This window comes from Saimiri boliviensis, chromosome X (assembly GCF_048565385.1).
Source record: "Saimiri boliviensis isolate mSaiBol1 chromosome X, mSaiBol1.pri, whole genome shotgun sequence".
Lineage (NCBI taxonomy): Eukaryota > Metazoa > Chordata > Mammalia > Primates > Cebidae > Saimiri > Saimiri boliviensis.
The window spans coordinates 131,047,468-131,191,646 of NC_133470.1; the positions used below are offsets into that span (position 1 = coordinate 131,047,468).

General features: G+C 42.5%; 3 protein-coding genes across 3 annotated transcripts; 1 reads left to right on the forward strand and 2 right to left on the reverse strand.

Annotated features, from left to right (window-relative positions):
- Window positions 1-13,093: 13,093 nt before the first annotated feature.
- On the forward strand, window positions 13,094-32,502 carry LOC120361820 (nuclear RNA export factor 2-like). The gene is made up of 21 exons (XM_039463967.2): window positions 13,094-13,136; window positions 22,981-23,170; window positions 23,398-23,551; window positions 23,859-23,942; window positions 24,054-24,158; window positions 24,268-24,348; window positions 24,499-24,568; window positions 24,725-24,813; window positions 24,934-25,041; window positions 25,235-25,344; window positions 27,061-27,097; window positions 27,472-27,540; window positions 27,627-27,682; window positions 27,823-27,930; window positions 28,051-28,109; window positions 28,233-28,348; window positions 28,445-28,487; window positions 29,076-29,148; window positions 29,681-29,863; window positions 32,257-32,317; window positions 32,467-32,502. Exons 1-21 carry the CDS (start codon window positions 13,094-13,096, stop codon window positions 32,500-32,502), a joined length of 1,875 nt encoding a protein of 624 aa, XP_039319901.2.
- Window positions 32,503-57,071: 24,569 nt separating this feature from the next.
- LOC120361821 (nuclear RNA export factor 2-like) lies at window positions 57,072-76,497 on the reverse strand. Its single transcript, XM_039463969.2, has 21 exons — window positions 76,455-76,497; window positions 66,420-66,609; window positions 66,039-66,192; window positions 65,648-65,731; window positions 65,432-65,536; window positions 65,241-65,321; window positions 65,021-65,090; window positions 64,776-64,864; window positions 64,548-64,655; window positions 64,245-64,354; window positions 62,518-62,554; window positions 62,075-62,143; window positions 61,933-61,988; window positions 61,685-61,792; window positions 61,506-61,564; window positions 61,267-61,382; window positions 61,128-61,170; window positions 60,469-60,541; window positions 59,755-59,937; window positions 57,257-57,317; window positions 57,072-57,107 (listed from the first exon to the last, which is right to left on the reverse strand). The coding sequence occupies exons 1-21, from the start codon at window positions 76,495-76,497 to the stop codon at window positions 57,072-57,074; spliced, it is 1,875 nt and encodes a 624-aa protein (XP_039319903.2).
- Window positions 76,498-126,816: 50,319 nt separating this feature from the next.
- Window positions 126,817-131,732, reverse strand: TCP11X1 (t-complex 11 family, X-linked 1). Its single transcript, XM_039463970.2, has 7 exons — window positions 131,593-131,732; window positions 130,672-130,892; window positions 129,773-129,909; window positions 129,304-129,524; window positions 129,024-129,205; window positions 128,098-128,261; window positions 126,817-127,247 (listed from the first exon to the last, which is right to left on the reverse strand). Exons 2-7 carry the CDS (start codon window positions 130,749-130,751, stop codon window positions 127,015-127,017), a joined length of 1,017 nt encoding a protein of 338 aa, XP_039319904.1. The 5' UTR covers window positions 130,752-130,892; window positions 131,593-131,732; the 3' UTR covers window positions 126,817-127,014.
- Window positions 131,733-144,179: the final 12,447 nt, after the last annotated feature.

Genomic DNA, 144,179 nt, shown 5'->3' on the forward strand with positions numbered 1-144,179 from the left:
CCATGGTAAACTAACTCTCAGTAGTTACATAAAGACCACACTTTGCTGCTGGCTTTTCAGTCCACAAATCGCTACTGAAATTACAGACGAGAATCATGATCAGTGGCCAGTCGTGCCACTTCTTTCAAATTCTGTTTGTGTCACTCCACAAATCACTATTTAAATAATAGATAAGCATCAGGATCAGTGACCAGTCATGCCACTTTTCTTTTAAAATCTCACCGTGTTTGGTCACTGAGTATCTATTATTTATTTCATGCATCGACAGCCAAGAATGAAGCTGAGTCTCCCCCTTGTCTCCCAGTGAACTACTCATGTGACATTTTGCCGAAGAATTGGATAGTTTAAAAAGGGAATTGGCTAACAAAGAGAAAAGCAGGCAAGCAAATGACAAGAAATGATGCTGGAAGCAGAAACTGGAAAACGATCTTGATAGAAAGGATTAAGATATCCCAGTGAAAGTGGCACTTGCAAAAAAGTTTACACTACAGGATTCCTTGGAGATATTCATGACACAGAAAGAACAAAGAATAAAATGATGGAAGCTGATCAACACTTAAAACTGAGAAACAAAATATGCCAAGTCACGGGAAAAAATATGTCTACTCCATATCACAATTAATAAGATGAGACGAAGGCAAGAACTGTTCATACTACTCTTGCTTTTTTTTTTTTTTTCCCCATGAGAAATTCTAGATTTAGTTTTATTTGGAATGTCACCACCTTCTGCGGTATAATATATGGTATAATTAAGTTTAGAATGTGAATGCTTTATTAATATTTGAAGATATTTTCATGTTTTGAGCACTTTTCTGAAAGAATAGCTTCTATTTTAGTGAATAGTAGTGGACAAAGCCAGAATTGATGTTTTCTGTAACATTAAACTGGTATTGGTAGAAGCAGTTAAATTCAAGTTCCTTGACTCTGGTTGCAAGACTTTCTCTAAATTACTGTGACTTTGTAAAATATTCTTAATTTGAATTTTCTTGTTAATCCAATAGTCATATACACTGATCTTAAGTAAAATTTGTATGTGGCGGCCGGACATGGTGGCTCACGCCCGTAATCCCAGCACTTTGGAAGGCTGAGGCGGGTGGATCACCTGAGATCAGGAGTTCGAGACCAGCCTGGCCAACATGGTGAAACTTCGTCTCTACTTTAAAAAAAAAAAAAAAAAAATTAGTCAGGTGTGGTGGCGGGCGCCTGTAGTCCCAGCTATTTGGGAGGCTGAGGCAAGACAATTGCTTGACCCCGGGAGGTGGAGGTTGCAGTAAGCCAAGATCGTACCATTGCACTCCAGCCTGGGGGACAAAGTGAAACTCTATCTCCAAAAAAAGAAAAAATCGTATGTGACTAGTTATTAATTGTTCATTTCACTTTCACTGACATTTCTGCTTTCACTTCACAGTGCTTTAAAAATATGACCTGTTGGATTTCTACTTTCATGAAGTTAATGGTTAATGTCATTTTTAGACCTAAAACTTTTTCTTTATTAAAAATCTTCATGTGTTTTTAAATTTTATTTTAAGTTCCGGGATACATATGCCCGACAAGTAGGTTTGCTACATAGGTAAACGCATGTCATGGTGGTTTGCTGCACCTATCGGCCCATCACCCAGGTATTAAGCCCCCCATGCATTAGCTATTTATTCTGATGCTCTCCCTTCCTCCCGCCCCCCTGAAAGGCCCCATTGTGTGTTGTTCCCCTCCCCGTGTCCCTGTGTTCTCATTGTTCAGCTCCCCCTTTTAAGTGAGAACATGTGGTGTTTGATTTTTCAGTTCCTGTGTTACTTTGCTGAGGATAACGGCTTCCAGATCCATCCATGTCCCTGCAAAGGACATGATCTTGTTCCTTTTGTGGCTACATAGTATTCTCTGGTGTATATGTACCGCATTGTATTTATCCAGTCTATTGTTGATGGCCATTTGGGTTGATTCATTGTCTTTGGTATTCTGAATAGGGCAGCAATGAACATACGTGTGCATGTATCTTTATAATAGTATGATTTATATTTCTTTGAGTAGACACCCAGTAATGAGATTGCTGGGTCAAATGGTATTTCTGATACTATGTCTTTGAGGAATTGCCACACTGTCTTCCACAATGGTTGGACTAATTTGCACTTCCACCAACAGTGTAAAAGCGATCCCATTTCTCCACAGCCTCACCAGCATCTGTTGTTTCATGACTTTATAAAAAAAAAAAAATCACCGTTCTGACTGGCATGAGATAGTATCTCATATTGGTTTTGACTTTCATTTCTCTAATGATCAGTGATGCTGAGCTTTTTTTCATATGTTTGTTGGCCGCATAAATGTCTTCTTTAGAAAAGTGTCTGTTCATGTCCTTTGCCCACTTTTTAATGGGGTTGTTTGTTTTTTCTTGTAAATATCTTTAAGTTCCTTGTCGATTCTGGATATTAGACCTTTGGCAGATGGATAGATTGCAAGCATTTCCTCCCAGTCTGTAGGTCGTCTGTTCTCTCTGATGATAGTTTCTTTCACTGTGCAGAAGCTCTCTAGTTTAACTAGATCCCCTTTGTCAATTTTTGCTTTTGTTGCAATTGCTTTTGATATTTTTGCCATGACGTCTTTGCCCGTGCCTATGTTCTGAATGGCACTGGCTAGATTTTCTTCCAGGGTTTTTATAGTTTCAGGTTTTACATTTAAGTCTTTAATCCATCTTGAATTAATTTTTGTATAAGGTGTAAATAAGGGGTCTGGTTTCAATTTTCTACATGTGGCTAGCCAGTTCTCCCAGCACTATTTAGTAAATGGGGAATCCTTACCTCATTGCTTCTTTCTGTCGTGTTCGTCAAAGATCAGATGGCTGTAGATGTGCGGTCTTATTTATGAGATCTCTATTCTGTTCCATTGGTCTATGTGTCTGTTTTTGTACTGGTACCATGCTGTTTCAATGGCAAGTGCTGCAAATAGAACAAAAGGGACTGTCGCTCATTGTTGGTGGAAATATAAAATGGCCCAGACACTTTGATATACAATTTGGCAGTTTTGCATAAAATTAAAGGTACACTTACACAGCAATCCCACTCCAGGGTATTTACCCAAGAGGAATGAAAACCTTTTTTTCCCAGAAAAACCTGCAAGCAAGTCTTTCTTAGTTTGCTAAAAACTGGAAACATCCCCAATGCGCATTAACTGGGGAATGGATGAACAAACTGTGGTGTGTACACACAATGAAACACTACTGGACAGCAAGACAGGTTCTAAGTACTGATAACATAATATGCGTGCCACAGAATGGATGGCTCTCAAATCCGTTATGCTGACTGAAAGAAGACATACTCAAAATTCTACATACGATGCCATTTATTTGGCTTTATAGAAAAGGGAAAACCAGAGAGACAGAACAAATCAATCAGTGGTTCTCCTGGGCTGTAGAAGATCATCTTTAAAAGGGCATGAGGGCACTTTATGGAGGTTTGGACGTGTCCAAGATCTTAATTCTTGGGTTGATCACGTGGTTGCGTGCTTTTGTCAAAAGGCACAGAATCACGTCCTGAAAAAGGGAAAACGTCGCCCTGTATCTCAAAACTCTGCACCTTGTTACTTTGTAACAATTTTGTCTATAGCTAAATAGAAAGCTGAGACTAAGAAAGGTCAAGTATCGTGAAGTAAAGAGAGGTTTTATTAGCAATAGCAAAGAGTTGGACTTCAAGTTCTGTGTCCCTTTCATTTGTTTTTAAATTTTATTTATTTATTTTTTAATTTGACCAAAAATTGTATATATTTATGGGGTACAATGTGATACTTTGAAAAGTGTACGTATACATTTAGAAAGATTAACTCAAACTAATTAATATGTCCATCATCTCACCTACTTATCACATTTTATTCTGAGACTATCTAAAATCTACTTTTAAAGCAATTGATATATATGATACACTATTACTAACTCTTCTCACTATGCTGTGCAATCAATCACCAAAACATTCCTGCTGTCTAACTGTGCTCCAGTCCCAAATCCTCAGCAGTAAATGCCCCTGTCTCTCCTCGGTGAAAGACTCTTGAGTCATAAAGTAGTCTTAGTGTAGTCCTCTCTGGGGCTTAGTTGTCCCACATGTTTCCTGCCATCCACCAGAACCTCTCGGCCCGTAGAGAGTCTTCTGAACTTGAGAAGCGGCAGGATTATGAGAGCCCAGCATGTCATACACCTGCTTGCTCATTGCCCCTTCTCTCACCTTGGCCCTCTTGTCTTTGATTAGCAATGCCATCTCAACATTGGGCATCATGAACATAACTCTTCTGGCCTGTCACAGAAATGAAGCAAATGAAGTGACAGTTGAAATATATATATATGTATATATATATATATATATATATATATATATATACACCAGACGTAAGTCAAACCGTTTAAACTGTTACTTTTGTATTAGTGTCATACAAAACAGGCGGTAAGACAACAACCATTATTTGGAATAAAGAAGGCCACCATGTCGTCATGATAGAACGTTTATCAAAGAACCAAAAAGGCTGAACTTACATGCACTCAAAAACATAGCTGAGAAATATATAAAACACAATGTTCAGAGTTATAGGAAAGTTGCCTCAATAAAATATAAAAGTGCACTATTTTCGAGTGGGGGCAGTTCCAAGAAGTAGCAAGATCCAGGGAGTGGCCATGAGCATGGCAGTCAAATGAGAGTCAAAGTCAAGTTGACAGGACCATTAAAATAGAAGAGGTCTTGCAACCATGGGGCTTGGAATCAGACTGGTTTTCTACACGAACATTGAAATCATCCAGGATTGTGACAAGATTAGGTATAGAAACTCTGAATGAGACGTAAAAGTCTTTGACCAAAAGACCAATACGTTGTTTTTATTTTAGAAAACCACCTTTGTAAGATGTCTAGAATGGCCATAAAGTTGTATGTGTATTGGCCGGGGATATTTAAACGACAACTAACAGAAAGTGCAAGTCTCACTGGCTTATCCAATAAGGAAAGACATTTGTTCATATAACTGAGAGTTCTGAGGCAGGGTGGGTTTCATGGTTAACTGAGCCAGTAATTGAAAGATGTAAAGATCCAGGCTAAATCTTGACCCAACCACTGTTGGATTGGACATTGGATTATTGGATTAGATTAGACCAACTCTGGGCACACTCTTGGAGCTAAGAAAGTGGCCATATATCCCCAAGCACATGACTGTATTGGGAGGAGATACACTGATGGAGGCCCGAGCCCTATCAGGAAGGTGAAGAACGTATATTGTGTAGGTAAACAAAAATGTCACCTGCAGGCACAGACTCAAATCATATATACCACGATGAGCGTAGTAACCACAATATTCAAGTCCTTCTTGTTTCCAAATAGAGTGACTCTCCGGGTAACAAAGACAGATACTTTTGTTCAGGAGCTACCTATATTGAATTCATGAACAGGCAGTTACAAAGCATGAGGGTTCTCCCCTGTGCGGTGTATATTTTGGAAGAACCTCCAGAGGCATCCATTGTGGGAAATCCCATATTAATTCTTTTTCAACTCGTCAGCAAAGTTTTCTATTCAGTGCTGTCCTGAGATGATGTTGTGTCAGGAGAATTTGACTAGTGGTAAATGAATTATTCATATTTACTGTTAAGTTTTATCTTTCCGTAAACACCGGCACAGACTTCGTAAAGATATTGAAGATCCTCGGATTTCAGTACGGAACAATCTTAAGAATTGTGAGATTTAAGAATCCCATAATGGATGCCTCTTGAGGTTCCCCAGGTCTTTAGAAGAAAGTCAGACCTGGCCGGGAGTGGTGGCTCACCCCTGTAATCCCAGCACTTTGGGAGGCTGAGGTGGGTGGATCATGAGGTCAGGAGATCGAGATCATCCTGGCTAACATGGTGAAAACCTGTCTCTACTAAAAATACAGAAAATCAGCCAGGTGTGGTGAGACACGCCTGTAGCCCCTGCTACTTGGAAGGCTGAGGCAGGAGAATCGCTTGAACTGGGAGGCAGAGGTTGCAGTGAGCAGAGACTGCGCCACTTCTCTCCAGCCTGGGCGGCAGAATGAGACTCCATCTCACCAAAAACCAAACCAAACCAAACCAAACCAAACCAAAACAAAACAAAACGTGGCCTCGATCACGTCAGGGTCAGCACCTGAGACTTCGGTTACCACCTGCAGAAGTCTGACCTGCAGATCCTGACTCAACGACGGATGAATGAATACACTCTCACACCATTACAGTGATACAAGTGGGCTAGGGATGGCCGCTGGCTGCTTTCAGAGGGTAAAATGCAACCAATCAACCCAGACCCTGTGTTCATTCACACTTTTATTCCCTCAAGATTTTACAACAGAGGTTCTTTTCTGTTCTTTTTTTTTTTTTATTGCATTTTAGGTTTTGGGGTACATGTGATGAACATGCAAGATTGTTGCATAGGTACACACTTGGCAGTGTGGTTTGCTGCCCTCCGTCCAGTTAACACACTTGTGGATAATTAACATGGCTAAAATAGTGGTTATACAAATGCTATAAGCTTTAGGTTCCAGGGCCCAGAGTAAACACGATTAACAGGTAATTTCCCTTTGATCTCCCACTGAGAAGGCTATCTAGCACAAAGTTAACAGGAGTAAACAGAGTGGAGACCAAGGGGTGTGGGGTAAAGCCTTTGATTACCGTCTATCTCCTTCCTGTGCTAATGTTAACGAGGTGGCTGCCTTCAGCCTGCCTCAGTAAAATCTTTTGGCTTTCCAAAAGGTTTGAAACTACAATCTATAACTTTCCCTAAATAGTTTCCATAATATTTTGCCGCCACCCTGAGTCAATAGCAACAAAAAAGAATTAAGTCAGACTCATATAATGTACCAAAGTTAAAGAACAAACTTTTCCTCCAATACATGCATTTATTCATGCTTTAAAAAGAATGTTTCCATGACAATACCAAATATGTATATGAAAAGAAAATTAAAAATAAGGTAATCACCCAATCCACACATATGCAGATTTAAAAATTAATTATCCATCTATAAATGGAAGCTCTTAATAAAGACGTTGTGGTATCACATAGACAAGGTATGTAATGTGCTTTTTGCTCATGTTTTGCCTTAGCCTTCATCTACACTGTCAAATGAGCTTAATCGTGTTCATTGGTTCATTATTTGCTAACTCCTTGATTGATTTAGCGGATTGAGCAATCTGACCAGTGAGTCATTCTATAACTGTTGATAAACTATGTGATGTTTAAAATCCAAAGATTAAAAAAATAAAACAAACATTAAATATTCTGCATTTTTCCACAGGATCTAATCACTGATAATAATTTATCAGTGATAAGCTGATCACAAGAAACAAAGGCTAAACTTTCCATACACCAAAAAGAAAACAATGTGGCTGACTATATTTTTTAGAGGATCTGACAATATTTTCCAAGAGAGTATTTAGAACTATTTCTTGAATTGCAAAATATGGTTGCCTTGAGCAGATAACAAGAAGAAGCAATCTGGGAAATTTAAACTTCTCTCCTTTTAATACATTAGAAATCTTTGAATCATAATGCCTCTTTTTGTTTTCTAATGGTCTTCACAGTGGATGGGGTTTCCACGTTGTACCAGAGAGCTGCATCATCACGAATGGCACTGCTCTTGAGTAAACACCCTCTATGGAATCCCCACCTTTTCACTCCTCTCCAACCTTTGCCTGAAAAAAGTTTTCATTGTAGATGTAATTTTGTATTTGTATGTTGTGGTGGTCCTCAAAAAGTGAGCCTATTACCTAGAGCTGTTGAATTTTACCTTGCATTGAGGGGTTGACATATTGAGCAATTTCCCAGCGAGCACTATCTGCAACTGCTTCCCTTTTTTTTTTCCCATTGCTTGGCACTGACGTAAAGTTATTTCTAGCGACGTTAATGAGTTCCACAAAGGAACACAGAAAAATATATGTTGAATCCAATGCCCATAATGACAGAGTCCCAGCTTATGCTTTCCCTTGTATGCTGTTGCTAGGTAAGTCATTTTACTTTCTGAAAGGTAATTTACACAGGACATCTAGTTCAGGTGTACGTATCTGTGTTCAAACCAAAAACATTAGAGTATTTATGTTTAATTTAACAATGTCACAACCGTTCTGATACTTAGGGGAGTTCCAAGTAAGTTCCAGAAAGGGAGTTCCGGTACTCCCCTTTCTCTCTTTTCTGTGTTAGGTAAAGCTACTCCTCCGAAAGCCACGAGCACAGATCTCCAAAACGTCCACCACAGAACAAAAAGGTCAAAGAAGAGAAAGTTGTTCCCGCTAAATCTTGCCATATCACATGCAAGAGAAATGGCTTCTCAACCTGCCTCACCTAAGTAAACACGGCGCCTAATAAATTCAGTGCCCAAACTGGACCCCAGACATATGAATCTTTGTCCATAGAGTTACCTTCCCCCACTGTCTGTGTATACTAGAGCGCCTACAGACTTCCATTGGTGTAACTAAAAAAAAAAAAAAAAAAAAAAAAAAAATCTGAACAAACTCCTGATAATCATCTCAGAGAAAGGGTTAATGATATGAGTATCAAGTCTGATGGGAGCAAAATATGACTTAAAGTAAGAGTTATAATTAGGATTTGTCTTTTGGTGAAATAATTTGACCATAATCACCATCAATACTGCGTAAGTTCCAGTTGAGCATAGGTGGGCTAGACAAAATTCGGCTGTGCCTTTTACTGGTGATCCGTTCATCTGTATGTAATGATAGGAACTGGGGTCGGGGCAGATACCAGGTCTTGAAGTAGGCTTCCATCCTGTGACTGTGTATAGATACTGCCTAAATCCAACTTGAAGTTTCATCGTAGGTTCTTTCATAAATAGGTGGCCCCATTTTATATCCTTTATTTACATGTGTCCCATAAGTAATTTTCCAGAATTATCCGAGACCCACTGATTTGCACTTCCTAGTCCTTCCTTCCAAATGTCATGATTTCCTTTGATAACCTTAGAACCACAAACACAGCCTGTTGTCCTCAGTAGTATATTCCACTTTAAGTGTGGTGGAAAATTTGGTCTGTTGAGTTTTCTTCTGCTTATTTATGTAGCCAGGCCACAGGGTGGGAACCTAGCAGAGTAATCCCAACGCTTGGATAGCACTGTTTGCCTCTGCAAGCAAACCAGAAAGACTCCACTCCACCAAATTTATTTTGGTTATGCTGATGAAGCCACAGTTTCCCACACAAATCAGCAAAAATGGGGTTTGTGAAATTGCGATTAACAACCACCACCACCACTGCAATGTGTACTCTCCTTCCCTTTTCTCTGTCCTTTCTGGGGAGACACAGGCAGAATAATGAAACGGTAAAATCTAATTATAATTCAGATTCCACAAATTCAGAATTGTTGTAGTTCAGGCAAGAGCCAGTTATGATGTTTTAAACGTGCTGATATTTCTCTTTTCAGTGATTTTTATAAGAAGGAAATGTTTTCAACTAACCTCAAGCATTTTATACTGTCTTTTATATACACATATTTTATATATTAATAGTAGGTTTATATGTATACGTTTAACTGCGTCTCCTGAGGTCCCTAATTAGATTCAGCATTGACTGGTGCTATTTACTAATAATACTTGAAATTACTTAGTTGGCATTTCAAAGAGAACATCCAAGATCTCAACGCTTCAGTAACGGGGTCTGGCTTCCAGTTTGTGTGAATTAATAAGGCTGAACTAAAATTAATTCCGCTTGGAAAACCCGGGGGCAGTCAGAAGAGTCTAGTGCCATACTGCCTGGGGGAGACAGCTGGCCTGCCACCTACAATGTCTGTGACCTCTTAGGCAAGTGATTTAATGCCTCTGTGCTTCAATTTCCTCATCTGTAAAATTCTGTTATAGTTCCTACTCCATAGAGTTAGCACTCTTAAATGCGTTAACCTTTGGAGTGTGTGGCACATACTAATCACTATACGCATTTTCTTTTTCAAGTAGACAACTCAAATTCATTAGGTTTGCCTTAATTTCGTTTGCACCTGGATGAAATTAAGTCAACAGTGCTGACCTGTACGGACGGCTTAGGCTCTTGCAGTAGTGTTTACAATTACGGTTTTAGTGAGGATCTTTTTCACTGTAAAGTATTAAATTTCATGTTTGTTAGAAACAAAACACATAAAATATATTATGGAAGGATAGAGGGACCGGGCACGGTGGCTCATGCCTGTAATCCCAGCACTTTGGCAGGCCAAGGTGGAGCATCACCTGAGGTCAGGAGTTCAAGACCAACGTGGCCAACGTGGTGAAAGCCCATCTCCACTGGGAAAAAAAAAAAAAATGCAAAAATTAGCCAGGCATGTTGGCCGGTGCCCGCAATCCCAGCTACTCGGGAGGCTGAGGCAGGAGAATCACTTGAACCGAGGAGGTAGAGGTTGCAGTGAGCCAGGATTGCAGCATTGCACTCAAGCCTGGGCGACAAGAGCGAAACTCCGTCTCAAACAAACAAACAAACAAACAGGGATGGGTGTAGAGAAAGCTCAAGTTTGTCTGCTGTGGAAGGTTATCTGGAGGTACCACCATCTCAGAAATGTGAGCATTATCAGAGCTCTGGGATTCATGAACATAATGGTCTCCTGAAACATGCAGATTAGGAGAACTCTACAGTGGTTGCATTCTACTGTCAGGCAGTTGACTCAAGCTGACCCACCGCTCCTAGGTACTTGAGCCTTGCTGCATCGTAAGGCTGCAGGTCACGTAGATGCTGCCATCACGCAAATACTACAATTATGAGACCTACTGGTAGAGCCCTCCTGGTCATATCAGCACCAAGGGCTCTAAAACTTTGAGGTCATGTGGTCTCTCTTGTCATGTCGCTGCTACGGTCATGTGGTGGGTCCAGCTCTTCCAGTCACTAGAGTATGGTGGACTCCTGAACCGTGTTGCTCACATGGATTCTTCCCTCATGTGGCCGTTACTGGCTACCACCATGTGGAAGTCTCAGCCCTCGAAGTCATGTAGATGACCTACTGCTCAGGGGCATGTGGATGCTATGGTCATGCACAGTGTTCCCACCCACTCCTCCCCACGGCCACAGAGTCAGGCTCATTCCTCTCTGTCATGGAAAGATTGTGAGCTGCCAAACTCTGCGGATCTGTGTGTGGGCAGCCAAGCGGCTCCTATCATCATGTGGCAGGCAAAACCCTTGCGGTCACGTGAGCAGCGCAACTAACCAATGTCTGTCGTACGCGTAGCTCCTGTGATCACGTGACATTCCACGCCCTTGCAGTCACGCGAAGATTGAACTCTCGCTAGTCTTGTCAGAGACGTACTTCTGGCGGCTGTGTGACTTGTGACCTCTCCTCTCGTCAGGTACAGGCACCCGCCCTTCAAGTGTAGGAAAGGTCTCCTGACCGTGACTTTCTGAGGAGTCAGAACTACCGAGGTAGACGACCGTTAGAACTGTGCTCCACGCCCTGACTCAGGCAAAAGTTTTATTGGACTGCGGCTCAAGCTGTCCGGCAACTTTCATATCCTGCCGCGGTGGAAGGACGTCTGGTATTAGGGGAACCAACGGTTACCAGAAGTTTACTGAGACCTGGGCTTTAAGGGGTGGCTGAGCAATCTTCAAATAACAGAGGCTGTGTGTGGAGGTTTGGGGGGCGCTTAAGGGGGTGGAGGGGTGAGGGGGTTGGGTGGAGGTAGGCAGAGGACTTTCTTAATGTGGCCAAACTTGCATACACTTGGCAGAGAAACCGTGTGTGTGTGTGTGTGTGTGTGTGTGTGTGTGTGTGTGTGTGTGTGTGTGTATGTGTCTGTGTGCGTGCGTGTGTGCGTGCGCGTGCTTGCGTGCATGCGTGAGTGCGTGCTCGCTCTCGCGCACCCGTGTGGGTGCTCTCGCGCGCTTATGCGTCCATGTCTGCCGTCCGCCTGGATCCTGAATTCACAGGAGCTGTAGTTGGTAGAGAGAGAAGTGAATGAGGAGACAGCTCTGGGGCAGAACGTGGTGGGTTTAAGATGTGAGACGTGGGGTGGGTAGCAGGGCGGCGGGCGTTCACGACCTTGTAAGTCATCCGTCAGGGTTAGGGCTGTGGAAGCCCGATGGGATCCCCCCTCCCCCACCACCACGGCCCCACCCTGGAAAGCCCTACCCTTTCCCGCCACCCTGCCTGATTCACTGTCTGTGCCAGGTGATTCTCTCCTCTGTCCCTCGTCAGACCATGTTGTTATTAAGGACATTCGAGACTTCCTAGACGCCAGTTTGTGTAGGCCAGGCATCCCCAAACTACGGCCCGCGGGCCGCATGCAGACCCCTGAGGCCATTTATCTGCCCCCCCACCCCGCCACACTTCAGGAAGGGGCACCTCTTTCATCGGTGGTCAGTGAGAGGAGCACAGTATGTGGCGGCCCTCCAACGGTCTGAGGGACAGTGAACTGGCCCCCTGTGTAAAAAGTTTGCGGACGTCGGGTATAGGCGATTCCAGACCCAATCTTAATTTCTGTCTTTTACTTGATTATGTAAAGATTCTGTTTGTTTCTGTAATTTGTTTTTCTACTAAACATTCTAAACATGGGCTCAGAGGGGTGGCCGAAAGGGAGAGAGGAGAAGCGGTCTTTCTTTCTTTCTTTTTTTTTTAAGAGAATTTGATATTTCAATGAAAGTGTCCAAGTCGTCATGATGTGAAGATTCAGAATTTACTTTTTATACTTTAATTGAACTTCCATTTGGCTTTACAAAGTACATTGGGGAGTGGGGTGACAAATTTCATGTTGTGCTTAGGATCCGTCAGTGGCTTATAGTAGTATAGCTTGATGCTCTTTTGTTTCTGATTCTTCCCCCATCACCCCCCGATTTTGTGATTGCTTCTTAGATTCCTTCCTGGAAACTCTTCTTTTCTTCCTGTGGAAAAGCATAGTGAATGGATTTAAAGTTCAATCATGGGTTAAAACATTTGGTACGTTATGAAAGTGGTATTGGGTCTATGAAGTTGAGCTAATTAGCAAGACAGTGCTTAAACTTACGGGGTTTTAAGTATTGCTCAGTAGATGGCTAGAGAATATTGTGACTTGTGATATTTGATAGCACAGGTAGCTCGAATAATCGATTTTTCTCTCATTTCAGCATTTCCAAGTCTGTTCTGTGAGACACTAGGGCCAGGACAAAGCAACAACAAAATGTGCTCTACTCTAAGGAAGTGTGGGACATACAGAACTGAAGGTAAACGAATACTGTAGGAATTTGTTAGATGATCTGCTGATATACAACACTGAGTCTGAAAGGGAGGGCTACTCTCCCCAACTTATATGGGAACGGCACAGTTTTTCCATAGAGCATTTGAGGTACCAGTGTTACTCAGAAATTATTTGGGGAAACCCTGTTCAGACTACATCTTCTAACACTTTAAAACCTTGTGCCTTTGTTTACTCAGAACAGCGGAGTGTGGGTTCATAGTAGTTGTAATCTATTCTGCTCATTAAGAAATTGGTTATTGCTCTTTAATTCCTTTTATTTTATGTCATTAGTCAGTCTCTCCTGCTTGAAGCTTTCCACATTTTTACTCTTCAGAGATACCGTCAAGCATGCATCTGATACCTTGGTGCTGGCAAACAATGCAAGTGATTAGGAAGTGTTACCTGTGGCAGCAAATAAAGTGTGCCACTCTTGAAAACAGGATACAACTTAACCTGTCAGGACCAGCAGACGCAGTCCTGCTCGTTTTATAAAAACAAAAACAAACAAAAAACACACTTCTTCAGAACCATTTTGTTATTACTTAATAGTTACAGCTGCCATAGTTTGAACCCCTGTTATATGTCAAGCACTGTGATAACCTTGGCCGTCATGCAAGTTACTGCATTTAACCCTCAGGAAAATCCTCCGAGGGTGTTATTTTAATTGATAGATGAGCTGTATGAGTCAGGAGAGGCTGAGTGTAACGCTGTGCTCCGTTGGCAACCCCCAAACCTCAGTGGCTTATTTCTCACTCCTGCTACATGTTTATGGCAGGTGCACATCCTTCATGGGATGGGGGATGTTTGGGTCTGAGCGATTCTTACTGGAATGACCCAGAGACCCAAACTAATGGAGCAACCACCGTCTAGAAAAGGGTTAGTCACCGCGTCAGAGTGGGAGAGAGCCCTAGGGGCTCTCCAACCAACGACCAAACGTTCTGGCCCAGAAATAACCCATGTCACTGGTCACTCACAACCCATTGGCCAGAGCTAGTCGCATGCACGACCCTGCCCCAAGGAAGGCAGTCAGGACGGGCAGTTCTACCAGGTGCCTGGGACAGGGGAGAATGTAAACACTTGGTAAGTGGCAGCACTGACTACCGCATGAAGGAATCGAAGCTGGGAGGGATTAAGTACTTGCCTAACACCACATGGGCTGTAAGTGACAGAATCGGGATTTGAATCCACCCTGGTGTGATTTCAAAGTCGATGTCCTTTCTGCTTCTTTCTACGCTGTCTGCTCTTCTCTTACGGGAAGTTTATAGTAAAAATTCTTTCACATCAACAATGCAATTCCCTCTTCCTTAATCATCTGATAGTTTAATTGAATAGACACGATGGCACTGGTTAAAAAGACCAGCACTGATAAGCCAGAGGTCTATTCCAAACGAGGGAATGTATTGGATATTTGAATATCCATTGTACTCTATTATAAAAATAAAATCAGGTGGTAGATGAAAGGACAGTTCATTGACCATTTACTTAATATAGAATAATATCCACGCCTTTCCACTCTGTTAAGGAAAAATGATAAAAATTAGAGCCTAACTTGATGAAACTGAAAACAGATGTGATGGAGTTGAACAAAATTGCTAGATGTCAGTCTTTCAGAAACACAAGATAATGATAAAATCTCTGGCCACATGGGCAGAGAAAATTAGCGAGATGGTGCAGGTAAGCCACTTTTGGAATGAAGATAGTGTCACACTTACAGTGACAGAAAAGATGGAAAAGATCACATTATGAAAAAGATGTGATCATTTGAAAACTTAGATTAAATAGATGAATTCCAGGGGGAAAATATAGCTTTCCCTACTGAAGGAATAGAACATCTTAGTTTGTTTGATATATTCTTGACAAGGAATACATGCAAAGGCAAAATTACTAGCCGATCTGAATTAGTCACAGAAGCGCAAATAATATAAATCAATTAATGGCAAACTAAACCCAACAATGGGTAAAACAGATAACACAGCATGACAAAGTTGTGTTTAATCCCAAGCATGCAAGCTTTGTTTGACATTTTAAGAGATCCATAATGTAATTTAACACGTTAGCTGAATAAAGGGAGGAGGACAGGACACATACCACAAAGATCATTTAAAAAAAAAAAAAAAAGTGGGGATGCAATAAATGAACCAGCCGGAACTGAACAACAAGAATAACAGTAATTCTCAGTAGATCGGTAATATAGAAAGCTATTTCTTTAAATTGACAGTGGGTATCGAAACAATACAGCACATCAGACACCGCCCTTGATAGTAAAACACTAGAATTATTCTCCTTACAATCAGAAAAGGGATAAAGATGACTGGTATGACAAATTCTGTTCAATGTCATACTGAATCTAGTGCAGTAAGCCTTATATCATATTAGGCAGTGCAGTAAGCTGTGATGCATGCATGCCTGTGTACATAAATGAACATATGTATAAAAGTGAAAATAAACAAATTTATAGCTGTTGATGTGCCTATCTTCATATGAAACTCAAGAGAAGCTACAGAAAATTAAAATTAATAACAGATTAACAAGTTTGTTGGATGTAAGACAAATATACACAAACCATTGTAACAAATGGAAAATACCGTCTCTATTGTAAATATACCATTTACAATAGAAAAAAAGTGTCTTGTGAAATATACGATGAATCTGCTTATTTGGCAGCTATTCCAACACTCTTGAACATTCTTATATACTTTCCTGTACCGTAGAGACTAGAAAGTTGGAACATGAAAGGAAACACACATGCATACCACCACATGCATGGGTGCACACTCTCTCTTTCTCTCTCTCTCTTTATCTCTCTCTCTCTCTCTCTCTCTCTCTCTCTCACACACACACACACACACACACACACAATTTACCAGCGCCCTTTGCAGTTAGGGTCCCAAATGGGATATCTATCATATGAAGCTGCCAACATGAGACTCAGAGGTGGAACTGAATAGCATGGGAGCCATATGTGGGGTGGACTACCTGCGATGAGGGAGGTCTCCAGGTTTTGGGGCAGCCACTGTAGAGTTTCTAGAATTCAGTCTCTGTCATGCATGTCAATTAATGGGCAGGCAACAGTGGTATTTCAGCTGTGGCGGTTTCATAATGTGGGTGGACTTCTCCTGGCTGTACAGCATCCAGGCCTGCTTTTCTGGCCCTCACAGAGTTTTTGTAAGCTATGTAATATATTTTATTACAGATATCTTGTTTGTACAAAACAGCTAGAGTGAATTCTGGCATAGGCAGGTTGGGACCTTGATTAACACACAACTTGGCACCAAAATTGGTTGCAAGCAAAAGACCTTGAAGGAAATGGGGATTTGGGATAGATTTGGCCCACAGGCCATAGTTGCTGACCGCCGCTCTAAGCTAACAGACTCATTGGGTCCCCAAAACAGTGCTGAGTGGGAAGTCAGCAAAATGAGGAGGCAGCTATTCCTAGGATCCTCTGGCAAGCATAAGCCAAAAGCTGAGGCTTTAACACAGTTGTTTTCAACCTTGGTTTCACACTGCAAGTCACGTGGAGAGTTTAAAAGTGTGGTTGCCTGGATCTAACCCAGGTTCTGCTTTGATTGTTCTGGGTGTGTCCTGGTGCTAGTGAATTGTCTCAACGTCTCCAAGTGGCTCTAATGTAATCATGGTTGAGAACTGCTTGAGCAATTTAAATGATAAGAATGCAAGTATTTTAGGATGTATACTTTTAAAATGTTATAATTGTGGCTTCAGAATATACAATATACAATAAATACAGAGTTACACTGGAAAATACGAAATAAAGATTCCCGTGTAAGAAATCGAGGAGAATGTCTTTTTCAAACAGAAAGGAAATGAGAAAACTGCAAAGCAGGGGCCACCACAGCTTGTGTCCGGGTTGAAGCTAAACTGCCGGCAAGGCCAGAGAAGCGTATGGATTAAAGCAAAGTGTCCGTGAGCCCAGGGCCGATTCAGGAGTGGAGGTTCCTCTGCAGAAGACAGACACAACCCAGGGATGGCACCAACTCAACAAATTCAGTAATTGGCACTGAGGGAATAGAAAAAAATGGAAGCGACTGAAACAGACATTAAGATAATATTTCCCCAGAGAGACAAAGGAGTGATAAAGGATGAAATTATGTCCGTTACAAAGGAATAGAAGGCTGTCCAAGAAAGATGGCTAATTGGAGGCAAGTTTCTCCTTTCACTTCCTCCTGAAACTTCATTAAAACAACATCAAAGGTGAACAAATTGTGGTATGTCCATCAAGGGGCTACTACTCAGCAAGGAAAATTCAAGAACATGGATGGGTCACAGAAACATGCCGAGTTAAAGAAGCCAGACACAAAGGGGTACAGGGTGTTTGATTCCGTTTCTGTGAAATCCTAGAATAGGAAAACGAATGTATACTAACTGAAAGCAGATCAGTGTTTGCATGGAGCCAAGGGGTGAAGAGGAGATCAACCGGGAACCGTTTGGGGTGTGTGTTATGTTCTATATCTTGATTGATGTGCTAGCTAGCCCTAATCCCTGGTTTTTACATTTAAGGAACCTGGGATCAGGAGAAGTTGAATGAGTCGTCAAAAGTGAGGTTAGCTTATTAATCACAGGGAAGATATTCAGACCCGATAATCAATAATAAACCGTTTCCATTATGCTGTATATGGGTCAATAGGAAAAGTGCTTCTTCCCAAGCACTGGACAAAACCCTGACCCAGCCATAAACATCCACTTATACAAGTATAAAGGATAGGTGTGAAAGTATAACCATTCTGCATTCCAGCCACCTGCTTCTACACATGGTTGACATTCTCACGTGTCCCTTTACCCTGACTTGTTTGTGTTCATATTTACAAATGAAAACAGAATTTTTCACTGATATTTTCTTCTGAGGAATCATACTATAATATACAGTTTTGTAACCTGTCATTTTTTTTCTTTCCCTTTGTATCACATGGTGTGACGAATCTTCTGCCTGGCTGCTTGTAGTCTGCCACTTAAACCTGAAACATTTCTTGCATAATAATACATTTTGTTTCCTCAAAGGTTGGAAATGGGCATTTAAGTCCCCTATTGAATCCTTCCACATGACCTGTTTCATGCTCCGAGCATTTTATTTTGGTTCCCTTCATCCATATGTCACATGATTCCCCACTGGGGCTGGGGCTGCCCTGTTTTACTACTGCCGCTTTGTGAAAATACGGCTGACATGGCAACCAGATCCGACTCACTCATCTCTTTTCCTTGTCATTTCCAGGAGGACTAATGACAACGAATACAACTAACACATATTTCTCCCTCAGTAAATGCCAGATGTTGTACTAGGTTCTGGACATAGCAATAGACAACTTATGTATGGTGCTTGTTAGGTCACAGGCCCTTCTCCAGGTGCTTTTCACGTATTGCCATGTGTTAACTCACTTAATTTTTACGGTAGCCCACAAGGTTGAAACCGTTACTAAATTCTTTGAGTCGGGGGGGGCGGAAAGGAGCAAAAAGAACTTGAGTCACAGCGAGTTACTTGCCTCGGATCATAGAGTTTAGCACCAGGATTGAAATCCTGATGGATCTGATTTCAAATCCTGTGCCCATAACCAATCCTGTGCGACTCTGTGTCAAGGCTGAAATGAGTGGGGCCAAGGGGCCCACTCAGAGTCTGGTGGGCAATGATGGGTGTGGTGTCTGGAACCAGTGACCCCTGACTCCAGGCTTCTGGGCAAGAAACTTGTCGTTGCACACTGTTGCCCTGTACCATCTCTCTTTTTTTAGACTGTGTGGGAACTGTTTCTCTAGTGTTCAAATTGAAGTGAAGTAGCAGGGACAGACAAGATGTACGTGGACAGGAAAGAAGGAGGGCTTCCAGAAGGGAGCGTATCGCCAGGATGAATTCAGTTCCCTAGGGGATTTTTCAATGTGTGTTTCGTTGTCTTCTCTGTATTCACCTCACCCTCTCCTTTCTGACCCACACATCCATCCCTTGCCCTTTTCACTCTGTATGTCATGCCCCTTCCTTGCCATGTCTACTTGATTCCAAGGACAGTCATTTCTGCTTCTCCCAGGATAATATCAGCCACTCTCTGGTCCCATCATCCTTCTGTCCCAAGGCACCTGTAAGGCACAGCCATATAATTATATGTATATATTTAGACAGAGAGCGATTTATGTAGTAAATTCAAAAAGTGAAATGTCCGGATCAAAGTGTAAGAATGACTTCTGAATGGTTAGGCATATCGCAGAAAATTAGACTCACACACGGTTACTGGAAGGGTATGTTGGTGTAAATCTCATGGAAAATATCACTTTTACGCTTAAAAGTATTCATGTGCTTCTCCTGGGAAATGTAGATCAGGGACTCAAAATCTTACATCCACTTTGAAGCCCTGGCTGTGTTCCACTGGGTTTTTTGGTCTCCCCCACTGGGGGTGCTCTGTAACCCTGGTCAACCCGTGAATATTGTTCCATTACTTTTGTGTGCAGAGAACTCTATTAAATACTTTCTTATTTTAAAACTGTCAATTCAAATATTAAAACACCGAGAGGTTAAAAAAAGAAAAAAGAAAAGAAAAAAGCATATTCTGAACAAGAAACAAAATTTGGCCATATATATAATACATGACACATGAAAAGAAATGTGCAGTGGGCTCCAGTATTGTGCGGCAGTGTGTTTCCCAACATGACTTGGAGTCGTGCCTATCTGTAACCTAATTCTAGAAGCATGTAATGCAAAATACAAATACTTGCTTGCATGGGCTCCACAGACGCACAGACCCACATACTCTTTCCTTTCCCTGAGACAGGGAGGGTACTTCCTGCCTGTCAGAAGGCTGAGTGAACACAACATGCCTGTAGGTCCAGAACATTCTGCCTACAGAGACCACATGTCCAGAAAGCTCTGTCTGCTGGATTCAGGGAACGCCTCTCCTCATTTCCGTCACTACTATTTGCAAAAGCCTCCTCCTCTGAGATCCTCAAAGCTGCCGTTCTAGCCTTAGCCTGCAGGGAGGTGCTTAGTTCTGTTTCTAACGATACATTAATGAAAAAAATATTAATGTTGCAGAAGAAAAACGTAGTTCTTTCTAGTTTTGCAAGTAGGTTATGGAATAGTTCTGCAGCCCGAATAGGTCTGGAATAAATACAGGTAGACGTCGGTAGAAATGGTTGAGATGGATGTATTCTCAAAAGTCGTTTTGCCGATGATCCCAAACCTACGTCACATGCATTCTTTTAACAAATATCAATGAGGCCCTTCTTCTGTGCCAGACACCACCCGCCCAAAGTGACTCCTAATCTGAAAACCTGTGGCCCAAACAGATTCCACGCATTTGGTCAAAGACAGAGATCTCCACCTTATCCAAGGCACCTGGTTCTCACCCCAACAGGAGTGACTAACACAAAACATCATCCCTGGCCTGCTCACCAAAGTCTGTCCTTGAGACCTGAAAGCTTGCCATTTAAGGGAGAACCAGTGCAGTTGCTGGAGGAGCACCCAGGGTGTAGAGGCAGACCAATATAGGTGACGATGTAATTCCTGTTCTGCCACTTACTTGGCTGGGAAATGTACCTGACGTCTGTGAGCCTCATATCCATGATCTGAAAAGAGACTGGTTACAATTGTCATGGGATTTCTGTGAGGAGGTCAAGAGAAACCTAGTGAGTCTGCCCAACACGGAGCAACTGTTGGTTGCCACTGGGCAAGTGTTGGTTTTCTTCTTACCTCATTCTTTCCATGCCGTAGCAGGGATGCTGACGCACTCAGTGGCATGGCAGTGACGTAGGCAGAATTCCAAAATAACACAGGAAGTACCAGTAGGAACGCACGTGATGTCATAAAGGATACTCACTACTGTGTCTGTGTGGGAGGATCAGCCAGTACATCGTGGTGGGGCCGGAGGGGAAGCCCAGGCGGTCTGGGTGAGAAGCACTAGCTGCTTTATAGTACTCTTGAGATCGCCTGTAATTCTGGCAGCACAACTGCGAGACAGGGATTGTGCTGAGATGCCAGAGTTCAGCAAGCGGATGTGTGCCTGTGTGTGTTTTGTCTTCAGCATCTCTCTCTGTCGCGTACCTCTGTGGCATGTGTATCATCTGTGCTCTCTTCCAACACAAAGCCTTGCCTGAGGCTGTAGCTGTAGCTGTTGAATAGCTCACTTTTACACCTTCTTCCCCTCAGTGACATTATTTCTGAAGTAATGCTGGTTCTCAGAAATGACGCTGACTCTTCCTGTGCTCCGTATATTCACCACGTGCCCTGAACCCTCACTTTAATCTTTGTTTTTTTTCCCTTTCATTTATGGACTTTCGTGAAAATGAGTTGGTTTCCGGGCATCCTCCAAATGTCAGCACTAAGGGTCTTTGTTGTTGTTGTTGTTGTTGTTGTTGTTGTTGTTGTCGTCACTGTAGCTGCGTATTGTTAGGGACTCATAGCTTTTTAACATACCGATGGGCCCCAAACCCCGGTTAAAGGATTTTGAGTAGAGGAATGACAAGATTTGACTTAGGCGCTTAAAAAGGTCCCTCTGCCTGCTGTGTTGAAAATAGATGGTAAGGGAGCCAAGGGCAAAAGCGGAAGGACAAGTTGGAAGGCAGCGTAATGCAGGAGACAGATGTTGGTGACCTGGCCAGGGTAGGTAGCAATGGAGGGGGTGAGAAGTGGCCAGACTCTGGATATATTTTAAAGGTAGAGCCCAGAGAAGATACATCCATCCTGATCGGTTGGATGTAGAGTGTGAGAGAAAGTGAGCACTCCAGGTCCACCTCCAAGTTGTGGGGACCGAGCATCAGGAATGTCTAGGTTAAACGCTCTGCCTACATTTAATATCACTTCTAATGGCACACAGGGAAAGTCCCAAAACAGCCGAGAGGAGCAGAACTGTCCTGACAGTGGGTCACACACAGTGAAAGCAGTGACCCGCCTTCTCCAGCCCCCACAGGTCATCTGAGGCCTGGCCATAATCAGTAGTACATCGCAGAGAGATCAGCAGTGACCGAAATTTTATTCATATGGGCACCCTGAGATGACGTGTACATTTTGAAATTGGTTGAGGTCTGTTTGATGGCCCAGGAGATGGTCTACCTTCGTGAATGCTATAAGACGATAGAGGGGGAAACAAAAAGCATGCTTTGCTTTCGTTGTTGGGCACGGTGTTTTACTTATGTCCTTTAGATCCTGTTACTGTATTGGTTTTCAGTATCTTTGCTGATTTTCTTTCTTTCTGGGAATTCTGTCACTTGCTTGGGAAGAGTTGTGTCTTGGGCTGAAAGCATTTCAGGCTGGACAAAAAGAAAGCCTGCTCTGGGTATTTCCAACTGAGTATTGTTGAGGGCAAGGCTGGAGGTTAGGGGGCAGCTTCGGAAGCTGATACCTCACTCTCGCCTGCCATTAAAGCCTGTGCTACACCGGCAAAGAAGTACAGCTTGCCGATTGTTCACAGAATGCATTTGGAGGACTGGATTTGGGAGGTGCTAGAGAGGTTGTCTCCCTGGTGTTGGTGTGGTTGGTGTGTTAGACTGGAGAAGCCCGAGGGAAGGCAAGATTAGGAACCCCTCCAGGTGTGCGTCTGGTATCTAGACTAACCCATGGACACACGCACCTCTGTTCTGTATAATTCCTGCTCCATTTCTTAAAGAGGTTCAACACAGTTGCTTCCTCTCCCAAGATTCCTCCCCTGATTGTGCCACCTGTGAGGTAAGGCCCTTGTATCTGGACAGGCAGAGGAGTTCGTTTTCTGGGGCTTGTGTGATTGGTCCATTGGGGCGGGTTGGCACTCTGCTTACCCTACCATGGAGTTAGCCCACGGCATGGCACGTGGTAAGTGGGCCATTGACCCATTGACGTGCCTTCCAACTTGTCTTCTTGTTCCCAGTTGCAGGATGTCATGACCATGGTGGCACTTTTCAAGGAAGAAAGAAAGGTGGGAGTCCTTTCCAGGACAATTTTGACAAGAGGAACCCTCATTATGAACACGGTGGGCATGAGCTTCCTCCTTCAGAGCGCCAGGAGAATGATGGATGCTTGGAGATGGGAGATGTCCACAAGGACCGCCAACTAAGACAGTAAGTGACCAGACAGCCTGGTTTGCACGTAGCAGTCCCCCGGGACTGTGCAACCCTTTTATTCTCCGTGGTCTTCCTTTTTTTCTCTCATTAAAGAACTGAGGAATGCTGAAAGTGGAATAATGGCTAAGCAATCCTAACTGTAGCGCTGCTGTCAGTGAGGGGAGCGTGTATACAAGATTTTCTTAGATTTAATGGATACCCCCCTTCTCGCCTCTTCCCCACAGCACTCCTTATAGCATCGAATGCAGCAGGAAGCTAGTGAAATGGCATAGTGAAGACCAAATCCATACTACCACATGGAGAAACAGAAAACGTCCAGAGAGAAAAATGATGGAGGACACACAAGATGGACAAACGAGGGCCTGGTTCAAGGTCACAGTGAGTATCTTGGTGAGGTCTGCATTAGGTGGACTACGCTGGAACCTGATAGAAGGAAGACCACTTAAAACACCCTAAGTTGATTATTTGGAGGAGAGCTTTGGAATGGGGGGAAAGGGAGTTGAGGGAATCCATATTAGGCACACAAATAAATAAGAAATCATGTCAGCAGTCGCTTCTTCAGAAGTCCAAACTAAGTAGAAGGTTGGAGTAAAAAAGAAAGAAAAAAGAGCCGGTTGGTTCTGTTCTCCATCATTTGTTCCATGTTGTCTCTCCTTTCTCTCCTGTGTCTTGTTTTTGTCCTCAGATTCCTTACGGGGGAAAGTATGACAAGGCATGGCTAATCAATTCAATCCAGAGCCATTGCAGTGTCCCCTTCACTCCGTTTGATGTAAGAGAGCATGGTGAAGCCAGATGAGTGGGCACGGGGTATGGGGAGAGGCCTGGCTCAGCAGGGGCCGTTGCCCTCTGACACCATTGCTGTTGCCTTCGCTCCCTGTAGTTCCACTACTTCCAAAATCGGGCACACTTCTTTGTGCAAGGTGCTAGTACTGCCTCCGCATTGAAGGATGTCAACTATACGATTTGTGATGACCACAACCGGAAGGTGTGTGCATTCCCTGTCCTTAGTCTCTGGGCAGGAGGACAGGCCAGGAGGCTGGTCATCCTCATTGCGATTAGAGGTCCTGGTACTTACCCGCCTCACCTTCCTGCAGATATGTATATTTGTCAATCATTCTACTGCGCCCTTCTCTGTGAAGAATAAGTTGAAGCCAAGCGAAATGGAGTTGCTGAAGGTAATACAGACTCCATGATCATTGCATGCCTATTTCCTGGACGCACCTCTTCTTCCCCTGGTCCCCTCTTTCCCTGTCACCACCACCACCACCACCACCACTACCACCACCAGAGCCTAAGAGTCTCTGTCTTCATCTCTAACTCTGCAGCTGACCATGGACAAACGATATGATGTCTCCCAGCAAGCTCTTGATCTCCAAAGTCTCCGCTTTGACCCAGGTATGGCTGACAGCAGCAATTCTAAGGCAAGTGGGGGCAGGGTAGTCTGCCTGGGAGGGAAACTTAGGGATGGCAATTTAGGGAGGGGTTGGTGCTGGCTCTGGTCCAGCCAGGGCCCTCCCAGCCTTCTGATTCCCTTCTCCTGGCTTTCTGAAGACTTGACGGGCCATGATATTGATATAATCCTGAATCGAAGAAACTGCATGGCTGCCACTCTGAAGATCATTGAATCGAATTTCCCTGAGGTGAAGCCTTAGGCCAAGTGCTGGTTTTTAGTTAGAGGGGTGGAAGAGAAAAGGTGGAGGGCAGATGTGTCTCTGAGGCCCAAGATAGTAGCTGCCATACTAACTCTTCTTGACCCAAAGCTACTGTCCTTGAACTTGTGCAACAACAAACTGTACCAGCTGGATGGCCTGTCTGACATTATAGAGAAGGCCCCCAAAGTCACGGTCCTGAACCTCTCCAAAAATGAGGTGAGAAGGGGGAGCCAGATCAACTTTGGGTGGAGGATGGATGGCGGTACACATCAGGATGTTGGCAACAGGCAGGCAGAGGTGTCTGGTGTCTGTAGGTGACCGTGAGGGCTGGGGGAACTTGGGGCCCAGGGTCCTGGGTGTCTGTCTTTCCCTGGCCCTCCTTCTCCAGTTTCCTCCCCATCTTTCTTAGCTGAAGTCGGTGTGGGAGTTGGGCAAGGTGAAAGGGCTGAAGCTCGAAGAGCTGTGGCTAGAAGGGAACCCCTTGTGCAGCACCTTCTCTGACGAGTCCGCCTATGTAAGGTCAGTGACAACCCCTGTCGCCCTTCCTGGGCACCTTTGCTCCCTGGATGACTGAGCTGTATCTGAAAGTGCCCCTCTGCAGGAAGAGGCAGCCTTGGTCCTCTGGGAGGACCACAGACCTCCTCCCCTCCTACACACACACACACACACACACACACACACACACTCTCTCTCTCTCTCTCTCTCTCTCTCTCTCTCTCTCTCTCTCTCTTGCTCTCCCTCTCTTTCCTCTCTTGGCATCACTCTCATCTGTGCTTAGCTGTCTCCTTTCCTTTCTCTGACATGCTCCACTTTTCACCTGCTCTGGGGTGCCTTTCCCTCCTGTCTCCACGTGGCCTCCTCCAGCGCGTCTTCTGTGAGTGTGCTCCAGGAAGTGGGGCTCCCTCACCTCTGCAGGGCCAGCAGTATTCAGATGCTGGTGCCCTGGACTGAGAAGAGTCCTGTGGCTCTCTCTGGGCCTCATGCTGAGACAGGCCTTCCTGCCTCCATGGTGAGATGGGAGTTCCCTCCACTCTCCCGAGAGGGGTTCTCCTCTTGCTCCAGAAAGGTGCCTGCACCTGTCCTGTGCTGGCGTGAGGGCTTCCCTGCCCCATGCTAGGGGCCGAGGCCCTGGGTGGCTGCTGTCTTGCCATCTCTTCCTGTGGCCCCATGCAAGAAGCTGGGCCCTCCTTGAGGAGAAACCTGGCTTTAACGAGTCAGGGAACCAGAAGTGGGCCACATTCCTGAGTCAGGAGTGGAAGGCACTGGGCAGAGGAAGAGGAGGTTGAGGAGACAGAAAGACAGACCTCTCAAGCCACTGCCCCTCCTTCCTTCCACACCTCACATTGTCTTGCCTGGGCCCTCAGAGTAGCCCTGGGTAGCCGGAGATGGGTCATCTTCCTCGGACAAGGTGTCAGCACATTGGGTGCAGGCGCCAGGGACCATCAGAAGAGAATGCAGTGGCCGGGAGAGGGTGTTCCCAGACTCTGAATCCCATGCTGAGCTGGGGCCTGACCCTTCACTCCTCCTGGGAGAAGGTCTCCTGTCCCCGTGGCTGCTCTGTTTTCCATTCCCAGCTCAGACTGAGCTCACACAGGTGAGAAAGGCTCCAGCTGCATCCAGCGGGCCCCAGCCCAACAGGTACATGTTTTCCTTTCCTGCCTCAGTCCCCAGGGCCAGCCAGGGGGCGTTGAGGGAAAGGGCTGCAGCAGGGGAGACCTTTTCTCCTCTCTTCCTCCCTGAAGTCCACCCCCACAGTAGATCATCTTTCCCTTCCTTTTGCTTTGCATCCTGCTTCTCCTTTGTCTCTCATCTCCTATGACTCCCCCGTCTCTCCCACCCCTACCTTCACCCCATTTCTACTGACACCCCTGCCCCCATCTTCCTGCCACCTGAGCCTGGCCTCGCTCACCTCCCTGTCCCAGCACCCTGGGCCATCCCTAAGGGCTTACCTGCTCTTGGCCACATTGATGGACAGCCAGTGAGGTAGCAGAGCCCTGGGTTCCCACCCCATTTCGTGCTCCCTGCAGAGCCTTCCATGTTGGCTTGGAAAAAGACGAGGAAGAGAGGGAGGGGAAGAAAGCCCTGGAGCCTGGGCTCCCAATGCTGCTGCTTGTGGCACTGGAGAAAAGGGAGTCAGGGCAGTCTATGTGGAAGCTAACCAGGAGAAAGGAGAGGGAGAGAGGCCACACAGCCCTGAACTGTCAGTCACTTCATTCTATTTTTGGTTTCGGACAGTGCCATCCAGGATTGTTTCCCCAAGTTGTTACGCCTGGTAAGTATCTATCATACCGTGAGTCTCCTCCTACTCCAGAACATGACCTCCACACCTGCCCTCAAGTCCTTTGGGTCTTGCCTAGACTACATGCTTGTATCAGACCCTCATCCATTTTAGAGGCATGGATTCTTGAAAAGGACAAGAATATTCTGCCTGGAAACGTGTCCATAAACACACACGCACACAAACACCCATGCTGGCATGTAATTGTAGAGATGTCCGGCACCTCATGAGAAAGCCACCCACTGGAAATTCCAGGACCATTTCCCACCTGGCCTCTGATGCTTCTTCTCCCCGGGCATGTTCATCTTACCGGTCATCCAGCTCCACCTCCTTGGTCTCCACTGCTGACTTCCTGTTTCCTTCTCCAGGACGGCCGAGCATTATCCTCAGCAACAACTGTTGACATTGACAGCTCTGAGTTAATGAAACCCTGCAAGGTGAGAAAGAAGGACCAAGCAAGATTTGGAGTGTTGTAAGGAAGGCTTTGTCCACTGCATAGGTCCAAATTGTCTTTTGATTTCAGGAAAGCTGTAATGGATCTGAGACCCTAAAGCATATGGTCCTGCAGTTCCTGCAGCAGTAAGTATCCCTGGGACCATGAGGAAGTGGAGGGCTGAGGCAGACTGGTCCACCCATGAACAGATCAGTTCATGGGAGTTTTCCAGTCTCATTTGGGGTCCAGGCCACAGAGATAGCCTATCCTCACTGCTTCCCCACAGGTATTACTCGATCTATGACTCTGGAGATAGACGGGGTCTCCTTGGTGCTTACCATGAGGAGGCCTGCTTCTCCGTGACAATTCCCTTCAACACTGAGGACTCAACTCCGTGAGTATGGGGGCTCAGACCCTCCTCCGAGGCTGTGTGTCTCCTCAGCAGACACAGGCCAGCTCCTGGAAATGTCCGCACTGGCCAGACCACCCACTCCTGCTCCTCTTTCTCTCCTAGGAAGAGCTTGAGCCAGTACTTGGAGGATAGCAGGAATATGAAAACACTCAAGGACCCCTGTAAGTGTGTGAGGGGGAAGAGTGGGCAAGGTAAGGGGGTGTGGCAGGAACAATCACAGAGGCCACAGATCAGAGTGTGGCAGCCCCCGCCCCCCCATTCTTTCCCTCTCCTCTCCTCTACAGACCTGAGGGAGGAACTGCTGAAACATACAAAACGTGACATTGTGGACTTCCTCAGTGCGTTGCCCAAGACTCGGCATGACCTCAGCTCCATCCTGGTGGACATGTGGTACCAGACGGTGAGCACCTGCTTCCTCCCTCGGGCAGGCCCAGAGAGCCAGAGGTGGGTAAGGAGGTTAAGGAGGATCCCGAGCACCTGAGCTCTTCCCTTTCAGAAATGGATGCTCTGCTTTTCTGTCAACGGGGTGTTCAAGGAGGGTGAGTGTCTGTAGAGTCCCCTCCCTCGATCCCCACTGCTTCCTCCCCCTGGCCAGGCTCCCTCTCAGAACTCTCCCAGCTTCCCTGATTTTGTCCCTTTCCCTCCTCTTCTTCCCTCCATGTTTTCCCACCCCTACTGTGCCCGCAAACCACCCTGGTCTGAACTAGGTCCATGACTGTCTGCCCTGCACAGCTCAGGCGTGCTTTAAGGACACGGACTGTGGAGTTTGACAGCTCTCATTCCAGGTTCTTACTCTGTGAACTTCTGCTGGTTACTTAACCCTTCAGTTTCCTCATTTGCAAAATGGGGCCAACAATAACCCATCTCTTGGGCTATGTGAAATAGGAATCAAGTGAACTTGTGGTTTTCACGGGGCCCCACACATGATAGGGGCCCTATCACTGGGAGCATATTGTTCCCGTTGTTGCCCTCGCCATTCCTGCCACATCCTCCTGACTCCATGTGAACAATTGTCCTGGTCTACTCTGCTTCTGTGTGAGTGTCAAGCGAGACTCTGACTGGGGATCACCGTGTGAGCACGTAAAGCCTGTACAACTATAAGGTGGTGGTGTTTGTTGTCTTTGAAGTGGAAGGACAGTCTCAGGGTTCTGTTTTCGCCTTCACCCGGACCTTCATCACTACCCCTGGTAGCAATTCCAGGTTAGTTCTGTGTTGTGGGTGGAGCACCCATCCCAGCCTGGGGATAGTGTTGTGGGAATGTGTTGGGTGCAGTCCTCGGGGTGTTCTCAGTATTGTGGAAGGCCAACAGGTAGATCAAGGAGCCGCCTCGTTTAGTGTTTAAGAGTGTGGGACCTGGAGTCGGAGTAGGGTTCTCTTCCTCACTGCAGCACTCAACAAACTGTGTGACCTTCATCAGCTTAGCCAACCTCTCTGTGATTCAGTGCCTTTCTCTGAAAACCCGAATAAGGCTATCCATTTCCTTGGGCTCTTGTACAGGGTAAACCTGTTGGGCTTAGATCTGAAAATCTAGTGAAGCTGGTAGACAGTCTCTCCAAAAGTGAACTCCATGGGAGGGTTAGAGGGTACCAGCCAAAAAAATCCAGGAGTCGGGCACAGTAGGGATATGGAAGGAATTTGGTTGTTGAGTGGCAGTGATTAAGAAGGATCCTGTTGTCGGGGGTGTGGAGTTGTCTACCTGTCCAGCTTGAGGGTGCATTTTTCTTTCCACCAGTCTGTGCATCGTGAATGATGAGCTGTTTGTGAGGGATGCCAGCCCCCAAGAGACTCAGAGTGCCTTCTCCATCCCAGTGTCCACACCCTCCTCCAGCTCTGAGCCCTCCGTCTCCCAGGAGCAGCAGGAAATGGTGCAGGCTTTCTCTGCCCAGTCTGGGATGAAGCTGGAATGGTCTCATAAGTGAGTGCTGGGAGGACATGGGGCTGAGGGGAGTTGGGACATCATAGGAGTGAACAGTGGAGACTCACGTGCAATTTGGAAAAATAACAACCTGGATATTTTGCTTTGAAAAAAAAGTGGGCCCATGAAAAAGGTATCATGCTTTTATACTGGTATAGGTAAATAAGTGTTCAAATGACACAATGCCCAAATGACATTACCTTCCGTATGTAAAATCTGCAAGAATCTAGCACAACAAACTATTAGGAAACCAGTTCAGCAAGGTTGCCAGATATATACAAAAATCATTCGCACTTCTATGTAGTTGCAATGGACAATCCAAAAAATGAAACTAAGGAAAGAAGTCCATTTACAGTAACATCAAAAAAATAAATAAATAAAATAAGTAGGAACAAACTTAAGAGAAGCAGTACAAATCTTACACTCTGAAATCTGAAAACACTGCTGAAAAAAAACGAAAGAAGATTTAAATAAATGGAAAGACATCCCACGTTCATCGATCGGAAGGCTTAACATCATTAAGACGCCAGTACCACCCAGAACAACCTACAGATTGATTGAAGTCCCTGCCAGAATCCCAACTGGCTTCTTTGCAGAAATTGCCAGGGTAATCCCAAAATTCATGTGGAAATGCAGTGGACCCAAAACACCCAAACCCGTCTTGAAAGAGAGGAACAATGTTAGAAAACTCACACTTGCCGATTTCAGAACTTGCTGCAAAACTACATTAATCAAGAGTGCATGGTCCCGAAGTAGGAACAGACGTGGGAATCAGTGGGATAGAATTGGCAGTCCATTTATGTCCAGTTGATTATCATTCAGGATGCTGAAAAAAATCTAGTGGAGGAAAAAATAGTCTTCTTTACAGTTGTTGCTGGGACAAGTGGATATCCACTAGCAAAATAATTACTTTTGGCCCCTAACTCACATCATGTGCAAACACTGACCGAAAATGGATCAAGGACCTAAAAGTAAGAGCTAGAACTGTAAAACAGTGTAAGTGTACATCTTCATGACCTTGAATTAGGCAACCATTTCTTCCATATGAAACCAAAAGCACAAGCAACCAAAGGGGGAAAAAAAGGTAAATTGGACTTTATCTAAATTAAAAGCTTTGGTGCATCAACAGACACTCTCAAGAAAGTGGAAAACTGACTCAGTGGAACGGGGAAATATTTGCAAATCACATTGCCGACACGAAGAACCCTTGCAACTCAACTAGAAACAGACAAGCCACCCAGTTAGAAAACGGGGAGATGATTTGAAAAGGTGTTTCTTCAAAGAAGACCAACAAGCATGTGCAAAACTTCTCAACATCATTAGTCGTTAGGGAAATGCATATCAAAACCACACTGAGCTACCACTTCATACCCACTAGGATAGCTTTAGTCAGTGAAAGAAAACATTACAAATGTTGGGGAGAATGCAGAGAAATCGGAAATCTCATGTATCACTGCTGATAACATAAAATGGAGCAGTCGCTGGGGAAAAGGTTTTGGCAGTTCTTCAAAATCTTAATTACGGAGTTAACACATGATCCAGTAATCCCACGCCTAAGTGTATATCAAAGGAAATGAAAATATATGCCCATTCAACAACTTGCACATGAATTTTCATGTGGTATTATTCGAAATAGCCAAAAAATGGAAACACATCCAGTGACCTTTAGCTAATGAATGGATAGATTAATGTGGTGCATCCATAGGGTGGAATACTATTGCAATATTCATTCATGCAAAAGAATGTAGTTGTGATATATACTATGACATAGGTGAACCTTGAACACATTGTGTGCTAAATGAGAGCAGCGAGTCAGAAAAAGCCACGTAATTACATGATTCCATTCACGTGAAGCGTTCAGAACGGGCAGATCCCTAGAAACGGAGAGCAGAGTAGTGGTTGCCAAGATGCAGAGAAGAGGGAGAATGGAGAGTGATCTCTAACAGTTAAGGACTTTCTTTTTGAGGCGATCACAATAGTTTGGGATTAGATAGTTGTGATGGTTGCAGAATCTTGTGAATATATGTAAAAGCACTGAATTGTACACCTTAAAATGGTGTGACTGCTACAGTATGTGCGTTATATCTCAATATAAAAGAAACATGTTGTTGAATTTCCACTTGTTATTTCTTGAACATCTTTCTTTACCAGTATGTATTAAGCTCCTTTGTTCATTTGAATACCCCTATTTTTGTGATTTGAATTCTAGCGGGCATGAATGTCAGGGATAGGCGTTTTGGTTTTCCCTAGGCCTTTCTTCATGGTTACAAGAGTGCTCATACTGATATGTGTGTCCCACAAAAAAAGGTCGCATAGAGTAAGTGTGGCATTGCAGGGTCGGTGTGCCTGTCCTGGGGCAGCAATGGAGAACACCTGTTCTTCTCCCACCTTAGGTGCCTTCAGGACAATGAGTGGAACTACACCAGAGCTGGTCAGATCTTCACTATGCTCCAGGTGAGGTCTGGGAATCAAGTGGGCATAAGACGGCTGTCTCTGGGCCGTCAGGAGGGCCAAGAAGATGGAGGCCAGGTAGCATGGGGATGGAACTCAGGGCACCCGGCTCTACTAACATCCCAACTCCTTCTTTTCTTTACTTCCTGTAGACTGAGGGCAAGATCCCAGCAGAGGCCTTCAAGTAGATCCCCTGAAAGGAGCCCTTCCGTGTCTTCCTTGTCTTCGTTCACATCCTCTGTGTTTCCTCTTTTCACCAGCCTAAGGCCATGCCCAGGAGCTGCATTGGAGGCCTGGTTGATCAGGAAGCCAAAGTTAACTGGCAGGCTGCATGGCATAACCACCCGAAGAGCCACTTGCTCTGTGTATTTGCCCCACTCATGATCACTGTTTATTTTCATAATAAAGAGTGATGTTGCATGCTGTATGTTGTGTGCCCTGGATTGCTCTTCTCCTGCCCCAACCATGCGTCAGTGGGGCCAGGACTGAAAGCCCTGCATACCCGTTCGCCCCTGGCTGGCCTTAGCAGATGCATCGATGTGGCTTTCCTTCATAGGTAATTTTGTCAATAAACCCTGATGAGAAAGGACACACGCTCCTTCCAGAGACTGACCTTGAGAGAGAGTGGGACCCTGTCAGATGCTCGACCTGGAGGCCCACAGAAGCAGGCATGTTACCTTGGCACACCAGGAGCTTTCATTCACTGTCTCGACCCCTCCCTTTCTGGAAGGTGCACTATTTGAGGGGGAGTCTCAGGTCAGCACCTTCAGGGGGAGGAAGACTCAGCCTGTCGGCCCAGTGCACTCTGCAGAGAGCTGATATCGGGTGCTCCATGTCCATGTTCTCGATGGTGTCTAGCCGTTTATTTTCACTTCTAAACAAACAACAGTAGCACAGAATCTCCCCTTATGTTCAGTTCTCAATGACTGCCATTTAGCAGTCGTTGAGAACTGACCATAAGGTGGTCAGTTCCAAATTGCAGGCAAGAGTTGAGCGGGACATTTGCACAATTTATTGCCCACACTTACGTGATGCTTGCACGTTAGACAATCAGCAGGCATACTTTTCAAAATTAAAACAATAGCAGTATGACGTTGTCAAGTCATAGTCCTGTAAATGATGACATAGGAGAGGTACCACCAGTTTACAAATTATGCCTCCACTTTTGTGTTTGGTATACGTTATTTCCTACCACTTGCACTTTTCAGTTCTTTATGTGCATGTACATTAGGGAGTCATATGTTGGAGTGTGAATTTCTTAAAACTAGGAACTAAGGGGATAGTTGTCATCACAAAAAGAATGATGCCCATCTTGTTCTTCCCTGCAGTGCCTCAGCTGAGTCAAAGGCAAGTTCCTGTACCTCTCTAAGCCTTGGATTAAATGGATCATTGCATTGAAAGCACTCAGAGCAAAGCTGTATTGTGCATTTTCACATCGCTATAAAGTACTACCCAAGACTGGGAAATTTATAAAGAAAAGTGGTTTAACTAACAGTCCTGCAGGCTGTACAGGATGCATGGCTGGGGAGACCTCAAGAAACTTACAATCATGGCAGAAGTCAAAGGGCAAGCAAGGCACATCTTACGTGTTGGCAGGAGAGAGAGAGAGAGAGAGAGAGAGAGAGAGAGACACAGAGAGAGAGAGAGAGACAGAGAGATAGATAGAGACACTTTTAAACCATCGGATCTTATGAAAACTTACTATCATAACAGCAAGGGTTAATCTGCTACCTTGATCAAATCACCTCCCACCAGTCCTCACCCCTGACACTTGGGGATTATAATTTAACATGAGTGGAGACATGGAGACAAACCATATCACACGCCCAGCATCTTCTAGTGATGAATATGCATTTGCATCATTCATTGTATTTATTGCTATTCCTCCCCACCATCCAAAAGGAGAGTTGTGTGAATGGGGTTTGCACTGCCAGGCAATGTAATTGTTCTGCGGTGCTGCACCTTCATCTTTCTTTGGAACAGACTGGTTGACACACAGTTTAAAGGAAGACAATGAAAAGCTCAGGAGCAGTCCCAGATTTGTAACATTATTTAATGTAAAACAGATTTGGCATTTCCAATCCGTGCATTCAGATACATTGTTCTAGAAATGAAGCAGATGCATCTACAGACGGTTCAATAAAAATCAAACTTCAATACTTTCCCCATAGCAAAATATTTAATATTAATTAAAACATCAACAAAACAATAAAGCACAAAACTGTGTATATATCACAGTTCTATGAAATGTCAACGCAATATACATGCAATATATCTGCACGAGTGCACGCAAACAAAAAATAAGGGAACGAAACGCAGGAAAATGTTAACAGTTCTCTTTCCAGCGATGATGGGTTTCTGGTTATTGATATTTTCATCTCTGTAATTAGCTGTATTTTCGTCATTTGGTAACAAGTATACATTTATGACAGAATAAACCTTAAGCTTCTGAAATGTTTGTTACTAATCCAACATATCAAATGTGCCAAATGTTAATAGAGAGCCATGAAGTGAACACTTGTGTATCCACTACCCAGATTAAGCAATAAACTTGACAAATGTTTGAGCCCATCCCCTCATTTCAGTTGTCCTTCCTTTACTCCTCAGATGTAACTCATAGCTAGAATGTGGTGTTTATATTCTCCACAAATTGCTTCATAATTTTATCGTGAATAAAAGCATTCTTAAGCAAGGATTATGTGAAAACAGAGTTGTTCCTCTCTCTGGAAGGTGGCCTGCAAAAAGATTATTGATGTTTTCATGAGGATTTTAATCAGTAGGTACTTTATCGAATTTAATCCTTACAGCTATTCAAGTTACTGTTCATTGTTGATATTATTCAGCTCAGGGTACAGGAGTTATGAGAAGTTAAGCAACTTTCCCTAGAGAAACAAACTTGTAAATTGATGTCCAGGGACTCAAAACCTATAATTACACAGAGTACCATTATTTTTCTGCTCTGTTATCTGGGAAGTCAATCAATGAACCTAAGTGTTTTGTTTAGGATTTCTCTTTAACAATGAGAATTACTGCTTCTCTCTCTCTCTCTTTCCACACCAATGTTTCAGTTAATGATGGAACACATATATGACAGTTAGTTCTACCAGATTATAATGGAGCTGCCCTATACAGGTAACTATTTTGTATATTTTGTATCCTATTTTTATTGTACCTCTTCTATGTTTAGATACACATATACTTACCATTGTGTTACCATTGCTTGAAGTATCCATTACAGTAACACACTGTACTGATTTGCAGCCTAGGAAGAATAGGTTATAGCATATAGCGTAGGTGTGTAGTAGGCTATACCATCTAGTTTTGTGTAAGCACGCACTATGATGTTCATACTGTTACGGGATCTTTGGGGTGTCACTTTTCTGGCTAGAAACCTCTGTGGCTGGTGGCACCTTTGCTTGAGTTTTTTCTCGGGCCCACTGTGCTCATTCCACTTACTCGAACTGGCAGACTGCACTTGTCTCATGCTACTGGTCTGTGTCACACACCTGCCATGGGAGACTGTATGGAGCAGGGAAGGGTGGGTGAGCAAGTGTGTGGTCCAAGCACTGTGCAGTCAGAAATGGCCACTGCTGCAGGCAGGGTGGGGAGTTCCAGGTGCCAGCATGTGTCAGCTCTCCACCAAGCTGCAGCTAGACCAGGTGCACCAGAGCTTCTGCAGTTGGCACTGGGGACCACAGTGGTGCCTGGAAGCCAGGAGATGCCAGGAACTTCACTGACTTAAAGATGGAGTCACAGCCCTGGCTCAGTGAGCTCCTCAGTCTGGGTTCCCCAAATGGCCACAGCTCTTCTTTCCTTCTCTTCATCTGTAACATGGTGAGCAAGGGGCATGTCTCCGCCCTGTTTGTGTTACAGCTTCTTTACCCTCATTTGACAGGACCTGAGTTCTTTTCTTGTGCCCAGGAAGAATAAGGTATGCAGACAAGTGGAGGGTGAGCAAGAGGAAGAGGAGCTTTATTGAGCAACAGAACAGCTCAGAGCAAATCCACAGGGGACATCTCGTTTCTACAGCCAGCGTGTTCCAATGAGTGTTCCTCTCCTAGCATAGAGGGCAGCTCCTCTCTGCTTGGCAAGTCATCTCAACATGGGTTCAGCTCTCAACCAAGTGTAGCTCCTCTCTTGCAGCTGTTTGTTCCATTGTGCATCTCTTAGCGGTTAGGTGGCTCTAGAGTGGATGGCTCATCTCTGCAGGCAGGTCATCCCATTGTTTCTGCAGCTGTCAGCAGAGAGCAGGCCTTAGAATGGGTTGCTCTCCTCTGCAGCTGATTATCCTGGTAACTACTCACCTCTGGCTGAGCCCAAGGCTTTTATGGTACTCAGAGGAGAGGAAGTGTAGCTGATTGGTCCATGGGCAGCCATAGACAGGCCCAGAGAAGGCACCACAAGTTCCCACTCTCGTCCACGGGGCTGGCAGCTCAACCCCCAGCCTTCAGGTTCTCCTGGGCCTGAAGGTGGGGCCTCACCAGGGACCTACCCAATTCTGCCCAGGAACTTATTTGCCTCCTGCTGCCATTCACCTAGGCTATGGAAGCCAAGGGGAGGCTGAGGGCAGCTGAGGCTGGCCTGCAGTCTCCCCTTGGCTCCCTGTCAATGCTCAAAGAACAGAAAGGGCTGGGTGACAAGGGGTTTTCATATCAGCACTGCACTGAACATGTGCACACCCGGCCAGGCTGCAACAGTGCCTGGGCTTGGCCCCAACTTTTCTCTGATATTGGAGTGGGTGCCTACAGCAGGGAGAAGCCAGGCAGCAGGAGCAGGTATTTCCAAACCTGTAATGGCATGGAGGGCCTTCCTGGGCTCCCAAAAGTGTAGAGATGCCTGGGTCCACAGCTGCGTAGGTGGTGGGCAGGGCTCTTGCCTGCTCCCTGGAGTGGGATGCCCAAGTCTACAGCTGTGCTTTTGGTGACTACCGCTGTGCCCTGGAAGCTGGGGCTTCCCCCTGCTCCCACACCCAAGAGCACAGGGATGTCTAGTTGCACAGCCATGACTTGGGTAGCTGCAGGGGCACACAGGGAATTCCCACCCCAATTTTGAAGGGGCTAGACCCCCACTTGTCCCCATTCCCACTGTCTCCATGGGGGATGAAGCCCTGGCCACACCTCTCTGCTGCAGCCTGCTTGATAGTAGTGGCCACTCCAGACAATCTGCTGCTGCTATCAGTACAACAACAAAAATCACCCAACCATGCCTGTCTCAGAAGATATCACCGTCGTTAAATGAGACATGATTGTATATATTTAAACATCATCTGTACAACAAATTTTAAGAGTACAAAGTATATAAAAAGCTGGAAGAAAATAGTTGTAATCTTTATTGCAGATACCTTAACCAATAGAGAAATGGGCCAAAGATTGCAACAGAGAATGTACATGAAAGTAACATAAATACCAGTGAACATTTGAAAATATGCCCAACGATACAAGTGATGAAATGTGAAACAAGCTCTCATACTGCATAAAACAGGTAAATATCAACACAGTATGTAGAGGACAATCACAAGTTTGTAAAAGAGTATACTTTAACATTTGGATAAATACCTGTGCATTTCATTAAGACATATACAAAAATCAACAGAGTATACATCAAATTGTTAATAATGAATATCTTCTGTTGGCATGGCAGTACAGACTAGACAGTTAATACACTAGTGTATTAATTTTGCAAAATGAATAAACCTCATAAATGCTACTTTCAATGCTGGTTATGAAACCTTCTTTTAACAAGAAGGTTTACCTTACCCTTATCTTGAATAATTACCCTTATCTTGAAATAGCCACTTACTTTCTTCTGATTTTAAAATATATAATTCATATTAAGAGTTACTCTATTTAAGTGGCTATAACTTTGTTCTGAGAGAGCTGATGGACAAAATTGCCTCGAGTCAGAGCAAAGAGGTCACACTGTGCACAGATGTACAGCTCCTAGGGCAATGACCAGGACTTCACAAATTAACAGTGGGTGTCAGTATTGTTGTCTCCCTGGAGGCAGAAGAGAAAGTTCAGCTCAGCAGTGATTAAGTCCAGCATGGATGCCATACCTCCCCTTCCCAGGAGAGCATCCATAAAATGTCTGTTCGCATTAGGACACCAGAGGGAGGACTCTGCATTGGACACAACACATTTGCACTATAATTTACAGACATAATTAATATAACTGACATATAAGGAAATCTAAGTAGCTAACGGAATTGTGTACATGACTACAAACAGGTAATTTAAAGAAAAAATATGAATGGCAATAGCAATCAGCATATGTAAAATTGCTTAACCACATCAAAAATTAAAGAAATCTAATCAAAAGCATTGAGATATATAAATATATAAGCAAGATACAGAATATAATATTCAACATGATCTGATTTATAAAGAATATATATTTGTATAAGGGCATACATGTGTCATATTTTAAAATATAAATGAGCCCACAGAAACATATCTGGAGAATATTTACAAACTGATTGAGTGTTTATCTTGAGAATGGGCATAGTAATAGGGGAAACACAAGATAATGCCTCTTATAATTGTATATTTCTCCAGTGCTTTCAACAATTGGGGGAACATACAGCACGCTGATTTTTAATTAGCAGAATAACAAAGATATCTTTGTTAGACAGCATAGAATAAACCTAATTTTAGTTTGATTTACAAAACTAATGCTAAAAATATATATTTCTGGACATTAAAAGATGTTAAATATCCTATAACATATAAAGGAGGTCACATAACATAAAATATTTATAATTACACACATACACATTCACTCAACTGCGCTTAATTTGAGAGGGGGTTGAAGGAAACATCCTGTCACATGTATTAATGCCCACGGGCTCTATCTGTATCTCTGCTTAATGCTTTCTCTGCCTTACAACTTACAGAAAGTTTATTCTGGTTGGCTTCCACAGCCCTCCTCTCCCTCCTTCCCTCCTTCCTAGGTCTCTTGCTAAAGTGATATCCAAGCTGCAGTTCTGGATTGGATCAACAGATGGCACTGACCTTCAGCTGCAATTTAATTTTTCAATGAAAAAAAAATAGTTCACAAAATGAATAAATTGTATTTTGAATTGAGATTATGAAAAAGTATGGAAATAAAATCAGGATTTGTTCCTTAACTCATCAATTAACACTTTTCATTTACTACTTTAAATTTTTTAGAATATGGTTCTCAAACTTGAGCTTGCATCAGAATCACTTGGGAGGCTTGTGACAAACTGGGGAGTACGTGTACCCCATAAATTTGTACAGACAATGAAGAAATAAAATATTGCTGGACCAACCCCAAGAGTTTCTGATTCAGCAGGTCTAAGATCAGTACTTTCTAGCAAGTTCCCAGGTGATACTGACACTGTTGGTCTGGGGACCAAACACTGAGAACCACCAATGTAAATCATAAGAACGAACACAAACAGAACAAAATAACATCTAACCCTTTATAGAATACCTGGAGAATCACACTGTGTTGAGAATTCTGGTAGACGTATATGATTTGGGATCAGGGAAATGGGGTCATAGTGTGCAGTGGACCACAGACTAAAGCAGTGGATGCCATAATGTCACTCTCTCTAAAGCATGAAGGGACCAGTCACTAATCAATATAGCAGCATAGATCTCGTATGTGGACAATGTGGTGATTTCATCATATCTTCCACCCCGGGGAACCTTGTGGGTGAAGAATTAAGCTCCAGGCTCCCTGAGGCTCAGGGATCTAAAGGCACTGTCCAGATCTCACCTGACCAAGCCCTGTTCCTTCCACTACATCTACAGACCTGGTGCTCTTTACCTGGTGCTCTTTATTTGTTAAAAATAAAGCACATTTTTAAGCTCTGCTTATTATTATAAAGGTAATCCACACTCATTTTGGATCATGTGGAAAATACTGTCAAATACAGACAGGAAAATATATCCAGCACTCATGTCCCTTCATGGTAAATGCAATTAACATTTTGGTGTATTTTGTTATAGTATTTTTTTCTCCATTTTAATATACGCCCACAGAGATAGATACTAGCATTTCTGAAGAAGAGACTCTTGCTTCTGGGGAAGTGATGGGATTGCTATTAGGACACAGTTCCTTTGACTGCAGCCTTCTCTATAGCAGATGTGTTATTAGGACTGGTTCCTCTGCACTGTCTCTTCATTTCAAGACTCAAAGGAAATCTCTATAATGCACTTCTTACAGTCTTTGTTCCCTTACAACATAAAAGAGAAAGTACTAAGAGCAAGAAAACACTTATGATGGTAGGAAATGGCATGAGGATTTTTCTGTCCCCTTCCAAAGCCCCTCAGGTAACTCATCCTACAATACTAAACAGTCACTATAGTTAAAATATCAAGAAAGTCTACACACATTTCCTTCCATACACTTAGGGGCCCAACTGTTCTCGCTTAGAGTTATGCATTTAGTTTCTATCCAGACATCTATTCTGCAGAGAAGGCAGAAGAGGCTAAGATAGTAACCACTAAAGCCTCCTATGAATTTCTCATTTCCCTAAAACAACTCTGAGAAGACAGCATCATTTTCATTTTACTGATGATCAGCTCCAGGCTTGCCAAGGGTAAACCACACATCCAGGTAAGTGGGAACAATGAAATTCAGCCACTGGACCTGCCCAGAGTATACCCAGCAGCTTCTATAGCAGATGTGGGCTTCCAGAGGTAAGAAATGGTGTTTGTAAACTTTTCTGGTATTGCGACTGAGCTTTGTCATGACCATATGGGAACATACTAGACAACTCCCCTTAGTATGTTTGTGGCGAGGAAATCCTGTCCTAGGCTAGGAAGTATGTTGATTGGCAGTTTCTGAAGTGTTGAATAATTCAGATGAAAGTACAGGTTTTTGACACTGGGAAAGTGACATGGAGAAAGGAAATTATTGTTTATCAAATCTTGGGCTATGTCTAAGTAATTTCAGATTGTATCTCTTATAAATATGCTGATAAATCCAAGGTAGGCAGTAAGGATCTCTTATGAAAAATTAGAAAACTCAAGATTCTAGAGGCTAAGCAAGTTACCTTTAGTGCCAAGCCTGTAAAAATAGGCCAGGGACTCTAAAACCCAAGATTTTCTCACTAGGATGTCTTCCTGGACTGTGAATGGTTTCTATCTAAAATGTTCTCATAAAGTGGCAATCTCTACAGTCCTGTGATTCTTCAAAACTTTCACAATGAAGAGTACAGATTTCTTCATCATTAAAATCTTGATATTTTAACATGTAAAGTTGCATCAAAAATTGGAAGGGAAATTATCCACATATACCTCAGAAACCACTTTATATGCCAGGAACTCTCTTTAACCAGAGGAGAAACAAGTGAAAATTTAAAATCTCATAGAAAATTAGAGGAATGCAATTAAACTTATGAGAAGATATCCAACAGCAATGAACACACAAACAAAAGTACAGGTACCTTTATTCTTAGCTAAGAATGGTAAATTGCATGATAAGGTTTGCAGTCATTCCATTTTCATGAAGAATATGTGTATATACATGCTCTTTGTTCAGGCTGATATGACAAAACGCCACAGAGTGGGTGACTTAAACAACAGATATTTATATCTGATAGTTCTGGAGCTGGGAAGTCCAAGACAAAGTATCAGCAGATTCAGCATCTGGTGAGGGCTCTCTTCATGGCTTGTAGACAGGCATATTCTTGCTGTTTGCTCACATGACCCTTGATGCATACTTGTGAAGAGAAAAAGATCTCTCTCTCTCTTTCTCTGCTTATAAGGGCATCAATCTCATCATGAAGGTCCCACTCTCCTGGTCTAATCTAAACTTAATTATGTTCCAAAGTCCCCACCTCCAAATACTATTACCTTGGAAGCTAGGGCTTCAATGTATAAATTGGGGAGGATAGAAACATTCATCTCATAACACATGTTCATACATATTGTACATGTTTATGTATTTTGTACATACATATCTCCACATAAATATATTCTCATGAACATTTTCTTTCTACGGAAAAAAATCATCTGTTGAATATGCTCCACGCCATTAACGAAGGATACATCAGCAAAGTGAAGGAGGTAGATACAGGATCATTTCTTTTCTCACATAAACGTGTCTTTTGCTCAATTTCTTTTAATTATGAACATATATCAGTTTTGTGATTTAGAAAAGCAATTCTATAAATTTGTGAAAAAATAAAAACTTGCTATAATCTGATCTCAGTAATTTATTTTGTATAAGTTACTAGTCTGTAAAGCAATTTGTGCTTAGTAATATAAATAACGTAGCATAAAAAACAAGGAGATCCTGCCATTTGCCACAACATGGATGGACTTGGAGGTCATTGTACTAAATGAAATAAGCCAGACACAGAAAGACAAATATTGCACAGTCCCACATATGTGTCAAATATTTTTAAAAGGCCATATATATGCATACACACACACACAAACAAGACAATAGAGATTACAAGGGTTAGGGTGGGAAAAGGAAATGGGGAGATGTAGGTCAAAGATACAAAGCAGCAAACATGTAGGACAAACAAGTCAAAATATCTAATGTGCAATATGGAGCTATAGTAAATAACAGTTTGTTGCATTTGGAATTTTTACTAAAAGAGTAGATTACTGCTGTTCTTGCCACAAGGAGGAAAATAGGAAACTCTGTGAGATGATGGATAGGTTAATCTATTCCACTATAATAACCATTTTACTATATGTATGTATCTTATAACTTGTACACCTTACAATTTACAATAAAATTAATTTTTCAAAAGGAATTCACAGTTAATGGTGAGTTTTTTTAAAAAAGAGGAAATTACACATTGTATTTACAATATGATCAGTCCCCCTTATTGTTGACAACACTCCCGTGTGTATAAGCACATGTTATAAATCAAATGTCTTTAAAAGAATATAACCCAAAATACAAAATATCGACACATGCACAGATATGCACTGATACACAGTTTCTCAGAGACACTCACACTGGTGGCTTTCTCTTCATTTGAGACAGTGGTGGAACTTCCCACCAGGAGCTCAGAGAGCCAGGCAGCAATAGATCAAGCGGGAAGGGCTGCTTGTGTCATTCAAGCCTCCAGCAAGCCCTGTTTGGTGGGTCAGGCCAGAGGCCCCTCCCTCTCCAAATCCTTACAGAGCCTCCTCCCAGACATTCAGAGATGTAGTTCTGGCTTTGACCAGCAGGTGACAATTATAGCAATATTTCACCTCAGACGCGATGGAAAAGTAACTTTTGCAAAGACAGACAAAGACGTTATGAAATGAATAGTACTAAATATATTTGAAAAATTCATTACAGACAAAAAGTTGAATATGTATTGCTGTTTTATTTTTTGGTAATTACTTCCAAAGCTGAGTATCTCACAATTACTCTTTTATTCAGTACATATGAGTGTGGGGACACTGCCAACTCCAGTCCATTTGTCCATCCCACTGTTTTCTCTGAATCCCAGACTCATTTTCAACTGCCTGCAGGACATATTCATTTAGAGAAAGACTACTACAATTTGTTTCTACATGTGTGGAGTTCAGTGTGTGTTTCTCCAATGTTAAACTGAAGAGTAAAGAATAGGCAGGATAACTCATTAAGTAATAAAAAGAAATGGCACAAATATATTTTTCTCTTCCAAATTCCAAAGGAAAGTATATGCTACAAAAAATTACGCCAAAGCCCACAAGTTACATAAATATGTGTACATTGCATGCTTTGTATGTATATTTTCAAATAATCCGTAATATAGTTATGCCATTCATTTTACATAAAAATCCCCCCACTGATGGAACAAAGAACTCTGGAACTAACATTTGTAGTATCAGTTAAAGGAGTGGTATGTTCCAAATGCTTTCTTTTTGTTGTTTTTAACTTTTATTTTTGGTTCAGGGGTACGTGTGTAGGTTTCTTATACAGGTAAATTGCATGTCACTGTGGTTTGGTGTACAGATTATTTCATCATCCAGGTAATAAGCATACTACTCTGTATTAGTCCGTTTTGACACTGCTATAAAAACTTCCCCGAGACTGGGTAATTTACAAAGGAAAGAGGTTTAATTGACTCACAGTTACATACAGCTGGTCATAGTGGGCTCAGAAAATGTAATAATGGTGGAAGGTGAAGGAGAAACAAGTACCTTCTTCACAAGGTGGCAAGAAAAGAGACAATGTGAAGGAATAATTTTCAAACACTTATAAAACCATCAGATCTTGTAAGAACTCTCTTGCTATCATGAGAACAGAATGAGGGAAACCACCACCATGATCCAGTCCCCTCCCACCAGGTTCCTCCCTCAATGCCTGGGGATTACAATTCAAGATGAGATTTGGGTGGGGACACAAAGCCAAACCATATCATACCCAATAGGTAGTTTTTTTATCCTCACCCTCTCTACATCCTCCACTCTCAAGTAGGCCCTGGTGTCTGTTGTTCCTTTCTTTATATCCATATGTATTTGATGTATAGCTCCCATTTATAAGTGAGAACCTGTGGTATTTGGTTTTCTATTCCTGCAGTAGTTTGCTTAGGATAATGACCTCCAGCTCCAACCGTGTTGATGCAAAGGACATGATGTTATTCTTTATGGTTGTGTAGTATTCTGTGGTGTATATGTACCACATTTTCTTTATCCAATCTACCATTAATGAGCATTTAAGTTGATTCCATGTCTTTGCTACTTTGAATAGTGCTTTGCTATTGTGCATGTCTTTATGGTAAAACGATTTATATTTCTTTGGGTACAGACCCAATAATGGAATTGCTGGGTCAAATGCTAATTCTGTTTTCTTTGAGAAATCTTCAAGATTTCTATAGTGGCTGAATTAATTTACATTTCCACCAGCATTGTATGAGTTCATTTTTCTCTACAACCTTGCCAGCCCATGCTATTTTTTGACTTTTTAATAATAGCCATTCTGACTGGTGTGAGATGGTATCTCATTGTGGTTTTGATTTGCACTTCTCTAATGATTCATGATGCTGAGTTTTTGTTTTTTTTTTCATATGCTTGTTGGCTGTATGTATGTGTTCTTTGGAAAAGTGTTTGTTCATTTTACTATATGTTCTTCGCCCATTTTTGACTGGGGTTATTTGGGTTTTGCTTGTTGATTTAAGTTCTTTTTAGATTCTGGATATTAGTTCTTTATGAGATGCATAGTTTGCTAATATTTTCTCCCATTCTGTGAGTTGTCTGTTTACTCTATTGACAGTTTATTTTGCTGTGCAGTAAATAATCAGGTCCCATTTGTCAATTTTAGTTTTGATTGAAATTGCTTTTGGCATCTTCATCATTAAATATTTTCCGTGACCTATATCCACAATAGTATTTTCCTAGGCGATCTTCCAGATTTTTTAGTTTTAAGTTTTACATTGAAGTCTTTAATCCATTTTGAGTTGATTTTTCTATACAGTGTAATAACGGGGTCCAGTTTCAGTCTTCTGTGTATGGCTAGCCAGTTATCTCAGCACCATTTATTTAATAGGGCATTCTTCCCTCATTGCTTGTTTTTGTTGATTTTGTTGAAGATCAGATGGTTGCAGGTGTGTGGCATTGTTTCTAGGCTCTGAATTCTGTTCCCTTGGTCTATGTGTCTGTTTTTGTATGAGCACCATGCTGTTTTGGTTACTGTAGCTTTATTTGAACTTTGGTTACTGTAGCCTAGTTTGAAGACAGGTAATGTGATATCTCCATCTGTTCCATTAGGATTGCTTGGCTATTTGGGCTCTTTTATGGTTCCATATGAATTTTAAAACAGTTTTTTCTAATTCTGTGATGCATGTCATTGGTAGCTTGATAGGAATAGCATTGAATCTATAAATTGTTTTGGGCAGTATGGACATTTTCACAAAATCAATATGTCAGTGGACATATTGATTCTTCCTATCCATGAGCATGGAATGCTTTTCCATCTTTTTTGTGTCATCTCTGAACTCTTTGGGCAGTGTTTTGTAATTTCCATTGTACAGATCTTTCACCTTCCTGGTTAGCTGTATTCCTAGGTATTGTCAGGCCTCCATGTGCAAGCCCAGACTCAGAAAGTCTGAAGTCCTGCCTGCCTCAGCTGATCTCCCCCGAGCCCCTGCCTGCATTTGCCATTATCCCTGATCCCCTGGATATTAAGCTTCTAAACCCACCCTGTCATTTTAACTGTTATTATGATAGTGTAAATACCCCTCACCCCACCCTGCCATCTTAACTGTTCTTAAGATAATGTGAATACCCCTCACCTCACCCTACCATCTTAACTACTCTTACCCCACCTGCCATTGTAACTGAACTTATGGTAATGTATACTCCTTGCCCCTACCCCTACCAGTGTAACTGATCTTACTCTGTAACACCCCTGCCTCCTCTCTGAAAGATATGCTCCAACCTACAAAACCAACTCCTGTCCTACCACCCTTTGCTAATACCCTTTTTGGCCTTAGCCTACCTGCACCCAGGTGAATGAACAGCCTGTTTGGGGAGTCTCTTCATTCAAAGCACACATTTTTAACAGGTATTTTATTCTTTTTTTAGCTATTCTAAATGGGATTGTGTTCTTGATTTGGCTCTCAGCTTGGATGTTATTAGTATATAGAAATGCTACTGATTTTTCTACATTGATTTTGTATCCTGAAATTTTGCTGAAGTTGTTTATCAGCTAAAGGACCTTTTGGGTGGAGACTATGGGGTTTTCCAGGTAAACAGTCATATCACCAGACGCTGTCTATAATTCATCTGATATTTTCCTTTTAAAACTCCTGTTTGACAGGATTTTTGCTACTTTGCAATAATCTATTTCTTTCTTTATTGTTTTCCATTTATTTGTATGTATGATAATATACATGCATATGTAATGATGAAGATTAATTTGACTATCTATAAAAACAAGGTGATAATGAATGGGCTGAGAACAAAGCAAAAAGGTCACGGCCAAAATTCATCACTTCTTAACAGTTACCAGTGCAGGGAACAACTTGGTGCTACAGGGAAAAGCAAGCTACCACTGCCCCTTGTCTCCCCATCCCACAACCACCCTTGTGCCCAAAACCTTATGATGAAAAATCACTGGGCATAGGGCAAAGCCAATCTGAAAGATTGTGAGCATTCTCAAAAGAACAGATGGAAAGTGCAGGTGTAGATGGAGCCATGAGGATGATCAGACCAGTTATAGAGATACATTACACATCTGAGTGCAAGGTGAACTTGGCAGTGCTTCAGCAGCACTGTGCTAAAAAAGAACCAAATTAGAATTCTCAGTTTATTGTTTAATGTCCAAATTCATCTTGTCTTTCCATATAGACATTCACGTCTTCACTTTAAAATAACGCACCATTCCCATGTCTTCAGAAAAATCCTTTCTTTTCCCGGAGCATGAAAATGGGTCATCTCAAAAGCATAATAAGGATTTCTTTGTAGTCAGTCATTTATTTTGAGAATTTAATAAAGAGTATTTAGACTGGGACAGGGGTCTGTTTTGGTCAAACACTTTTTTCAAGCACTAAATTATCAAGGCAACTTAATTTTGTTCTCAATTTGTATGGTTTCACCTTATATTACTCATAAGTAAATATATTGTCATTCAGTCTTATGTTGATGATTGCATTCAAATAAAAATGTTTAAAGGAAAATCATTCAGTGGAAAATAATGCTTTCTTTGTGCTGTCTGCCTACTTTTGACAATGAGATTTTTGCATAGGTGATTTTTTTTTTAGAGTCAAATGACAAATATATTTTTTGCAACAAAAAATGTCTATTGATTAGATAAAACTTTTTAAATGAGGTTACAAGGAGTCCTCAGTCTTTCACATTAATAATATTTTAAAAATACTATTCAAGGCTCAGCAAAGACTAGTTCTTTCTGTATTCTAGATATCCAGTTGACATTTCTGCCTCCGCTATGTGAACTTGCAACTGAGATTTGCATGAATAAAAGGTTTTTATTCCTAGTCTTTTTTCAGCAACATATTTTATGCCCTTGATTTCCTGATCTATGAAATGCAGATCATTGCTCCTTGCCAAAAGGGGTACTGTGACCATCCAAACAAGAGTCCATATAAACCGAAAATCCCTGTAAACACAAGGCAGTGATATTAGCATGGCAGGCTGAAAATGAGAGCTGTTATAATTTTAGAAAGGCTCTTGGGGACTGATCATAATGTCCTCATTTTTCTTATGAATATTATATTCATCCTTGATAGTTCCAACTTTTGGATAAACATTTTCATTAACCTCCATAGTAATCCTGGCAATAACAAACTCTTCTCAACTCCTTATGTCTGGACAAAGCAAGTAATGTAAGCTTCTTTGTGTATCTGCTTCTAATTGTATTGCCTTTCTTTTTCTAATTCTTTGATTGGACTTTTTTGTTTATATAAAGTTAATTATAAAACATTAATCATTTCTGTCTTTAATCTTTTGAATTTAGCTTACCTGGTTTTAGATGTCATATTCCTTCAATTAATATTAATTTACAATGGAGTGTAAAAATTGATGATTTGGGGAATACAATTTTATCCACATAACATTTCATTTTTAAACAGTTGCCAATGTCTAAAAATTGGAAGATTTCATATATAAATAAAGCTCCTTGGCTTATCTTGAAAAATGAGAAGGTTTTGCCACACAGAGCCTACATTGCTGCATGCCCTTAAGGAAACAACTGGCTGGAGCTGAGTAGCAGCTTCCTTATCCCCAGTCACCATGGGTCCTGTCACTTTCTATCCCCACATATACACAGAATGTTAGTTTTTACTGTACTGTTATTGCTGTTGCTTTTATTACAATAAAAAGTAAAATATTTCTTGCTAAAAGAGTAGATTTTAAGCATTCTAGCTACAAATAAATGATAAGTAGGTGAGGTGATGGATATGTTAATTCACTTGATTTAATCATTCCACAATCTGTGTGCATATATATATATATATCTCAAAGCATCACATTGTACCTCATAAATAATACAATATTACTTCTCTATTAAAAACAAAATTTTGTCTATTGTTTTAGAGACAGGGTCTCACTATGTTGCCCAGGGTAGTCTGAAACTCCTGAGCTCAAGGAATTCTCCCAATTCAGTCTCCTGAAGCATGATGAGACTATAGGCACATGCCATCATGCTTGGCTAAAAAGTAGAAAATGTGAAAAGTAGGTGAAGAAAAGACTAAGAATGCTGTTCATTTAAGTAAAATTGGACAGAGGGTATTAACTTGTGGTAGCAAAAGTTCTTGTTATTTTTATATATCCCTCCTTATATTATCTACATTATCAACTTGACCCCATAGGCCTTTGAGTTTGGCTTTCCTGGAGCTAAAAGTTTTATACGTCACATCACTGATGTGCCACATAGCCTTTCTGAGGTGAATATGATAAATATACACACTGTTCCATTTATAAACAAAGGAAATTTATATTTGAAGAAAATTTTAAATACCACATTAGAAAAATGTTTGATAGGATATAATGAACTTTGTTTTGCCATATTCAGTGTTGTTCTATTTTCTTATGTGACCTCCAGCTGGCAGGTCACAATGGGGTATTCAAAGATAATACATCTTGGATAAATTCAGTTCTGTGCCAAGTTGTCTCTGGCCATGATATTTTCAACTGACCCAATGAGTGATGTGGGGACAGCATTTCAATTGAACCGGCTCACATTAGACGTGGGTATTTGTCTGAAGAGTCTTTGTTTTCAGAGTGGTATGCTTTATGCCTTTATAAGAGCTGTATCACAAATAGTCAACATAACTTGAAGTGCCTAAGAGCCTAGAGAATGAATTTAATGGATTTGGATTTCTGGTAACAGAAGCAACTCCTGCTGCCTTCTGCATTTTTAATATTTGTTTGTAACCACAGAAAACCATTAACTGGTAAATATCCACTCTTGAAGGTTCAAGCATTTTATTTGTCCATATTCCTTTCTCCTATGCAGCCATTTGGTAATATCATAAATAAATTTGTTTATTTATTTGTCTATTTGTTTTTATTGATTTTGCACAGATATTACAAGCTTTGTTTAAAAATGAACACATAGCCTGAAATTCCACTCTTGGTATATGCGCAAGAGAATTTAAAATGGGTGGTCAAGCAAAAACTTTTACATAAATGTTTACAACAACATTATTAATAGTAGCCAAAAGATGGAAACAATCCAATGACATCAATTGAGAAAAGTACATGTGAAATATGGTACATCTATACAATAGACTATTATTCAGCCATAAGAAAGTACTGGCCCATGCTACAACATAGATGAACCTTAGAAACATTATGCTACCTGAAATAAGTCGGATGCAAAAGGTCGCATACTGTATAATTCCATTAGTATGACATGTCCAGAATAAGCATTGACATAGAGACAGAAAGGAGATTAGCTATTGTTTAAGGTTTATTAACACCTACTGATAAATGAAGTTAAAATTTAGAAATATTTTCTTTCCTTATACATACATACATGTATATACACAAACACACACATACACAAAATGTATATGTTGATTTATAATTTATATAACTGAATTAATACCATAATATAAATAGAGGAAAAGGAAAATACAAAATAATTACTTGTTTTTGGCAAAACATTTACATTAATTTTATAATCAGTGAAATTAAAATCATAATTTTGAAAACACAGGATAAGCCTGTATGTGATGCAAACCAAAAAAAATCATGTTAGAAATACATTCTATTACTTGGAAAACATGATGTTATATGAAAAAGGTATGTTGAAAAAAGATGTTATGATAAGATTACATTTTCCTTTGAAAATATATCTCTATATATTTATTATATGTTCATACCTCACACATGCATATGTGTGTATACACACACAAGCAAAGTTATTTCAGCTGAGAGTGTAGCTAAAGGGAGCATATTATGGTTTAAGACACTGCATGCTATGGAGGAAAATCAATTCCAATAATTTGTTATGAGAGTTCACATGTTCTGGTAAGAACATGATTTATTTAAAGTAATGTTTCACTTTTCTAAATACATAGACTTACACATTAAGCCTTTTTTGCCTATGGCAACTAAAGAATTCATTCCTAATTGTATTCTCTATGTCGATTGAAGTAGATAGCCCTCACTTTCACAGCTAAATTGCATTCAACCTCTTCAGGCAAGAAAGTCAATGGCTCATTCTTTCCATAATTAAAGGCAGAGTACATGTTTTACTTCCAGTAATGGCAACGTAAGTCACATTGAACTAAACCTCCCATAGCTAGAAATTATAAAGTCTGGGAAGAAAAATAAAATAAGTATCTGAAAGCACTTGAGGACAATAGAACTTAGTCCTTCTATCTAACTGTATATTTGTACCCATTAACCATCTCTCTTTATTCCCCAACCCTCTCCAGACTTGGCTAACTACCATTCTACTGTCTACCTCCATGAAGTTAAATTTTATAACTCCTACAAATAAGTGAGAACATGTGGTATTTGTCTTTCTGTGCCTGACTTACTTCATTTAATATAATGACTTCCAGTTCCATCCATGTTGATAAAAATGACAGGATTTTATTATTTTGTATGGCTGAATGGTATTTCATTGTGTATATATACCACATTTTCTTTATCCATCCATCCGTTGATGGGCACTTAAGTTGATTCCCTATCTTGGCTATTGTGAATAGTGCTGCAATAAACATGGGGGTGCAGGTATCCCTTTGTTACACCAATTTCCTTTCCTTTGAATGAATGCCCGGTAGTGTGATTGCTGGATCATATGGCAGTTCTACGTTTTGTTTTTTGAGAAACCTCCATACTGTTTTGATAGCACAGTAAGTTGACTATAGTTAGCAATTTATTTTTCAAAATAGCTAGAAGAGAAGATTTGAAATATTCCCAACATGAAGAAATTATAAATTTTCAAGGAAATGGATATTTAAAACACCCTAATTAGATGATTACACATTATATGTGCATACCAAAATATTACATGTACCCTGTATATGTGTATAATCATTATATGTCAATAAAACTTTAAAAAAAAACAACTTTTTCTGTAGTACCTATTTGTCTCCTTAGAATATTTATGAGAGCATCATGGTACATATTTTCATATCATGGCATTTTTAGAGTTCTGTATCATGTATACATTTTTGTACCTTAATAATGACATTTCTGCATTCCTGTTGCTTCACACTAACATTTAATAGTGTTTATTTTCTGTATCTGTGTCACAGAAAAATTAACATTAATTGTTCATTATTTTAAAGCACTTGAGAAAGACTGAAAGCAAGTAGAGATTGGAGAGAAGCTGACATTTGGAAGAGGAAATGTTTCCAGATGCCTGCTTTTATGGCTTTTTGCCTGGTTAAATGTGGAGTAGCTAAAATTCGGATAAATCTGTAGTCCATCACCGGGGACCTAACACTTTCTGTCCAGGAACCTGTTTGCCACCTCTGCCATTCATGCTGCCTAGGCTGTAGGTGCCAAGTAGCACCTGTAGACAAGCATGGAACTGCCCTCAGTCACTGCTTAGCTTCCCTCCTATGCTCGTTGGTATCCAAAGTCTGGACTGCCAGTCCCATGGACCAGACTGGGAACTTGTGGTGCCCTTTCTGGGGACTGGAAGCCCAGACTTGGGCTGGGATCAGGCTGCCAGTCCTTTGGACTGGAGTGGGAAGTTGTGGTGCCCTTTCTGGGCAGGCCCGTGGCCACACATGGACAAATTGGCATGCACTTCCTCCCCTGAGACCCATTAAAAAAAAGCCACTGGCACCGCCAGAGCTGAGCAGACCTCAGGACAACCAACTGCAGAGACAAGCAGCCCACTCTAGGGCCTGCTCTCTATTGAGAGCTGCAGAGACTATGCAGAGATGATAAGGGGATGACAGAATGTCCTGCCTGTGGAAAGGAGCCACCCACTCTGGGGTCTCCTCTGCTGAGAGCTGTGCAGATGATGGAAGGACCAGTGGGAGACAGGAGCTACCCTCTCTGCTGACTGCTGAACACGTGTTGAGATGACTTGCCTAGCAGAGAGGAGCTGCCCTCTATGCTAGGAGAGGAACACTCATTGGAACACGCTGGCTGTAGAAACGAGATGTCCCCTGTGGATTTGCTCTGAGCTGTTCTATTGCTCAGTAAAGCTCCTCTTCCTCTTGCTCACCCTCCACTTGTCTGCATACCTTATTCTTCCTGGGCACAAGAAAAGAACTCAGGTCCTGTCAAATGAGGGTAAAGAAGCTGTAACACAAACAGGGCGGAGACATGCCCCTTGCTCACCATGTTACAGGTGAAGAGAAGGAAAGAAGAGCTGTGGCCATTTGGGGAACCCAGACTGAGGAGTTCACTGAGCCAGGGCTGTGACTCCATCTTTAAGTCAGTGAAGTTCCTGGCATCTCCTAGCTTCCAGGCACCACTGTGGTCCCCAGTGCCAACTGCAGAAGCTCTGGTGCACCTGGTCTAGCTGCAGCTTGGTGGAGAGCTGACACATGCTGGCACCTGGAGCTCCCCACCCTGCCTGCAGCAGTGGCCATTTCTGACTGCACAGTGCTTGGACCACACACTTGCTCACCCACCCTTCCCTGCTCCATACAGTCTCCCATAGCAGGTGTGTGACACAGACCGGTAGCATGAGACAAGTGCAGTCTCCCAGGTCGAGTGAGTGGAATGAGCACAGTGGGCCCGAGAAACACTCAAGCAAAGGTGCCACCAGCCACAGAGGTTTCTAGCCAGAAAAGTGACACCCCAAAGATCCCATAACAGTATGAACATCATAGTGCGTGCTTACAAAAAACTAGATGGTATAGCCTACTACAAACCTATGCTATATGCTATAACCTATTCCTCCTAGGCTGCAAATCAGTACAGTGTGTTACTGTAATGGATACTTCAAGCAATGGTAACACAATGGTAAGTATATGTGTATCTAAACATAGAAGAGGTACAATAAAAATAGGATACAAAATATACAAAATAGTTACCTGTATAGGGCAGCTCCATTATAATCTGGTAGAACTAACTGTCATATATGTGTTCCATCATTAACTGAAACATTGGTGTGGAGAGAGAGAGAGAGAGAGAGAGAGAGAGAGAGAGAGAGAGAGAAGCAGTAATTCTCATTGTTAAAGAGAAATCCTAAACAAAACACTTAGGTTCATTGATTGACTTCCCAGATAACAGAGCAGAAAAATAATGGTACTCTGTGTAATTATAGGTTTTGAGTCCCTGGACATCAATTTACAAGTTTGTTTCTCTAGGGAAAGTTGCTTAACTTCTCATAACTCCTGTACCCTGAGCTGAATAATATCAACAATGAACAGTAACTTGAATAGCTGTAAGGATTAAATTCGATAAAGTACCTATTGATTAAAATCCTCGTGAAAACATCAATAATCTTTTTGCAGGCCACCTTCCAGAGAGAGGAACAACTCTGTTTTCACATAATCCTTGCTTAAGAATGCCTTTATTCACGATAAAATTATGAAGCAATTTGTGGAGAATATAAACACCACATTCTAGCTATGAGTTACATCTGAGGAGTAAAGGAAGGACAACTGAAATGAGGGGATGGGCTCAAACATTTGTCAAGTTTATTGCTTAATCTGGGTAGTGGATACACAAGTGTTCACTTCATGGCTCTCTATTAACATTTGGCACATTTGATATGTTGGATTAGTAACAAACATTTCAGAAGCTTAAGGTTTCTTCTGTCATAAATGTATACTCGTTACCAAACGACGAAAATACAGCTAATTACAGAGATGAAAATATCAATAACCAGAAACCCATCATCGCTGGAAAGAGAACTGTTAACATTTTCCTGCGTTTCGTTCCCTTATTTTTTGTTTGCGTGCACTCGTGCAGATATATTGCATGTATATTGCATTGACATTTCATAGAACTGTGATATATACACAGTTTTGTGCTTTATTGTTTTGTTGATGTTTTAATTAATATTAAATATTTTGCTATGGGGAAAGTATTGAAGTTTGATTTTTATTGAACCGTCTGTAGATGCATCTGCCTCATTTCTAGAACAATGTATCTGAATGCTCCTGAGCTTTTCATTGTCTTCCTTTAAACTGTGTGTCAACCAGTCTGTTCCAAAGAAAGATGAAGGTGCAGCACCGCAGAACAATTACATTGCCTGGCAGTGCAAACCCCATTCACACAACTCTCCTTTTGGATGGTGGGGAGGAATAACAATAAATACAATGAATGATGCAAATGCATATTCATCACTAGAAGATGCTGGGCGTGTGATATGGTTTGTCTCCATGTCTCCACTCATGTTAAATTATAATCCCCAAGTGTCAGGGGTGAGGACTGGTGGGAGGTGATTTGATCAAGGTAGCAGATTAACCCTTGCTGTTATGATAGTAAGTTTTCATAAGATCCGATGGTTAAAAAGTGTCTCTCTCTCTCTCTCTCTCTCTCTCTCTCTCTCTCTCTCTCTCTCTCTCCTGCCACCACGTAAGACGTGCCTTGCTTGCCCTTTGACTTCTGCCATGATTGTAAGTTTCCTGAGGTCTCCCCAGCCATGCATCCTGTACAGCCTGCAGGACTGTTAAACCACTTTTCTTTATAAATTTCTCAGTCTTGGGTAGTACTTTATAGCGATGTGAAAATGCACAATACAGCTTTGCTCTGAGTGCTTTCAATGCAATGATCCATTTAATCCAAGGCTTAGAGAGGTACAGGAACTTGCCTTTGACTCAGCTGAGGCACTACAGGGAAGAACAAGATGGGCATCATTCTTTTTGTGATGACAACTATCCCCTTAGTTCCTAGTTTTAAGAAATTCACACTCCAACATATGACTCCCTAATGTACATGCACATAAAGAACTGAAAAGTGCAAGTGGTAGGAAATAACGTATGCCAAACACGAAAGTGGAGGCATAATTTGTAAACTGGTGGTACCTCTCCTATGTCATCATTTACAGGACTATGACTTGACAACGTCATACTGCTATTGTTTTAATTTTGAAAAGTATGCCTGCTGATTGTCTAACATGCAAGCATCATGTAAGTGTGGGCAATAAATTGTGCAAATGTCCCGCTCAACTCTTGCCAGCAATTTGGAACTGACCAGCAATTTGGACTGCCATTTTGCAGTCATTGAGAACTGAACATAAGGGGAGATTCTGTGCTACTGTTGTTTGTTTAGAAGTGAAAATAAATGGCTAGACACCATCGAGAACATGGACATGGAGCACCCAATATCAGCTCTCTGCAGAGTGCACTGGGCCGACAGGCTGAGTCTTCCTCCCCCTGAAGGTGCTGACCTGAGACTCCCCCTCAAATAGTGCACCTTCCAGAAAGGGAGGGGTCGAGATGGAGGATGAAAGCTCCTGGTGTGCCAAGGTAACATGCCTGCTTCTGTGGGCTTCCAGGTCGAGCATCTGACAGGGTCCCACTCTCTCTCAAGGTCAGTCTCTGGAAGGAGCGTGTGTCCTTTCTCATCAGGGTTTATTGACAAAATTACCTATGAAGGAAAGCCACATCGATGTATCTGCTAAGGCCAGCCAGGGGCGAACAGGTATGCAGGGCTTTCAGTCCTGGCCCCACTGACGCATGGTTGGGGCAGGAGAAGAGCAATCCAGGGCACACAACATACAGCATGCAACATCACTCTTTATTATGAAAATAAACAGTGATCATGAGTGGGGCAAATACACAGAGCAAGTGGCTCTTCGGGTGGTTATGCCATGCAGCCTGCCAGTTAACTTTGGCTTCCTGATCAACCAGGCCTCCAATGCAGCTCCTGAGCATGGCCTTAGGCTGGTGAAAAGAGGAAACACAGAGGATGTGAACGAAGACAAGGAAGACATGGAAGGGCTCCTTTCAGGGGATCTACTTGAAGGCCTCTGCTGGGATCTTGCCCTCAGTCTACAGGAAGTAAAGAAAAGAAGGAGTTGGGATGTTAGTAGAGCCGGGTGCCCTGAGTTCCATCCCCATGCTACCTGGCCTCCATCTTCTTGGCCCTCCTGACGGCCCAGAGACAGCCGTCTTTTGCCCACTTGATTCCGAGACCTCACCTGGAGCATAGTGAAGATCTGACCAGCTCTGGTGTAGTTCCACTCATTGTCCTGAAGGCACCTAAGGTGGGAGAAGAACAGGTGTTCTCCATTGCTGCCCCAGGAAAGGCACACCGACCGTGCAATGCCACACCGACCGTGCAATGCCACACTTACTCTATGCGACCTTTTTTTGTGGGACACACATATCAGTATGAGCATTCTTGTAACCATGAAGAAAGGCCTAGGGAAAACCAAAACGCCTATCCCTGACATTCATGCCCGCTAGAATTCAAATCAGAAAAATAGGGGTATTCAAATGAACAAGGGAGCTTAATACATACTGGTAAAGAAAGATGTTCAAGAAATAACAAGTGGAAATTCAACAACATGTTTCTTTTATATTGAGATATAACGCACATACTGTAGCAGTCACACCATTTTAAGGTGTACAATTCAGTGCTTTTACATATATTCACAAGATTCTGCAACCATCACAACTATCTAATCCCAAACTATTGTGACCACCTCAAAAAGAAAGTCCTTAACTGTTAGAGATCACTCTCCATTCTCCCTCTTCTCTGCATCTTGGCAACCACTACTCTGCTCTCCGTTTCTAGGGATCTGCCCGTTCTGAACGCTTCACGTGAATGGAATCATGTAATTACGTGGCTTTTTCTGACTCGCTGCTCTCATTTAGCACACAATGTGTTCAAGGTTCACCTATGTCATAGTATATATCACAACTACATTCTTTTGCATGAATGAATATTGCAATAGTATTCCACCCTATGGATGCACCACATTAATCTATCCATTCATTAGCTAAAGGTCACTCGATGTGTTTCCATTTTTTGGCTATTTCAAGTAATACTACATGAAAATGCATGTGCAAGTTGTTGAATGGGCATATATTTTCATTTCCTTTGATATACACTTAGGCGTGGGATTACTGGATCATGTGTTAACTCCGTAATTAAGACTTTGAGGAACTGCCAAAATCTTTTCCCCAGCGATTGCTCCATTTTATGTTCCCAGCAGTGATACATGAGATTTCCAATTTCTCTGCATTCTCCCCAACATTTGTAATGTTTTCTTTCACTGACTAAAGCTATCCTAGTGGGTATGAAGTGGTTGCTCAGTGTGGTTTTGATATGCATTTCCCTAACGACTAATGATGTTGAGAAGTTTTACACGTGCTTGTTGGTCTTCTTTGGAGAAACATCTTTTCAAATCATCTCCCCGTTTTCTAACTGGGTGGCTTGTCTGTTTCTTGTTGAGTTGCAAGGGTTCTTCTTGTCGGCCATGTGATTTGCAAATATTTCCCCGTTCCAATGAGTCGGTTTTCTACTTTCTTGAGAGTGTCTGTTGATGCACCAAAGCTTTTAATTTAGATAAAGTCCAATTTACCTTTTTTTCCCCCTTTGGTTGCTTGTGCTTTTGGTTTCATATGTAAGAAATGGTTGCCTAATTCAAGGTCATGAAGATGTACACTTACACTGTTTTACAGTTCTAGCTCTTACTTTTAGGTCCTTGATCCATTTTCGGTCAGTGTTTGCACATGATGTGAGTTAGGGGCCAAAAGTAATTATTTTGCTAGTGGATATCCACTTGTCCCAGCAACAACTGTAAAGAAGACTATTTTTTCCTCCACTGGATTTTTTTCAGCACCCTGAATGATAATCAACTGGACATAAATGAGTCGGATTACCTGTGGACTGCCAATTCTATTCCACTGATTCCCACGTCTGTTCCTACTTCGGGACCATGCACTCTTGATTAATGTAGTTTTGCAGCAAGTTCTGAAATCGGCAAGCGTGAGTTTTCTAACATTCTTCCTCTCTTTCAAGATGGTTTTGGCTGTTTTGGGTCCACTGCATTTCCACATGAATTTTGGGATTACCCTGGCAATTTCTGCAAAGAAGCCAGTTGGGATTCTGGCAGGGACTTCAATCAATCTGTAGGTTGTTCTGGGTGGTACTGGCGTCTTAATGATGTTAAGCCTTCCAATCGATGAACGTGGGATGTCTTTCCATTTATTTAAATCTTCTTTCGTTTTTTTTCAGCAGTGTTTTCAGATTTCAGAGTATAAGATTTGTGCTGCTTCTCTTAAGTTTGTTCCTACTTATTTTATTTATTTTATTTTTTTTTTTTTTTTGATGCTACTGTAAATGGACTTCTTTCCTTAGTTTCATTTTTTGGATTGTCCATTGCAACTACATAGAAGTACGAATGATTTCTGTATATATCTGGAAACCTTGCTGAACTGGTTTACTAGTAGTTTGTTGTGCTAGATTCTTGCAGATTTTACATACGGAAGGTAATGTCATTTGGGCATTGTGTCATTTGAACACTTATTTACCTATACCAGTATAAAAGCATGATACCTTTTTCATGGGCCCACTATTTTTCAAAGCAAAATATCCAGGTTGTTATTTTTCCAAATTGCACGTGAGTCTCCACTGTTCACTCCTATGATGTCCCAACTCCCCTCAGCCCCATGTCCTCCCAGCACTCACTTCTGAGACCATTCCAGCTTCATCCCAGACTGGGCAGAGAAAGCCTGCACCATTTCCTGCTGCTCCTGGGAGAGGGAGGGCTCAGAGCTGGAGGAGGGTGTGGACACTGGGATGGAGAAGGCACTCTGAGTCTCTTGGGGGCTGGCGTCCCTCACAAACAGCTCGTCATTCACGATGCACAGACTGGAAGAAAGAAAAATGCACCCTCAAACTGGACAGGTAGACAACTCCACACCCCCGACAAAAGTATCCTTCTTAACCACTGCCACTCAAAAACCAAATTCCTTCCATATCCCTACTGTGCCCGACTCCTGGATTTTTTTGGCTGGTACCCTCTAACCCTCCCATGGAGTTCACTTTTGGAGAGACTGTCTACCAGCTTCACTAGATTTTCAGATCTAAGCCCAACAGGTTTACCCTGTACAAGAGCCCAAGGAAGTGGATAGCCTTATTCCGGTTTTCAGAGAAAGGCACTGAATCACAGAGAGGTTGGCTAAGTTGTTGAAGGTCACACAGTTTGTGAGTGTTGCGGTGAGGAAGAGAACCCTACTCTGACTCCAGGTCCCACACTCTTAAACACTAAACGAGGCGGCTCCTTGATCTACTTGTTGGCCTTCCACAATACTGAGAACACCCCGAGGACTGCACCCAACACATTCCCACAACACTATCCCCAGGCTGGGATGGGTGCTCCACCCACAACACAGAACTAACCTGGAATTGCTACCAGGGGTAGCGATGAAGGTCCGGGTGAAGGCGAGAACAGAACCCTGAGACTGTCCTTCCACTTCAAAGACAACAAACACCACCATCTTATAGTTGTACAGGCTTTACGTGCTCACACGGTGATCCCCAGTCAGAGTCTCGCTTGACACTCACACAGAAGCGGGGTAGACCAGGACAATTGTTCACATGGAGTCAGGAGGATGTGGCAGGAATGGCGAGGCCAACAACGGGAACAATATGCTCCCAGTGATAGGGCCCCTATCATGTGTGGGGCCCCGTGAAAACCACAAGTTCACTTGATTCCTATTTCACATAGCCCAAGAGATGGGTTATTGTTGGCCCCATTTTGCAAATGAGGAAACTGAAGGGTTAAGTAACCAGCAGAAGTTCACAGAGTAAGAACCTGGAATGAGAGCTGTCAAACTCCACAGTCCGTGTCCTTAAAGCACACCTGAGCTGTGCAGGGCAGACAGTCATGGATCTAGTTCAGACCAGGGTGGTTTGCGGGCACAGTAGGGGTGGGAAAACATGGAGGGAAGAAGAGGAGGGAAAGGGACAAAATCAGGGAAGCTGGGAGAGTTCTGAGAGGGAGCCCGGCCAGGGGGAGGAAGCAGTGGGGATCGAGGGAGGGGACTCTAGACACTCACCCTCCTTGAACACCCCGTTGACAGAAAAGCAGAGCATCCATTTCTGAAAGGGAAGAGCTCAGGTGCTCGGGATCCTCCTTAACCTCCTTACCCACCTCTGGCTCTCTGGGCCTGCCCGAGGGAGGAAGCAGGTGCTCACCGTCTGGTACCACATGTCCACCAGGATGGAGCTGAGGTCATGCCGAGTCTTGGGCAACGCACTGAGGAAGTCCACAATGTCACGTTTTGTATGTTTCAGCAGTTCCTCCCTCAGGTCTGTAGAGGAGAGGAGAGGGAAAGAATGGGGGGGCGGGGGCTGCCACACTCTGATCTGTGGCCTCTGTGATTGTTTCTTCCACACCCCCTTAACTTGCCCACTCTTCCCCCTCACACACTTACAGGGGTCCTTGAGTGTTTTCATATTCCTGCTATCCTCCAAGTACTGGCTCAAGCTCTTCCTAGGAGAGAAAGAGGAGCAGGAGTGGGTGGTCTGGCCAGTGCGGACATTTCCAGGAGCTGGCCTGTGTCTGCTGAGGAGACACACAGCCTCGGAGCAGGGTCTGAGCCCCCATACTCACGGAGTTGAGTCCTCAGTGTTGAAGGGAATTGTCACGGAGAAGCAGGCCTCCTCATGGTAAGCACCAAGGAGACCCCGTCTATCTCCAGAGTCATAGATCGAGTAATACCTGTGGGGAAGCAGTGAGGATAGGCTATCTCTGTGGCCTGGACCCCATATGAGACTGGAAAACTCCCATGAACTGATCTGTTTATGGGTGGACCAGTCTGCCTCAGCCCTCCACTTCCTCATGGTCCCAGGGGTACTCACTGCTGCAGGAACTGCAGGACCATATGCTTTAGGGTCTCAGATCCATTACAGCTTTCCTGAAATCAAAAGACAATTTAGACCTATGCAGTGGACAAAGCCTTCCTTACAACACTCCAAATCTTGCTTAGTCCTTCTTTCTCACCTTGCAGGGTTTCATTAACTCAGAGCTGTCAATGTCAACAGTCGTTGCTGAGGATAACACTTGGCCGTCCTGGAGAAGGAAACAGGAAGTCAGCAGTGGAGACCAAGGAGGTGGAGCTGGATGACCGGTAAGATGAACATGCCCGGGGAGAAGAAGCATCAGAGGCCAGGTGGGAAATGGTCCTGGAATTTCCAGTGGGTGGCTTTCTCATGAGGTGCCAGACATCTCTACAATTACATGCCAGCATGGGTGTTTGTGTGCGTGTGTGTTTATGGACACGTTTCCAGGCAGAATATTCTTGTCCTTTTCAAGAATCCATGCCTCTAAAATGGATGAGGGTCTGATACAAGCATGTAGTCTAGGCAAGACCCAAAGGACTTGAGGGCAGGTGTGGAGGTCATGTTCTGGAGTAGGAGGAGACTCACGGTATGATAGATACTTACCAGGCGTAACAACTTGGGGAAACAATCCTGGATGGCACTGTCCGAAACCAAAAATAGAATGAAGTGACTGACAGTTCAGGGCTGTGTGGCCTCTCTCCCTCTCCTTTCTCCTGGTTAGCTTCCACATAGACTGCCCTGACTCCCTTTTCTCCAGTGCCACAAGCAGCAGCATTGGGAGCCCAGGCTCCAGGGCTTTCTTCCCCTCCCTCTCTTCCTCGTCTTTTTCCAAGCCAACATGGAAGGCTCTGCAGGGAGCACGAAATGGGGTGGGAACCCAGGGCTCTGCTACCTCACTGGCTGTCCATCAATGTGGCCAAGAGCAGGTAAGCCCTTAGGGATGGCCCAGGGTGCTGGGACAGGGAGGTGAGCGAGGCCAGGCTCAGGTGGCAGGAAGATGGGGGCAGGGGTGTCAGTAGAAATGGGGTGAAGGTAGGGGTGGGAGAGACGGGGGAGTCATAGGAGATGAGAGACAAAGGAGAAGCAGGATGCAAAGCAAAAGGAAGGGAAAGATGATCTACTGTGGGGGTGGACTTCAGGGAGGAAGAGAGGAGAAAAGGTCTCCCCTGCTGCAGCCCTTTCCCTCAACGCCCCCTGGCTGGCCCTGGGGACTGAGGCAGGAAAGGAAAACATGTACCTGTTGGGCTGGGGCCGGCTGGATGCAGCTGGAGCCTTTCTCACCTGTGTGAGCTCAGTCTGAGCTGGGCATGGAAAACAGAGCAGCCACGGGGACAGGAGACCTTCTCCCAGGAGGAGTGAAGGGTCAGGCCCCAGCTCAGCATGGGATTCAGAGTCTGGGAACACCCTCTCCCGGCCACTGCATTCTCTTCTGATGGTCCCTGGCGCCTGCACCCAATGTGCTGACACCTTGACTGAGGAAGATGACCCACCTCCGGCTACCCAGGGCTACTCTGAGGGCCCAGGCAAGACAATGTGAGGTGTGGAAGGAAGGAGGGGCAGTGGCTTGAGAGGTCTGTCTTTCTGTCTCCTCAACCTCCTCTTCCTCTGCCCAGTGCCTTCCACTCCTGACTCAGGAATGTGGCCCACTTCTGGTTCCCTGACTCGTTAAAGCCAGGTTTCTCCTCAAGGAGGGCCCAGCTTCTTGCATGGGGCCACAGGAAGAGATGGCAAGACAGCAGCCACCCAGGGCCTCGGCCCCTAGCATGGGGCAGGGAAGCCCTCACGCCAGCACAGGACAGGTGCAGGCACCTTTCTGGAGCAAGAGGAGAACCCCTCTCGGGAGAGTGGAGGGAACTCCCATCTCACCATGGAGGCAGGAAGGCCTGTCTCAGCATGAGGCCCAGAGAGAGCCACAGGACTCTTCTCAGTCCAGGGCACCAGCATCTGAATACTGCTGGCCCTGCAGAGGTGAGGGAGCCCCACTTCCTGGAGCACACTCACAGAAGACGCGCTGGAGGAGGCCACGTGGAGACAGGAGGGAAAGGCACCCCAGAGCAGGTGAAAAGTGGAGCATGTCAGAGAAAGGAAAGGAGACAGCTAAGCACAGATGAGAGTGATGCCAAGAGAGGAAAGAGAGGGAGAGCAAGAGAGAGAGAGAGAGAGAGAGAGAGAGAGAGTGTGTGTGTGTGTGTGTGTGTAGGAGGGGAGGAGGTCTGTGGTCCTCCCAGAGGACCAAGGCTGCCTCTTCCTGCAGAGGGGCACTTTCAGATACAGCTCAGTCATCCAGGGAGCAAAGGTGCCCAGGAAGGGCGACAGGGGTTGTCACTGACCTTACATAGGCGGACTCGTCAGAGAAGGTGCTGCACAAGGGGTTCCCTTCTAGCCACAGCTCTTCGAGCTTCAGCCCTTTCACCTTGCCCAACTCCCACACCGACTTCAGCTAAGAAAGATGGGGAGGAAACTGGAGAAGGAGGGCCAGGGAAAGACAGACACCCAGGACCCTGGGCCCCAAGTTCCCCCAGCCCTCACGGTCACCTACAGACACCAGACACCTCTGCCTGCCTGTTGCCAACATCCTGATGTGTACCGCCATCCATCCTCCACCCAAAGTTGATCTGGCTCCCCCTTCTCACCTCATTTTTGGAGAGGTTAAGGATCTTGACGTTGGGGGCCTTCTCTGTAATGTCAGACAGGCCATCCAGCTGGTACAGTTTGTTGTTGCACAAGTTCAAGGACAGTAGCTTTGGGTCAAGAAGAGTTAGTGTGGCAGCTACTATCTTGGGCCTCAGAGACACATCTGCCCTCCACCTTTTCTCTTCCACCCCTCTAACTAAAAACCAGCACTTGGCCTAAGGCTTCACCTCAGGGAAATTCGATTCAATGATCTTCAGAGTGGCAGCCATGCAGTTTCTTCGATTCAGGATTATAACAATATCACGGTCCATCAAGTCTTTAGGAAGCCAAGAGAAGGGAATCAGAAGGCTGGGAGGGCCCTGGTTGGACCAGAGCCAGCACCAACCCCTCCCTAAATTGCCATCCCTAAGTTTCCCTCCCAGGCAGACTACCCTGCCCCCACTTGCCTTAGAATTGCTGCTGTCAGCCATACCTGGGTCAAAGCGGAGACTTTGGAGATCAAGAGCTTGCTGGGAGACATCATATCGTTTGTCCATGGTCAGCTGCAGAGATAGAGATGAAGACAGAGACTCTTAGGCTCTGGTGGTGGTGGTGGTGGTGGTGGTGGTGGTGGTGACAGGGAAAGAGGGGACCAGGGGAAGAAGAGGTGCGTCCAGGAAATAGGCATGCAATGATCATGGAGTCTGTATTACCTTCAGCAACTCCATTTCGCTTGGCTTCAACTTATTCTTCACAGAGAAGGGCGCAGTAGAATGATTGACAAATATACATATCTGCAGGAAGGAGAGGCGGGGTAAGTACCAGGACCTCTAATCGCAATGAGGATGACCAGCCTCCTGGCCTGTCCTCCTGCCCAGAGACTAAGGACAGGGAATGCACACACCTTCCGGTTGTGGTCATCACAAATCGTATAGTTGACATCCTTCAATGCGGAGGCAGTACTAGCACCTTGCACAAAGAAGTGTGCCCGATTTTGGAAGTAGTGGAACTACAGGGAGCGAAGGCAACAGCAATGGTGTCAGAGGGCAACGGCCCCTGCTGAGCCAGGCCTCTCCCCGTACCCCGTGCCCACTCATCTGGCTTCACCATGCTCTCTTACATCAAACGGAGTGAAGGGGACACTGCAATGGCTCTGGATTGAATTGATTAGCCATGCCTTGTCATACTTTCCCCCGTAAGGAATCTGAGGACAAAAACAAGACACAGGAGAGAAAGGAGTGACAACATGGAACAAATGATGGAGAACAGAACCAACCGGCTCTTTTTTCTTTCTTTTTTACTCCAACCTTCTACTTAGTTTGGACTTCTGAAGAAGCGACTGCTGACATGATTTCTTATTTATTTGTGTGCCTAATATGGATTCCCTCAACTCCCTTTCCCCCCATTCCAAAGCTCTCCTCCAAATAATCAACTTAGGGTGTTTTAAGTGGTCTTCCTTCTATCAGGTTCCAGCGTAGTCCACCTAATGCAGACCTCACCAAGATACTCACTGTGACCTTGAACCAGGCCCTCGTTTGTCCATCTTGTGTGTCCTCCATCATTTTTCTCTCTGGACGTTTTCTGTTTCTCCATGTGGTAGTATGGATTTGGTCTTCACTATGCCATTTCACTAGCTTCCTGTTGCGTTTGATGCCATAAGGAGTGCTGTGGGGAAGAGGCGAGAAGGCGGGTATCCATTAAATCTAAGAAAATCTTGTATACACGCTCCCCTCACTGACAGCAGCGCTACAGTTAGCATTGCTTAGCCATTATTCCACTTCCACCATTCCTCAGTTCTCTAATGAGAGAAAAAAAGGAAGACCACGGAGAATAAAAGGGTTGCACAGTCCCGGGGGACTGCTACGTGCAAACCAGGCTGCCTGGTCACTTACTGTCTTAGTTGGCGGTCCTTGTGGACATCTCCCATCTCCAAGCATCCATCATTCTCCTGGTGCTCTGAAGGCGGAAGCTCATGCCCACCGTGTTCATAATGAGGGTTGCTCTTGTCAAAATTGTCCTGGAAAGGACTCCCACCTTTCTTTCTTCCTTGAAAAGTGCCACCATGGTCATGGCATCCTGCAACTGGGAACAAGAAGACAAGTTGGAAGGCACGTCAATGGGTCAATGGCCCACTTACCACGTGCCATGCCGTGGGCTAACTCCATGGTAGGGTAAGCAGAGTGCCAACCCACCCCAATGGACCAATCACACAAGCCCCAGAAAACGAACTCCTCTGCCTGTCCAGATACAAGGGCCTTACCTCACAGGTGGCACAATCAGGGGAGGAATCTTGGGAGAGGAAGCAACTGTGTTGAACCTCTTTAAGAAATGGAGCAGGAATTATACAGAACAGAGGTGCGTGTGTCCATGGGTTAGTCTAGATACCAGACGCACACCTGGAGGGGTTCCTAATCTTGCCTTCCCTCGGGCTTCTCCAGTCTAACACACCAACCACACCAACACCAGGGAGACAACCTCTCTAGCACCTCCCAAATCCAGTCCTCCAAATGCATTCTGTGAACAATCGGCAAGCTGTACTTCTTTGCCGGTGTAGCACAGGCTTTAATGGCAGGCGAGAGTGAGGTATCAGCTTCCGAAGCTGCCCCCTAACCTCCAGCCTTGCCCTCAACAATACTCAGTTGGAAATACCCAGAGCAGGCTTTCTTTTTGTCCAGCCTGAAATGCTTTCAGCCCAAGACACAACTCTTCCCAAGCAAGTGACAGAATTACCAGAAAGAAAGAAAATCAGCAAAGATACTGAAAACCAATACAGTAACAGGATCTAAAGGACATAAGTAAAACACCGTGCCCAACAACGAAAGCAAAGCATGCTTTTTGTTTCCCCCTCTATCGTCTTATAGCATTCACGAAGGTAGACCATCTCCTGGGCCATCAAACAGACCTCAACCAATTTCAAAATGTACACGTCATCTCAGGGTGCCCATATGAATAAAATTTCGGTCACTGCTGATCTCTCTGCGATGTACTACTGATTATGGCCAGGCCTCAGATGACCTGTGGGGGCTGGAGAAGGCGGGTCACTGCTTTCACTGTGTGTGACCCACTGTCAGGACAGTTCTGCTCCTCTCGGCTGTTTTGGGACTTTCCCTGTGTGCCATTAGAAGTGATATTAAATGTAGGCAGAGCGTTTAACCTAGACATTCCTGATGCTCGGTCCCCACAACTTGGAGGTGGACCTGGAGTGCTCACTTTCTCTCACACTCTACATCCAACCGATCAGGATGGATGTATCTTCTCTGGGCTCTACCTTTAAAATATATCCAGAGTCTGGCCACTTCTCACCCCCTCCATTGCTACCTACCCTGGCCAGGTCACCAACATCTGTCTCCTGCATTACGCTGCCTTCCAACTTGTCCTTCCGCTTTTGCCCTTGGCTCCCTTACCATCTATTTTCAACACAGCAGGCAGAGGGACCTTTTTAAGCGCCTAAGTCAAATCTTGTCATTCCTCTACTCAAAATCCTTTAACCGGGGTTTGGGGCCCATCGGTATGTTAAAAAGCTATGAGTCCCTAACAATACGCAGCTACAGTGACGACAACAACAACAACAACAACAACAACAACAACAACAAAGACCCTTAGTGCTGACATTTGGAGGATGCCCGGAAACCAACTCATTTTCACGAAAGTCCATAAATGAAAGGGAAAAAAAACAAAGATTAAAGTGAGGGTTCAGGGCACGTGGTGAATATACGGAGCACAGGAAGAGTCAGCGTCATTTCTGAGAACCAGCATTACTTCAGAAATAATGTCACTGAGGGGAAGAAGGTGTAAAAGTGAGCTATTCAACAGCTACAGCTACAGCTTCAGGCAAGGCTTTGTGTTGGAAGAGAGCACAGATGATACACATGCCACAGAGGTACGCGACAGAGAGAGATGCTGAAGACAAAACACACACAGGCACACATCCGCTTGCTGAACTCTGGCATCTCAGCACAATCCCTGTCTCGCAGTTGTGCTGCCAGAATTACAGGCGATCTCAAGAGTACTATAAAGCAGCTAGTGCTTCTCACCCAGACCGCCTGGGCTTCCCCTCCGGCCCCACCACGATGTACTGGCTGATCCTCCCACACAGACACAGTAGTGAGTATCCTTTATGACATCACGTGCGTTCCTACTGGTACTTCCTGTGTTATTTTGGAATTCTGCCTACGTCACTGCCATGCCACTGAGTGCGTCAGCATCCCTGCTACGGCATGGAAAGAATGAGGTAAGAAGAAAACCAACACTTGCCCAGTGGCAACCAACAGTTGCTCCGTGTTGGGCAGACTCACTAGGTTTCTCTTGACCTCCTCACAGAAATCCCATGACAATTGTAACCAGTCTCTTTTCAGATCATGGATATGAGGCTCACAGACGTCAGGTACATTTCCCAGCCAAGTAAGTGGCAGAACAGGAATTATGTCGTCACCTATATTGGTCTGCCTCTACACCCTGGGTGCTCCTCCAGCAACTGCACTGGTTCTCCCTTAAATGGCAAGCTTTCAGGTCTCAAGGACAGACTTTGGTGAGCAGGCCAGGGATGATGTTTTGTGTTAGTCACTCCTGTTGGGGTGAGAACCAGGTGCCTTGGATAAGGTGGAGATCTCTGTCTTTGACCAAATGCGTGGAATCTGTTTGGGCCACAGGTTTTCAGATTAGGAGTCACTTTGGGCGGGTGGTGTCTGGCACAGAAGAAGGGCCTCATTGATATTTGTTAAAAGAATGCATGTGACGTAGGTTTGGGATCATCGGCAAAACGACTTTTGAGAATACATCCATCTCAACCATTTCTACCGACGTCTACCTGTATTTATTCCAGACCTATTCGGGCTGCAGAACTATTCCATAACCTGCTTGCAAAACTAGAAAGAACTACTTTTTTCTTCTGCAACATTAATATTTTTTTCATTAATGTATCGTTAGAAACAGAACTAAGCACCTCCCTGCAGGCTAAGGCTAGAACGGCAGCTTTGAGGATCTCAGAGGAGGAGGCTTTTGCAAATAGTAGTGACGGAAATGAGGAGAGGCGTTCCCTGAATCCAGCAGACAGAGCTTTCTGGACATGTGGTCTCTGTAGGCAGAATGTTCTGGACCTACAGGCATGTTGTGTTCACTCAGCCTTCTGACAGACAGGAAGTACCCTCCCTGTCTCAGGGAAAGGAAAGAGTATGTGGGTCTGTGCGTCTGTGGAGCCCATGCAACCAAGTATTTGTATTTTGCATTACATGCTTCTAGAATTAGGTTACAGATAGGCACGACTCCAAGTCATGTTGGGAAACACACTGCCGCACAATACTGGAGTCCACTGCACATTTCTTTTCATGTGTCATGTATTATATATATGGCCAAATTTTGTTTCTTGTTCAGAATATGCTTTTTTCTTTTCTTTTTTCTTTTTTTAACCTCTCGGTGTTTTAATATTTGAATTGACAGTTTTAAAATAAGAAAGTATTTAATAGAGTTCTCTGCACACAAAAGTAATGGAACAATATTCACGGGTTGACCAGGGTTACAGAGCACCCCCAGTGGGGGAGACCAAAAAACCCAGTGGAACACAGCCAGGGCTTCAAAGTGGATGTAAGATTTTGAGTCCCTGATCTACATTTCCCAGGAGAAGCACATGAATACTTTTAAGCGTAAAAGTGATATTTTCCATGAGATTTACACCAACATACCCTTCCAGTAACCGTGTGTGAGTCTAATTTTCTGCGATATGCCTAACCATTCAGAAGTCATTCTTACACTTTGATCCGGACATTTCACTTTTTGAATTTACTACATAAATCGCTCTCTGTCTAAATATATACATATAATTATATGGCTGTGCCTTACAGGTGCCTTGGGACAGAAGGATGATGGGACCAGAGAGTGGCTGATATTATCCTGGGAGAAGCAGAAATGACTGTCCTTGGAATCAAGTAGACATGGCAAGGAAGGGGCATGACATACAGAGTGAAAAGGGCAAGGGATGGATGTGTGGGTCAGAAAGGAGAGGGTGAGGTGAATACAGAGAAGACAACGAAACACACATTGAAAAATCCCCTAGGGAACTGAATTCATCCTGGCGATACGCTCCCTTCTGGAAGCCCTCCTTCTTTCCTGTCCACGTACATCTTGTCTGTCCCTGCTACTTCACTTCAATTTGAACACTAGAGAAACAGTTCCCACACAGTCTAAAAAAAGAGAGATGGTACAGGGCAACAGTGTGCAACGACAAGTTTCTTGCCCAGAAGCCTGGAGTCAGGGGTCACTGGTTCCAGACACCACACCCATCATTGCCCACCAGACTCTGAGTGGGCCCCTTGGCCCCACTCATTTCAGCCTTGACACAGAGTCGCACAGGATTGGTTATGGGCACAGGATTTGAAATCAGATCCATCAGGATTTCAATCCTGGTGCTAAACTCTATGATCCGAGGCAAGTAACTCGCTGTGACTCAAGTTCTTTTTGCTCCTTTCCGCCCCCCCCGACTCAAAGAATTTAGTAACGGTTTCAACCTTGTGGGCTACCGTAAAAATTAAGTGAGTTAACACATGGCAATACGTGAAAAGCACCTGGAGAAGGGCCTGTGACCTAACAAGCACCATACATAAGTTGTCTATTGCTATGTCCAGAACCTAGTACAACATCTGGCATTTACTGAGGGAGAAATATGTGTTAGTTGTATTCGTTGTCATTAGTCCTCCTGGAAATGACAAGGAAAAGAGATGAGTGAGTCGGATCTGGTTGCCATGTCAGCCGTATTTTCACAAAGCGGCAGTAGTAAAACAGGGCAGCCCCAGCCCCAGTGGGGAATCATGTGACATATGGATGAAGGGAACCAAAATAAAATGCTCGGAGCATGAAACAGGTCATGTGGAAGGATTCAATAGGGGACTTAAATGCCCATTTCCAACCTTTGAGGAAACAAAATGTATTATTATGCAAGAAATGTTTCAGGTTTAAGTGGCAGACTACAAGCAGCCAGGCAGAAGATTCGTCACACCATGTGATACAAAGGGAAAGAAAAAAAATGACAGGTTACAAAACTGTATATTATAGTATGATTCCTCAGAAGAAAATATCAGTGAAAAATTCTGTTTTCATTTGTAAATATGAACACAAACAAGTCAGGGTAAAGGGACACGTGAGAATGTCAACCATGTGTAGAAGCAGGTGGCTGGAATGCAGAATGGTTATACTTTCACACCTATCCTTTATACTTGTATAAGTGGATGTTTATGGCTGGGTCAGGGTTTTGTCCAGTGCTTGGGAAGAAGCACTTTTCCTATTGACCCATATACAGCATAATGGAAACGGTTTATTATTGATTATCGGGTCTGAATATCTTCCCTGTGATTAATAAGCTAACCTCACTTTTGACGACTCATTCAACTTCTCCTGATCCCAGGTTCCTTAAATGTAAAAACCAGGGATTAGGGCTAGCTAGCACATCAATCAAGATATAGAACATAACACACACCCCAAACGGTTCCCGGTTGATCTCCTCTTCACCCCTTGGCTCCATGCAAACACTGATCTGCTTTCAGTTAGTATACATTCGTTTTCCTATTCTAGGATTTCACAGAAACGGAATCAAACACCCTGTACCCCTTTGTGTCTGGCTTCTTTAACTCGGCATGTTTCTGTGACCCATCCATGTTCTTGAATTTTCCTTGCTGAGTAGTAGCCCCTTGATGGACATACCACAATTTGTTCACCTTTGATGTTGTTTTAATGAAGTTTCAGGAGGAAGTGAAAGGAGAAACTTGCCTCCAATTAGCCATCTTTCTTGGACAGCCTTCTATTCCTTTGTAACGGACATAATTTCATCCTTTATCACTCCTTTGTCTCTCTGGGGAAATATTATCTTAATGTCTGTTTCAGTCGCTTCCATTTTTTTCTATTCCCTCAGTGCCAATTACTGAATTTGTTGAGTTGGTGCCATCCCTGGGTTGTGTCTGTCTTCTGCAGAGGAACCTCCACTCCTGAATCGGCCCTGGGCTCACGGACACTTTGCTTTAATCCATACGCTTCTCTGGCCTTGCCGGCAGTTTAGCTTCAACCCGGACACAAGCTGTGGTGGCCCCTGCTTTGCAGTTTTCTCATTTCCTTTCTGTTTGAAAAAGACATTCTCCTCGATTTCTTACACGGGAATCTTTATTTCGTATTTTCCAGTGTAACTCTGTATTTATTGTATATTGTATATTCTGAAGCCACAATTATAACATTTTAAAAGTATACATCCTAAAATACTTGCATTCTTATCATTTAAATTGCTCAAGCAGTTCTCAACCATGATTACATTAGAGCCACTTGGAGACGTTGAGACAATTCACTAGCACCAGGACACACCCAGAACAATCAAAGCAGAACCTGGGTTAGATCCAGGCAACCACACTTTTAAACTCTCCACGTGACTTGCAGTGTGAAACCAAGGTTGAAAACAACTGTGTTAAAGCCTCAGCTTTTGGCTTATGCTTGCCAGAGGATCCTAGGAATAGCTGCCTCCTCATTTTGCTGACTTCCCACTCAGCACTGTTTTGGGGACCCAATGAGTCTGTTAGCTTAGAGCGGCGGTCAGCAACTATGGCCTGTGGGCCAAATCTATCCCAAATCCCCATTTCCTTCAAGGTCTTTTGCTTGCAACCAATTTTGGTGCCAAGTTGTGTGTTAATCAAGGTCCCAACCTGCCTATGCCAGAATTCACTCTAGCTGTTTTGTACAAACAAGATATCTGTAATAAAATATATTACATAGCTTACAAAAACTCTGTGAGGGCCAGAAAAGCAGGCCTGGATGCTGTACAGCCAGGAGAAGTCCACCCACATTATGAAACCGCCACAGCTGAAATACCACTGTTGCCTGCCCATTAATTGACATGCATGACAGAGACTGAATTCTAGAAACTCTACAGTGGCTGCCCCAAAACCTGGAGACCTCCCTCATCGCAGGTAGTCCACCCCACATATGGCTCCCATGCTATTCAGTTCCACCTCTGAGTCTCATGTTGGCAGCTTCATATGATAGATATCCCATTTGGGACCCTAACTGCAAAGGGCGCTGGTAAATTGTGTGTGTGTGTGTGTGTGTGTGTGTGTGAGAGAGAGAGAGAGAGAGAGAGAGAGAGATAAAGAGAGAGAGAGAAAGAGAGAGTGTGCACCCATGCATGTGGTGGTATGCATGTGTGTTTCCTTTCATGTTCCAACTTTCTAGTCTCTACGGTACAGGAAAGTATATAAGAATGTTCAAGAGTGTTGGAATAGCTGCCAAATAAGCAGATTCATCGTATATTTCACAAGACACTTTTTTTCTATTGTAAATGGTATATTTACAATAGAGACGGTATTTTCCATTTGTTACAATGGTTTGTGTATATTTGTCTTACATCCAACAAACTTGTTAATCTGTTATTAATTTTAATTTTCTGTAGCTTCTCTTGAGTTTCATATGAAGATAGGCACATCAACAGCTATAAATTTGTTTATTTTCACTTTTATACATATGTTCATTTATGTACACAGGCATGCATGCATCACAGCTTACTGCACTGCCTAATATGATATAAGGCTTACTGCACTAGATTCAGTATGACATTGAACAGAATTTGTCATACCAGTCATCTTTATCCCTTTTCTGATTGTAAGGAGAATAATTCTAGTGTTTTACTATCAAGGGCGGTGTCTGATGTGCTGTATTGTTTCGATACCCACTGTCAATTTAAAGAAATAGCTTTCTATATTACCGATCTACTGAGAATTACTGTTATTCTTGTTGTTCAGTTCCGGCTGGTTCATTTATTGCATCCCCACTTTTTTTTTTTTTTTTTAAATGATCTTTGTGGTATGTGTCCTGTCCTCCTCCCTTTATTCAGCTAACGTGTTAAATTACATTATGGATCTCTTAAAATGTCAAACAAAGCTTGCATGCTTGGGATTAAACACAACTTTGTCATGCTGTGTTATCTGTTTTACCCATTGTTGGGTTTAGTTTGCCATTAATTGATTTATATTATTTGCGCTTCTGTGACTAATTCAGATCGGCTAGTAATTTTGCCTTTGCATGTATTCCTTGTCAAGAATATATCAAACAAACTAAGATGTTCTATTCCTTCAGTAGGGAAAGCTATATTTTCCCCCTGGAATTCATCTATTTAATCTAAGTTTTCAAATGATCACATCTTTTTCATAATGTGATCTTTTCCATCTTTTCTGTCACTGTAAGTGTGACACTATCTTCATTCCAAAAGTGGCTTACCTGCACCATCTCGCTAATTTTCTCTGCCCATGTGGCCAGAGATTTTATCATTATCTTGTGTTTCTGAAAGACTGACATCTAGCAATTTTGTTCAACTCCATCACATCTGTTTTCAGTTTCATCAAGTTAGGCTCTAATTTTTATCATTTTTCCTTAACAGAGTGGAAAGGCGTGGATATTATTCTATATTAAGTAAATGGTCAATGAACTGTCCTTTCATCTACCACCTGATTTTATTTTTATAATAGAGTACAATGGATATTCAAATATCCAATACATTCCCTCGTTTGGAATAGACCTCTGGCTTATCAGTGCTGGTCTTTTTAACCAGTGCCATCGTGTCTATTCAATTAAACTATCAGATGATTAAGGAAGAGGGAATTGCATTGTTGATGTGAAAGAATTTTTACTATAAACTTCCCGTAAGAGAAGAGCAGACAGCGTAGAAAGAAGCAGAAAGGACATCGACTTTGAAATCACACCAGGGTGGATTCAAATCCCGATTCTGTCACTTACAGCCCATGTGGTGTTAGGCAAGTACTTAATCCCTCCCAGCTTCGATTCCTTCATGCGGTAGTCAGTGCTGCCACTTACCAAGTGTTTACATTCTCCCCTGTCCCAGGCACCTGGTAGAACTGCCCGTCCTGACTGCCTTCCTTGGGGCAGGGTCGTGCATGCGACTAGCTCTGGCCAATGGGTTGTGAGTGACCAGTGACATGGGTTATTTCTGGGCCAGAACGTTTGGTCGTTGGTTGGAGAGCCCCTAGGGCTCTCTCCCACTCTGACGCGGTGACTAACCCTTTTCTAGACGGTGGTTGCTCCATTAGTTTGGGTCTCTGGGTCATTCCAGTAAGAATCGCTCAGACCCAAACATCCCCCATCCCATGAAGGATGTGCACCTGCCATAAACATGTAGCAGGAGTGAGAAATAAGCCACTGAGGTTTGGGGGTTGCCAACGGAGCACAGCGTTACACTCAGCCTCTCCTGACTCATACAGCTCATCTATCAATTAAAATAACACCCTCGGAGGATTTTCCTGAGGGTTAAATGCAGTAACTTGCATGACGGCCAAGGTTATCACAGTGCTTGACATATAACAGGGGTTCAAACTATGGCAGCTGTAACTATTAAGTAATAACAAAATGGTTCTGAAGAAGTGTGTTTTTTGTTTGTTTTTGTTTTTATAAAACGAGCAGGACTGCGTCTGCTGGTCCTGACAGGTTAAGTTGTATCCTGTTTTCAAGAGTGGCACACTTTATTTGCTGCCACAGGTAACACTTCCTAATCACTTGCATTGTTTGCCAGCACCAAGGTATCAGATGCATGCTTGACGGTATCTCTGAAGAGTAAAAATGTGGAAAGCTTCAAGCAGGAGAGACTGACTAATGACATAAAATAAAAGGAATTAAAGAGCAATAACCAATTTCTTAATGAGCAGAATAGATTACAACTACTATGAACCCACACTCCGCTGTTCTGAGTAAACAAAGGCACAAGGTTTTAAAGTGTTAGAAGATGTAGTCTGAACAGGGTTTCCCCAAATAATTTCTGAGTAACACTGGTACCTCAAATGCTCTATGGAAAAACTGTGCCGTTCCCATATAAGTTGGGGAGAGTAGCCCTCCCTTTCAGACTCAGTGTTGTATATCAGCAGATCATCTAACAAATTCCTACAGTATTCGTTTACCTTCAGTTCTGTATGTCCCACACTTCCTTAGAGTAGAGCACATTTTGTTGTTGCTTTGTCCTGGCCCTAGTGTCTCACAGAACAGACTTGGAAATGCTGAAATGAGAGAAAAATCGATTATTCGAGCTACCTGTGCTATCAAATATCACAAGTCACAATATTCTCTAGCCATCTACTGAGCAATACTTAAAACCCCGTAAGTTTAAGCACTGTCTTGCTAATTAGCTCAACTTCATAGACCCAATACCACTTTCATAACGTACCAAATGTTTTAACCCATGATTGAACTTTAAATCCATTCACTATGCTTTTCCACAGGAAGAAAAGAAGAGTTTCCAGGAAGGAATCTAAGAAGCAATCACAAAATCGGGGGGTGATGGGGGAAGAATCAGAAACAAAAGAGCATCAAGCTATACTACTATAAGCCACTGACGGATCCTAAGCACAACATGAAATTTGTCACCCCACTCCCCAATGTACTTTGTAAAGCCAAATGGAAGTTCAATTAAAGTATAAAAAGTAAATTCTGAATCTTCACATCATGACGACTTGGACACTTTCATTGAAATATCAAATTCTCTTAAAAAAAAAAGAAAGAAAGAAAGACCGCTTCTCCTCTCTCCCTTTCGGCCACCCCTCTGAGCCCATGTTTAGAATGTTTAGTAGAAAAACAAATTACAGAAACAAACAGAATCTTTACATAATCAAGTAAAAGACAGAAATTAAGATTGGGTCTGGAATCGCCTATACCCGACGTCCGCAAACTTTTTACACAGGGGGCCAGTTCACTGTCCCTCAGACCGTTGGAGGGCCGCCACATACTGTGCTCCTCTCACTGACCACCGATGAAAGAGGTGCCCCTTCCTGAAGTGTGGCGGGGTGGGGGGGCAGATAAATGGCCTCAGGGGTCTGCATGCGGCCCGCGGGCCGTAGTTTGGGGATGCCTGGCCTACACAAACTGGCGTCTAGGAAGTCTCGAATGTCCTTAATAACAACATGGTCTGACGAGGGACAGAGGAGAGAATCACCTGGCACAGACAGTGAATCAGGCAGGGTGGCGGGAAAGGGTAGGGCTTTCCAGGGTGGGGCCGTGGTGGTGGGGGAGGGGGGATCCCATCGGGCTTCCACAGCCCTAACCCTGACGGATGACTTACAAGGTCGTGAACGCCCGCCGCCCTGCTACCCACCCCACGTCTCACATCTTAAACCCACCACGTTCTGCCCCAGAGCTGTCTCCTCATTCACTTCTCTCTCTACCAACTACAGCTCCTGTGAATTCAGGATCCAGGCGGACGGCAGACATGGACGCATAAGCGCGCGAGAGCACCCACACGGGTGCGCGAGAGCGAGCACGCACTCACGCATGCACGCAAGCACGCGCACGCACACACGCACGCACACAGACACATACACACACACACACACACACACACACACACACACACACACACACACACACGGTTTCTCTGCCAAGTGTATGCAAGTTTGGCCACATTAAGAAAGTCCTCTGCCTACCTCCACCCAACCCCCTCACCCCTCCACCCCCTTAAGCGCCCCCCAAACCTCCACACACAGCCTCTGTTATTTGAAGATTGCTCAGCCACCCCTTAAAGCCCAGGTCTCAGTAAACTTCTGGTAACCGTTGGTTCCCCTAATACCAGACGTCCTTCCACCGCGGCAGGATATGAAAGTTGCCGGACAGCTTGAGCCGCAGTCCAATAAAACTTTTGCCTGAGTCAGGGCGTGGAGCACAGTTCTAACGGTCGTCTACCTCGGTAGTTCTGACTCCTCAGAAAGTCACGGTCAGGAGACCTTTCCTACACTTGAAGGGCGGGTGCCTGTACCTGACGAGAGGAGAGGTCACAAGTCACACAGCCGCCAGAAGTACGTCTCTGACAAGACTAGCGAGAGTTCAATCTTCGCGTGACTGCAAGGGCGTGGAATGTCACGTGATCACAGGAGCTACGCGTACGACAGACATTGGTTAGTTGCGCTGCTCACGTGACCGCAAGGGTTTTGCCTGCCACATGATGATAGGAGCCGCTTGGCTGCCCACACACAGATCCGCAGAGTTTGGCAGCTCACAATCTTTCCATGACAGAGAGGAATGAGCCTGACTCTGTGGCCGTGGGGAGGAGTGGGTGGGAACACTGTGCATGACCATAGCATCCACATGCCCCTGAGCAGTAGGTCATCTACATGACTTCGAGGGCTGAGACTTCCACATGGTGGTAGCCAGTAACGGCCACATGAGGGAAGAATCCATGTGAGCAACACGGTTCAGGAGTCCACCATACTCTAGTGACTGGAAGAGCTGGACCCACCACATGACCGTAGCAGCGACATGACAAGAGAGACCACATGACCTCAAAGTTTTAGAGCCCTTGGTGCTGATATGACCAGGAGGGCTCTACCAGTAGGTCTCATAATTGTAGTATTTGCGTGATGGCAGCATCTACGTGACCTGCAGCCTTACGATGCAGCAAGGCTCAAGTACCTAGGAGCGGTGGGTCAGCTTGAGTCAACTGCCTGACAGTAGAATGCAACCACTGTAGAGTTCTCCTAATCTGCATGTTTCAGGAGACCATTATGTTCATGAATCCCAGAGCTCTGATAATGCTCACATTTCTGAGATGGTGGTACCTCCAGATAACCTTCCACAGCAGACAAACTTGAGCTTTCTCTACACCCATCCCTGTTTGTTTGTTTGTTTGTTTGAGACGGAGTTTCGCTCTTGTCGCCCAGGCTTGAGTGCAATGCTGCAATCCTGGCTCACTGCAACCTCTACCTCCTCGGTTCAAGTGATTCTCCTGCCTCAGCCTCCCGAGTAGCTGGGATTGCGGGCACCGGCCAACATGCCTGGCTAATTTTTGCATTTTTTTTTTTTTTCCCAGTGGAGATGGGCTTTCACCACGTTGGCCACGTTGGTCTTGAACTCCTGACCTCAGGTGATGCTCCACCTTGGCCTGCCAAAGTGCTGGGATTACAGGCATGAGCCACCGTGCCCGGTCCCTCTATCCTTCCATAATATATTTTATGTGTTTTGTTTCTAACAAACATGAAATTTAATACTTTACAGTGAAAAAGATCCTCACTAAAACCGTAATTGTAAACACTACTGCAAGAGCCTAAGCCGTCCGTACAGGTCAGCACTGTTGACTTAATTTCATCCAGGTGCAAACGAAATTAAGGCAAACCTAATGAATTTGAGTTGTCTACTTGAAAAAGAAAATGCGTATAGTGATTAGTATGTGCCACACACTCCAAAGGTTAACGCATTTAAGAGTGCTAACTCTATGGAGTAGGAACTATAACAGAATTTTACAGATGAGGAAATTGAAGCACAGAGGCATTAAATCACTTGCCTAAGAGGTCACAGACATTGTAGGTGGCAGGCCAGCTGTCTCCCCCAGGCAGTATGGCACTAGACTCTTCTGACTGCCCCCGGGTTTTCCAAGCGGAATTAATTTTAGTTCAGCCTTATTAATTCACACAAACTGGAAGCCAGACCCCGTTACTGAAGCGTTGAGATCTTGGATGTTCTCTTTGAAATGCCAACTAAGTAATTTCAAGTATTATTAGTAAATAGCACCAGTCAATGCTGAATCTAATTAGGGACCTCAGGAGACGCAGTTAAACGTATACATATAAACCTACTATTAATATATAAAATATGTGTATATAAAAGACAGTATAAAATGCTTGAGGTTAGTTGAAAACATTTCCTTCTTATAAAAATCACTGAAAAGAGAAATATCAGCACGTTTAAAACATCATAACTGGCTCTTGCCTGAACTACAACAATTCTGAATTTGTGGAATCTGAATTATAATTAGATTTTACCGTTTCATTATTCTGCCTGTGTCTCCCCAGAAAGGACAGAGAAAAGGGAAGGAGAGTACACATTGCAGTGGTGGTGGTGGTTGTTAATCGCAATTTCACAAACCCCATTTTTGCTGATTTGTGTGGGAAACTGTGGCTTCATCAGCATAACCAAAATAAATTTGGTGGAGTGGAGTCTTTCTGGTTTGCTTGCAGAGGCAAACAGTGCTATCCAAGCGTTGGGATTACTCTGCTAGGTTCCCACCCTGTGGCCTGGCTACATAAATAAGCAGAAGAAAACTCAACAGACCAAATTTTCCACCACACTTAAAGTGGAATATACTACTGAGGACAACAGGCTGTGTTTGTGGTTCTAAGGTTATCAAAGGAAATCATGACATTTGGAAGGAAGGACTAGGAAGTGCAAATCAGTGGGTCTCGGATAATTCTGGAAAATTACTTATGGGACACATGTAAATAAAGGATATAAAATGGGGCCACCTATTTATGAAAGAACCTACGATGAAACTTCAAGTTGGATTTAGGCAGTATCTATACACAGTCACAGGATGGAAGCCTACTTCAAGACCTGGTATCTGCCCCGACCCCAGTTCCTATCATTACATACAGATGAACGGATCACCAGTAAAAGGCACAGCCGAATTTTGTCTAGCCCACCTATGCTCAACTGGAACTTACGCAGTATTGATGGTGATTATGGTCAAATTATTTCACCAAAAGACAAATCCTAATTATAACTCTTACTTTAAGTCATATTTTGCTCCCATCAGACTTGATACTCATATCATTAACCCTTTCTCTGAGATGATTATCAGGAGTTTGTTCAGATTTTTTTTTTTTTTTTTTTTTTTTTTTTAGTTACACCAATGGAAGTCTGTAGGCGCTCTAGTATACACAGACAGTGGGGGAAGGTAACTCTATGGACAAAGATTCATATGTCTGGGGTCCAGTTTGGGCACTGAATTTATTAGGCGCCGTGTTTACTTAGGTGAGGCAGGTTGAGAAGCCATTTCTCTTGCATGTGATATGGCAAGATTTAGCGGGAACAACTTTCTCTTCTTTGACCTTTTTGTTCTGTGGTGGACGTTTTGGAGATCTGTGCTCGTGGCTTTCGGAGGAGTAGCTTTACCTAACACAGAAAAGAGAGAAAGGGGAGTACCGGAACTCCCTTTCTGGAACTTACTTGGAACTCCCCTAAGTATCAGAACGGTTGTGACATTGTTAAATTAAACATAAATACTCTAATGTTTTTGGTTTGAACACAGATACGTACACCTGAACTAGATGTCCTGTGTAAATTACCTTTCAGAAAGTAAAATGACTTACCTAGCAACAGCATACAAGGGAAAGCATAAGCTGGGACTCTGTCATTATGGGCATTGGATTCAACATATATTTTTCTGTGTTCCTTTGTGGAACTCATTAACGTCGCTAGAAATAACTTTACGTCAGTGCCAAGCAATGGGAAAAAAAAAAGGGAAGCAGTTGCAGATAGTGCTCGCTGGGAAATTGCTCAATATGTCAACCCCTCAATGCAAGGTAAAATTCAACAGCTCTAGGTAATAGGCTCACTTTTTGAGGACCACCACAACATACAAATACAAAATTACATCTACAATGAAAACTTTTTTCAGGCAAAGGTTGGAGAGGAGTGAAAAGGTGGGGATTCCATAGAGGGTGTTTACTCAAGAGCAGTGCCATTCGTGATGATGCAGCTCTCTGGTACAACGTGGAAACCCCATCCACTGTGAAGACCATTAGAAAACAAAAAGAGGCATTATGATTCAAAGATTTCTAATGTATTAAAAGGAGAGAAGTTTAAATTTCCCAGATTGCTTCTTCTTGTTATCTGCTCAAGGCAACCATATTTTGCAATTCAAGAAATAGTTCTAAATACTCTCTTGGAAAATATTGTCAGATCCTCTAAAAAATATAGTCAGCCACATTGTTTTCTTTTTGGTGTATGGAAAGTTTAGCCTTTGTTTCTTGTGATCAGCTTATCACTGATAAATTATTATCAGTGATTAGATCCTGTGGAAAAATGCAGAATATTTAATGTTTGTTTTATTTTTTTAATCTTTGGATTTTAAACATCACATAGTTTATCAACAGTTATAGAATGACTCACTGGTCAGATTGCTCAATCCGCTAAATCAATCAAGGAGTTAGCAAATAATGAACCAATGAACACGATTAAGCTCATTTGACAGTGTAGATGAAGGCTAAGGCAAAACATGAGCAAAAAGCACATTACATACCTTGTCTATGTGATACCACAACGTCTTTATTAAGAGCTTCCATTTATAGATGGATAATTAATTTTTAAATCTGCATATGTGTGGATTGGGTGATTACCTTATTTTTAATTTTCTTTTCATATACATATTTGGTATTGTCATGGAAACATTCTTTTTAAAGCATGAATAAATGCATGTATTGGAGGAAAAGTTTGTTCTTTAACTTTGGTACATTATATGAGTCTGACTTAATTCTTTTTTGTTGCTATTGACTCAGGGTGGCGGCAAAATATTATGGAAACTATTTAGGGAAAGTTATAGATTGTAGTTTCAAACCTTTTGGAAAGCCAAAAGATTTTACTGAGGCAGGCTGAAGGCAGCCACCTCGTTAACATTAGCACAGGAAGGAGATAGACGGTAATCAAAGGCTTTACCCCACACCCCTTGGTCTCCACTCTGTTTACTCCTGTTAACTTTGTGCTAGATAGCCTTCTCAGTGGGAGATCAAAGGGAAATTACCTGTTAATCGTGTTTACTCTGGGCCCTGGAACCTAAAGCTTATAGCATTTGTATAACCACTATTTTAGCCATGTTAATTATCCACAAGTGTGTTAACTGGACGGAGGGCAGCAAACCACACTGCCAAGTGTGTACCTATGCAACAATCTTGCATGTTCATCACATGTACCCCAAAACCTAAAATGCAATAAAAAAAAAAAAGAACAGAAAAGAACCTCTGTTGTAAAATCTTGAGGGAATAAAAGTGTGAATGAACACAGGGTCTGGGTTGATTGGTTGCATTTTACCCTCTGAAAGCAGCCAGCGGCCATCCCTAGCCCACTTGTATCACTGTAATGGTGTGAGAGTGTATTCATTCATCCGTCGTTGAGTCAGGATCTGCAGGTCAGACTTCTGCAGGTGGTAACCGAAGTCTCAGGTGCTGACCCTGACGTGATCGAGGCCACGTTTTGTTTTGTTTTGGTTTGGTTTGGTTTGGTTTGGTTTGGTTTTTGGTGAGATGGAGTCTCATTCTGCCGCCCAGGCTGGAGAGAAGTGGCGCAGTCTCTGCTCACTGCAACCTCTGCCTCCCAGTTCAAGCGATTCTCCTGCCTCAGCCTTCCAAGTAGCAGGGGCTACAGGCGTGTCTCACCACACCTGGCTGATTTTCTGTATTTTTAGTAGAGACAGGTTTTCACCATGTTAGCCAGGATGATCTCGATCTCCTGACCTCATGATCCACCCACCTCAGCCTCCCAAAGTGCTGGGATTACAGGGGTGAGCCACCACTCCCGGCCAGGTCTGACTTTCTTCTAAAGACCTGGGGAACCTCAAGAGGCATCCATTATGGGATTCTTAAATCTCACAATTCTTAAGATTGTTCCGTACTGAAATCCGAGGATCTTCAATATCTTTACGAAGTCTGTGCCGGTGTTTACGGAAAGATAAAACTTAACAGTAAATATGAATAATTCATTTACCACTAGTCAAATTCTCCTGACACAACATCATCTCAGGACAGCACTGAATAGAAAACTTTGCTGACGAGTTGAAAAAGAATTAATATGGGATTTCCCACAATGGATGCCTCTGGAGGTTCTTCCAAAATATACACCGCACAGGGGAGAACCCTCATGCTTTGTAACTGCCTGTTCATGAATTCAATATAGGTAGCTCCTGAACAAAAGTATCTGTCTTTGTTACCCGGAGAGTCACTCTATTTGGAAACAAGAAGGACTTGAATATTGTGGTTACTACGCTCATCGTGGTATATATGATTTGAGTCTGTGCCTGCAGGTGACATTTTTGTTTACCTACACAATATACGTTCTTCACCTTCCTGATAGGGCTCGGGCCTCCATCAGTGTATCTCCTCCCAATACAGTCATGTGCTTGGGGATATATGGCCACTTTCTTAGCTCCAAGAGTGTGCCCAGAGTTGGTCTAATCTAATCCAATAATCCAATGTCCAATCCAACAGTGGTTGGGTCAAGATTTAGCCTGGATCTTTACATCTTTCAATTACTGGCTCAGTTAACCATGAAACCCACCCTGCCTCAGAACTCTCAGTTATATGAACAAATGTCTTTCCTTATTGGATAAGCCAGTGAGACTTGCACTTTCTGTTAGTTGTCGTTTAAATATCCCCGGCCAATACACATACAACTTTATGGCCATTCTAGACATCTTACAAAGGTGGCTTTCTAAAATAAAAACAACGTATTGGTCTTTTGGTCAAAGACTTTTACGTCTCATTCAGAGTTTCTATACCTAATCTTGTCACAATCCTGGATGATTTCAATGTTCGTGTAGAAAACCAGTCTGATTCCAAGCCCCATGGTTGCAAGACCTCTTCTATTTTAATGGTCCTGTCAACTTGACTTTGACTCTCATTTGACTGCCATGCTCATGGCCACTCCCTGGATCTTGCTACTTCTTGGAACTGCCCCCACTCGAAAATAGTGCACTTTTATATTTTATTGAGGCAACTTTCCTATAACTCTGAACATTGTGTTTTATATATTTCTCAGCTATGTTTTTGAGTGCATGTAAGTTCAGCCTTTTTGGTTCTTTGATAAACGTTCTATCATGACGACATGGTGGCCTTCTTTATTCCAAATAATGGTTGTTGTCTTACCGCCTGTTTTGTATGACACTAATACAAAAGTAACAGTTTAAACGGTTTGACTTACGTCTGGTGTATATATATATATATATATATATATATACATATATATATATTTCAACTGTCACTTCATTTGCTTCATTTCTGTGACAGGCCAGAAGAGTTATGTTCATGATGCCCAATGTTGAGATGGCATTGCTAATCAAAGACAAGAGGGCCAAGGTGAGAGAAGGGGCAATGAGCAAGCAGGTGTATGACATGCTGGGCTCTCATAATCCTGCCGCTTCTCAAGTTCAGAAGACTCTCTACGGGCCGAGAGGTTCTGGTGGATGGCAGGAAACATGTGGGACAACTAAGCCCCAGAGAGGACTACACTAAGACTACTTTATGACTCAAGAGTCTTTCACCGAGGAGAGACAGGGGCATTTACTGCTGAGGATTTGGGACTGGAGCACAGTTAGACAGCAGGAATGTTTTGGTGATTGATTGCACAGCATAGTGAGAAGAGTTAGTAATAGTGTATCATATATATCAATTGCTTTAAAAGTAGATTTTAGATAGTCTCAGAATAAAATGTGATAAGTAGGTGAGATGATGGACATATTAATTAGTTTGAGTTAATCTTTCTAAATGTATACGTACACTTTTCAAAGTATCACATTGTACCCCATAAATATATACAATTTTTGGTCAAATTAAAAAATAAATAAATAAAATTTAAAAACAAATGAAAGGGACACAGAACTTGAAGTCCAACTCTTTGCTATTGCTAATAGAACCTCTCTTTACTTCACGATACTTGACCTTTCTTAGTCTCAGCTTTCTATTTAGCTATAGACAAAATTGTTACAAAGTAACAAGGTGCAGAGTTTTGAGATACAGGGCGACCTTTTCCCTTTTTCAGGACGTGATTCTGTGCCTTTTGACAAAAGCACGCAACCACGTGATCAACCCAAGAATTAAGATCTTGGACACGTCCAAACCTCCATAAAGTGCCCTCATGCCCTTTTAAAGATGATCTTCTACAGCCCAGGAGAACCACTGATTGATTTGTTCTGTCTCTCTGGTTTTCCCTTTTCTATAAAGCCAAATAAATGGCATCGTATGTAGAATTTTGAGTATGTCTTCTTTCAGTCAGCATAAGGGATTTGAGAGCCATCCATTCTGTGGCACGCATATTATGTTATCAGTACTTAGAACCTGTCTTGCTGTCCAGTAGTGTTTCATTGTGTGTACACACCACAGTTTGTTCATCCATTCCCCAGTTAATGCGCATTGGGGATGTTTCCAGTTTTTAGCAAACTAAGAAAGACTTGCTTGCAGGTTTTTCTGGGAAAAAAGGTTTTCATTCCTCTTGGGTAAATACCCTGGAGTGGGATTGCTGTGTAAGTGTACCTTTAATTTTATGCAAAACTGCCAAATTGTATATCAAAGTGTCTGGGCCATTTTATATTTCCACCAACAATGAGCGACAGTCCCTTTTGTTCTATTTGCAGCACTTGCCATTGAAACAGCATGGTACCAGTACAAAAACAGACACATAGACCAATGGAACAGAATAGAGATCTCATAAATAAGACCGCACATCTACAGCCATCTGATCTTTGACGAACACGACAGAAAGAAGCAATGAGGTAAGGATTCCCCATTTACTAAATAGTGCTGGGAGAACTGGCTAGCCACATGTAGAAAATTGAAACCAGACCCCTTATTTACACCTTATACAAAAATTAATTCAAGATGGATTAAAGACTTAAATGTAAAACCTGAAACTATAAAAACCCTGGAAGAAAATCTAGCCAGTGCCATTCAGAACATAGGCACGGGCAAAGACGTCATGACAAAAATATCAAAAGCAATTGCAACAAAAGCAAAAATTGACAAAGGGGATCTAGTTAAACTAGAGAGCTTCTGCACAGTGAAAGAAACTATCATCAGAGAGAACAGACGACCTACAGACTGGGAGGAAATGCTTGCAATCTATCCATCTGCCAAAGGTCTAATATCCAGAATCGACAAGGAACTTAAAGATATTTACAAGAAAAAACAAACAACCCCATTAAAAAGTGGGCAAAGGACATGAACAGACACTTTTCTAAAGAAGACATTTATGCGGCCAACAAACATGTGAAAAAAAGCTCAGCATCACTGATCATTAGAGAAATGAAAGTCAAAACCAATATGAGATACTATCTCATGCCAGTCAGAACGGTGATTTTTTTTTTTTTTTATAAAGTCATGAAACGACAGATGCTGGTGAGGCTGTGGAGAAATGGGATCGCTTTTACACTGTTGGTGGAAGTGCAAATTAGTCCAACCATTGTGGAAGACAGTGTGGCAATTCCTCAAAGACATAGTATCAGAAATACCATTTGACCCAGCAATCTCATTACTGGGTGTCTACTCAAAGAAATATAAATCATACTATTATAAAGATACATGCACACGTATGTTCATTGCTGCCCTATTCAGAATACCAAAGACAATGAATCAACCCAAATGGCCATCAACAATAGACTGGATAAATACAATGCGGTACATATACACCAGAGAATACTATGTAGCCACAAAAGGAACAAGATCATGTCCTTTGCAGGGACATGGATGGATCTGGAAGCCGTTATCCTCAGCAAAGTAACACAGGAACTGAAAATCAAACACCACATGTTCTCACTTAAAAGGGGGAGCTGAACAATGAGAACACATGGACACGGGGAGGGGAACAACACACAATGGGGCCTTTCAGGGGGGCGGGAGGAAGGGAGAGCATCAGAATAAATAGCTAATGCATGGGGGGCTTAATACCTGGGTGATGGGCCGATAGGTGCAGCAAACCACCATGACATGCGTTTACCTATGTAGCAAACCTACATGTCGGGCATATGTATCCCGGAACTTAAAATAAAATTTAAAAACACATGAAGATTTTTAATAAAGAAAAAGTTTTAGGTCTAAAAATGACATTAACCATTAACTTCATGAAAGTAGAAATCCAACAGGTCATATTTTTAAAGCACTGTGAAGTGAAAGCAGAAATGTCAGTGAAAGTGAAATGAACAATTAATAACTAGTCACATACGATTTTTTCTTTTTTTGGAGATAGAGTTTCACTTTGTCCCCCAGGCTGGAGTGCAATGGTACGATCTTGGCTTACTGCAACCTCCACCTCCCGGGGTCAAGCAATTGTCTTGCCTCAGCCTCCCAAATAGCTGGGACTACAGGCGCCCACCACCACACCTGACTAATTTTTTTTTTTTTTTTTTTAAAGTAGAGACGAAGTTTCACCATGTTGGCCAGGCTGGTCTCGAACTCCTGATCTCAGGTGATCCACCCGCCTCAGCCTTCCAAAGTGCTGGGATTACGGGCGTGAGCCACCATGTCCGGCCGCCACATACAAATTTTACTTAAGATCAGTGTATATGACTATTGGATTAACAAGAAAATTCAAATTAAGAATATTTTACAAAGTCACAGTAATTTAGAGAAAGTCTTGCAACCAGAGTCAAGGAACTTGAATTTAACTGCTTCTACCAATACCAGTTTAATGTTACAGAAAACATCAATTCTGGCTTTGTCCACTACTATTCACTAAAATAGAAGCTATTCTTTCAGAAAAGTGCTCAAAACATGAAAATATCTTCAAATATTAATAAAGCATTCACATTCTAAACTTAATTATACCATATATTATACCGGAGAAGGTGGTGACATTCCAAATAAAACTAAATCTAGAATTTCTCATGGGGAAAAAAAAAAAAAAAAAGCAAGAGTAGTATGAACAGTTCTTGCCTTCGTCTCATCTTATTAATTGTGATATGGAGTAGACATATTTTTTCCCGTGACTTGGCATATTTTGTTTCTCAGTTTTAAGTGTTGATCAGCTTCCATCATTTTATTCTTTGTTCTTTCTGTGTCATGAATATCTCCAAGGAATCCTGTAGTGTAAACTTTTTTGCAAGTGCCACTTTCACTGGGATATCTTAATCCTTTCTATCAAGATCGTTTTCCAGTTTCTGCTTCCAGCATCATTTCTTGTCATTTGCTTGCCTGCTTTTCTCTTTGTTAGCCAATTCCCTTTTTAAACTATCCAATTCTTCGGCAAAATGTCACATGAGTAGTTCACTGGGAGACAAGGGGGAGACTCAGCTTCATTCTTGGCTGTCGATGCATGAAATAAATAATAGATACTCAGTGACCAAACACGGTGAGATTTTAAAAGAAAAGTGGCATGACTGGTCACTGATCCTGATGCTTATCTATTATTTAAATAGTGATTTGTGGAGTGACACAAACAGAATTTGAAAGAAGTGGCACGACTGGCCACTGATCATGATTCTCGTCTGTAATTTCAGTAGCGATTTGTGGACTGAAAAGCCAGCAGCAAAGTGTGGTCTTTATGTAACTACTGAGAGTTAGTTTACCATGGTAACTGAAATTGGACCCATACTGTGAAGGGACTGGTGTCATTTAACTAAATCACGGTAAATGACCTTCCTGCATATCAGAACTGTGCAAAGGGAGGACTGCATATAAAAGTACACTTGACCTATGTTTAATATCAACCTGATATACAGCAACCTAGGTACACTCACTCCTTAGTTCTAGGAAGTTTTTGATAAATTCCTGGAAATTTTATACATAGCCATCGTGTCAGTAAATAGGGACAGTTTTTTGATGACTTCCTTTCCAATCTGTGTGCCTTTTAGTGCTTTCCTTTGCTTTATTGTATCAGTTGGGTCTTCCACGGAGGTATGCCATAGGAATGCTGAGAGTGATTGTCTTTGCTGCAGTGCTATCATTTCAACATGGTGAACAGTATAAACACATTAGTATGTGTCTTCTTTTTTTGTTTTTTTTTACTATGTGTTTGACCTGCAGTATCTAATCACTTCATCACATAAACAATACAAATAAGTTATTCATTATTCTACATTTTTTGTTTCTCACTAAGTCTTGAATATTCAGTGTGCATTTTACAATTATCGTACATCACATTTTGTAGTAGTCAAATTTCTAGTGCTCAGTAGCCACATGTAGCTAGTGTCTACCATGCTGAACAGTGCAACTCTAGGAGAAGAGCAGAGGGAGCAAATACATACGGAATGATGTGTACCCTGAAGAAAACGTACATGGTACATTAAAAAACGGTATGGTAAAGTAAGGGGAGAGAAGTGGGGTAAGTAAGCAGAGGGAAGTAAGAGAAAAACCCCTTGGAGGAGGTAACAGTTAAGCTATGGCCTGAGTCCTGATGAGCTATCCAACAGCATATAGAGGCCAATGTGGATTAAGCAGAGTCTGCAAGGGGCAAAGCAAAAAGCAAACAAACAAATAAACAAACAAATAAATCTGGCATATAGATGGGTTAAATAGCTTTCCCAAATCCCCAAAGAAAAGAGTGGGGAAACAGACAAATCATAGGACGATCTGTACTGAGAGTGACTTGGTGTAGGGTCTTATTTGCCTATTCATTCTTAGCACCAGGAACAGTACCTGATTAATAACAGACCTTTGGTGAATCTATGTGAAATAAGGGCAGACTGAGCCCCAGGCTTCTGAGACCCAGGAAAGGAGATAGCAATATACCGATAAAGACGCCAGTAGGTAGTGGGCATAGTTTGTTTATTGTTGTTGTTTATCATTTTAATTGCCAATGGTTTCTCATAAGCAGCCTGAGGCAATCATGAATACAAGAAGATCAAAGGAATTCAGTGAGTAATATTATTGGCTTCAGTAACCAGCACCTACTCCAGAAAAACATGCAGGAAAGGTTTCAATTGTCCTGACTGGTGTCAAGTACCCATAAGTGAACCGATCAGTGTGGACGGGGTGTGCCATGACTGGGTCAGCCCACGTCACACACCCAACACTGTGGTCAGTAACGAGATGGAGGATGTAGACGACAATGGGCTAGGGACTCACAGCACTTCTCAATGCCTGCTGTTTCCTTCTTAGGGCTTTTCTCTTATAGAGGTCAGTTATACACCCAATCTTCCTAACACCAGTTTCCCGGAAGAGCAGAATTTTACATTATGTGTCTTTAAAAACTGGGCTTCAGGCAAGAACACTCTGTTTTAGTGGCCACACATCAGTGATGAAACAGCTCGTTGCCCCATGAAAATCACTCAGGATGGGTGTTCTAGTTCATGTTGTTCTGCTGTACTGCCTGTAGCATCACCTTCAATTGGGCCTGCAGTTCAGCAAGCTTTTATGTCCGAACTGCCATGACAACGCCATTGTTCATAGCCATGGACAGGAACAGGACAAATCACATACTTCAGCTCCATCCAGGCTGTTAAGTGCTGCAGAAGACTTGTGAGCACAGGCATTGTAATGCAGTTGAAGACAAAGCTAGGGACACAGAGGTGGGAACAGTGGCTCAGGGCTGGGGTGACAAGAGAGAAAGTAAAATCAGTTATCAGGCAGTTGTCTATCTCCAGATGCTGCAGGGTCCCTGAGACCTTCTCCAGCAGAGCCAGGAATGGCCCAGAAACTTCCCAGGACCTCTGACTGTTACTCAGACTCAACAGTTTTAGGTGGATAACCTGAGAGCTCTGGGATAGGGCAGTGATGTCTCTGGTACAAAGTCCACAGAGAGACACATACAGTGGATACAAATGAGATAGCGGGACTCTGTAGAGGGAAAAAAGGAAGGTATTTCTGAAGAACGAGGGTTGGACTAGAGCAAGCAGTTCTGAATTATAGATGCTTATGACTCTCGAATAAAGTAATCTGCATGTCCATTGTAACAGCAGGTAACATTGTGGGCTTTAGAGTCAGACTTAATAGCTCTGTGACCCTAAGAAAGTTACTTTTCCACTCTGAGATACAGTTTTTTAGTCTTTCAAATGTGTACAATAGCAATTATTATACAGGATTGTGGGAAAGATTCAGTGAAAAAGATTTTAACTTAGTGCCTACAGTATAATTAGCAGTGTATCTAGTTCACTTATTTGATGGGGATGTGTCTGGGAAAGCAGCCGACTGAGACTTACCTTCAATGAATTTCCAAATGACAAGTTCTCCATTCAAGTCCTAAGCCTCGGGAAAACTACAGGAACAAAATGATGTGGCAGTATTACCTATTGTGACCACTACATGGGGATTTGCATCAGTGCTACAGCATAAGTTATTTCTCCAACTGAACGCCTCCCCTTCTTCTCTAGAAGGCTATAAACTCCAATAAAAGAAGGACTGTTTTCTTTTTCATCCTAGTGTCTGCACGTGGTTAACTGACTGACTGACTGACTGACCGGGCACAGCTGACTTTTCTAATCCTTTCTCCTCAGCATGAGGGACTACACTCTCTAGCTTGGCCAGTTTCAAACACCCAGCTGATGTGGAAGGAGAAATAGGTTGCAAGGTATTTTAAGAATATCTATGACTAGTCACACTCCTTTGTTCATAACGGGGCATTCAGGGAACCCAGGTCCCGTCCCAGCCCCTCATCCGGAAATTTTGTCCAGCCGATCCGTGAGGCAGAAGAATGACAAGCTGAGTTCATGGAGGTTGTTCATCTGCTCAAGATGAGTGAGAAAAGTTGAGAAGGTTCTCTGCTTACAGGATTTTAAAGTGATTTTAGACAGACTAAGTCTGTCCAGGTGGATCCTTGGTGCCAAAAGGATGTCGACTTCACCCAAATAAGCCTGATCTCCTTCCAGGTGATCAGTGCATCCCAGTTCCAGAAACTGCAGGATGCTTTTATGGGCAGACACTTGATCAATTTGCAAATCTCTGCAGCAAAGGTGCAAGGACCCAAGGCTCTGCTCAACTTTACTCGAAAGGAAAGAAAAGAGTGACCTTTTTCTCACGGGAAAGGTCCTTTCTCAAGGGAAAGGTCCACTAACAACCTCATGCATACCTTGGTTGGGCTGAGACTCAGACTCTAAACGTACAATTTCCAGGCACCTAACACTGCGCTTGGCTTCTTCTCTTTTCAGGATAGAGTGCTGAGAGTAAACACAAGACTGAAAACAAAATGGAAATGTGTTCCTGATCTAAGAGCATGTGGTTCTGCTGGCTGGGTCCTGCCTTAAACCTAGCACCCTCCGTTTTGGCCCCCTGTAGAGAGAGGAAGACAGAACAGGAAAGGCAGCTGATTTTAATCTAATCTGGCAAGATCAATGAGGAGAAGCAGGGACAAACCCTTTATCTTTGCTCTTCACTCCACGTACAATCTACCAACAAAAATTTTTTCTTCCATACAAACTCAACATCTTTCATTATTTTCCCCATCCTTGCTTCTCCTCTGATCCTCCCCAGTCTCAACGCCCATGTTGTTATTCTAGGTAATCATACCCAGTAGGTAAATCATATGTAATCATGCCCAGTAGGTAAATCCATCAATAGCATTCTCAGTCACCTCTATTCCATAATAGAGGTGACTCTGTAAGACATTAGAGTCCTTAAGGTGGCCTCAAGTGTTGGACCAACAACCTCACAGAGGTTCTCAGCATTCACCATCAACTACCTTTAGGAGACTGTTAGGCCATCCCCTGCCTCAGGCTCCAGCACACCCTCCTGATGACTCACTATGTCTCTAGTGTACATTAGGGTTACCAAGAGGAAGAGTTCTGGGCAGGGAAGATATGCAGACCATCAGTCGTGGCTCCCAAGATTTCGTAGTGTGACTCTACACTCAGTGGTCCAACACAGAGACAACGGGAAGGCCAAATCCTCACCATGGCCTTCAGTTTCACCTTCTGTCCTCCCGAGAAGGAGATGATAAACAATGGAACATAGAGGCCCCATGGGAGCTCCTCAAGAGCATGGATAGCTGCAGGCTCTCCACTCAGCAGACCCCATGCAGCAAGCTCTAGCAGTGTGGCTGGCGCCTTTTGGTCCATCTTCGTGAACCTGCTTTAGGGTGAGGAACATTAACAAATCCCCAGAAGATTTCTAGTCTCTTGACTGCCACCAAGGATAGCAATGAATGAAATACGCATTGAACAAATCTATGGTGAATCCAACAGCCACTTCAAGAGAACTATATTAGAATAGAAATAGACTTGTATGTGCGTATAAATGTCTGTGTTTGTGTGTGTGTGTGTGTGTGTGTGTTTGTATACACACACATATACATTTAGATAAGATAAAATGCCATCTGAAATCAGCTGTAAGTCAGCAGAAGGTAATGTCTAACCACCCAGACACCTGCCTCCCCAATGTCTCCTGTGAAAAGGATATAAACCAATCACAAAGGAAGATGATGTCAATCTATACAGAAGCCACATCCTCATGGTTGCTTAGAAACGGATAATGCCAAGTCTTTAGTAGTGAGTAAAAAGAGAAAAAGCATGAAATCCCAGCACATGATCTGTCATGTTCCCATCACTAGGCTTTGTGGCAAGCAAAGACAGACCGAGAAAAGCTGCAAGCGATACAGAGAAAGGAAGAGGCAAGTTGTTCTGAAACTACAGTTAAAACAACTGGGCCCATACCAAGTCTAAAAAATACCAAAAAGGTGTCCCAGATAATGAGAGCAGGGACTATAGGGAAGGGACTCTAAAATAGGTGTAGTGTAAAGAGGTACAGATGATCTCTGAATGTAGTCTTTGGGTTGAGTGCAGTTGCTGACGTCTGTAATCCCATCACTTTGAAAGGCCTAAGGCAGGAGGATCACTGAGCCCAGGAGTTTCAGATCAGCCTAGGCAACATAGTGAGACCTCGTCTCTACAAAACCTTAAAACATTAGCCAAGTGTGGTGGTGTGTGCCTGTGGTCCTAGCAACTCGGGAGGCTGAGGTGGGAGGATCGCTGGAGCTCAGGAAGCAGATGTTGCAGTGAGTCGAGATCACACCACTGCACTCCAGCTTGGGCAACAGAGCGAGACTCTGTCTTAAGGAAAAAAAAAAAAAAGTACTCTTTGAAATGCACAGCTTCTGGGGAAGGGTAAAGGCAGACAGAAAGGGAGAAGCCCACTTTGGCACTTTGGTAATGATGGGGAAAAGAAACAAAAGCGGAAAATGAAGAATCTTGCAACACATAGGAGAATCATAGAATCAGAGCACTCATCACTTCTTTGTCCACTGCCAAAACAAACAAACGAAATCAGTAAATTTAAGGCCTGAATTTTTCTACACTGACAGAAAACAGCACCATTAAAATAGGAATCTAGTAAAACAATCCAATATCATATAAATGAAAAAAAGGAAGGAGAATTCCTTACAAATCATTCCAGAAAGAGAAAAAGAGCAGAAGACAAAAGTTCACACATATTAAACAACCATGAAACAGATTTAAAAAACTGTAAGTCAGTCCTCCAAACAGAATTAATTCCATTCAAACAAGCATTTGAGATTATAAAACCTGCCTTGATTTAGAATATAATTTAAAACTCTGAACTCAGAAACGGACTTACAAGAAAAGTCTGAAGTAATGATTTGATATCCAGCTTAGCTGATCCTTCACAAATATCACGGTTTATAGAACATCAGACAGAAACTTAGGAAATTATGTACCCATCAGCCCTTCGTGAGGACTGCACTAGAGCAAGGGTCTACAAACTATGGCCCGCTGGTTGGAATATTTACTATATGGCTCTTTACAGAAAACGTTTGCTAACCTATATTCTAAAGGGTAAACTGGGATTGTCATTCCACGGGTAATGACAGGAAAATCTTCCCTAAAACATCTGAGGGTGAGCTTTTGGTACCTAATACTAATATGAAGGTGGAGCAAGGAAAACGGCTAATGTGCGTTTATTTTATATTTTGGAAAAAAGAAATAGTGCAAGTAAATTGAGAGAAATAAGAGGGATAGAAAAAACCATAGTAAACTTTTTTTTCTTTTTTTTTTTCATAAGGCAGTAAATAAGTGTCAAAGGAGACTACGGGTTAAAAACCAACTAGTGGACCAGATAGTAAAATGCTCAATAAGAAACAGGTGCTAAAAATGTTTTTTTTTTAATGACAAAGTTTACACGTTAACGTTAAAACTGAAAATTTACAGTGAAGATATAATACTTCGGAATATTTATGCACAAATTACCATAGCGTCCACCTTCGTAAGGCCAAAAAGTATGGAGATGTTGAACCAGGGTAGTAATAGGAGATTTAATGCATGGCAAGTCTCAGTACAAGGCAAATGTGGTGGTACAATAAAGAGAAGTATACAGAAAATCTAAACAACATAATTAATAAGATACATTGTATGTGTGTACACACACATAGGCATAGATACACACAGACACACAGGCACACATAACTCTACACCTTGGAAACGAAGAATAAACCACCTTGTCAGAAGCTGATGGCACATTAATGAAACACGATTATAATTATCTCACAGTGAAGACCTCATTAATTTCCATGAAGTAGAAATATTACACCCAACCCTTTGCAATCGTGATGAAACAAAAGTAGAACTTACTAACAGAAACTGAAATCAGAAAGGGTCTTCTACCTGGAAGAAAAATGTTTGAGCCTTCTATTAAGCAAATGTTGAGATAAAAAGGAGACACAAACTGAAGTTACAGAAATATTTAAGAAGAGTGACAACGAGCGCTTACGTATGAGAATCTGTAGAAGATATTTAAAGCAGTGATTGGCGGCAGATTCAGACCGCTAAATACTCTGATCAGTAAAAATGAAAGAATAAAATTAAATAAATTAAAGCATTGCCTCAAAAATCTAATAGAAGAACAACCAGGGAATCCAAAAGGAACACAAATAAATAAATAATATAAAAGCAGAAATTGCCAGTCTTGGTGGCTCACACCTGTAATCCCATCACTTTGAGAGGCTGAGGTGGCAGGATCACTTGAGGCCTGGAGATTGACACCAGCCTGGGCAACATAAGGAGACCCTGCCTCTACCAAAATAATAATAATAATAATAATGATAATTCATTAGCTGGACGTGACGGAACATGCCTGTAGTCCTACTCACTCAGGAGGCGGAGGTGGGAAGATAGCCTGAGACCAAGAGCTGGAGGCTGCAGTGAGCTATGATCACGCCCCTGTACTCCAGACTGAGTGATCCAGGGAGACTCGCTCACTAAAATGAATGAATGAATGAATGAACGAGCTGAAATTGATAAGATACGTAGTAGGAAATCAATATGTGTATATTTATTAGATCAAAATCCTGCTTCATTTTAATGGACAAACTCACTAGCTAGATTAATGAAAGAAGAAAGGGAGAGAGCACAAATACACAAAATAGTAAATGACAAATGATAATCATTTAAACAGAAAAAAAAATGAGATTACTTTTGAAGCCTGTATGCAAATAAATTTTAAAATACTCATGAAATTCATAATTTCCTAGGGAAATCAGATTATCGGTATTTTCACTCTAATGCTGGAAGGCTTAAATTGGCCAATTTTCATAGGAAAATTTATTAAGGAATGACTCCCACGGAGCACCTGGCTCACATGCTATTACAGGTGAATTCTAATAAACTTCAGAGATCAGATGGTATACCAGAGTACCAATGCTCTATAACTTATTCAACAGCCTTAAAAAGGAAATTTTCATAACTCCCTTGATGAAGCAAGTGTGACATGGGGAGATAAGTGTAGATGTAAAAAAGCTAGATAAAATATTAGCAAACATCCAACAACACATTTAAAAAATCATAATATACTTTGGCAAAGTAGGATTTATCCCATCAATGCAGGTTGGTTAGATATTAGAAAGGACCTTGATATCATCCACCATATTAATACAGTTAAAGACAAATATCATATGGTTATCACCAGAGATGCTGAAAAAGCCTATGGAAAATTCAACACCTCTTTATGTTAAAAAATAGAAAAGCCTCAGGAAAATAGGGATCACAGGATGCTTTCTTAACATGAAAAAACACATATACCTAAGTCCGAATGCTAGTAATTTATTTATTGCGGTGGGCGGGGGGCACTCAAAGGTTTCCCCGGGGATCAGGAACAAGGAATGCATGCCTACTACCTCGCACCTATTCAATCTTGTATTACAAGTCTTATAGTCAATTGACTAGAGAAATCAATCATTCTCACAGGAATGAATTTCAAGAACTAAAAAGCACAGCGAAGGAAAGAATCAACAATGTGAAATGGCAACTTTCATATGGGAAAAAATAATTGCGAACCGTATATATGAATAAGGGATTAATATCCAGATTTTGTAAGGAAATCATACAACTCTATGGCAGTAACACAATCCAATTTAAACAATGGGCAGAGGGCCTGAATACATATTTCTTCAAAGAAGACATACAAAATGACTAACAGGTATATGAAGAGGTACTCAACATCATTAATCATCAGGAAAATGCTACTACGAGGCAACACCTTACAACCGTTAGGATAGGGATCATCAAAAAGCCAAGAGATAGCACACATTGCTGAGGGTGTGGAGAAAAGGGAACCCCTGTACACTGCTGATGGGAATATAGACTGGGGCAACCATTACGGAAAACAGTATGGAGGTACCTAAAGAAATAGATTTCTTTTTTCTGTTTTAGAAATAAAATGGTAGTCCTGCATTCTTCTGTTTTAGAAAAAAATATGGTTGTGAAAAATAGAACTATTGTATGACTCAGCAACTCCTTTTCTGAGTGTCTACTCAAAGGACATAAAATAACCACCTTTTAAATGTAGTTGATCATTTAAAAGTACCTGAACTCCCATGTTCACTGCAGAATTAATCACAAGCCAAGATAAGGAAACAACCTAGGTGTCCACGAAGGGACGGATGGATACAGAAAATGTGTTGTATATTCATTCACACTTTTAAAAGGAGATCTTGCCACTTGCCAAAACACGGATGAACTCTGGAGGACATTATGCTAAGTGAAATAAGCCAGATACAGAAAGAGAAATATTACATGATCTCACATATATGTGGAATCTGAAAAGATAAAAGTAAAATAAAACTCAAATATACAGAGGCCGAGAATAAAGCCATGATTACCAGGGTCAGGGTGGGGCAGAAGGAGTGGGAGGAGGAAAGGGGGAGATGTAGGTCAGAGGACACAAAGTAGCAGATATGTAGGATGAAAGAGACTAGAGATCTAGTGTACAATATACAGCATACAGTTAATACAATTGTGCTATTAAATACGGTGTGGCATTTCTGCTAAATGAATAGATTTTAGCACCCCCTGCTACCGAAACCAAAAATGGGTAACTATGTGACATAATGGGTATGTTAATTTGCTCCACTATAATGATTGTTTTACTATTTATATGTGTCCCATAACATCATGTTGTATACATTAGAGATACACAATAAAACTTATATTTCATAAAAGAAGTAAAGCCATCTCTATGTGCAGGAGATATTATAGTATACCTGAAAAACCCTGTAGAAACAATGATAAATCAACTGAAACAGTAAAAGAAGTCACTAAGGATTCTACTGAGGATTTTCGCATCAAAGTTCATCATAGATATTGGCCTGAAATTTTGTTTTTCATTTGTGTCTCTGCCAGGTTTTGGTATCAGGATGATGTTGGTCTCATAAAATGAGTTAGGGAGGATTCCCTTTTTCTATTGTTTGGAAAAGATTCCGAAGGTATGGTACCAGCTCCTCTTTGTACCTCTGGTAGAATTCGGCTGTGAACCCGTCTGGTCCTGGACTTTTTTTGCTTGGTAGGCTCTTAATTGCTGCCTCAATTTCAGATCTTGTTATCGGTCCATAAAGAGATTCCACTTCTTCCTGGTTTAGTCTTGGGAGAGTGTAAGTGTCCAGGAAGTTATCAATTTCTTCTAGCTTTACTGGTTTATTTGCATAGAGGTGTTTATAGTGTTCTCTGACGGTAGTTTGTATTTCTGTGGGATCAGTGGTGATCCCACCTTTATCATTTTTTACTGCATCTATTTGGTTCTTCTCCCTTTTCTTCTTTATTAGTCTGGATGGCAGTCTATCTATTTGCTTGATCTTTTCAAGAAACCAGTTCCTGGATTCACCGGTTTTTTCAAGGTTTTTTTAATGTCTCTATCTCCTTCGGTTCTACTCTGGTCTTAGCTGTTTCTTGTCTTCTGCCAATAAAATGCTGGCAAACCGAATCCAACAGCACATCAAAAAGCTTATCCCTCACAATCAAGTAGGCTTCATCCCTGGGATGCAAGGCAGGTTCAACATATGCAAATCTATAAACGTAATCCATCACGTAAACAGAACCAAAGGCAAAAAAAACACATGATTATCTCAGCAGATGCGGAGAAGGCGTTCGACAAAATTCAACAGCCCTTTATGTGAAAAATTCTCAATAAACTAGGTACAGATGGAACATATCTCAAAATAGTAAGAGTTATTTATGACAAACCCACAGCCAACATCATACAGAATGGGCAAAAACTGGACGCATTCCCTTTGAAAACCAGCACGACACAAGGAGGTCCTCTCACACCACCCCTATTCAACATAGTATTGGAAGTTCTGGCCAGGGCAATCAGGCAAGAGAAAGAAATAAAAGATACTCAATTAGGAAAAGAGGAAGTAAAATTGTTTCTATTTGCAGATGACATGATTGTATATTTAGAAGACCTCATCCTCCCAGCCCCAAATCTCCTTAAGCTGTTAAGCAACTTTGGCAAAGTCTCAGGATACAAAATCAATGTGCAAAAATCACACGTATTCCTACACACCAATAACAGACAAACAGAGAGCCAAATCATGAGTGAACTCCCATTCGCAATTGCTACAAAGAGAATAAAGTACCTAGGATACAACTAACAAGGGATGTGAAGGACCTCTTCAAGGAGAACTACAAACCGCTGCTCGAGGAAATAAGAGAGGACACAAACAGATGGAAAAAAAACATTCCATGCTCATGGTTAGGAAGAAGCAATATCATGAAAACGACCATACTGTCCAAAGTAATTTATAGATTCAATGCTATCCCCATCAAGCTACCATTGACTCTCTTCACAGAATCCGGGAAAAAACAAAACAAAACAAAACAAAACAAAAAAACCCTTAAATTTCATATGGAACCAAAACAGAGCCCGCATAGTCAAGACAATCCAAAACAAAAAGAACAAAGCTGAGAGCAGCACACTACATGATTTCAAATGATACTACAGGGCTACAGCAATCAAAACAGCGTGGTACTGGTATCGAAACAGATATACAGACCAATGGAACGGAACAGAGGCCTCAGATACAGCACCCCACATCTACAACCATCTGATGTTTGACAAACCTGACACAAACTAGCAATGGGGAAAGGATTCCCTGTTTAATAAATGGTGTTGTGAAAACTGGCCACCCATGTGCAGAAAGCTTAAACTAGATCCCTTCCTTACACCTTATACTAAAATTAACTCCACATGGATTAGAGACTTAAACATTAACACCTAAAACTATAAATACCCTAGAAGAAAACCTAGCCAATACCATTCAGGACATAGGCATGGGCAAATACTTCATGACTAAAACACCAGAAGCAATGGCAACAAAAGCCCAAAGTGACAAATGGGATCTAATTAAACTAAAGAGCTTCTGCGCAGCAAAGGAAACTATCATCAGAACGAACAGGCAATCTACAGAATGAGAGAAAAGTTTTGGAATCTACCCATCTGACAAAGGGCTAATATCCAGAATGTACAAAGAACTTAAACAAATGTACAAGAAAAACAACAACAACAACAACAACAACAAAAAAACATCAAAAACTGGGCAAAGGATACGAACAGGCACTTTTCAAAAGAAGACCTTTAGGCAGCCAACAAATGTATCAAAAAAAATCTCATCATCACTGGTCATTAGAGGAATGCAAATCAAAACCACAATGAGATACCACCTCATGCCAGTTAGAATGACAATCATTAAAAGGTCAGGAAACAATAGATGCTGGAGAGGATGTGGAGAAATAGGAACAGTTTTACACTGCTGGTGGGAGTGTATATTAGTTCAACCATTGTGAAAGACAGTGTGGTGATTCCTCAAGGATCTAGAACTAGAAATACCATTTGACCTAGAAATACCATTTTACCCAGCAATCCCATTACCCGGTATATACCCAAAGGATTATAAATCATTCTAGTATAAAGACGCATGCACACATTATGTTTACTGTGGCACTGTTCACAGTAGCAAAGACTTGGAACCAACCCAGATGCCCATCAATGATAGACTGGATAAAGAAAATGAGGCACATATACACCATGGAATACTAAGCAGCCACGAAAAGGAGATGAGTTCACATCCTTTGCAGGGCATGGATGAAGCTGGAAACCATCATTCTCAGCAAACTGACACAAGAACGGAAAACCAAACACCACATGTTCTCTCTCATAAGTGGGAGTTGAACAATGACAACACATGGACACAGGGAGGGGAACATCACACACCAGGGCCTGTCAGGGGGTGGGGGGCTAGGGGAGGGCTAGCATTAAGAGAAATACCTAATGTAGAGGACGGGTGGATGGGTGCAACAAGCGACCATGGCACGTGTATACGTATGTAACAAACCTGCATGTTCTGCACATGTACCCCAAAACTTAAAGTATAATAAAAAAGGAATGAAATACAATAGAAAGGAAAACATCTATACAATCCAGTATTTACGATTCAAAGCCCGACATGTCCAAATTAACCATAAACAAAACTAAGATGCAAAAGAGAAATACAACTTTGTGAAGAAGAAGAGAAAACCTGCCTGAAGAATTGTAGAGAGAGCATGAAGTGATTAGCCATACAATTGAAGCTAATCACACCTGCGGATAAGGGATACATAGAGAGTGGAGTGGAGAGTGGACCACTGAGCAATCCAGCTGGATTTGCCTTTCCCGTTAATCCCTAAACCTTGACCCTAGGTAATGTAGGCCAAAGTAGGCCTAATTTATAGAAAATTTGTAGAAAAGATACTGGTGTAATTCACCTAGTTGTAAGAAGACTTGGAATCATCTTGGGAGCTACACTTCCTTTAAAAATCTTGCCATAAACAAGACCCAATCTTGTGGGCGGGGCCCAGCGTTTTAGCAGTTCCTTCTCAAAGCAGCGGGGAGAGAACTTCAGTTGGCTCAGCTTGGTCAGGTGATCTCCTCTGACTTATCAGCTCCATGGGTGGGGGATGAGGCTAGATTCCTGCCCCTCCCCATCCTGGAACTGGGGGAAGGGGGAAAAGAGAAGGAGGGGAGAGAAGGCAGGGGTGGGGAGGGTGAGGCACGGGAAGGGTGGTGGGACAGAGGGGTGGGAGTGTGTGAGGTGGAAAGGGAGGGTGTTCTGATTATAAGTTTGCCCCACCTGCTGAGATCATCTTAGGTGAAAAGTGAGCCACAATGTCATTGCACATGGCCCCTGGCACTGGCCAGCCAGGGTTTCTCTTCTTTTTTTCTTTTTTTTTATTTAATGGAGTCTCACTCTGTCTCCCAGACTGGAGTGCATTGGCGGGATCCAGGCTCACTGCAATCTCAGCCTCTGGGGTTAAAGCAATTCTCCTGCCTCAGCCTTCCTTGTAGCTAGCATTAAAGGCACCTGCCACCATGCCTTACTGATTTCTGTATTTTCAGCAGAGATGGGGTTTCACCATATTAGCCAGGCTAGTCTCAAACTCCGGACCGCATGTGATCTGCCCGTCTCGGCCTCCCAATGTGCTGGGATTACTGGCGTGAGCCACCGTGTCCGGCCCCAGAGAGGGTTTCTACCAGTCCACGCCTCAACACAGACAGTTAAAAGTCCAAATTTAGGCCGGGCGCGGTAGCTCACGCCTGTAATCCCAGTACTTTGGGAGGCCAAGGCGGGTGGATCACGAAGTCAAGAGCTCGAGACCATCCCGGCCAACATGGTGAAACCCCATCTCTACTAAAAATACAAAAATTAGCTGGGCGTGGTGGCATGTGCCTGTAGTCCCAGCTACTCGAGAGGCTGCAACAGAATTGCTGGAACCCGGGAGGCGGAGGTTGCAGTGAGCGGAGATTGTGCCACTGCACTCCAGCCAGCAGCCGCAGCCTGGTGACAGAGGAAGACTTCATCTCAAAAAAAAAAAAAAAAAAAAAAAAAAGAAAAGAAAAAGAAAAAAGTCCAAAGTTAGTGGACATGTAGCAGGGGATGTTTACTTAAACCACTTGATGGCAAAAGGCTGTTGGATATTAGTGTCCCTGGTTCTCTGATATATTAAAGAAAGAACTGAGTCCTGACCAAAGATAGGAAAAGTGTGTTTGTCTTCTGCAGCAAAGCCAATATAGCATCTACACTGACACCTGACAAAGGCGGCACACAGGAGAAAACTTCCACCCATCTAACAATGCTATCAATTACAAGGCAGCCAATATCTGTTTGCACGTCCAACCCTCAGCCCACACTCCTGATTCCATTTCTTACCTATTTGATTTTCTTTTCCTCACAGTCGTCTTTTGGAATACGATATATTTTACTCATACGCTGTTTTTGTTTTTCATTGTCTGTCTCCCATAGTGAAAAAATACAAATTCCAGGAGGGCGAATATCTTTGTCTATTGCTCATTAATGTATCCTAAGTTCCTATAACAATGTCTGCTTCACGGGATAATTTGAATGAATAAATGAATTAATAATTAAATGAATTTTTCTCCAGCCACACTAGCCTCCTTTTTATTGCCCTAACACTATCTCAGCAAGCATACTCCCATACCATTCTGTATTCTTCTGTAACAGCCTGGCCGGAGGTATCCCTATAGCGACCTTGCTTACTTAGTGTACATCTCTGATCACATTATCAGACATGTGGTACTTTTCTTCATGACAGTTAGCTTGTCACCGTGTTGTTTTTATGTTTTGTTGTTTTCTATTACTCTAATTACAGGTAAAGATGCAGATCAGCTGTGTCTGTTTTAATTTTGGCAGTACAGCGCCATCTTTCAGTAGATGGGGTAATGAGCATCAGCTCTCTTAGGATTGAATCCATGGCACTGCCACTCTGTAGCTAAATAACCTTGGCCAGGTAAACTCTTCCAAGGTTTTATTATCCATCTTTAAACTGGTAATAGTAATAAATTCAAGCTCATAAGGCTGTTGATGGCGTTTCATTAAGGTAGTTCATATACAGTTATGCACCACATAATGACTTTCTGGTCAATGATAGACCACATATATGATGGTGGTCTCATCATATTATAAGGTTATATGTTCAGATTCCTGTTCTGACACCATCCTAGCACTCAAGATTGCTGGTTCACCTTGCCTCTTTACAGATGGCTGTGGTGGGAGCTGAACTTTTACCCTAGGCCCACTGACACATTTCCAATAAAAAAGGGGGCACCAATTCACAACACTTTGTTACCTCAGAGGTAGGGTGGGGGAAGGTAGGCACAGTTATTTGCTAGGCTTCAGGGAAAGGGTAACTGGACGGCTGACTCAATATTTTGTTGCTGCAGTGTGGTGGGGCAGAAGGCTAGCTCCCCACTGCTCTCTGAGAACATGAGGGGAAGGAGTGGGAAAAGAGAGTGCCAACGAATCCTGCCTTCCACCACCTGCTTCCATCTTGAGGATGGGTGGAAGAGGAGGCATAGCTCTCCATAAGGCCTAGCTGGCACAGGAGGCCAGCGGGGGAAAGCAGAGAGTCGATTAGCCCCACCTCACACCATTTGATTGAGTTTGGATGCGTGTAAAGGTTCACGTTTCCACTGGACATCACTGATACCAGAGATGGGGATCAATGGAATGCTTACTAGTCCCAGCGTGGACTGCCTTGTTCAGTGTTATTGATGTCAGGTGAAGGTGAAGGCTCATCTTGCTGCTGGACACCACTGACACTACCTTGACAGGTGAATGGGATCATCACCATCTGCTTCAGAGAGGCAGGATAGAAGACAAGTTTCCTTCTTGTTCCCTGAAACCTTGGGCGTTGGGGGAGGTAAGGTTTTTCCATTGTTGCTTGTCTAGCGTAGGGGAGGGGAATTTGTCACAAATTCAGTTTTTAGATCATGCCTTCTCTGATCCTTTGGCTGAGGAAATAGGCTTTGCTTGGTTGCTTTGTGGCTGCCATTGTCAGTGGTTCTGGACTGGACGCGTCTGTGGTACCCTCTCTGTGACCTTGCGTGGAAATAGAAAAACCAAGAGAATGCGCTGCCTGTGTTCTTGCTCGAGTCCTGAGAGCACGAGTCAGTCTGCTTTCTCCTTTCCACGTTTCAGAGTTCCCTTTGCTGGTTTGCTGTTATATTCAGGGTGTTCTGGTGTAGAGGGACCATGTGGGAGGAAAGGGCAAACTCTAGCTTGGCCAGAGCTGGAGGTCTCTAGGATGTTTATTTTTGAGAATTTTATTTTGACATCTCTTGATCATCTACTGGGTTGGAGAGCAAGCCGTCCCTTGATTAGTAAATATGGCAATGAACTTGCCTTTGTGATATTTTGCTTCTCCCAGAACTGCCTGATTTCTGAACTCCTATGACTCATGATGCATTCTCAGTAAAATCTGCCATATTAAATTCATTTTCTAGGCTTTCATGTTTCCAAGTATGCCAATTTAACTCTCTGAGACATATATATTTATTTTTTTAAATATTTGTTTATCTCAGCAGTGACCAAACACTAGTTGCAAACTGATGTTTTCCTTACACAAGATTTTTTTTTACAAGTCAGAGACTGAAATGTCTGGCCTGACTTGAGGATGGAATCTATGAATGAAAATAACATCCCTGTGGAAGATACTGGTAAACTTTTTGTCCCCTCTGAGTCCGTTGTCCTGGCTTTGCTGACAAGGTTTGACAGTGAAAGACTGTGAAACCTTCTGAATGTGAAATAGTGTATTGGAAGTGTTTCTCTGTTTGATTTATTCCATAGGCTCGGGGGTCGTGACATTCTAAAGTAAATGAGAAAGGAGACGATTTTCTGAAGAATAAGGAAGGTGCATATTAAAACCGTTACACTGACCAAGTATCCATTCTCAGGCATCTTCCTACAATGACTTCTCACTACAGGCCAATATCTCTGATGAATATCGATGCAAAAATCTTCATTAAAATACTAGCAAACCCAACTCAGCAATACATCAGAAAGATCATTCGTCATGACCAGGTGGGATTTATCCCTGGGATGCGAGGACAGTTCAACATATGCAACTCGATCAGTGTGACACATCACATCAACAGAATGAAGGATAAAAGCAATATCATTATTTCAATTGATGCTGAAAACCCATTTGATAAAATTCAACATTCCTTCCTGATAAAAACCCTCAACAAATTGGGTATAGAAAGAACATACCTCAACATAATAAAAGCCATATACAACGGACTCACAGCCAGTATCATACTGAATGGGGAGAAAGTGACAGCCTTTCTTCTAAGATCTGGAACATGACGAGGATACCCACATTCACCACTGTTACTCAATATAATACGGGAAGTCTTTGCTAGAGCAATCAGATAAGAGAAAGAAGTAAAGGGCATCCACACTGGAAAGGAAGAAGCCAAACTATTTTTGCTGATGATATGATCTTATATTTAGAAAAACCTTAAGATTCCACCAGAAAACTATTAGAATTGATCAAACAATTCAGTAAAGTTGCAGGACACAAAATCAACCTGCAAAATTAGTAGCATTTCTGTATGCTAACAGGGGACACTCTGAAAAAGAAATCAAAATTAATCTCACAATAGACAAAAATAAAATTAAATATCTCAGAATTAACCAAAGAAGTGAAAGATCTCCACAATGAAAATTACAAAACATTCATGAAAGAAATCAAAGAGGACACAATACAGGTAGTGCTCGACTTACGACCACAGTCGGGACCGCGGAACTGTCGTAACACGATATGGTCATAAGTTGAGTAGGCTACATGTACGGTTGAAATGGTGCACGCGGAGATGGTAGTGCTGCCAGAAGCTGGTCTGCACTGTCGTACGCCCAGCTGGGCAACGTTTGCGCTGCCAGACCGCGGAGCAGTCGTGGCTGGCGATTGTGGTCGTAAAGTTGAATGGTCTTAAAGTTGAATGGTCGTAAGTTGCATAGGTCGTAAGTCGATCAATATCTGTAATGGAAAGTTATTCCACATTCATGGATTGGAGGAATCAATGTTGTTTAGATGTCTGTAATACCCAAAGCAATCTACAAATCCCACAAGAACACCAGTGGCGTTCTTTACAGAAATAGCAAAAGCAATCCTAAAACGTTTATAGTAGCACAAAAGACCCAGAGTAGCGAAGGCTATCCTGAGTAAAAAAGAACAACACTGGAGGAATCACATTACCTGACTTCAAATTATACTACAGAGCTACAGCAACCAAATCAGCATGGAGCTGGCATTAAAACAGACCCACAGACAAGTGGGACAGAACAGAGAACCCAGGAACAAATCCACACATCTACAGTGAACTCTTTTTTGACAAAGGTGCCAAGGACATACATTGGGAAAAGGACAGTCTCTTTAACAAATGGTGCTGGGAAAACCGGATGTCCTTATGGAGAAGAATGAAACTTGACCCGTATCTTTCGTCTTATATAGAAGTCAAATCAGAATGGATTAAAGACGTAAATCTGAGACGTCAGTCTATGAACGTACTGCAAGAAAACACCGGGAAAACACTCCAGGACATTGTTCTCGGCAAAAATTTCTGGAGTAATACATGAGAAGCACTAGCACCTAAAGCAAAATTGGACAAATGGGAACACGACTAGTTAAAAAGCTTCTGCACAGCAAAGGAAACAATCACCAAAGTGGAGACACAACCCACAAAATGGGAAAGAATATTTGCAAACTACCCATCTGACAAGGGCTTAATAACCAGTATAATAGATACGGAGCTCAAACAACTCAATTGGAGAAAATCTAATGATCTGATTAAAGAATGGGAAAAAGATTTGAATACACATTTCTCAAAAGAAGATGTGCAAATGGCAAACAAGGAGACGAAGAAGTACTCAGTATCACTGATCTTCAGAGCAATGCAAATCACAGCCACAATGAGATGTCTTCCTACCCCAGTTAAAGTGGCTTATATCCAAAAGACTGGCAATAAGAAATTCTGGTGAGGGTGTGAAGAAAAGGGAACTGTAAACTGTTGGTGGGAATGTAAATTAGTACAACCACTGTGGAGAACACTTTGCCAGTTCCTAAAAAGAATACAATTTGAGCTACCTTATGATCCACCAATCCAACTGCTGAGTATATATCCCAAAGAAAGTAAATCAGTATATGGAAGAGGTATCTACACTCCTGTTTGTTGCAGCGCTGTTTACAATAGCAACATTTGGAAGCAACCTAAGTATCCATCAACAGATGAATGGGTGAAGAAAATGTGGTACATATGCCCAATGGAGTACCAGTCATAAAAAGAATGAGATCCAGTCATCTGCAACAACATGGATGGAACTGGAGATCTTTATGTTGAGTGAAATAAGCCAGGCACAGATAGACAAACATTGCGTGTTCTTGCTTATTTGTAGGACCTGAAAATCAAAACAATTGATCTTGTGGACACAGAAAGTAGAAGGATGGTTACCAGAGGCTGGGAAGGGTAGTTGGGGGGGAAGGGGGCAGGTGGGGATGATTAATGGATACAAAAAAAAAAATAGAAAGAATGAATAAGGTCTAGTATCTGATATCACAGCATGTTGCCTAAAGCCAATAATAGTTGAATTGTACATTTTAAAGTACCAAAAAGAAATAATTAGATTGTTTGTAACACACACGACAAATTCTTGAGGGGATGTGATGTGATTAATACACATTTCATGCCTGTACCAACATATCTCATTTGCCCCATAAATATATACACCTACTATGTACTCACAAAAAAAGTAAAAATGAAAAATAATTAAAAGAACTTAAGGGTAAGGAACTAGGCTATCTGGCAGTAAAAATAACTAAACGGCAAAACATTCAAGGTACTGCGTGACTTTGTTCGGCCACTTAGACAAAAGTGAGAGAAAAGAGAAATGCTTTAAAGATGGAATGTGTAAATTAAAAGAGAGGAAGAAGGTAAATATTTTGAAAAATTTTGCTCTAGCCATGTAAAGAATGAAAAGGCATGTTTAGGAGTGCAAACTAAAGGCATGTCCAAGTGACCACTTTGCTAATGAGATTACCAGGGATAGAAGGGGAACAGGTGCCACTGAGTAAGACAAAGACCACTGGAGAAAGGCCCTGATGGCATTTCAGAGTTTTTCCAGGCTGCTCCTCCACTCACATGCTCAGAGCAGAGCCCAAAGGCAAAGTTTCCGGAGAGGCACCCACAAGACCTCAACATCTGCTGCCCAGTGCTGCGTTTAGTGCCTGCTCCCCGCACCTTCATGCAGCACTCCTGAGCTGTGCCAGCCATAGTTCAAGGGGGCCCAGGTGCTGAACAGGCCGCCGGTCTGGAAGGCTCAAGTGGTGGACCTTGGCAGCATCCAAATGGTGCTAATTCTGCAGGTACACAGTGTTCACAAACTATGGGTCTGTGACAGCCTCCACCTAGATTTCACAGAATGTTGCAGACAGCCTGAGGGCCCATGTAGAGACCTGACCCAGGGGCACAGCTGCCAGAGAGAGCCCCAACCAGACCAGTACCTGATAGGGCTGTGGGAACAACTCAGTCACAGGGAGTCCCAATTTGGGTCACGACTAGTAGAGGCGTGGGAGCTGGACTGATACCAAGATCCCAGAATTGTAGTGCTACCGGCATTTAATGCTACACTGGGAGAGCTGGAGGAACAAGACTCCAACCTGTGAGAGCTGCTGGGTGGACTGAGCCCAGCAAAGCCGTAGAGGCATGGCTGCCTGAGAATTTGGGGGCTCAATCTCTGCCCCAGTGTGCCCAGAAGGCAGAACTTGGAGCTAAGAAACATTATTCTCAAGCCTCAAAATTTAATGTTGTTTGCTCTGACGGGTTTTGGACTTTCTTAGCACCAGTCATGCCTTTTCTCTTGCCTATCTCTCCCTCTTAGAATGAGAATGTCTATCCTATGCCTGTCCCACCATTGTATTTTGAGAATAGACAGCTTGTTTTGATTTCACAGATTCACAGCTAGGGGAAATTTGCCTCACACTAGATCCTGCCTTGAGTCTCACCCATCTCTGATGTAGATGAGACTCAGGACTTTGGGTGCTGGAACGAGTTAAGACTTTGGGGTTACTGGGATGGAATGAATGTATTTTGCATGTGATAACGACATAAATTTGGGGGCCAGAGGAAGGATGCAATGGTTGGTTTGAATGTGTCCCCGAAAAACCATGTGTTGGAAACTTAATCCCCATTGCAACACTGTTGAGAGGTTGGGCCTAATGGCAGCTGTTTAGGTTATGAGGGTTGCACCCTCATGAATGGATTAATGCCAATTATAAAAGGGCTTGCATCTATGAGTTTGATCTCATGCTCTCTCTCACTTGTGCTCTCTAACCTTCCCACCTTCTGTTATTGGATGACACAGCAAGAAGGCTCTCATCAGATGCAAGACCCTTCCGTGAACTTCCCAGCCCCCAGAACCGTAAGATATAAATTGCTGTTCTTTATAAATCACCCAGTGATACAGTTTGGCTCTGTGCCCCCACCCAAGTCTCATTCTGAATCATAATCCTCAAGTGTGGAGGGAGGGACCTGGTAAGAAGTGACTGGATCATGGGGGAGGTTTTCCGCATACTCTTCTCATGATAGTGACGGAGTTCTTGCAAGAGCTGACGGTTTTAAAGTGTGGTGCTTCCTCGCTCTGTCTCTCTGTATCTCTCTCTCTCTCTCTCTCTCTCTCTCTCTCTGTCTCTCGACTGCTGCCAGGTAAGAGATGCCTTGCTTCCCCTTTGCCTTCTGCATGATCCTTGGTTTCCTGAGGCCTCCCTGGCCATCTGGAACTGTGAGTCAATTGAACCTCTTCTGTTTATAAATTACCCAGTCTCAGATAGTATTTTTATAGCAGTGTGAGAACAGACTAATATGGTGAGTCTTGGGTATTCTCCTATAGCAACAGAAAATGGACTAAGACAGGTATCTCAGGATTCACTTGGCCCTCATCCTCAGGACAATGGAAAACAGTCAGCCTGGGCCCTCAGCACCTACCACCTCTAACTGAAAGTGAGCCTGCTGCGTGTCCTGTGGGTTGAAGTGGGAGAAGGTCTCAGAACCCTTCATGCCCTGTGAGGTCCTGAAGCCAAGGATTGGCACTGGCCTATTCGCCCATAGTGTGGCATGTCGGAAGTGACCTGTCACCACTGTCTTCACATGGTGTTTGCGAGGAGAATCTGTGAGATTTGGAGCTGGGGTTCAGAGAAAATTGGGGGGATCTGTCAAACAAGGTAAAAGTAGGCCACAGACCACATTGTCAGGGTCACATGAGCAAGGTGGAGTTTTCACAATAACTCCTTTCCTGAAGGGGCATAGTGAGGAGGGCCCTAAGAGTCAGAAGAGACCCTACTTCCCATTCTTTGTGCCCCCTGAGTTTGCTACCAACACCCAGGGAGCTGTTTCCAATTGAGTCACCCCTGCAGAGCAAACTATAGTCAGCAGACCTGGAACCCAGGTACTTGTAGGACACGGGGGAACTCTGAGGGCCTGCTGCTTGCCAAGCTCTGTGTTTGCGGCATTGCATTACATTTTTTTCCTTCGTGTGCTCCTCGAACAGGATTCTGATATGCAGAATTACCAGCTTCTTGGCCTGTCTTAGATTGCTGAGATGTAATGAGTTGTAGAAGCTTGTCAGGCTTCATTCAGACACTATAAGAAATTGCCATCGTTGGAACGGAGCTCTATTGGATGGGCACGATTTCACTATACATAGTTTTAATAAACTCTTGCTCATCACATACTCTTAAGGAAGGACAAGGTTACAGAAATACCTGAAAGTAACTGAATGACAGAAAAAAAAATGTTCAGTCCATCTCAGAGAGAGCATATTAGAGACAGACATGGAAAGTATAAAGGAAATAGGAAACATAATTTAGTGGTCACTGGAATGAGAGTAGAAAAAAGTAATCACACCTTTTCCTTTTAAAATATTGAATGTACATAGATGCTATCTGTTTGTCAGAGTCAGACTTCTAACCTCAAAAGTCCCAGGACAGCTCAGTTTGCAAGGAGGAGGGAGTGATAAAAGGGACTGATATGCAGTGCATCAACCAGAAATTTCTATAACTGTCCATCCCTTGACAGCAATCCCTTCTTGTGTCCCTATGCCCCGAGAGAGGACAACCAACCCCTGAGACAGCAGAAGATAAATCTGCACACAAGAGTTTGAGCATTCTAAGTGATGGAAGTGTAACACACAAGTCATACACCTACACAGATAGGTGTAACTCTCAAGTCAAGAGTTACAATCTTTCTTTAAAAAAAAAACAAAACATAGAATCAACACTTTTTAAAATAAAAATATATATGTGATTTCTTTGTAAATTTGCTGTTACATATTTTCAAGTGTTTCTCTCAAGAAATGTTCCTAATTAAAAAACACTAAGCATTATAAATGTATATTTACAAGATGAAATCATTCTACATCTTCCATCTACATGACCCCATCACTATGACCCATACATATTCAACGTAAAAAGATTGGTGTATATTTTCAGATGTGTTTCTTTTTGGGTAATATGTTTACTTGCCTGTCGTAGTGTGTGTTCTACTGCTGTAACAGAATGCACAAACTGGGAAATTTATAAAGAAGACAATTTTATTTGGCTCCCTGTTCTGGTGGCTGGGAAGTCTCAAGAGCATGGCACTGGTATCTGGCAAGGGCCATTGAAGGCATTACGTGGTGATAGAGTGTGTGAGACAAAGAGAAAATGGGGTTCTCACTTAGCTTTTTATCAGGAACCCACTCCCATGATAACTAACACACTCTCACAATAATAGCATTAATCCATTCACCAGGGCATAGCCCTCACAACCTAATCTGTTCTGAAAGGTGCTACCTCTGACCATTGTTACAACAGCAATTAAGTTTCCAACACATGAACTTTGAAGGACATATTCAAAGCATAGCACTACCTTAAATATTTTTGTGAGTATTCGTTTGTAGGCTCTTTTTAAAATTTGCAATCACATAAATAATTTACTTCAAATTCGCTTCGTTACTTATTTGGACATCATATTTTCATTTCTTCGATTTAAGTGTGGTTTTTGTCACAGGCCAAGTCTCACTAACGCAGGCCCCATATCAACTGCTTCAGTTCTGACTCAGTGGTGAAGTTAAATACTAAAAGCTAAAACAGCCAGTGCCCTTATACAAAGGCTGGAATGCAACAAAGGTCCACCAAGAATTTTGCCTAGGCCTTCCTGGGCCCTAAATCATGACAAGATAATGAAGAAATTGTTAACAGGACCCGTTCAGGATTAAACAGGTTTCATGGGAGGGGTCTGAAGAAACTCGCCAGGTTTCCACAAACAGGCTTTATTGGGGACCAAGGGAACTCCCCAAACCTCCATGGCTTATCAGGAGACAAGATAAAGGTAATCACCCCAGCACGGGGACCCACTTAGATTAAGTAAATGTACTGACGCTCCAGAGGAAGATCTTAGTTATACATTAGAAGAAGCTTATCACTTATGTCTTTTGATGAATGCACACTTACACGTAGACATATACCTTAGAAGGTATATAAGCTCCGGAAAACTTTGTAATTCTGAGTTGGTCTGGCAGTAACTTCCAGACCTTCTCCCTGTAGACAATTACAGAAATAAAAACTCCCTTTTCTCCTAGTTCATCTGCATCTCATTATTGGGCCTCAAGAACAAGCAGCCCGACCCTCGGTTTGGTTCGGGGACAGTTTGGCATGCGTCCAGAGGTTTATTAAAAGAGCATTTTGCTTTATAGGCAAAGTATTTGTTGACATCTTTTGCCCCATTCTCCACTGATTAGCATAAGTCCTTTGTGGTCAAGTGTATTATGATCTAAGTGGGTAATACTGTTTACAAATATTTACTCATGGCTTTCGACACTTAATTGTTTTTTTCTTCTGGCAGTGCAAAAATTGTTTTAATTTATTCATTGATGTTTTTTTAATTTAAAAATAAGGCAACTCGTGGTGGAAAACACAAAACTGAGTATTGATGTTGTATTAACTACTCAACCACTGGAGATTCCACACACCACCAATCCATGTGTCCCTATATCCAAGCCTCTGGACCTAGGGGGCAGGATTTCACCTCCACCTCGATGTTCACCATCAAGTGAGGGGGATTTATGTGTAACTTTCAGGCATGATGTAGACACCAGGGCACTTAAAACTAGACCTGTGGCCCTGGAAAAGCTTTTTAAATATGTTACAAATAGAAGAAAACCTAGGCAATGCCACTCAGGACGTAGGCATAGGCCAGGACTTCATGACTAAGACACCAAAAGCGATGAAAAAAAAGGCCGTAATAGACAAATGGGATGTAATTAAACTTTAGAGCTTCTGCACAGCAAAAGAAACTGTCAGTAGAGTGAACCGGCAACCAACAGAATGGGAAAAAAGTTTTGCAATCTACCCCTCTGACAAAGGGCTAATATCCAGGATCTACAAGGAACTTAAACAAATCTACGAGAAAAAAAAATTTTAAACCCACCAAAAAGTAAGCAAAGTATATGAGCAGACACTTTTCAAAAGAACACATTATGCAGCTAACAAACAGATGAAGAAATGCTCATCGTCACTGATCATTAGAGAAATGGAAATCAAAACCGCATTGAGATACCAACTCACGCCAGTTAGAATGGCGATCATTAAAAAATCTGGAGACAACAGATGCTGGAGAGGATGCGGAGAAATAGGAACAGGTTTGCACCGTTGGTGGGAGTGTAAATTACTTCAACCATTGTGGAAGACAGTGTGGCGATTCCTCAAGGACCTAGAAATAGAAATACCATTTGACCCAGCAATCCCATTACTGGGTATGTGCCCAAAGGATTATCAATCGTTCTGTTATAAAGACACACGCACACATGTGTTCAGTGAGGCACTGTTTACAATAGCGAAGACTTAGCACCAACCCAAATGTCCATCAGTGATAGACTGGATAAACAAATGGTTTCTTTTTTCACAAATGCTGAAAGAATATAAAGTGCAATCATGATGAAATCTCCTTACTCAGGAATTCTCTTCTTTATTGTGTCACAGATGACTATGATAGTGACCCTGCTCTGCACTCGCTGAAACTAAAGCTCCTGTCACTGCACTAAGACACTTCGTTTGTGCCTCCCCTCCCTTACACACTCTGCTGAGGGGGCTAGTGGCTATTACAGGGTTGGGGTCACAGCAAAGATGGCACAAACGTAATTTTAATTGAGATAGTGAAGTATTTTCTGTAGTCTGGAACTAAATGAATTATACATAACAAAAGTCACGATCAGTACCCTACTCAGCAATAACCACCATGTGGCTGGTTCCTGAGAAGCTGTAGTGTGCAGGGACAAGCTCAAGTGCTCAGGGAAAAGCTTGTGGAAGAGCCAAGGGACATATATAAAGTCACCAACCTGCTTCCGTGTGAATAAAACTTGTTATGTGATCTCCTTCCATCTTTGTGAAATCTTTTACAATCGGTATTACCACTGTCCTACCTACAAGGGGGGGAAAAGTTAGAGCTGATTAATAACTTGCCATAGGGCATGATACTAGGAAAGAGAAAGAGACAGAGAGAGAGAGAGAGAGAGAGAGAGAAAGAGAGAGAGAGAGCAGGGAGAGCAGACTTAAATACTTGACTTCCCCCTAAAGTCCAAGCTGTTTTGTACTGGCTCCTGGAGCCGCCACTGCTGGAGCTGCCCTTTAACACTGATCAATCCAGAGGCTGGAGTTCTAAGACCTCCAGACATTCTTCACTAACTCTTAAGACATAAAACCATATTACTTCTTTAATCATAAAAGTCTATTATAATTAAATAATAATTGACTTGCAAAAAAAGTAAAAGACATATAAAAAAAATTGGGAAGACAGCTTGGCAAATATATCTCAGATGAGAGATTGACATCCTTGATACAAAAATAACTTTACAGAAGAATAAGAAAATGATGTCAGCCTGGAATTCTCATGAAGAGCAACAAATATGCCAAATAAAATGCCATGAAAATGTTCCAAGTTGTAACGCAAAACTTGAGATAACGTATTAAATGAAAAGATAAATTTTCGGAGTGCAAAGGCTGGGACACCAAATAGACTTTTTTTTTTTTTTTTTTTTTTTTTTCCTGCGGGAAGGGTGTTAGGAAACAGGTTCTTCTTGTGTACTGTGGGTTTTCATGTCAAACTTTTCTAATTTTAAGTTTCACTTGGCAGAATCTCTTAAAGTTTAAGATGTTCATACCATTTGTATGAAATTTAAAATGTTTATGCCCTTGGTGTAGAGAAAGCCCCAGGGAGCTGATGAGGGCCCAGCATAATATGGGCACCTTTTGAATTTCTCCTTATGATCTGTATCCCTGCCCCCACCCCCTCAACCCATTGACCCTGCTGCTAAGGGTTAGGGGTTAAACATTTTCCCAGTGTGCTGATGAGAAATTCTGTGTGGAAGTCCCCACACAGAGGCTGATCCTCAGACATGCCAACATGGCTCCACACCTGTGTATTCCTTTACACCAGAGCCTCTGGCCTCACAAACCTCTTCCTTGGTGATTTTTCTGAATTTGTAGTTTACTCCAGACTTAGGGCCCCAGTGGAGTTTGTAGTCAGCAATGGCCGCAGCCTTATCTCCTTGTGTGCAAACTGACTCTGCTCTGAACTCGCTGAAACTAAAGCTCCTGTCACTGCACTAAGATGCTTAGTTTATGCCTCCCCTGCAGACACACAAAGTCACAGATAGAGAGGCAGACATGAGAGACAAGGGAGTTCATGCTGGTGAAGTTGGAGGTATATTAATAGTGGTCCACATACGTGTTGGAGGGCCCTAGTCATCATACATTTCACAGATCACAGCCTGCGTGGGGTGATGGGTACTAACACTCACCCTGTGCCACATAGAGCTGTAAAGAAGAGTTTGGGGCTCAGGAGAGAAGAGTGGGCTGGGAAATTAGGCTAGTGCTGGCACTTTAGACTATGGCCTGGCACTTTAGATGATGAGGTTTGTTAAAGCTGTTAACATTTCCAAATGCTCTACCTTGAATTCTGGAAAGAGTGAGCCACTGGCTCTTCTGCCTGAAGGTGCAGGTGCCATTTGATTGTGAAAAATTGAAGGAAATTTAGCTGATAGAGTTACAATAAAGCCTTTCAGACAAAGATCTGTCTGAATCCTTAGGGAATTGAAACAAACACCTAACAGAAACATAGTTCAGACTTACTCTGACTTTGAAATATGTGACCTATGTTCCTTGCCACGTAGGCCCCGCCAAAAGCTGCTTGAGTGTCCTTACAACATGGCAGCTAAAGCCCCCAGAACAGGGCGTGAGTGAGAGCGAGAGTGGCGGGCCATGGCCAGTCTCTAAAGTTGCACACGGTCATTTCCACTCGTTTTTCTACATTTATCCCCACTTCCTAAGAGCAATCCAATCCAGAGCAAATCTTGACTTCCTTGAACCCTCCACAAAAATCAGTTAACACAAACCAAAATCCTAAAACAAGTCATCTCTGACACCCTATTATTGGGAGACCCCCATGGGTCTCCCGGGTTTACGTTCTTCCTCACTGCAATGAGTCAAAAGCCCAAGTATGTTTGGCTCCAGGTGTGCTCCTGGTGATCTTTTGGCTAGAGAACACTGCCAGTGGCATGGTCCAAAACTGGCTGGCCACCCAGGGGTGGCCATGCAGAGCTTCCTAAGCCTCATCACTCCTTGTTTCCACAGTATCTGGGCTCCACGCTGGTCAAAAAATTCTGTGAGGGACAACATCCACTGTAGATGCCTGTATCAAGCTGCGGGTAGATTATCTGCGGAACGGTGAGGAGTGTGAGGTGTAAGTAAGGGCTGATTAGGACCCAGGGCAGCAAATGGCAGCCGCAGCCAGGAGGCTCCAGCTCCAGCTTCTCTGCTCATTTCCCCAGGGCCTGGCACACTCTGCTTAGGGATATGGTGGCAGGGAGGCTGAGACTATGGAATTTGTGAGGGCTTAGCTCTGGGGGGAGGCATTATTCCCTGTATGTTGCTTCTCTTCCTGCCCATCATGTACGAAGGCATGAAGCTCATAAACACCTCCAACAAGGGGTGCTTCTCACAAGGAGCCTCTGGGGAATGAGCCCAGAAGCAGCTATGGGAACTCCGGAGGGGAGTAGCCTTCAGGCCCTCTTCCATCCCTCATCTCCAACTAACTTTTGTGCCTTCCCTCAGAATACCTCTGGGTCTTGTGTATTACTCTGTGCTCCTAACAGCTTGTCCCAGAACTTGCCTCTGAACTGACCCCCTTGCCCCTGGGGTTCCTGCCAATAACTCCTGCCCTCAGCCCTAATGCATAATGGCTGCGGATCTTTGCAAATATGGATTCTATTTGTCCTAGTGGTCTGCTCGTGAGGCTTTAATGGCATCATTCCCTTAATGATCTCAGAATTCCCCTCCATGCAGCACTCCTTATGATCCCACCCTCCTGTAACCCCCATGTTAAACAAAGCCAGTGGTTGGATATAAACCCTTCACCCCTTCAGTGGCCACATCCAAGAGCAGAAACTTCAAACTTGGATCACGCAAGGTTAGACACTGTTCCTCAATCCCATCGAAATAAACTAAAGTGGGAAGAAGTGGTGTCTGGGTGTTCTTAGCACCCTAACCTGCAGCATGGAAAGGTGGCGATTTAACGGTGGGAGGGTGCACTTTCTAAGGGTTGAGGACAGAGGTGATAAAGGCATGCCCTTAGGGAAACCAGTAGTCAGGGAATCCCAGGACACTCCTTGCCCCCCAGGAGAATGTCACTGTTGAGCAGGGTATCTGCAGGCTGGACTCATCACCAGCGCTCTGCCAGCACCTTGTTGGCACTTAGCAATTGCTTGATGTGCACATGAAGTCTTAGCTATCACTCAGTCTGTATCACTGTAATCCGCAGTGTATTAGTTTGCCAGGAGTGCCATAACAAAGTAGCACAGACTGGATGGCTTAAACAACAGAAACTAATTTTCTCACAGTTCCAGAGGCCAGAATTCCAAGACACGGTACCGGTAGGTTTGGTTTCTTCTGCGGCCTCTCACCTTCACTTGCAGATGGCCGCCTGCCATTTCGCCGCCTCTTCACATGGTAGTCCCTGTGTGTGGGTGCATCCCTACTATCTCTAATACTGTATGTCATAACTGCCTCTTTTTACAAGGACAACAGGTAGATTGGATGAAAGCACACACTAATGGCCTCCTTTTAACCGAACTACCTTGTTACATGACCTACCTTTAAATACAGCCACATCGTGAAGTACCGGGGGTTAAGCTTTCAATGTATGAATTTTGGCGGACCACAGTTCAGTACATAACAATCGGTGACATTAAAGCACAGAGCAAGGAACGGGCTTGCCCACCATTTCAGTGGCAGGTTTTACAGCTTCTAGACTGTCATCTCCTAGGTCAGGCAAGGCCTGGATTTTGCCCAACCTTCCTCCTTTGTCAACACGGACGCCCTATTTACCAAACCTTCTGTCCGATACTTTAGGTGACATCCTTCCAATTTTCTTCTTTGGGGTACCTATGCCCTCCCAGGCAATAGATTTTCTTTCCTCAAGTGTCTGCTCCAGTTTGTTTATGGATGGCATTGACCTCTGAAGAGGGAGCACATCCTTACATACACTGTCCACAGTGAGATGGAAGAGAGGTAATGACGGAGCCCATGAAGTGAGGATGCTGTCTGTTTACAGGTTGAATTGTGCCCCCGACAACATTTTGTGTGTTGAAGAGCTAGCCTTCAGTACCTCAGAATGTTACTTTATTAGAAAATAGAGTTGTTGCAGTTGTAATTAATTGAGATGAGGTCATACTGGTGTCTGTATAAAAGGGGGGAAATTTGTACAAGACATGCACAAAGTGAAAGTAATGTGAACAGCCATCGGGAGAACACAGCCATCTCTAAGACAAGAAGAGAGGTCTGGAACAGATTGTTCCCTCACAGCTCTCAGAAGGAATCAGTGCTGCTGACACCTTGATTTCAGATGTCTAGCCTCCACAACTGTGAGAAAATACATGTTTGTTGTTTAAGCCACCCAGTTTGTACACTTTATCACGGAAGCCCCAGCAAGCTAATCCACCTTGTAATCCACCTTTCACAGAGCTCCCTGCTGCCCTCTCAGTAACTAGGGTGCATGCTGCTGTTCAGTGTCATGGAAAATGGTGTTTTCCAAAAGATCTGTGGCTCTGGAACCCAGACAACTCTTGGCACTCCCAACGTCACTGGGACCTTACGTGTGTCCCAAACTTACCACCTGCCTAATGGCAGTGGGGTGTTTAGGAGTAGATGCTCTGGTAACAGACTGCCTCCATTTGATTCTAGGCTCAGTCACTCACTAGCTGTATGGTCTTGTACAACTTTCACTGTGCCTAATTCCTTAGCTGTAAAAAGTGGCATATAATGCAACCGATCTCAAGGGCTTCTTTTGAAGACTAAATGGGGCAATTTAATTACAGATGGCATAACTGTAGCTCACATTGCCAGTGTAATAATCTCTCTGGTCTAGATTATGCCTGTGCCTGCGCTCTGCATAGGGGCATGGTGACACAGGACAGGCATCAGAAAGGGAAGAAACAGCCTCTAAACCCCCAAATTACTTTGGTTGTGATGTGTTTCCTCCCAGGATCTGACTCAGGAGACCATCCTGACCCTGGGGCAGGCATATAAGGTGGCGGATCAGCTAGCCCTAAAGGCCCGGAAGCCAGGTGGATGGAAGATTCTGCAGCTGGGAAATCTAAACAAAACCTTCCCAACCACTCTTTAAGCCTCAAGTTGGCATGAGGAAATTGACAATAAATAGATTCCAGTCACCAAGGCTCTCTACTTCCTCTCTAGCCTTGGGATTTGAGGTCCTTACATGGTACCGCATGCAGAGAGATCTTCCCACACTTCTAGAGACTTTGCCTCTCAGAAAAAAAAAAAAAAAAAAAAAAAAAAAACCTTCCTTCTTAACTACTTTCTCTGCTGTCAAGGTCTTCGCCTTGGGAGGGCAGCCGCCACTTTACCACCAGGTAGACAGTGGTCAGCCACAGTGCATTGCTTTGCTAACCTCCCTTGCTGGACTTATCCCAGGGTTAAGCCACTGTGAGGCCACAAGGAATACCACTCACAGGGGAGTTTCCGGTAATGTATATTAGTGACCACTGGGGGTTGGGGCAGGAATCTGACGACTGATAGGTACAGGATTTCTTTTTAGGATGATGGAAATGTTATCAAAATAGATTATGGGGAGCATCGCACAACGCAGTGAGTGCACTGAAAAAAAAACTGAATTGTATCTTTTAAAACAGGAAGCTTTTTGTTGTGTGAATTCTAACTCAATAAAGAATGTGGCAGAAGGGAGGGATTCGTGCAGGAAAGAAAGCCTTTATTGTCTTAGAGAATACCTAAATTATCACAGACTGTTGGTAGAAATATGGGTGATAAAGGCACTGCTGCTGAGGGCTCAGAAAGAAGTAAGAAACTTGTTTTTGGAACTGGAAGACAGGGCATTCTTGTCACATGGTGGCAGAAAGCTCAGCTCAATCGTGCCTCACGTTTGTGTGGAAAGCAGAACTTATAAGGGATGAACCTGAGTATTTATTTGAGTAGATTTTCCAGTAACGTGTTGAAGCTGTGGCCTGGTTTCTTAGTGGTGCCTATAGTATAATACAAGAATAAGGAGAGAAATTGAGGGATGAGGTCTATTAAGCAAAAAAGGATCCAAGACTTTAAGATGTAGGAAATTCTCAGCCTATTCAGACTGCACAAAATGCTAAAATTAGGAGATGTACTCTCAAAAAAACATGCACTAAGGAGAAAGCCAAGGATATGGCTGGAGAATCTTTTGCAAGAGCTCTGAAAGAATAAAAAGATCAGAATATTCACAGGGTTAAATGAAATTATGCATGTGACTCATGGATCCCCTCGATCATCTCAATGGAATCTAGGAATATAAATAAGATTATCCAGGAAAGATCTGTGAAGGATCTTCTTGTCCAATGGAGAGAATCCTTAACACTTGAGGTTTTTAAAGAATGCCATGCCAGCAGAAACACTGTCAACTTGAACTAAAGTGACAGAGGATGAAATAAAAGAAGGCTGTTGGGCTTCCAAAATTCTACAGGCAAGAAACAGGCTGATAAAAGTACTCTGCTGCAAACATGTATTACTCTTCAAAACAAAAAGATGACTCTGAGGACAGAGCCTGGCTCTGTCCACTTAAAGGGTGGAGCCTCAGGCACAGAGGGCAGAGCCTCTAGCCACAGAGGAATATTCCCAGGCCTTGAAACCAAAGGGAGTTTACCTGATTAGATTTCAATTTGGCCTGGAGCTGGTAACTTTTTGTTTGCTTTCAGTTTTTCCCATTGGGAGGGTGACTGTCTATAACTGTCATCCTATGTCCGAGTCACCACTATAATCAAAAAGAGGTAACTTCTTTTTCTAGTTCGCACGGCCACTGATTAAGAGAAATTTTGCCTCATGAAGGATCACACCCAGAGTCTGTCTCATACCTAGCTTAGATTATTTACAGATGAGATTTTCGACTCGAGTTGGTGTGTCATGTGTCAAAGACTTCTGGGGGTATTGAGGTGAGGCAAACATAATTTGCATGTAGAATGAACATGAATTTTGGGGAGTTAGAGAGGAGACTGTGTTAACCTAAATAATGGCCTCCAAAGATATCCATGTTGTAGTCTCTGGAACCTCTGACTGTCACCTCATATGGCAAAAGGGACTTTACAAATGTGACTAAGCATCTTGAGATGGGGGGATTATCCTGCCAGGCCCTAAATGTAGGAATGTTTCCTCATTAAGAGGGAAGGAGAAGGACATTTCACATAGAAGGAGGCAATGTGATGACTGACACAAGGAGCTATAATGCTGGTTTGGATGACAAAGGAATGGGAGCTCTGGAAGCTCCAGGGAAGAACCCATTGCCTTGCCAAGGAATAAAGAATACAGCTCCAGAAACTAAAAAGGGGAAGGCAACGGAATGTCCCTTAGAACTTCCAGAGGGAGCCTGTCCCTACTGACTCCCTGATTTTGACCCACTGAAACTGATTTTGGTCTTCTGACACTCAGGACTATAAGACAATAAATGCATGTTACTTTAAGCCACAAAGTTCAGGGAGTAACTTGTTACAGCATCCATAAGAAAAGAAGAAAATAATACAGGAACCTTTAGATATCATCTAGTCCAGTGGTTTTGAAACAGTGTCCAAAACTCCTTCTTCCAGTTCTACTTCAACTCAAGCTGCCTAGCTTTGATCTCTCTTAATCGTGGCCTTCTAAAAAGATTGCATTGTTTTGAAAAACGACTCTATAGAATTGAACAACAAAGTCAGTAATTTAGTCAGGTATAGAATTCTATAGATGAAGACAAAGAAAAAGCCCAAGAAAGTGAAATGATTTTCCCTGACTCACTCAAAGACCACCAGATAAATAAATATATAAACAAACAAACAGACACAGCTTCTTACCCTCATTTAGAGCATTTTCTACCACATTGTTCTAGAATTGGAAAAGTAGATTGGAGATAAATTGTCAAGGAATAAATGAAATAATATATGTAGAGTGCTTAAAAGACTGCCTGGCGCATACACACTCACATAAATTAGTTATAATTGTAATATGTACTTGCATACGTACAGAATATCTCTACAAGTATACACAAAAATTTGGTAATAGTTTCCTCTCAGTAGGAGAAATGAGATACAAAGGTGGGAAAGAAACTGAATTTTCTCTGTGCTGTACGTCATTTTTAACCATGTGCATGTTCCATCTATCTATCTAACTGTCCATCCACCCATCCCTAAAGGGTGAACAGAATTGAGTGGAGCTATCCTTCCTTGCTTAGGATCAGGATTCCCATTTCCTCCATGTGGAAGCACAAGAGAACCAATAAACTCAAAATCGTTAAGAAATCAAGACAAATCAGATTGTAATTATAAAGTATAAAGCAAAGTTTCACTGCAGCCCAAAGTCATCTCCGTAGGGGTCCCTTCAGAGCACATTTGTCTGCAAGATAATCTGCCTTCCAGAATTAATATTTTTTTAAAAAATTGTATTAATATTGTCCAGTCGGATTAGAAAATTTAACTAGGCAAGGCTCACTGCCAATTTATTAAACATGAAACTTTCATCTGCCATGGTTTCTGTCCTGAGACTATCTAGTCACAAGATTAGAACACCTGAATGATCCCCTTCACGGCTTGCCTGTGTGCCCCATCTCCAGCCAAGGTAAAAATAGCACTGTTTACCCAGCTATGTCACCCGTCTAGTATCCACCCTCTAGGAAATCAATTAGGTGGTTCCCCTGGGACTCATGGAACTCCAATCTCATCTGCTAATTTTCTTGGACTGAGTAAACTGCACTCAGCTCCTTCCTCCCCCAAAATAATGCGGACACTATTTTTTTTTCACCCAGTTTGGGTCTATCCCATAAGTAAGTTGCTATATTCCCCTGTCCATTCTAAATCCAAACCTAGTCCAGATCGAAACCTAATTTTTCCCCCTAATTTTCTAGATTGCTGCTTGTCTGCTGCACTTGGCCTGAGAATGATGGGATAAACTGCTACAATCTCTAAAGACAAGCCCAAGTCCTTGTGGACCAAGAACATTTATCATTTGTGATGCTAAGTCAGCTGATATTCATAACCTGGCAGTTGGTGTCCCAGACTAGGAGCGGGAAAAAGCATGGCAGCTGCCCCACTCTTGAATACTCACATCAATTCTGTCTAGAAGAATGAGATGTTCTAAGCCTAGAGATCTGGAAAGAGAAGATTCATTCAGCTGTAGAAATAGGACCGGGGTGAACTTGATATGATACTCACTGACCCAATTGCTTGGGTTTACTGTCATTGTCAGAGATTCCAAGCCAGACTCCTAGAATCACTGGAAGGAAAGAGAAGTCCCATGGAAGCTGAGACCCATCCTTAGCTGAATGCTTGTTGTCAGACAATATCAAGTTTCAACCAACCCCCAGTTTTCATACTGCTTCAAACCACACACTAGAACAGTAGTTGGGAACTCTTACTATTGCTGTATCCTTGAAAATTATAAGGAAATGTGGTGCTATAAATGGGAGTTCTATATCTTCTCTTCATGTGGAATTCAGTGAATGTCTGACTTCCAGAAGCCCTTATATTCATTCTCTGGATAATCCCACAAAGAGTTTTCCCAGCCCTCAAGGGAATGATTTTCCACTGGAGAAAATAATGCTGGTACCTGTAGGGTAATGAGTTACTCCTCTCCCCCACCAGACTACCTTAGGCTGTATGTCTGCTGCCTGAACCCTGAAGGCCAGGTGGTGATCCAAAGCCATGCATGGTGCCCAGCTGAGTAGACAATGTGCCTTTGAACACCAAAGCATCCCGGAGGGTACCGGGAAACATACCAAGAAAAAGAGTCTCATTGCATATGGAAGGCAAAGAGCCAGAAAATTAGCTTAAAAGCTGCTTGCAGATGAGTGGCAGTGCAGATCCCCAGAGCTGTCCTGCTGCCACCCAGGAATGCCCTATACGTAAGTCCCAATCAGTTCATCTGCTTATCAAGCTGGACTTGTCCAGGTCACTCTTTGGTCTTTTAGCTCCTTTCCTTTTTTTTTTTTTTTTTTTTTTTTTTTTTTTTTTTTTTGGAGGCAGGGGGCATTATTGTATACAGTCCCAGGTTTTTGCCTTATCAGTACCTGATGCCCTGATTCTGGCTCAGGCCAGAATACCGAAGAATGATCAGCCGGCGAAGGGAAAGAAGAGGGCCCACTGGATTCTCACTCAGCTAGTTAGGGGATGGGGGTGCAAAACCAGGCTTCAGCTAGAGCACAGTAGGAACTGAAATTTACTTGCAGCTCGGAAGTTTATTAGTCAAGGGGATTGGGCCAGATGGTGTTTGTATGCTTGACTCCTGCATCCCAGTGCCCTGGCTGTAACGAGGAAGAGGGCTGATTGTTTCACTAGCTGCGGGTGATGTCATTGCAGAAACATGCTGACCTCTCTCTCCCGGGTCCCCTTTGCCATGGCTGGGGTCCAGCACTATCAGATAGGCTCCACATCTGTTTCTTGTGCTTGAGCTGGAGGGATGATGTTTTTTAGAATCTCAGCATAGTATCGGCTAAATACCTGCTGATTATGGTGCATCAGACTGACAAACTTCCAGCCCAGTTCTGCCAACTCTCTTTCAATGAGAATGAGGCCTCTAGGAAAGTGTAGCAGAGACTCCTTCATGCCATGCAGCAAACAGAATTTGAGAAACAAACGGATCCGCTGATCTGTGAACAGGGGGAAAACAGTGAAAAGAGGAACAAAGAAGGTTCAGAAGAAATTCACAATGCCTTTGCACTATCTGCTCCCCAAAGTTTTATGTTAACCGAGTTATTCACTGACCTCTTCGCTCACTTGGGTAAACCATATACATGAGATTTTTGTTTGTCTGGGGGAAGGGAATGCCATCAGGCTCCCAAAGGGCAGTGTGTGATCAAAAGATGCTGAGCTAGTAAATTTCTGGTGGTTTGTAATATTACTTTATATAGCTGTACACGGGATCCGAGTGCACGTTTAACTTGACGAGAAGACCGCAGGCCCAGTACCTGAAAGTAACAACACATGTTGCAGCCAGTGCACCAAGTTTAGGCCCATACACCCAATCCAGACTATGATCAGATGCTAAACTTCAAAGCAGGTGGCCAAATTCACTGCTTCCATTCCAGCATGGAACATGTCCTACAGCCTAACTCAGCATCGCTTCCATGGAGAGGAGTAGGGGCCCATGCGGTAGCTTAAAGCATAGGACAGAGAAAGGGCTTCTCCATGTATCTTGGCTGACAGTTAGAAAATGACCAGGAATGACTCCGTGGGGGTTGTGTAACAGCATCCCACCCCTGTGAGTCACAGATTTTGGGTGCAGAGCCACCTTCAAACCACATACGCAGTCTTCAAACTGAAAAAGATCTATTAGAATCGTGCACATTATAGACGAGGAAACTAAAGCTAAAAAACTTTCCAAATGATCATGCCTTTTCATTTTTAAATGGGTAGGTAACTCACTTTCAGGGTAAGGTCTCCCTGCCCACCCCCCACATTCTTGCCACTTTTCTGTACCGTGACCATGGGGATTCTTACCAACGATGCTACGAATGCAGTTCTCTTTCTTGGCGATGTCCTGGAGCTGGCCTAGAAGAGATGCTGTATTTTCACTGCTCAGAGTAGTGAGGCCCACGTCCTTGAGGCCTTGATGGATTTCCTGAGACACCTGTTCACTCACACTCAGCATAGCCTCTTCGGGCCTAGATAATGAAGGATAGAAGGCAGAGTGGGCCTGGCAGAGGGGCAAAGCCCAGAGAGACTCATAACAGAAGCCAGACCTATCCGAGGAAGAATTCCAGCTCTCTGCCACCAGAAGACAGCATCAGCCACTGGGCAAGTGAAATATACTCATTGTTACCCGCAAAGTACCACCTGATCCAAGCATACAGTACCATAGGCCACTTCAAAGAAAACAAAGTATATTGGGCAAGGGTTCAGTGCCATCCTTGGATCCACTCAGCATTCTCCACTCCCATCAGCTTTATTTAAATATTGTTTTAAGATCCTATTGGGTATTTTTCATGGTTTTTCTCCTACTCCACCGATTAGACTGCAAAGATATTGAGATGCCTTGACTGCCAGCTCCTCCTTGTACCTTGTTACAGTATCCCTGCCCCTACATGCAGTGAATGGTCAATATCACTGACCAACTTCTGGATACACATAGCACAAATCCACTGTCATTCAATCAAGGATATAATGACTCACTTATAGCTAGCACATAAGGAATATCTGTGGCAAACTGGCTTCCACACTCCCCTCTGGAAAAATAAGTTTTATTTTTGTATCCCAAACCTCAGTACAACTTATCAAAGACACCAAAATCCTTGGAGATGGTTCCCAAGGGCCTTTGTGTGGTTTGTGATGAAGAATAAGCAATAATAATATTAACTATTAACATTACCTGCCTATGTCCCAAATACCACACGTTTTCCTCTTTAACAGAGATCTGTGAATCTTACCTGGAGATAAATTCCTCAGTCAGGGCCTTGGTGATGCATTTCAGTCTATCCACAAATTCAGGTGAGCTGAATAAAACTTCACCAGAGAAACTTCTGGCCACTAGCAAGACTGAGTCCAGAATGGTTAACTGGTGCAAGTGGAACGCCATTTCCTGGAGCCGGATCCTGTCCATCAGCAGAGTCTGGTGTGGGAGCGAAGGACAGCCCATCAGAAGAGGAGGGTTCAAATGCAGGCACCGAATACAATAGAATAAGGCAATGCCCCAACACATATCCCTACCTCAGGAAATTCTTCTTTTTCAGGATCCCAGCAGAGGAGGTTGAGGTAGCCTTGGTATAGCACCATTGTTGGACTGGGCGGCTCGGAGTTGTAAGCTGCCCGGTTTGGAAGTGAACACGCCATGCTGCAGGAGGAGCCAGGTGAGTCAGGAGAACTCGGACATAGTGTAGAGATGTCTGTGGCTGCTTTGGTTAGCCATTTTGTGGTATAATTGAGGAGACCTAAGACAGAGAAGGGAATTTGCATCTTAAAAATCCCAAGGCTTAAAGACAAAGGCTTTGAGACATACTCTTGGTCAATAAAGACGTGTTTTTGTAGGTCTTTCCGTCTTAGAGAAACACTCCATCTCCCTACCCCTTGTCCGAGGAAGAAACATTCCATTCAAAAAATAGAAAGTAGTCTCTACTGCTATAGGAAGGCAGACCCAAGGTCAAATCTCCCCTCTCCTGCCCTTAGATTTTAAACATACTGGGCTGCTTATCAAGGAGTTCCTGGAATTTAGCTTGTTCATACTGGATGGAATGCTCCTGCAGGTAGGGTTGAAAACTCTTGATGGTATAGTTTGCCATGTCCATTTTCATTAGGCCCAGAACACGGAAGATGCCCCTGCCATAGGGAGAAACAGAACATTTACACTACTAAAGGAAATCTAGTGTGAAAGGGTGGAATCCAAGCAAGGAGCCATAAAAGCAGAGTATTTGAGAGTTAGAAGAAGCCTCAAAAACAAACAGTCCTACTTCAACTTATGAATGATGGTACTGTGGCTAGTGACCCAAGGCCATAGAGTGAGTTGATGGCAAAACTAAGGACACTTATACCTCCTGACACTTTAACTACCGGCTTAGAGATCTTTTCCCTGCGGTCATTCTGTCACCTTGAAAAAAGGGTAGTCAGTGGAAGGAAATGACCAAGGCGTTAACAATTATTATGTGGATAGTTGGGATGTGGTTGACTGAATTTCTAACGCATTCAGCAGATCATTTTACTTTTGCAGGTCCTGGTTCTTCTAGCTGTGAAACACGGATAATCCTCTGTCCTGTCCCCTCACAGGGTTTCAGTTGGGATGAACAGAAGAACATTGGGGAAAAGGCAATTTGCAATCTATAGGAGAAAGAATTACCGTACCTTAATGTCTTAACAATATCATGACATAAAGGAGGCCCAACTGATCCAAAGATCATCAAAGGAACCCCGAGAGGCTATCCTTAGAAAATAAAAGCCAATAATCCAGTAAGGAGAAAAGGTGCCAGTCAAGTCGTCAGTACACAAGAGCCAGATAAGACGGGGACTATATCACAGTATCTGGCTCAGAGTTCTCTAGCACAGTGTCTAAGGCAGATTTGGGGGACAGCACATCTAGACTCTCACCGCAGTAACTGCACTGGATCTGCTATGGTCTCTAGTTTCTGTACCGCTTCATCTCGAACTGGTGCACATAGCAGGGCCATCAAATTGAGAATGTAGTTAGAAAGACGAGGGACATCCAGGGCCCCATGTTCTGCTTCCTGCTTGAGAAGATCTGTGTCCAGAGCTTCTTCTATCTCGTTTCTTAGGCGGTTCTGCCGTGGTAATAGCAGTGACAGCAAGATCTGCCCAACAAAGGAAATCAAAGGAGCCAAGTTCTGTTTAGAACCCCAAACTTTCTCCAATGAACTAGGCTCTTAGGCCAAAGCCATTCCGGATTATGTCTTCTGGGGGTCAGAAAACTGAGTCTCTAGGTTTCCTAGAGAGTATTATTTCTTTCTGTTTAGAAGACAGTTACCATTCAAGGTTTCATCGGGATCAGTTATAGTAGTAGTCATTATTATTTTTTAGGTAGAATGAGGTTAAAAAATATAAATAAAAACAAGAATGTGACTTTCAATGTGTGGGATACAAGAAATGTGAAATACACACCACCACAAGGAGATGAGGTATTCTTAATAAAAGATAAGGACATTTTTAGATTCTTTTACTCCATAGTGTGAGGATAAAACTGAAATTGCCTTTTGACTCAAAAATGTAAGTTCTTTGTGGACAAGGGCTTTCCTACTCATCTTTGTGTTTCTGAAACACATAGACCGTAGTGGGGTTTCAGTAAGAATTTGTTTAATTGAATTATATATTGTTACAGTAATCGCTCAATTGTTTCATCTTATACAAATAAAATGGAAGCTGCCCCATCCTATCTGTTTAAGTAGTAGGCCACATTAAAAAGTATGCTACTTAAGATATTAACAGCCATTGACAATCCAAGGTTTTGAGATGCCCAGGAACTTCCCATCCACGAATGGGAGGTTGGCTACTCACCTCCTTAATTTCTTTTAGAAATCTAAGAGCACAGGTAAAGTCAGGAGGAGTACTCAATAGCTGTTCTTTCAGATGGTTCCAAAAAGCATTGCACGTTGCCTCTGCGAACCTGCCTTCCACACTGTAAGAAGGGTTAAATGAGCAGATTTCTCTTTACCTAGAGAATTGATACAGGATCATAATCTCCCAAACAGCATTTAAAATTGTGAAAGACCACGTTTACAGACTTGCATATGTTGAACCAGCCTTGCATCCCTGGGATGAACCCTACTTGATCTTGGTGGATAAGCATTTTGATGTGCTGTTACAATCGGCTTGCCAGTATTTCATTGAAGATTTTTGCATCTATGTTCATCATGGATATTGGCCTGAAGTTTTCTCTTCTTGTTGAATCTCTGATTATCTCAATTGATGAAGAGAAGGCCTTTGACAGAATTCAACAGCCCTTTATTCTAAAACCCCTCAATAAGCTAGGTATTGACGGAACGTATCTCCAAATAATAAAAGCTATTTATGACAAACCAACAGCCAATATCATACTGAATGGGCAATAACTGGAAGTATTCCCTTTGAAATCTGGCACTAGACAAGGATGCCCTCTCTCACCACTCCTATTCAATATAGTACTGGAAGTTCTAGCCAGAGCAATCAGGCAAGAAAAAGAAATAAAGGGTATTCAAATAGGAAAGGAGGAAGTCAAATTGGCTCTATTTGCAGACGACATGATTGTATATCTAGAAGAACCTGTCGTCTCAGCCCAAAATCTCCTTAAACTGATAAGCAACTTCAGCAAAGTCTCAGGATACAAAAGCAATGTGCAAAAATCACAAGCATTCCTATACACCAATAACAGACTTAAAGAGAGCCAAATCAAGAACCAACTGCCATTCACAATTGCCACAAAGGGAATAAAATACCTAGGAATACAACTAACAAGGAATGTAAAGAACCTCTTCAAGGAGAACTACAAGCCACTGCTCAAGGAAATAAGAGAGGACACCAACAGATGGAGAAACATTCCATGTTCATGGTTAGGAAGAATCAATATCGTGAAAATAGCCATACTGCCCAAAGTAATTTACAGATTCAACACTATCCCCATCAAGCTACGAATGACCTTCTTCACAGAACTGGAAAAAAACACCTTAAACTTCATATGGAACCAAAAGAGAGCCCGCATAGCCAAGTCAATTCTAAGCAAAAAGAACAAAGCGGGAGGCATCACACTACCCAGACTTCAAACTATACTACAAGGCTACAGTAATCAAAACAGCATGGTACTGGTACCAAAACAGAGATATAGACCAATGGAACAGAACAGAGGCCTCGGAGGCAGCGCAACATAACTACAGCTAGTGCTCGACTTACGACCATGATTGGTTCTGACAGACCAGTCGTAACACGATTTGGTCGTAAGTTGAGTAAGCTATATGTACAGTACTGTGAAATGATGTTATAAAAATCTTTAAGTCATATTTTATCATAATTTTCTTTCATTATTGTTATATATCATAATTTTCTTTGTTCATTTTATGCCATTTGTATCATCTCTACACCATTTTGTTTCTTATTTTTACATTCGTCAGGTTTAAGTAAAACACTGCATTACCAGTACAGCTGGTTTAATATTTGCAAAACATACAAAATTACAAAATACAGGTGCATACAAAAATACAAAATACAGGTGTAAAAAATACCATAGGAAACATTTTCCCAATTGCAAAACATATCAAAATACATAAACATGTACGAAACATTTTATTGGCCGCTGGTGCTTGGCTGCGGATCGTTGATGTCATCATCTGAGGCAGCAGTTGGGGTTACTGGAGTTGGTTTTTTCATAAACATGGTGAGCTTTGTCTGAATTGTATGTTTCTTTTTTTCTTGATAAATTTCACGATATGGACGAAACACATCGTGCGCCATCCATTCAATCCTTGCAAATCGTTCGATGTTTGGGTCCATTGCTTCGAAATGTATAAGAAGTTTATTCAGTAAAGATAAATCGTCTGATAATCCCTTAGTGGCGAACTTTCTTTCTGGCTCCTCCTCTATTTTCTCTGCTTCTCTTCTTTCTTCTTCCACCACTCTTTCTTCTTCCAGTTCGATTAGCTCTTCATCTGTAAGTTCATCAACATTGAAAATCTGTTCTGCTAGATATCCCTCATCTGTAATTAATTCATCCACTATCAACAAACTTTCGTGCTCCTTCCTCATCCACACTCACTGCTTCTCCAGTCACTCGAACACTATGCATTTTGGAATCTTTTCTTGAATCTCTGGAACCAGCCAGTGCTTGCTACAAATTCTTGACTGTAATCTTCTCCAGCACGCTCCTTCAGAGTCTGAAATAGACTTCTCGCCTTCATCTGCACAGTGAAAAGACTTAATGGTGTCCATTTTTGAATTTGATCTTCCATCCAAATATATAGCAATTTCTCCATTTCGTGGATGGACCTGCTTCGTTGCTTTGCTATAACTGTTGATTGCATGGGTGCAGAACCTTTCACAGCTTCATGAATTCTTTCTTTATCTTTCAAAATCGTCAACACAGTCGAGTGTGATAACTTCGTATCACATGCGATCACATTCACTTTCTTTCCTCCTTCGTACTGCTTAATTACCTTCATTATCGAGTCGAGATCAGTGGCCTTTCTTTCCCTCTTGGTAGGCTGAGGCATAGACAAAGACAATTTCCTCTTGGTAGACATCTTGGGAGGGGTTTGATAAAAATATCCAAGACACAAAACACAAATTGCTGTACCGAGTCTGGGATAACAGTTGAAATGGTGCATGTGGAGATGGTAGTGCTGCTGGAAGCTGGTCTGCACTGTCAGATGCCCAGCTGGGCAACGTTTGCACTGCCAGACGCAGAGCAGTCATGGCTAGCAATTGTGGTCATAAAGTCAAATGGTCGTAAGTTGCATAGGTTGTAAGTCAATCAATACCTGTACAACCATCTGATCTTTGACAAACCTGACAAAAACAAGCAATGGGGAAAGGATTCCCTATTTAATAAATGGTGTTGGGAAAACTGGCTAGCCATGTGCAGAAAGCAGAAACTGGACCCCTTCCTGACACCTTACACTAAAATTAACTCCAGATGGATTAAAGACTTAAACATAAGACCTAACACCATAAAAACCCTAGAAGAAAATCTAGGCAAAACCATTCAGGACATAGGCGTAGGCAAGGACTTCATGACAAAAACACCAAAAGCATTGGCAACAAAAGCCAAAATAGACAAAGGGGACCTAATCAAACTCCACAGCTTCTGCACGGCCAAAGAAACAGTCATTAGAGTGAATCAGCAACCAACAGAATGGGAAAAAAAATGCAGTTTACCCATCTGACAAAGGGCTGATATCCAGAATTCACAAAGAACTAAAACAGATTTACAAAAAAAAAAAAAAAAAAAAAAAAAAAAAAAAAAAAAAACAAGCCCATTCAAAAGTGGGCAAAGGATATGAACAGATACTTTACAAAAGAAGACACACATGAGGCCAACAAACATGAAAAAATGCTCATCATCACTGGTCATCAGAGAAATGCAAATCAAAACTACATTGAGATACCATCTCACGTCAATTAGAATGGCGATCATTAAAAAATCTGGAGACAACAGATGCTGGAGAGGATATGGAGAAATAGGAACACCTTTACACTGTTGGTGGGAGTGTAAATTAGTTCAACCATTGTGGAAGACAGTGTGGTGATTCCTCAAGGATCTAGAAGTAGAAATTCCATTTGACCCAACAATCCCATTACTGGGTGTATATCCAAAGGATTATAAATCATTCCACTATAAGAACACGTGTACACGAATGTTCATAGCAGCACTGTTCACAATAGCAAAGACCTGGAACCAACCCAAATGTCCATTGATGATAGACGGGACAGGGAAAATGTGGTATATGTACATCGTGGAATATTATGCAGCCATCAAAAACGGTGAGTTCATGTCCTTTGTAGGGACATGGATGAACCTGGAAACCATCATTCTCAGCAAACTGACACAAGAGCAGAAAATCGAACACCACATGATCTCACTCATAGGCGGGTGTTGAACAATGAGAACACATGGACACAGGGAGGGAAGCACTACACACTGGGGTCTGTTGAGGGGAAACAGGGGAGGGACAGCAGCGGGTGGGGAGCTGGGGAGAGATAGCATGGGGAGAAATGCCAGATGTAGGTGATGGGGAGGAAGGCATCAAGTCACACTGCCACATGTGTACTAATGCAACAATCTTGCATGTTCTTCACATGTACCCTAAAACCTAAAACGTAATAAAATAAAAAAATAAGAAAAATAAATAAAAAATAAAATAAAATAAAATTATGAAAGACCATTGCATTGGCAGGCTAGGAGGACCTATGTTTAGCCTTGAGAAGGACTGAATAAACTGAAGTTAGTCTCAGATGGAAAAGCACGGGCTACATTCTCTCAGAAGAGTAACTCATGGTTCCAGAGATGCTCTCTTCCTGCAGCAGGAAGAACAATAAACTAGAAGTTGAGGCCCCAACTTCTAACCCTAGTTCTGCATCTAACCTGGATATGTGACTTAGTTTCCCCTGCCATACACTTAAACCTTTGAACCAGATGCTATTTCCTTCAGGCCTGAAATCTATGAAAGGATTTTACCTCTTGATAATACTTGAAGGTCATTTGAGACACTTAACTTCAGCAACCCCAAAACTGTCTCTTTCAGACAACGAAGATAAAACCAAAACAATGAAACATATTACATAATGATAAAAAGTTAAATTAAACAGGAAGATCTAACTACTGTAAATATATATGCACTCAACACAGGAGCGCCCAGATTCATAAACCAAGTTCTTAGAGACCTTCAAAGGGAAATGGGTGCCTCCCAATAATAGTCGGAGACTTTAACAGCACACTGAAATCAGACAAATTATTGAGTTAGAAAATTAACAAAGATATTCAGGACCTGAATTCATCACTGGATCAAATGGGCTTGATAGACATTACAGAACTCTCTATACAAAACTAACAGAATATACATTCTTCTCATCTCTACAGAGCACTTACTCTAAAATCAATCACATATTTGGAAGTAAAACACTTCTCAGCAAGAACTAAAAATCATAACAAACAATCTCGTGAACCACAGTGCCATCAAAATTGAAATTAAGACTAAGAAATTCACTCAAAACCATACAGTTAAATGTAAATTGAATAACCTGCTCTTGAATGAGTTTTGGGTAAATGACAAAATTAAGACAGGCATCAAGAAGTTCTTTGAAACTAATGAGAACAAAGATATGTCATACTAGAATCTCTGGGACACAGCTAAGGTATTATTAATAGGGAAATTTAGGAAAATGTCCACCTCAAAAAGTTAGAAAGATCTCAAGTTAACAACCTAATATCATAACTAAAAGAACTAGAGACTCAAAAGCATACGAATCCCAAAGATAACAGAAGACAAAAAATAACCAAAATTAGAGCTGAACTGGAGACTAAGACACAAAAATCCATTCAAAAGATCAACCAATCCAGGAGGTGTTTTTGAAAACATTAATAAAACAGATAGACCACTAGTTAGACTAATAAAGAAGAAAAAAGGGAAGATTCAAATAAACACAATCAGAAACAGCAAAGGAGATATTACTACTGACCCCACAGAAATACAAATAACCATCAGAGAATAAATACTATGAACACCACTGTGCACATTATGAACTAGAAAATCTGGAAGACATAAATAAATTCCTGAACACATACGCATCCCAGGACTGAACCAGGAAGAAATTAAATTCCTGAACAGACCAATAACAAGCTAAAATTGAGTCAGTAAAAAAATAGCCTATCAAGCAAAAGAAGCCCAGGACCAGAAGGATTCATAGTTGAATTCTATCAGATGCACAAAGAAGAGCTGGTACCATTCCTGCTGAAACTATTCCAGAAAATTAAGGTGGAGGACCTCCTCCCTAGCTCATTCTAAGAGGCCAGCATCATCCTGATACCAAAACCTGGCAGAAACACAACAAAAACAACAAAAAATCTTAGGCTTATATATCCTTGATGAATATTGATACAGAAATTCTCAGCAAAATACTGGCAAAGTAAATCCAGCAGCAGGTCAAAAAGCTCATCCACCACAATCAAACAGGTGTTATCCCGGGATCCATGGTTGGTTCAACATACACAAGTCAATAATTATGATAAATCACATAAACAGAGCTGAAGACAAAAAGCACATGATCATCTCAATACATGCTGAAAAGGCTTTCAATAAAATCAACACCCCGTCATGTTAAAAACTCTCAATAAACTAGACATTGAAGGAACATACCTCAAAATAATAAGTGTCATCTATGACAAACCAACAACTTTCATCATACAGAATGGGCAAAAGCTGGAAACATTCCCCTTGAAAACCGGTACAAGACAAGAATGCCCTCTCTCACCACTCATATTCAACATAATATTGGAAGTCTTGGCCAGGCAATTAAGCAAGAAAAAGAAATAAAGAGCATCTAACTAGGCAGACAGGACATCAGCCTATCCCTGTTTCCAGATGACATGATCTTATATCTAGAAAACCCGATAGTATCAGTCCCAAATCTTAAGCTGATAAACAACTTCACCAAATTCTCAGGATACAAAATCACTGTGCAGAAATCACTAACATTCCTATACACAAACAATAGTCAAGCCAAAATCCAAATCAGAAATGCAATCCCATTCACAATTGCTACCAAAAAAAAATTCAAATACCTAAGAGTAGACCTAACCAGGGAGGTGAAAGATCTCGACACGTAGAAGTACAAAACACTGCTCAAAGAAATCAGAGATGACACAAACAAATTTTTTTAAAAATCCATACTTATGGATAGGAAGAATCAGTGTCATTAAAATGGCCATACTGCCCAAAGCAATTTATAAAGTCAATGTTAATGTTATTCCTATTAAAGTACCATTGACATTGTGCACAGAGCTAGAAAAAAACTATGTTAAAATTCATACGGAACCAAAAAAGAGCTCGAATAGCCAATGCAATCCTAAGCAAAAAGAACAAAGCTGGAGACATAATGGTACCTGACTTCAAATTATACTTCAGGACTACAGTAAACAAAACAGCACAGTACTGATATCAAAACAGACAAACAGAACAATGGAACATGATAAAGAACCCAGAAATAAGGCTACACACCTACAAATATCTGCTCTTCTGAATAGCTGACAAGACCAAGCTACATGAAAAGGATTCTCTGTTTAATAAATGATGCTGGGAGAACTGGATAGCCATATGCAGAAGATTGAAACTGGACCTCATCCTTACATCATATACAAAAATCAACTCAAGATGGATTAAAGACTTAAATGTAAAACCCAAAACTAAAAACTCTGGAAGCTAATCTAGGCAATAGCATTCTGGACATAGGAATGGGCTAAGATTTCATGATGATGATACCAAAAGTGATTGCAACAAAAACAAAAATTGACAAATGAGATCTAGTTAAACTAAAGAGCTTCTGCACAGCAAAAGAAACTATCAACAGAACAGACAACCTACAGAGTGGGACAAAGTTTTTGCAAACTGTGCATCTGACAAGGTCTAATATTCAGCATCTATAAGGAACTTAAATTTACAAGAAAAAACAACCTGTTAAAAAGTGGGCAAAGTAGATGGACAGACACTTTTCAAAAGAAGATATACATGCAGACCAACAATCATGAAAAAAGCTCAACATTACTGATCATTAGAGAAATGCACATCAAAACCACAATGAGATAGCATCTCATCCCAGTCAGGATGGCTACAAAAAATAACGTGCTAGTGAGGCTGTGGGGGTGGGGGATGGGAAAGCAACACTTATACACTGTTGCTGAGGAGTGTAAGTTACTTCAACCATTGTGGAAGACAAGGTGAAGATTCCTCAAAGACCGAAAAACAGAACTACCATTTTTCCCAGCAACCTGACTACTTGATATACTCAAAGGAATATAAATTGTTCTGTCATAAAGACACATACACATGTATGTTTATTCCAGCACTATTCACAATAGCAAAGACATGAAATCAGCCTAAATAGCCATCAATAATAGACTGGATAAATAAATACACACCATGGAATACTGTGCAGTCACAAAAAGAACACAACCATGTCGTTGGCAGAAACTTGGATGGAGGTGGAGGCCATTATCCTTAGCCAAACTAATTCAGGAACAGAAAATCAAATATCACATGTTCTGACTTATAACTGAGAGCTAAATGATGAGAACACATGGACACATAGAGAGGAACAACACACACTGGAGCCTATTAGAGGGTGGAGGTTGGCAGGAGGGAGAGGATCAGGAAAAATAATTAATGGACACTAGGCTTAATACCTGGGTAAGGAAATAATGTGTGCCACAAACCCCCATGAAACAAGTTTAACTATATAACAAACCTGCACATGTACCCCTGAAATTCGAATTTAAAAAATTAAAGAAGGAAAATGGAAAAAAAATATTTAATCAGTAACTTTTTGTTGTTGTTTTTCCTGAGACAAGGTATTACTCTGTTGCCAATGCTGAACTATGACTTTTGCTCCTGGTCTCGAGTGATCCTCCTACCTCAGTCTTCTGAGTAGCTGGGACTACAGATGCACACCATCACGCCCAGTTAATTTTTGTATTTTTTATAGAGACATGGTTTCATCATGCTGCCCAGACTGGTCTTGAACTCCTGAGCTCAAGTGATTCACTGGGCTCAGCCTCCCAAAATGCTGGGTTTATAGGCATGAGCGACCGTGCCTGGCCTATAGTCAGTAACCTTTTAAATAAAATAAACAACTATTACTGCTTTGTTTTCTATATAGCCATGATATTTGGTGAATTTTCTTTGGATGTGACATTTCCCAATATATAATCAGGTGATTCTAAACAATACTTTAATTAGTACACATGTTAGTTCAGGTTCCCTGAGAAGCAGACACCAAGATATGACTCCTCTGAAAGGGATTAATTATGGGAAAGTGGGGAGAAGGGGAGGGAGCAGAAGGCAGGAAGAGCCTCCCGATCATAATGCTGAAATGATGTTTGTGAAGAGAGAAGAGGAAGGAAAAAATAAAGATGGGTAGAAATACTTTCAGACTGTCCCACAGTTCTAAGGTTTCTGACAGGTTGATAGGGATACCATGAGACAAAGTTGCCTGTTAGAGGAGTTCCTCATCTCTAAAGAATTGACCTGCACTACTATTTCCCACTCAGTGATTATCTGGGAGAAGTCTGAGGGAAGCATGGCTTTGGTGCAAATGCAATGCTTGGTCCCAAGGGTCAGCAGTTGAGGTCATCAAGCAATGATGCTCCCTATAGCTGGGGATCTGAGTAGCACATTTTCACAGTTACCACAGTCTGCCTTTGTACTGCACAGATCTACTTCTCCCTTCAGCTTCATGGAACAGTTCCTTCCTTATTCCTTTGAGCTTCTCTTTATGAAGGGAAACTTTGAAGAGGGACAATAGTGGGACACACTACAGCCTGTATTGCTGCATTTAGTTTCTGGGCCAGAACTCTTAATTATTCTCTTCCTTTTCCACTACTCATTTGAAATTTCCCTCACACACAGTTGTTATCTTGACTGGTCTTGGAAGCTTACCTAGTCATGTGAACCAAACCTTCATCATGGAGGTGTCCAAACTCTTTTCAATGACATTTTTCATTCACAGTTAAATGGGGCAAGAGAATACCAGGAGGCACTCAGGTAGATCACCTGGTTTCATATGTATTCCTTTCTTACTCATTTTACTAAAGCAGCACTACACCCTCCTACAGTTCCCTCCTACAGTTCAGAGTCAATCATTCCTGTCACATGTGGATTCCACTTCTTGGCTGCTGGTTTCTGAACATCAATAGTCCAATGCTTGTTCAAATCCAATGCTGTGATGATTGTGGGCCACTATGATGAGGAGTAGGCACACTCCTGCATTCACCCCTTATTCTTAATCCCATTCTTCCAATTAGATCTAAAGCCTAACATAGAGGTCTGTGATTTAATGCATATATTGCATCCTGGAGGATGCCACCCAATTACTTCAGGGTTTACTTTTATTGGTGTTTTATCTTTGCCTTTAGAAGTGTTCTGTGAGGTCAGCTCCTTCTGGATGGTGAGATATTTGATATGATAAGTGGATCCTCTTGTTCTGGATCCATTTATGCCCCTTCTTTATGATGAATTGACTATTCTGTTCAGATGCTCTGTTGTGTGGGATTCCAAGACTACGGATCAGGAACCCCCAAATAGCCCAGATGCTTACTGAGGCTGTGCAGGAGCAAATCTATGCCCAGAATAGGTATATATTCATGTGAGCATGAACCACTGATCCTTCCAGGATGAAAAGGGTCCAACATAGTCAATTTACTGCTAAGCGGTCTTTATAAATAGTGTCATATTTGAGAAAGAGCCTTGGTCTCTGTTGCTGCAGTTTAGATATTCATACAGGGAAGCAGCTAAATTGTCTTGGTACATAGAAGTCTATGATGTTGGGCCCATATATCACCTCTATTTCTGCCACCATGGCTAGTTCTTTCAGATGCCCATCAAACCAGTCCTAAGAAGACCAAAATGAATGCTGGTTAATGTCAATGGCCAAAGTCACTTTGTCTGCTTAGTTCTTCAGTTACTCTTTCATAATTGATGCTTTCTTGTGAACATTAAAACAGGATTGATACAGAAATCTTCCTATTTCATGCCACTCCCAATATGTCTATCCACATGCCTCTACTCTAGACTTCCCTTTCCTGATCTTTTCCTTTCAAGCTCCTGACCAGATCACCAGACCTTTGGCTACTGTCCAATAATGCATATATATTACCATCATAGACCACTTCTTCTTCCATAAAAAGTGGATGATCAGGTACACTGCTTGCAGTCCTACCCACTGGGAAGATGTTCTTCCTCTCTGCGGCCTTTCAGGACCACCTCTAAATGTGTCTGTAATACAGTCACCATGTATTTTGAGTTACTTTCACATGCCAAGCTCATCCAGTAAACCAATCTTGAGCTTTCCCCTCCTCCTTCAGCTGGTTATATGGAACCACATAATTTCTTTTCTATTTATTTATTTATAATTATACTTTAAGTTCAGGGGTACATTACAGACCATGCAGGTTTGATACATAGGTATGCATGTGCCATGGTAGTGGTTTGCTGCATCCATCGCCCAGTCATCTACATTAGCTATTTCTCCTAATGCTATCACTCCCCAATCCCCCTACCCCCTGCTATTCCTCCCCTAGCCCTCCCAGTGTGTGATGTTCCCTAGGCCACAGTTTGTGATGTTTCCCTCCCTGTGTCCATGTGTTCTCACTGTTCAACACCCATTTTTGAGTGAGAACATGTGGTGTTTGGTTTTCTGTTCTTGTGTCAGATTGCTGAGAATGATGATTTCCAGCTTCATCCATGTCCCTGCAAAGCACATGAACTCATCCTGTTTTATGGCTGCATAGCATTCCACGATGTATATGTGCCACATTTTCTTTATCCAGTCTATCATTGATGGGCATTTGGGTTGGTTCCAAGTCTTTGCTATTGTGAACAGTGCTGCAATAAATATACATGTGAATTCATCTTTATAATAGAATGATTTATAATCCTTTGGGTATATACCCAGTAATGAGATTACTGGGTTAAATAGTATTTCTATTTCTAGATCCTTGAGGAATCACCACATTGTCTTCCACAACAGTGGAATTAATTTACACTCCCACCAACAGTGTAAAAGTGTTCCTATTTCTCCACATCCTCTCCAGCATCGATTGTCTCCAGATTTTTTAATGATCACATTCTAACCGGCATGAGATGGTATCTCAATGTGGTTTTGATTTGCATTTCTCTAATGACCAATGATGATGAGTATTTTTTCATATGTTTGTTGGCTGCATAAATGTCCTCTTTTGAAAAGTGTCTGTTCATATTGTTCATATCCTTTGCCACTTTTTGATGCATACTTTCATATGGTTCAAACCAAAGGAGATGCACCAGTGCTACTGTGGTGGGTAGCATGGGGATCTGGGCTATCTGCTCATATGCCTAACCTATGTCCTCTGTTTTTCTTTGGACTTAATCAAGGATATTCTGTTTCTGTCATATAATGGGCTAATGCTGGATTCATCTTACTTTATAACTTAGAGGGTATAAAATGTGTTGCTTTAAACACCCAAGGAGGCCTCCCAAGGGCTGTACTTCCTTCTTTGTGGGAGCAGATGCAACATACAGTAACTTTCCTTTTACTCTGGAGGAGATATTGTGGCATTCTTACAACCATTGAACCTATTAAAATTTCTGTAAAGTAATGGGCATATCTTCCACCCTCCAGAGCCCATGTGTCTTACAAAGGCATCTAGTGTAATAACCACATTTTTCTCTTCCTGTCCAATCAGCATATCATGGATATAATGGGTCAATGTGATGCCCTGTGGGGGTGTATATTTTGTTTGCCCTGAAGCAAAACTAGAAATGGATATATTATCTCTTCCATGTGAAAGTAAATGTTCTGATCAGGTAAATGCAAAAGAATACATTTACCACACCAAAAGCTACATACCACGGTAGTTAGGCTTTGTTAAT

What these genes read in the sequence shown, in the direction of transcription:
- LOC120361820 (XM_039463967.2), top strand. Translation starts at nt 13,094, where the DNA reads ATGTGCTCTACTCTAAGGAAGTGTGGGACATACAGAACTGAAG. An exon ending in TTGAATCGAATTTCCCTGAG is followed by an intron (nt 24,814 to 24,933) that starts GTGAAGCCTTAG and finishes CTTGACCCAAAG; the next exon opens with CTACTGTCCTTGAACTTGTG. An exon ending in TCCCCAAGTTGTTACGCCTG is followed by an intron (nt 27,098 to 27,471) that starts GTAAGTATCTAT and finishes TTCCTTCTCCAG; the next exon opens with GACGGCCGAGCATTATCCTC.
- LOC120361821 (XM_039463969.2), bottom strand. Translation starts at nt 76,497, where the DNA reads ATGTGCTCTACTCTAAGGAAGTGTGGGACATACAGAACTGAAG. An exon ending in GGGCCTGGTTCAAGGTCACA is followed by an intron (nt 65,732 to 66,038) that starts GTGAGTATCTTG and finishes TTTTGTCCTCAG; the next exon opens with ATTCCTTACGGGGGAAAGTA. An exon ending in GTCCTGCAGTTCCTGCAGCA is followed by an intron (nt 61,793 to 61,932) that starts GTGAGTACCCCT and finishes GCTTCCCCACAG; the next exon opens with GTATTACTCGATCTATGACT.
- TCP11X1 (XM_039463970.2), bottom strand. Translation starts at nt 130,751, where the DNA reads ATGGCCCTGCTATGTGCACCAGTTCGAGATGAAGCGGTACAGAAACTA. An exon ending in AAAAAGAAGAATTTCCTGAG is followed by an intron (nt 129,206 to 129,303) that starts GTAGGGATATGT and finishes CTCCCACACCAG; the next exon opens with ACTCTGCTGATGGACAGGAT. An exon ending in CTGCATTCGTAGCATCGTTG is followed by an intron (nt 127,248 to 128,097) that starts GTAAGAATCCCC and finishes CCCTGTTCACAG; the next exon opens with ATCAGCGGATCCGTTTGTTT.